The following is a 118,429-nucleotide window of genomic DNA, read 5'->3' as shown; positions in this document are numbered from 1 at the left end:
GCTTTATTTTAACAGTGACACACAGAATATCAAAAGAAAAACACAGACAATTACATGAAATGAGAAAGAAAAAATAACTTCAATTTCATTGAAGGAAATAAAGTATTTGACCCCCCGTAAAACATCATTTAATACTTGGTGGCAAAACCCTTGTTGGCGAGCACAGCAGTCAGACGCTTCTTGTAGTTTTTTATGAGGTTTGCACACAGTTCACTTCAGGAGTCATTCTGGCCCACTCCTCTCTGCAGACCATCTCCAGATCCTTCAGCTCTCTCCATAGATTTTCTCTGGGATTGAGGTCAGGAGACTGGCTAGGCCATTCCATGACCCTGATATGCTTCTTATGGAGCCACTCCTGTGTTTCCTTGGCTGTGTGTTTTGGCTCGTTGTGCTGGAAGACCCATCCACGACCCATTTTCAGTGCCCTGGCAGAGGCAGGGAGGTTGTCACCCAGGATTTTGCGATACATGGTCCCGTTCATCTTCCCGTCGATGCGGTGAAGTTGGCCTGTGCCCTTAAAAGAAAAACACCCCCAAAACATAATACTTCCACCACCATGCTTGACGGTGGGGACGGTGTTCTTAGGGTTATATTCTGTATTTTTCTTCCTCCAAACACGTCGAGTTGAGTTGAGGCCAAAGAGCTCAATTTTGGTCTCATCTGACCACAGCACCTTCTCCCAGTCTCTCTCAGAGTCATTAATATGTTCACTGGTGAACTTGAGGTGGGTCTGGACATGAGCCTTCTTGAGCAGAGGAACCTTGCGTGCACTGCAGGATTGTAAACCATTATGTCTCAGTGCATTACCAATGGGGTTTTTTGGTCCCAGCTGCTTTGGGATCATTAACCAGCTCCTCCTGTGTAGGTCTTGGCTGATTTTGAACCTTTCTCAGTAATGTTGTACTTCTTCCACTTCTGAATAATTGCACCAACAGTTGTCACCTTCTCATCCAGCTTCTTACTTATGGCTCTGTAGCCCATTCCAACCTTGTGTAGGTCAACAGTTTTATCCCTGACCTCTTCAGACAGCTCTTTAGTCTTGCCCATGGTGGAGCTGTTGGAGTGTCACTGAGTCTCTTGGCAGGTGGCCTTTTACACAGGTGACAATTTGGGACAGGTGTCTCTCATGCAGGTAAGGACTTCACTGAGATTAGGGTGTGTCAGTGGTCTGTGGGAGTCAACATTTGGTTTTTTGGAGATCAAATACTTAGTTTCCTCAATGAAATGCAAGATATTATTTTTTATTTAAATATTATTTCATTTTCTAGATTTTCTTTTTGATATTCCATCTCTCACTGCTAAAATGAAGCTGCCATAAAATTCATAGACTGTTTCATTATTTGTCAGAGTAAAAACTTTACAAACAGTACAAACTCAGTACAAACTTTCAAAATCAGTGGGGGATCAAATACTTATTTCCTCCACTGTATATTATATATTATATATATATATAATTATATATTTTTTAATTATATATATTTTTATTTATTTATTTTTACAATGTATTTTTTTTTATCAGGTAAAAGTTTTGCATTTATTTTTTTAATATAATAATAATTGTTTTTAATAAACACTGCACTTTGGCCCCCTGAGGTAAATGGTGTCGGCCCCCCTGCTGTAGAGGATGTGGGTTTGTTATGATGTTTGACGCTTGTGACCGGTCCTGTGTGTGGTCACCTGATGTTCACACAGACTGTATGTGACCCTGCAGGCTGGACTGGGTCGCACACCGCTTCCTCTCCTAAACTCAGCACTTCTGGATCCGCCGAGGCCGGAGCAGAGGCCTGTTCCTGCTTTATCTGATATTTGGGTAAACTGAGGAATTTGTTCCTGTAATTTAACTTCGACAGCACTTCCTGTTTTGAGCTCATCCTTCCTGTGATCAGCACGTGTTGCAATCCCTCTGCAGACGTTCCTCTTTATTTAAAGTGCTGCTTTTGCTGTAGAAGCCCTCCCTTCAGCCAAATCAATGACCATTCTGACCTGTTCTCCACTCCTCCAGGTCCTACCCTGCTTACTCAGCCTTCCTAATAACACATCTTCTCATTAACGAGGTCACTGCACTTGAGTAGCTCTGCAGTTTAGCTGTAGTACGATATGGGATCATTAGCAGACTGTTCTGTAAAACAGAAGAATAGAATATTTGTAAAAAGTCAAGTCGATTTATTTGTGTAGCTTTATACAACTGGTGTCGTCACAAAGCAGCTTTACATAATCAGTAATAAGACATGAAGGATCAAAGACCCCCAGTAAGCCCCAACGGCGACAGTGCAGGAGAACCTCCCTCAGAGCTGGAGGAAGAAACCTTGGGAGAAACAAGGGGGACCCGACTGATCCTCCTCTGATCAGAACTATTTATAAATTATTGATTAAAAAAAGTTACCAAACCATCATAATCATAATCTAATAATCATGGTGTAGAATAACTGAATATAGTCATGGCAGTGATGGTCAGAGTAGTGATGGTTAATAGTGGTGGTGATAAAAACAGTGTTATCTATAATCTAGTGACTTTTAAACATATATTTGCATACAGACACTCTTCTGTTTATGTTTACATTCATGAGCTTGAGCTTTAATGTGTGTAGATTACAGGTTAACAGTCAAACTCTTTGCTCACAAAATTGCAAACACAGTCGTGAAATCATGAAATTTCATGAAATCATTCGTATCATTGCAAAAGTGTGCCAACTAATAAGGGCAAGAACCAGACGCTTGTGATTCCCCTGGCTGAGGTGACGTGATGTTCCTCAGTCTCTTCTGAGAACTTGTGGAACTCCCCACTCTGACAGGAAAGGCAGGTTCTCCGCTTGTATAAAAGCTTCCTCACGAACTCACTACACACACACACAGACACACAGAAATCTACAGCTCTGATCTGGACAAACACTCTGCCTACCTGAAGCTTGTTCACTCGCCAGCTATTCTCTGTTTACGACAGAATTCAGGTATCAGCTTTAATAACTTTAATATTATTCATAACTTCTGTTGAAAGATTTGCTGTTTGTTCAGGTTCAGTGTAGATCAACAAGTGTTAGGATTTTATACTATTCTTATTTATTATGCATTATATTATAACACCTTTCAATAATTTAATTTGATAATTAAGTGAATTTCAAATTGGGAACTTGAATTTAAAAATGCTTGGTCCCCGGTGATTGCCTCTTGTGCCTATATTTTGCATTGTTCAACAATGCGTGTTTTGGCACATTCTGCTAATATGAGTCAGCACATTTTCTTTAATGTATGTATTTATTTACATTTCATTTACTAGAAATGTAGAGTTCTGTGTATTTCTACTGTACTTATTTTGAAGGGTTTAAAGTGGGTCAATAGAGCTGCAGTAGAATTACAGTATATAAAGGAATGCACTGGAGTATCTATACTGAAGGGTGTACATTTACATTATTTACATATAAAACTGTGCTGATATAGTGAGATGTATATTTATTATTATTAAGAGGGAAAACACACTTCAGGATCAGGTGAATTCAGTGCTTTCCTCAGCAGATGATGCTCATTTGAAATATTTGATGTATGCCAGTGATTACATGCCGGAGCTAAACAGCAGTCTGAACCTTCTGCAGATTCTCAATGATGGCAGATCATCTACACTTTACTGTGGAGAACCGTGAACGGATCCTGGCGGTAGAGAGCTCGTTCGGCCCCTCTGGGAAGTCTCTGCTGAAGCCAGAGCGGGTCCTGGTGGGTGAAGGCCGTCTGATGAAGCTTTGCAGGCGCCGTCCTCAGCCCAAAGCCTTCTTCCTCTTCAACGACATCCTGGTGTACGGCAGTATCGTGATGGCAGGCCGCTGGCACAAGAACCAGCAGATCATCCGCCTGGAGGAGGTCGAGCAGGAGGATCTGGAGGACAGCCTGAACATGTGCAACCAGTGGCTCATAAAGACACCCAGAAAGTCCTTCTACGTGTCGGCGGCTTCTGCAGAAGAGAAGCTGGCCTGGATGGAGCACATCGAGAGCTGCAGAACCCAGCACCTGCAGCGGCTGGGCCTTCCGGTCAACACACCACACACCAAAGACTTCGCCGCCACGTGGATTCCAGACCACGCCTCGGCGATCTGCATGCGCTGCTCCAATCGCTTTAACATAACCCACCGCAGACACCACTGCAGACGCTGCGGCTTCATCGTCTGCAACTCCTGCTCCAAGGCCCGCGCCGTGCTCAGACACATCTCCGACAAACCTGTGCGAGTGTGCATGCTCTGCAAGTCCAACCTGCAGGGTCAGGAGCGGATTGAGTGTCTGCACATGCAGCAGACAAGAAAGCTGGCGGGAAACGACTGGAAAACCAACTCTGTGGAAGATACACCTGAATACGAAGCCTCCAGTGAGGAGGAGGAGCAACAGGTGGCCAGCAGTGCACCAACTCTGTGGTTCGAGAATAACTCTCAGTACTGCTACATCCGCCCAGAGCATGCGAAACCACCACGGGTTTAGAGAGCGAACGACGCTGCGTGAACATTTAGAGAGGAAAAGAATGAATCATGTGAAGAGAAAAAGTGCTTGGACCCCTTTGGTTGCCGCTTGCAGTGTTTGCTGTTTTACACTCCAGGCGAGTGGCCGACGAGTCAAGGAAAGATGAAATGCCGTTTAGGTTCAAAGACCAACAGCCTAAGAAGCTTCTTCTCCAGACTCTGCAGACGGCATTCCTGAACACGAACCACAGAGAATTATCCCCAGCGCTGCGACTTCCATCCAAAGCATGCAAGAACCAACATGAGTCTAGAAGATGAAAAGTGGACACTGCAGTACAGAAGGACACATTTTAACCCAAACCAGCATGTCAAAGTCAAAAACATGTATTTTCTATTTTATTTTATTTATGTTATATTTGAAGTCAAATTGGCCATGAGCCAACACAGTGTTGTGGTGATGAGTGAGTGGAAAGACTAGTGGTGGTTGGTGTAGCTTAGTGGGTAACACTGTCCTCCCCTGGGCTAGACTAGGGTTCAATTCTGCAGCCGGTCCCTGGGAAACACCCCTCCACTGTGGAGCTTATCACTGAAGGGCGTGATGTGTATGCTGCCCTCAAGCTCCCTTCTGGACTCTTCTGGACACTCGTTGTTGATATGTTGATATTTTGAAGTCTTCAGAAGCACATTGCTGTCCTTTAGCTCTGTAAAAATAGTGTTGCTGCTCCCTGACCTTTGACCTGTACTGTTCCTGTTACTAAGAAGACAAACCTGCTCACTATGAAGGAACCGGTTCTACTGAAGGAAGAGATGATCTGATGTTTACACTGGAAGTATTTAACACTAGTGTCTGTGTACTGTGCACACTTTATTTACTGTACTGTCTGTGAATCAATGTATTATTTATTATATAATCTAATGTGATGTTTTGTAAAATATTTGCTCTGTATCATCAAATCACTAATAAAGACGTTTATGAAAGGCCACAGTATTAGTGCTCTCGTCACTGGAAACGTCTACAGTCAGCATCGTTAGCGAGTTCTCACAGCGAGGCCTGACCTGAACTGAACCACGCTGGATCTGTTTACACACGGTTTTACTTCCTTACACAAATCGCTGATTGTTTCAGAAAGCCCAACCCATCAATCAATCACTCACTGATCAGACTGCTGTATCTGCCGTCCCGTCAGCGCCGTGCTGGTTCTGTCAGCGTTCCTCTGCAGGCTAAGTTTAGAAACCTGCTCCACTTCATTCCGTTCAGCTCAGAGCCGTGAATCAGCTCCAGCACACTGTCCCACACACTGAACACACTTAAAGAGAGGACACTGGAAATAATAAAGTCAGCTGCTTAAAACACCCTCTGATCCACAGAACCCTGTTCAGTCCTCCTGCCCGAGCGACAGGCTGGACCTGTGAGGGACACTGATCTGATTATTGATTTAGATTATTGGTTTTAGGGCTGGTTTGTGATTTTTGTATTTTTGCTATAAAGTGAATCTGGCAGTTGTTCTTTATACTGTATCAGAATCTCATGATGAATAGACCAATAGAAATGCTCGCTGCCACTATGGTCCCGGGGTTGCAATGCTGCTTTACCATCAGCAGCCGGAGTCTGAGAGAGCACAGCTGCCCGTACTCTCCAGGTGGGTAGATGGCGTTCTCTCCCCTCATCACTCTTCAGCTATGTTGTTCAGCACAGGCGTCTGTTAGCTGGTCGGGTGGTTCTGGGGACCCGGCGTGTAAAGAGGAGGAGTCTGACTCCACAGGTCTCAGAGGAGACGAACATCACCAGCACCAGGGGGAGCTAGAAACAGGTGGGTTAAAAATTTGACAAACAGAGAAAAATCAATAATTTTAAATCCAGCGTGTTACACAACACCAGAGCATTTACCCCAAACAAACTCTCACATTCACTAATTCACTAATTCACCAATTCAGCACCAAAAGTTTTGAGACGAACACAAATGTAGTTTTTCACGAGTTTACTGTCTCCGTTTTTAGATCCTTTAGTCACACGTTTATGTGATTTACAATCAGAACTAAATCAAAGACTTAATATTTACAGTGTTGACTCTTCTTCTTTAGAACTTCTGCAGTTCGCCTTGGCCTGCAGGAAATCAGCCTCTTTTTGAGGATTGACCAAAGGCATTGAGGGATTGAGATCTGGGGAGTTTCCTGGCCATGGACCTAAATTTCAATGCTGTGTTGACATGGTGCTCCATCACGCTGGTCAAAGCCTCGCTCAGCTCCAGACTGCTCCTGGATCATTGGGGGAAGCTGCTGTTGGAGGATGTTGATCTGAGTGAACCCACTGAGAAGCAACTGCACACATGAGCGGTCTCAGGACGCTTCGCTGGCAGGAAAATAACTTCACCCAGTCTTCTGCAGTCCAATCCCTGTTCCTCCTGCAGAGTGTCAGTCTGTGCTTGATGTTTCTACGCCCAAAGCCAACCCTTAGCAGTGTTTACCCTCTACATCACAGCTTTCACAGGTTCACAGAGAAGAGAGGTCACTTCCGTTTACATGGTCCTTCAAATGTATCCACTCCAACGTCACAGACCTCAGAAACACTACAGTCCTGTGCTGAAGGTCAGTGCAGGGCTGATTACGGTGTTATTCTGTGACGTCTCCTGCCTTTAGGCCGAGCCCCGTGTCCTATTTATTGAACTCAATCAATCAGGTGTCAAGTAATGAAGTACCAATACTTTGTTACTCTACTGACTCCCGATTGGTTTATAAGAGATCCATCACACCTGCACACGTCCCGTCACTCTCCAGCGAGCTCACAGCAGACGTCTGTAGTCTAGTATGAAGACTGTGTCCGTGGCAGAGACTCAAGAGAGCTGCAGTGAAACGTCCCGACTGAGCCCCACATTTACATTCCAATAAAGCTTATTGATCACACGCCTCTGAAGTCTGACTTTCTGCAGCTTTACAGAACTTCTAGACAACGACTCCTCATATTTTCCTCCATGAAGCTCATGTTGATGCTCAGTAGAGCACAGAGACGCTCCTTTAATAGAGCTGATATTACTGAAATGCTTCATTTTCAATGGGCAGATCTGCAGCTGAAACAGGAGCCTAGTGCAGCCCAACATTTTTAACATCAACATTTTAATAGATCATTCTCCTCATTATGGCTTTTAGAGAAATGGGGTTTTGGGGAGGGGGGGGGGGGTAGTGCACTATAGACCCCTGTGGCGCGGCCTAAGCTTTCAGTCTTTGTTTTCCTTCCATTACTTTTACTTTTCTACTTGAAGTCGTTCTGAAACCAGTACTTTACACTTTTACTGGAGGAAAAAGCTTCAGGTGATGCTTCAGCTTCTATAGAAGTCTTTTAAAACCTAGTATCTCCACTCACTTCTAGCTGAGGAATGAATTTCAATACTTTTGGCTCCTTTGGTTTCTGTTTATCATAAATGGTTCTTTGGGGGGTGATCACGCTGTGTGATCTAGAGCCTTGTGTCTTCTGAGGAAACCACAGGTCTGCTCACCACCAGCCGCTGAGGACAGCACAAAGAGGCTCCACTGACAACGAGTGAAGACCTCACTGCTGATAGTGACTCACTGATGCCTTCACACCTGCCTTCTGCCTCTGCTGAGCAGGCTCTGCTCTGGTGCTGACCCGACCCGTAGCTGCGTCCTCTTTAGAGGACAGTCCTGACGCTAGCTTGATTTTCTTGGGTGCTCTTGGAAGGTTCAGTCTTTACTGCAGCTGAAGCTCTCTCCTCTGAGCTCCTGATGATGTGATAAACGGTTGGTTTAGGTGCTTTCTCAGTGGCAGTGTACTTCCCTGTGAGCCCTTTTCATGCAGTGTAATGATGACTGCATATTTTAAGCATAAAAACTGAAGCAGTGAACTTTGTGAAAACTAAGACGACTTAAATACTCAGTTCATGACTTCTATGGCGATTTTAATCAAATTAAATTTATTTGTGTTTATTTGTACAACTGATGTTGCAGAGCAGCTTCACATGAACCCAGGATCAGTCGAGATCAACAAAACATAAACCATATAATATTTTATTATAATATATTTAATAACCATAATATATTTCTTATTCTGCTCAGGTGTGCTGATATAATCACAGTAGCAATGGTAAGAATAATGAAAGTAATGATGACGGTTATAAACTGATGGTCATAATAATAATCATCATCATCATCATCATCATATTATTATTAATAATAATAATAATAATAATAATAATAATAAATAGTAGCATATAGAAGATTAATAGTTAGAGTCCAGGTAAACTCAAGGTTGTCTTTAAATTCTAGCACATGTGACAGTACAGACCTCCCTGCTGAGCAGCACACACACTCTCACATACACACACCACACTCTGGCAGGAAGTGAATAAACCACTGACTGAATCTTGAAGAAGGGCTTGTGTGGGTGTTGGGGGTGTTGGGGGCGTGTTGGAGGGTGTTGGGGGGGGGTTGTGGGGTTGGGGGGTGTGTATTACAGAGAAACAGAACTCATTCAGGAACACTGAGACATTTCTACAGATACTGAGTCAGTTAGTAAATATGTTCACCCAAAGCAGCTGTAAAAGGGCGGAGCAGAGCAGCTGTGAATGGGAGAAGGAGCAGCTGTGGGCTGAACTGGTTCTTATGCAAGTTGTATGTAAATGAGCTGCATTTTGTGACATCACAACCACAGCTCAGCTCTGCCTCACGTCCTGCTTTCTGTTTCTCATAAATGGTTCTTTGGGGGGGGGGTGATCACGCTGTGTGATCTAGAGCCTCGTGTCTTCTGAGGAAACCACAGGTCACAGCCGCTGAGGACAGCACAAAGAGGCTCCACTGACGACAAGTGAAGACCTCACTGCTGATAGACAGTGCTGATAGTGACTCACTGTTTCCACAGTTACTATAAAATCTCTCTGACACCAGAAATCAGACGGTGAACTACACCTAGCCAGTGATTTTCACCCCCTTAACCCTTTAAAGGAGCAGAGTGGCATGACTGATCTCTGAGCCCAGACTCAGTCCATCAGTCCAGGCCGGTTTGGTATCTGATGAGTGCTTCTTTAGTTTACAACAGGAGATGCTACGCTAATGTTGCTAACAAACTCATCTCTGTAATCACACCCCAAAACATATTTCATTATTTTATTTAATTTATTCAGAAAATGTCAAAAAGCTACAGGTTAGTAAATCATCACTGATTAGACCTTATTTACATATTTAATCTAGAACTGGAACGACATCCTCATCCTCATTACCTGCTGCTTTGTAGAGCTGTTGCCACTTTCACCTGATTCAGAATAATTTTACTGAAATTTAGGAATTATTGACAGCTGCAGAAAAGAAATCCTTAATTAATTAATTAATTTATTTTATATTTAAGCTCAAATAAATTGATTAAAATGCTTTGATCAGATGAATGGAATGGCTGATGCATTCATTATTTCTGTATGCAGGATTTAAATACCTGTATTTATGTTTATTTCATGAATAGTTTATCATTTACAATCTACAACTAATGAATGAACTGCCTGAGTTCCAGTATGGTGACAACAGTATTAGAGATAGGGACTAATTTGAGAACCACTGTTTTAAAGAACCTTTTATAATGGTTCTGTATAGCACCAGAAAGCTATTGGTCTAAATTACAGAGACGTCTTGGTGATATTTAGAAGCTTTTTGTTGAGCATGAGGTAAAAATGACCAAACTACTGCTTTTATTTCCTGGTCTGTCCCAACTGGTCACTCTCCAGCCTGCAGTCCTCCACTGTTCAGATTCTGAAGCTGTATAAATAGATAATACAGATAAGCCAGCACACCAGGAAGCTCCCATTTTTCAGACCTCATGTCCTAATTGATTAACTGTCTCCTCCTGGTGGTCAGTCTTCGTAGCGCACCTCAGCTCTCAGCTCCTTGGTGACGTAGCCATGGATGGCGGCCACCACCTGCTGCTGCATCGCAGCGCTTCCCTTTACCAGCGCGATCAGCTTGCCGACGTCCATCCAGTCCAGTGTCCCCAGAACCGCCATGACGTCAGAGTACAGCTTCTGCTGCTGCTCAGGGGGCAGCTCCATGATGATCTGAGGAACCGGTTTAAACTGACCACTGGTCATCCAGCATCCCAGCAGACCCCCCAGAGCTCCACCTACAGACCAGAACACAGGCTGATTTAGGGTCCTGAGAAGAGTCAGTCCCCCATTTCCCACTTTACCCCAAACACAGCTCATCACCGGAGGCGTGAGACTCATGTACAGTCAAGCAGGAAGGTCTGCCCCCCCCCCCCCTTCACACAGGTGTGCTCATTTATTAAAAATCTAAATGTAAAATATCACCTGTACACCAGACTGCACACCCTTTATAACGCCCAAAAGCCTTTGGTTTCCTCTGATACAGCTCAAGATGTTTCTACAGCTTCACTGGACTCCACCTGTGGTAAATTCAACTGATTGGACCTGATTGGGGAACACCTGCTTATATAAGGTCCCACAGTTGAGGACTTATCTGCACAGATCTGGAGAAAGGTCCAGAAAAACTGCTGCAGCTTTACAGACCCCAAAGAGCACAGCGGCCACCATCAGTCATCAAGACCTCCTAGTCCTGACCGCCCGGCCAGACTGAGGGATCGGGGGAGGCAGGCCTTGGTCAAGGAGGTGAGCAGGAACCCGAGGGTCACTCTGACAGAGCTTCAGCGTATCCTTGTGGAGACGGGAGAACCTTACAGAAGATCAACGCCTTTATGGTTGAGAGGCCAAACAGAGCAACTCCTCAGTGAAAGGCACATGATGGCCTGCTCAGAGTTTCCCAAAAGGCCCAAAAGGCCCTCTCCAACCGTGAGAAACAAGAGGCTCTGGTCTGATGAAACCAGAGTGATGAACGTTTTGGCCTGAAAACCAAGCGTCACGTCTGGAGGAAACCAGCCACCAGCCACGCTCATCACTTGGCTAATGCCATCCCTACAGTGGGGTGTTTTCAGCAGCGGGACCGGAGGACTAGTCCTGTACACCCTTCCCTCCAGAGCACTTAGGACCTCAGACTGGGGAAAGGGTTTAGCTTTAAACATGACGACAACCTGCAGCACACAGCCAAGAGGACAAAGGAGTGGCTTCAGACAAAGTCTGTGAATGGCCTTGCGTGGCCCAGCCTGAGCCCAGACCTGAACACCTGAGTACCTGAACACCTGTGGAAGGAGCTGAAAATGGCTGTGGACCAACGCTCCCCATCCAACCTGACAGAGCATGCAAGGATATGCCGAGACGACGGGCAAAAATGTCCAGAAACAAGCGTGCCAGGCTCGTAGCTTCTTTCCCAAGACCACATGATCACTGCCAAAGGAGCATCACCTCGTATTGGGCTCAGGGTCTGTACAGATATGGAGCCCCTAAAGAACCTGTTTTTCTCAGTAAAATAAAACTGCATGTTTTCTAAAAACCTGTTTGTGTTCGTATGTTTGTAGATGTTTAAGACAAAAAATGAACTTAATCTACTTCAGAATGAGTCTGTAATGTAATAAAACGTAGAGAAGGTGAAAGGGGTGTGCAGACTTTCCGGCATGGCTGTAGCTAACAAATAATGAAAACCTATACCCCACCAATTAGCATGATGCTATACGCATAAATCACCCCAGTGTGGAGGTGTTCAGAAATCTCTAACAATTTCAAAACACAGCCCAGCTGCAGGACTTCACAGAAAACAAAGCGCCCCCTGCTGTTCACACAGTGTTACTGCGTAAACCTGGACTCAACACCATCACTAACTGACTGAAACGGGGGGAGATGTGGATGTTGGGTTTTGTTTGAGGGATTTTATGTGATCTTATTAATTGGATATGAAGTAATACAATGTATATCCACAGTTTTGATTTTTTATAAATAGGGATGTCCCGAACCGATCCACTGCCTCAGGATCAGTGGCCGATCAGGAGCTTTTAATGGATCCACTCTCGATCCCTGGTATTGTTGTAGGAGAGCGCCCTCTGGTGTCCTCTAGGCACCGTTACCAGACATGATCCTTAGCTGCCGCAGTGAGGAGCTCAGAATCTACCCTGAACATGATCATTTATGAGCTCATCACAGTGAACAGCGCAGCGCAAAGCTCCTCGTCCCGGGACGCGGTGCTCCACCTTAAAGACTGCTGCAGTTCCGTTCTGCTGCTGGAGTCGACCCAGTAACTGCTGCACTGTTAAAGGTGGAGCGTCAGAAGTCTTGTCAGCACATTTATCAGCTCAGATGAAGCTCGTTTTAGTTTTGTTCACTGGAAGAAGCTACAAAACACAAAGACCATGTTTAAGGTACTTTTTGAAAAACAGCAGCAGGCGACAGGACGGAGGGGAAGGTTGGGGTAATCCCAAGCTCATTCAGTCTCACACAGGAGTAATCAGCACACAACGGCACACACACACACACACACACACACACACACACACACACACACACTGTACGATATTAAACCCTGCAGTTTTTATTTTCCCTTCTGTGAACACAGGTCGGTACCGTCCGACAGTCAGGATTAGGGTCGGATTGGATTGGGGGCAAAAATAATTGGGACAATAGTTATTAATAAATATATGTAATTTAATATATACACTATATTACCAAAAGTATTCGCTCGCCTGCCTTTAGAGACATCCCATTTGTAATTCGTAGGGTTGTATATGATCAGGCCTCCCTCTGCAGCTAGAACAGCTTCAGCTCTTCTGGAAAGTCTTTCCACAGGGGTCAGGAGTTTAGTGTTCAGGGGAATCGTTCTTCCAGAAGCTCATTTGTGAGGTCAGACACTGATGCTGGACGAGAAGGCCTGGTTCACAGTCTCCGCTATTCTACCCTGTTCTATCGGGTTGATGTCCGGACTCATCCAGGTCTTTATGGACCTTGGTTTGTGCACTGGTGTGCAGCCATGTAGGAACAGGAAGGGGCGTCCCCAAACTGTACCTGCAAAGCTGGAAGCATGAAAGTGACCAACACCTCTTGGTCTGCTGAATCATTAAGAGCTCCTTTCACTGGAGCTGAGGTGAGGAATGTGTGTAGAAGCCGTCTGTGATACAGTGTAATTTAACTCAGCAGCATCATAAGATTCATCACAATTCTCTAAAAGCATCCCTGACATTATTTTAGTTAAAAAATCAAGACAGACACACAGACACACACACAGACAGACACACACACAGACAGACACACACACAGACACACACACAGACAGACAGACACACATACAGACACACAGACACACACACAGACACACACACAGACAGACACACACACAGACACACACACAGACAGACACACACACAGACAGACACACACACACACACACACAGACAGACAGACACACATACAGACACACAGACACACAGACAGACACACACACAGACAGACACACAGACACACAGACAGACACACACACAGACAGACACACAGACACACAGACAGACACACAGACAGACAGACACAGACAGACACACATACAGACAGACACAGACACACAGACAGACACACATACAGACACACAGACAGACAGACACACATACAGACACACAGACAGACAGACACACAGACAGACACACAGACACACAGACAGACACACAGACAGACACACAGACACACAGACACACATACAGACAGACACACACACAGACAGACACACAGACAGACACACAGACAGACAGACACACATACAGACACACAGACACACACAGAGACACACACACAGACAGACACACAGACAGACACACAGACAGACACACACACAGACACACAGAGACACACAGACAGATAGACACACAGACAGACACACAGACAGACACACACACAGACACACACACAAACAGACACACACACAGACAGACACACAGACACACAGACAGACACACAGACAGACACACAGACACACATACAGACAGACAGACAGACACACATACAGACAGACACACAGACAGACACACATACAGACACACAGACAGACAGACACACATACAGACACACAGACAGACAGACACACAGACAGACACACAGACACACAGACAGACACACACACAGACAGACACACAGACAGACACACATACAGACACACAGACAGACAGACACACAGACAGACACACAGACAGACAGACACACATACAGACACACAGACAGACAGACACACAGACAGACACACAGACACACAGACAGACACACAGACAGACAGACACACAGACAGACAGACAAAACCTAATAAAGCCTTTTTACCAACAGCGATCCCCGGTGGTCCGGCTAACAGCCCGCCCACAAATGCTCCACCTCCAGCCGCCCCCGCTCCTTTCAGCGAGCTCTTCACTGCTGCTTTCATCTGCTTGCTCGCTGACACCTCACAGCACAGCTGCATGATGTCATCTATTCTGTAGGTCATCGTCTCTGTGTGTGTGTGTGTGTGTGTGTGTGTCAACACAGTCTGCTGATCAACACACACTAATCAATAACTGCTGCACTGTTCTCTACATGATAAACACTCCTAGAAAGGGTTCATCAGGTCAGTCAACACACTCTCTCAGACCTCATCGGATTCTAGTGTCTGGGTGCCTTTATTCCCATTTAACATAATCATCACCATCATCATCATCTTCATCATCTTCGTCATTATAACTCAGCTGTAACTCAGCTGCACAGTACTGTCTTAATAAAAATAAATAAATAAATAAAAACTTCAGAAACTTAATCTTTAGAAACTTTAACTTCAGAAACTTCATTTCATCATCATCATCATCATCATTATTATTATTATTATTATTATTATTATTATTATTATTGTTATTATTATTAATGTAACTCAGCTGTAACTATTGTCTCTTTGATATTAAAAGATGACATCAGAGGTATGAAACAGATCAAAGGTGTGGAACAGGTTCCAGCTTTTACTCTGATCAGGTCTGATCTCAGAGCTGAAATCTCACTCATGGTTTTATTTTCGTTTATACACTTTCACTGGACCTGAGCCAAAGCACACTTTACTTTACCGTCTACTACTAGTGTTATAGAATACACATATAGAATATAGAATTCACTTTCAGACTGAGAGACCATCATAAAGCTGGAGTTACAGTTTCCTCAGTCTGTTAGAGAGTAAATTGCAGAATTAGAATATCTATTAAATCAACATTAGTGACAATCTGAGAACAGAAGACAAGTATACACACATTTGCTAATAGGCTATATATATATATATATATATATATATATATATATATATATATATATATATATATATATATATATATATATGTGTGTGTGTCTGAATATGCAATGTCATAAAATAGGAAGTTTAATAATTCCAAGTGTGTATAATCTCTATATCTTCCACTGTTTCAGCTCAGACTGGTGTTCTGCAATCTAGTGCCAGCCTGGTGCTGTAGTCTGTAGTAGAGTCTTACAGTAGTGGTCTTACCTGCGTTCTCTTTCTCAGCTGATGTTCGTATATCCTCACTTCACAGCTTCACCCTCATGCTGAGTCCTCTCTGCTCTCCAGCTCAGATCTACACCCCTCCTGTCAGTGACGATAGGACAGTCACACGTGTATGACTGGTTCTGTTACAGATTAAGAGAAGAACAGTAGGAGAATCTAAGGACAGCCTCTCTGCGTCCTGTGCAAGGATCCTTGGGTACAAGTTTATACATCTGCATAAAACATGATGGAGGCAGAAAGCTCACAGAAAGTTCTTCACCTAATGGTGATGAAGACGCTGCCTGATGCCTGAGACACTGTTCTACCAGAGTTCTGAGAAGAGTTCGGCTCTAGAACCTGCTTTTAGAACCAGATCATTAAAATGGTGGAGGGATACATGCTGCAGGGTGTAGTGCAGCTACAGAAAGTAGTCCATAAAGAAAACTGGATTAGTTGAGATGTTCTATTATATTTATATTTAATCAAATATATACATACATTAAAAAATAAAGCAAGCCGAGCCCATTTAATACAATTTTGCTCTGCCAAACACACTGCATTACACACCGAGTTACCTGTTTATTAGGTTACACTGCTGACAAGGGGGGTCACATGACCAGGTCATCAGAGTTATACATGTTTGTGTAGTTTAGTGGAAACGCAGAGACTACAGAGAAAAGAGCTGACGTCAGCAGTTCAGAACAGGTTCCAGGAGAAACCTGCAGGAACAGGTCTGATCTTTTATGAAACTGAAATCTCACTCATGCTTTTGTTTTATCTTTCACGCTTGGAGGACTAACACTGACCCAAAATACACATCACCCCATCCTACATCCTGGAACGCACACTATTCTGTTCAGGGCTAATTATAACGCTGTTTTTGTATTTACAGCACTTTTCACAAGTTTTAAAACTTTTGCAAAGTACTGTTTTAATAAATATAAATAAATAAATAAATAAATAAATAAATAAAAACTTCAGAAACTTTTACTTTAGAAACTTGATCATTTCATCAATTATTATTATTATTATTATTGATGTAACTCAGCTGAGTTACATACTGTCTTCATTACATACTGTCTTAATAAAAATAAATAAAAACTTCAGAAACTTAATCTTTAGAGACTTTAACTTCAGAAACTTCATTTCATCATCATCATCATCATTATTATTATTATTGTTATTATTATTATATATATAGACAGTATGTAATGAAGACAGTATGTAACTCAGCTGTAACTATTGTCTCTTTGATATTAAAAGATGACATCAGAGGTATGAAACAGATCAAAGGTGTGGAACATGTTCCAGCTTTTACTCTGATCAGGTCTGATCTCAGAGCTGAAATCTCACTCATGGTTTTATTTTCGTTTATACACTTTCACTGGACCTGAGCCAAAGCACACTTTACTTTACCGTCTACTACTAGTGTTATAGAATACACATATAGAATATAGAATTCACTTTCAGACTGAGAGACCATCATAAAGCTGGAGTTACAGTTTCCTCAGTCTGTTAGAGAGTAAATTGCAGAATTAGAATATCTATTAAATCAACATTAGTGACAATCTGAGAACAGAAGACAAGTATACACACATTTGCTAATAGGCTATATGCGTGTGTGTGTGTGTGTGTGTATGCAATGTCAAAATAGAAAGTTTAACATTAACTTCAGAAACTTTAACTGTAATACTTCTAGAAGCTTCAGAAACATTACTTTTAGAATTGTAGCTATTAATCTGTATTACTCATAAAAACTATTTATTGATAGAGTACATACTGTCCTAAACTCATGTAGACTTTTCTGAGTTAAAGGACCATAGAAATGATAAACTATAAATGTATCAGATACTTTAAGTTAGAAACTGGCCTCCAACAAAACACAAATATGCTGTAATCTGCCAGAATGGTTCATTAAAGGAATGAAAGACTAGATAGACAAACACTGTCATTTTCTGACAGTAAATACTAGTTTTAATTTATTTTTACAGCGGGTTTTATCTCAGTGTAGAAAGAGGGCATGATAGTAAAGCACTGCGACCCGTCTTCAAATTTAGCTCATCATCTCTTTCAGAAAATGCCACAAGAAATAAGACTGAAGTCTCAAATGACTAAGATCCATTTATTTCATTATTTCAGGTACAAACAATATTTTCATATAAATCCTCTTTGATTGGATACAGAGTTAATTTGTTTTTAAATGATTGTGTTCAAAATAAAAAATTCTGCTAAAAACATCTACAAAATCTATAGCTCATTCATTAGCTGTGGAAGCCAGCGGAGTATAAAAGTTACTTTATTGACTGTAAAACTCAGTGCATGTACTGTAAAACTCATGCTACATAATCGTAATAATTAATACTCTAAAGCGACGGTTCGGCCAAAAACCTAACTCACATCATGTAATCCTTTTCACGTCTAGACACAAGAGGTGTAGCGGTACGTGTATTCATATATATATATATATATATATATATATATATATATATATATATATATATATATATATATATATACATACATACATACATACATACATACACACACACACACAACCACTGGAGCACAACACGCCTCTCTCGCCCTCTGTTACATCAATATAGATCAAAGTAAAGAACCTTTTAAATTAATAAATGGTTATTTGCATATTAAAAGGTTATTCTTCCAGAAGGAAACTTGTATTGTTCTCACTTCTTAAGAAGTATTCTAATATAGTCATGCATCACTAATCTTCTGTTAGCACCATATCAAATCTGAAATCAAATATGAATGACATTTTTGGCCGAACTCTCGCTTTTCTAAAACTCCAGCCTGCAGTCCTTCAACATTCAGATTCTAAAACACCTGTTTAAAGAGATGATATAAATAAACCAGCAAGGCACTGAGCTCAGATATAAACCACTGAGTTTCTACAATTTACACCTAATCTCACTGATTGTGTGTCTCCTCCTGGTGGTCAGTCTCCGTAGCGCACCTCAGCTCGCAGCTCCTTGGTGACGTAGCTGAGGATGGCGGCTACGACCTGCTGCTGCATTGTGGCGTTTCCCATCACCAGGGCGATCAGCTGAGCCACGTCCGTCCAGTCCAGTGTCCCCAGAACTGCCATGACGTCAGAGTACAGCTTCTGCTGCTGCTCGGAGGGCAGCTCCATGATGATCTGAGGAACCGGTTTAAACTGACCACTGGTCATCCAGCATCCCAGCAGACCCCCCAGAGCTCCACCTACAGACCAGAACACAGGCTGATTTAGGGTCCTGAGAAGAGTCAGTCCCCCCAAATGTAGTTTCTGTTAAGAGTGTTACAATGTGGTTGACAGACAGCCCAGACCCCACCAGCCCCCCCACCAGCCCCTAATCACATCTGATAGGACCTGCTCTTACCAACAGCAATCCCTGGGGGTCCGGCTAACAGCCCTCCCACAAACGCTCCGCCCCCAGCCACCGCTGCTCCTTTCCCAGAATTCTTCACTGCTGCTTTCATCTGCTGGTTTGCAGACACCTCACAGCACAACTTCATGATGTCGTTTACCCGGTAGGCCATCGCACACAGCCTTCTGATCCACACACACACACACACACACACACACACACACACACACACACACACATTATTAATATTATTAGTTATTTCTATGTTTTCTTTTTCTCCAAGTAAATCAAACTTCTGTGAAATCAGACTGTCCACTTAGGAAGCAACACTGATTGACAATCAGTTTCACATGCTGTTGTGCAAATGGAATAGACAACAGGTGGAAATTATTGGCAATTAGCAAGACACACTCAATAAAGGAGTGGTTCTGCAGGTGGGGACCACAGACCACTTCTCAGTACCTATGCTTTCGATCACTTTTGAATGTTGGTGGTGCTTTCACACTCGTGGTGGCATGAGACGGACTCTACAACCCGCACAAGTGGCTCAGGTAGTGCAGCTCATCCAGGATGGCACATCAATGTGGACGCTGGAGGCCCTACCAGGAGACAGGCCAGTACACCAGAAGACGTGGAGGAGGCCGTAGGTGGGCAACAACCCAGCAGCAGGACCGCTACCTCCGCCTTTGTGCAAGGAGGAACAGGAGGAGCACTGCCAGAGCCCTGCAAAATGACCTCCAGCAGGCCACAGATGTGCATGTGTCTGCACAAACGGTTAGAAACCGACTCCATGAGGATGGTATGAGGGCCCGGCGTCCACAGATGGGCGTTGTGCTCACAGCCCAACACCGTGCAGGATGCTTGGCATTTGCCAGAGAACACCAGGATTGGCAAATTCGCCACTGGCGCCCTGTGCTCTTCACAGAGGAAAGCAGGTTCACACTGAGCACATGTGACAGACGTGACGGAGTCTGGAGACGCCGTGGAGAGTGATCTGCTGCCTGCAACATCCTTCAGCATGAATGGTTTGGCAGTGGGTCAGTAATGGTGTGGGGTGGCATTTCTTTGGAGGGCCGCACAGCCCTCCATGTGCTCGCCAGAGGTAGCCTGACTGCCACTAGGTACCGAGATGAGATCCTCAGACCCCTTGTGAGACCATATGCTGGTGCGGTTGGGCCTGGGTTCCTCCGAAAGCAGGGCAATGCTAGACCTCATGTGGCTGGACTGTGTCAGCAGTTCCTGCAAGATGAAGGCATTGAAGCTATGGACTGTCCCGCCCGTTCCCCAGACCTGAATCCGATTGAGCACATCTGGGACATCATGTCTCGCTCCATCCACCAACGTCACGTTGCACCACAGACTGTCCAGGAGTTGGCGGATGCTTTAGTCCAGGTCTGGGAGGAGATCCTCATCAGGAGCATGCCCAGGCGTTGTTGGGAGGTCATACAGGCACGTGGAGGCCACACACAATACTGAGCCTCATTCTGACTTGTTTTAGGGACATTAGATCAAAGGTGGATCAGCCTGTAGTGTGTTTTTCCTCTTTAATTTTGTGTGTGACTCCAAATCCAGGCCTCCATTGGTTAATAGATTTGATTTCCATTGATGATTTTTGTGTGATTTTGTTGTCAGCACATTCAACTTTGTACAGAACATTCATATGTTTACATTTACATTTACAGCATTTAGCAGACGCTCTTATCCAGAGCGACTTACAAGGTTACTGATATTACTGGTGGGCCAATGTAGTGTTAGGAGTCTTGCCCAGGGACTCTTATTGGTGTAGCACAGGATAGTCACCCAGACTGGGAATCGAACCCTGGTCTCCCACATGGTGTTGTAACTCAGTGGTAGGTGGTGGTGTTATCTGTTGTGCCACACCAACCACTATGTTCATTCATTCAGATCTAGGATGTGTTATTTGAGTGTTCCCTTTATGTTTTTGAGCAGTGTGTGTGTGTGTGTGTGTGTGTGTATATATATATATATATATAGCCTGGTGGTATTAATATTATTCTATAAAGCTGTCAGCTGTCTGTATCACTGTCTTTTTTTGATCTGTCGAGCATTGGTGTAAACAGGTCCCAGGCTTTATTTAGATCCGTTTCTGAAACTGAAAGCTCACTCAGGCTTTTGTTTTTGGTTTACCATAAAACACTTTTGCTTTCTGTGCCACCGTGGCAAAGTACACCATCCACCCCCACCCCGGCTCCTACAGCAATACACACTGATGAGGAAGCTGGACTCCTACAGATAGTCCTCCTGAACGCTGGTTCTGTCACTCATCATTTATATCTGAATAACTACACTCTGCTGTAAAGGCGTAAGTAAATGAGATATGTATTATCAGTGGTGTGTAGAGAGTCCTAACCCCAGCCTCCAGCACAAATACCACATAAATACATGTAATCTAGTCGATGGAGTCAGTTACTGCCCAGGTCTGTGTATAACACTGTAAAAGCTGTAAATGTAATGTATTACACTAAACACTAAAGGCAAACTGAGCACAAAATAAAAGCACATATATTTACTAATATTTTATCATATAAATATGTAATGCTATACAATATAAAGCTTAAATATATTTACATAGATAGATATTATTCAAGAATATTTAAATGTATCTTCATGTGTGAGTGTGTGTAATTCAGAATTTTCTCTGGACCACATGTTCTCTGAGCACATCTGTAAAGCTTTTATTTTGTGGTTTATTATGAAAATCTAACGTTTTTGGTCAAATTAACTAGATTAAGTTTAAGTAGAGAAAACACACGTAAACCAAAAATAAAGGCTGAGATGCTGAGTGTCAGTGTGGCTGTAGGTGGGACAGCAGAGAGGTACAGTGCAGCTGATAGGGGTGAATATGGGCTTATTCATTAACCTTCATTTATTAAACTTTAGACTGTTTAACTGAGCTCTCCTGATCCTAAACAGAGCGCAGGAAGGAAACTGCTGATGTTTCGTTTTTAGCTCGAATGTCAGCGGAGCTGCGGGCTCACCTGCCTCCTCTTACTGCGCTGAGGATCGGGTCTCTTCACAGCTTCGCCCCCGGCCTCCGCTCTCCAGCCCCGGCCTCCGCTCTCCAGCCCCGGCCTCCGCTCTCCAGCCCCCGGCCTCCGCTCTCCAGCCCCGGTCTCTACAGTTACACACAGCTCTGAGCTTCACCGCGGAGCAGCAGGGGAACAGCAGGGGAACAGCAGGGGAACAGCAGGGGAACAGCAGGGGAGCAGCAGGGGAGCCTCGCTACACCCTGTTGCGCAAAGACCCCTGGGTAAAAGTTCACTTTATAAAAACAGCTGGTTGAGAAGCTGGCAGTTCGGCGCTCCACCAGCAGGGGGCGTGACCCACCGACGGTAGACCGGTCCGGTCCATTAATTTAAAAAGCCTGTAAATATGTTTTCATATCCAAACAAACAAATATTTAAACGTTGTTCCTTTATGTACTGCATTTCCGCGCAGGTACAGTAAATACTTGTCTTTTCTGCTCGGATCGATATTAAACTATATATATATATAGTTTATATATCCCGTGGTGTTGCTTTTTTTCTGTAATACAAATTGCAACATTAATATCTTAAAGTTTCGTGATAAAATCAACTCCCAGATTACAGATTTATGTCTTTTGCAAAAAAATAACAAATAAATAAAATAAAAGCACCATCTGGCCTATAAAACAAAATAATAACAATAATAATATTCAATAAATTATGAACGAATGTATTCAATTTCTATGTAAATAAGTGGAAACAATTTATTCATTATTTTTATTATACCATTATAAATGCCCAGTAACAACAACATATAACATTCCTACAAAAGTATCCCTTTAAATGCAAGACTAAAATAATGGACCACTCAGCTGTATCCACCTGTAACCTGAACAAATATGAATGCTTATAAAGTCTCGCTGTGGCTGACAATTACCATAAATCATTAACATCATATATAATCAGATAATCAAATAATTAATCATTAAATTGTAGGATTTTTATACTTTTGTATTTGTAATGTTTTTATTTGCTTTATGTGACTGTAAAATCTTTTAATATTTGCAATCAACACATAAATAAATACATAAATAAATATATAAATAAATATATAAATAAATACATAAATAAATATATAAATAAATATATAAATAAATATATAAATAAATACATAAATAAATATATAAATAAATATATAAATAAATATATAAATAAATACATAAATAAATATATAAATAAATATATACATTTTAAAACCCGTCATAAGTGGGCGGGGCCGCAGCGCCTCTGCATGGGCGGCGCTGTGGATTCAAATAAGTGGAACGCGGTGGCGTCACGCAAAGGGGCGGAGCTAACCGATGGTAAACAAACGGAGAAAGAAGCGAGCAGAGAGAGGAGGACCGAGCCCGACACAGCGGAACCACCGAACCACCGAACCACCGAACCACCGAACTACCGAACTACTGAACAGGTAAGATTACTGCACCTACCCGCTGACCTGCCCCCAGAAACACCAGCTAACCAGAAGTCCGGTCTGATCCACAGGGGAGGCAGGAAAGCTCTGTTAGTCTGAGTTATTCAGCTTTACTGAGAAATCCTGATAAACCAGCCAACCCGAACCCTACAGACTGAGCTGTAACCCAATAACTGGCTGATGAAGCCTAGATGAAGGGTCTGTGAGGGTCTGTGAGGGTCTGTGAGGGTCTCTGCACTCAGGTCTAGTCTGCTTTGTCTTCTGTTGTTGTGTGATGAGTAAACTGCATTTCCACCAAAACAGAGAACAGATTATACTGTGTAATGAGATAATAATGTGTATTCTATTTATAAATGACTATAAAAAACATCTACCAGGCGATCAACACTCGACACGCCCAACATGCAGATGAACACAGTACAGTGAATCCCATTCAGCCTGTGAGAGATGTAGACCCTCAGCTCTGCTGTTATTGTAATCTGAGCCGTTTAGTCTTTAGATGCAGTGTGTGTGTAAGCAGAGAGAGGAAATATTACACAACCCCCCCACCCCACCCCACCGTACCCCACCCCACCGTACCCCACCCCACCCAATCCCCCAGGCCACCTGGATTACACAGATCTCTCAGTAATCTAACTCCAGTCATACAGATGTCTTGGACACTTCTCTCTAACACCTCTACCTGCCTGTTTTGCTGGGTTTGTATTTAGTGTCCTCTCCCAGTCCCTGCTGGTTTATATTATTAGCTGGTGTGTGAGTGTTGAGTGAAACAGGGGTGTAAAGTCCTTTAAAAAGGTTATCAGGTTCAGCAAGAGCACAAAAGCCTTTAGAAAATGTTGCTTCATTGTGTCTAGACTTCCTCAAATCAGTCCCAAGAGGGGTCGAGCTATGAGGAAAACCCTTATGACTCAAGCAGTCAATAATAATAATAATAATAATAATAATAATAATAATAATAATGTTTCATTATTTTAATACAATTTTATTATTAAAAGGTATATATATGTATGGAGTCTAGTATTATCTAGAGTTCTCCTCAGATCAACACCTGGTTTGGTGGTAAATCAGGGCTTAATGATGGTAAATCAGGTGAGCTGCTGCTGCTGCTGCACATCTGCGTGCCACCCCACCGCTCAGTCAGGCTGCGGTCCTCCCCTCTGAGAGTGTGCGGCAGACTTTTTGAAATGGTGATCTGACATTTAATCACGTTTAGACCGTATTTATCCCCCCGGTCAGATTGGAGAAGCACACACAGAACTCTCTGATGGTCAGCTGATGGTGTGGGAGAATAAGGTGACCTTGTGTCGGTGGCCGTATGGATGATGGGGTCACTTATTTATTCATTTCTGCTAAATTAGGAACTGAATTCCAGTGTTAAAAATAAACTCTGCAGGCTCACAGATGCCGGGTCGAGTCGCCCTGTCCGGCCTGCCCAGGCCTGACCGTGTGAGTCCACCCTGTTCTGAAATGTTAACACACTGCACAGTCCGGCCTCACGCTTCAGCTTATGCAAGCCTGTCTCTGATTTCCTCTGTGACGTGTAACAGACACACGATGCGTCACAGCTATGTTCCACCCATCAATCATCTGAGCAAGGAACAGCCTGAGCTGATGTCAAAGTATTACAGCACTAATATATATATATATAATCACTGTCATGTATAAACAAAAAACGTATAACAGCAGCTTTACCAAAAGGAAACTCTGTGGAAATCTGTGTATCACACAATTTTGATACAATGACAATATATAGATTATATTATATATATAATATTTAAGCTTCTAACCCTAAATAAAAGTACAGTACATGCACACTGTTTTCATTAAAGCACAGAAACACACTGAGCTAACACTCTAGCCAGGAGCTAACACACTAGCCAGGAGCTAACACACTAGCCAGGAGCTAACACACTAGCCACGAGCTAACACACTAGCCAGGAGCTAACACTCTAGCCAGGAGCTAACACACTAGCCAGGAGCTAACACTCTAGCCAGGAGCTAACACACTAGCCAGGAGCTAACACACTAGCCACGAGCTAACACACTAGCCACGAGCTAACACTCTAGCCACGAGCTAACACTCTAGCCACGAGCTAACACTCTAGCCAGGAGCTAACACTCTAGCCACGAGCTAACACTCTAGCCACGAGCTAACACTCTAGCCAGGAGCTAACACTCTAGCCAGGAGCTAACACTCTAGCCAGGAGCTAACACACTAGCCAGGAGCTAACACTCTAGCCAGGAGCTAACACACTAGCCAGGAGCTAACACTCTAGCCAGGAGCTAACACACTAGCCAGGAGCTAACACTCTAGCCAGGAGCTAACACACTAGCCAGGAGCTAACACACTAGCCAGGAGCTAACACTCTAGCCAGGAGCTAACACACTAGCCAGGAGCTAACACTCTAGCCAGGAGCTAACACTCTAGCCACGAGCTAACACTCTAGCCACGAGCTAACACTCTAGCCACGAGCTAACACTCTAGCCAGGAGCTAACACTCTAGCCAGGAGCTAACACACTAGCCAGGAGCTAACACACTAGCCAGGAGCTAACACTCTAGCCAGAAGCTAACACACTAGCCAGGAGCTACTGCTCTAATTAACGTTGAGCACAGTGTGCTAGGCCCGAGATAATGTTAACACACTAGACATGACTTATTGTTAGCCTAAAGCTAATGGGGCAGCTATTATATTAAACCTAAGCTACTGTGCTAGCCACAGGATAATATGTTAGCTCTAAGCCAACCTGCTAGCCAGGAGCTAACATGCTAACACTAATGCTTTAGTCAAATTAGCTAATGAACACGTTTTTACGGCCTCATCTGATCTCTGTAAACACGTTCAAACCCGTCTGTCTCTCAGACCCGTCTGTCTCTCAGAGCTCCTCCAGATCTGCATTAGTTAGGTAATTAAATAACAGTATGTGCACATGTTTATTCAGTGTGGTCGTTTATCTGCTTATACCCTCATTACACAGGATTCATTCTTTATTACTGCGTAGTCTTTCAGCAGTCTTTCATCTCCCGTTAAGTTTAAATGCATCATTTCTGCTGTACAGTTATTTATTATATTACTGTGCTATATTGTGTAACTGCTTCTGGCTGCTAAATTTCCTTTGTGATCAAAAAAGTATGTATCTAGTTTGGTAGACGGATGTGGTTCAGAATACTGTGGACTTACTTTAGCCTATAAACACAAACAGAACCTTCTCCACAGAGCAGAGGAACGCTGGAGGAACCGGTTACAGTAATTGTCACATATGTATGTGGAAAATAAATCATATATATATATATATTCTCATATACATATACAGTCTAGCATCCTGTTGTAACTGAAGAAGCACACATCCGAGACCCAACATGTTGGACTGATCATCTGATCTGGGCTCAGGCTGTTGTGAATCTGATCATAAGTATCATAGGTAATAAAAGCTCTGTACTGCTGTGTTTACAGACTGCTATCGGAAACACAAGCACCTGAAAATGATCGGCAAAATCTTCGCCCAGCTCCTCGGCAGCGCTGAGGAGGGAGCTGGCGTTAGCGTGGAGAACGAAGGCTCTGAGGAGGTGTTTGAGTTTGAAGATGGAGAATGGGTCATCATTAACTTACACGGTGAGACGGGGGTCAGATTACACACCTGTGAAATCACCTCAGCAGATTTCAGAACTTCCTGAAAGCAACTGACCATCTCAGATCATTCTCTCGGTGAATAACGCCACCGTGCTCAAGAGAGGCTGTAAAAGGCTTCTAAGGGGTGATTTGTAATATTAATTGTCATTTTAGTGCTTATATTTACAATCAGAATTTGGATTTTCTATTGTTTTGTTACCAAAAGTCAGTGTGACCATAATGACCATGTGACCTTAACTAAAATGATTTCAGTGATCCTTATAGTTTGATCAGTTTGAGATCATTCAGACCAAAGAAAAAAGAGTAAAATGTCAGATATGGACGTTAACCGGTCAAACGCAACTTGGACCAAAGGCCTTAAAACACTTGTTAGAACATTAGGAGCTCGCCTATGATTTATTAGATGATTTACCCTTAGAAGCTCATCTGAGATGTTTTGTATGCAGTAGGAAAATGAGTCTCAGTTAAACGATATTTAATAGGTCGATGTGTGATTCCTGTGCAGAGAACCGTTCTCTAGGCCGCGTTGAGGAGGATCCTCTGGAGAACCTGCTGATTGAACACCCGAGCATGTCTGTGTACCAGATGCGCCGTGGCAGAATGGAGGAGCAGGAGGAGGAGGCTTCAGATGAAGATGAAGAAGACTCTCTGAGGTCAGCTGATCCTTCATAAAAATCACAAGTGAATTTCAGTCAAATGTTTCTCAGCAGGAGCAGCTTCTGATTCCACAACTGTGATTAAAGCGATAGTCTGAAAACTCTCATTCGCTCAGTTCCCTACACTTTACCCCAAATGGAATCGATCATGTTTGGTGTCTCAAGTTTGGCCTCTTTCGTTTTAGCACTGGAGCTACTTATCAAGCGTAGCTAACGATTAATGGAAGGCTATGTACACCAATTAGCATGTTGCTAACTGCATGCCTAAATCCTAACACTCTCCTCAAAGCTTGTGCAGGTGTACCTGTTCAGTAACCTGATCATGTATTTCTGACACTGTTATCTAGAACATGGAGTGAAATAGGGAGCAGAGCTAAGCACGGTTCTGTATACAGTATATTCTTGATTACGTAAAGAACTGTTTGTGTGCTTGAATGGTTCTTTGTCTGGTTAAAGGGTTCTACAGATTGGTGGAGAACCCTGCTAGCACCTAAAGATCCCTTTTCGTCTTGAATCTGTACTTTAGTCCACGTTCTAGACAACAGTGAGCCATAGGGTGTCAGAAACCACATAATTAAGTCTATTGGAGATTATTGAACATCTCCACATGGTTTGAGGCGAGTGTGTGATGATTTTGGCCTGCTGTTGCTGGTTAGCTACATTAGCCTTGTAGCTCCAGTGCTAAAGAAGCAAAGAGAAGCAAACTTGAGACACTGAACATGTTTTGGCCTATACTTTGGACTGTATTCGGGGTAAGGGAGGGCTGTGGTGGGTGAGGGGGTGGTTTAATTGGGTTTAATTGAGTTTTGCCTGAACTATCGCTTTAATGATCTGACTGACCTTCTGTGTCCTGTGTCCAGGCCTGCGCCGGTCAGGCGTCACGTTTCGTGGCGTTTGGCAGCTTGGGGCTCCCCCCTGCCCATCCTGCTCTCGGTGCAGCGGGCCAAAGCTCACGTGGACCGCAGGAAACTGACCCGCAGCGCCCTCAACAGGCAGAACCTTGCCAACACACGCTTCTCTCCGGCTGACCGCCGCTACGGCCAGTTCAAACAGCCCACTCAGCGCCTCTACAACTACTGACACCTCACCTGCCTGACGCCACTGAATACGCTGACCTCGGAACAGACTGACCATGGATGTGTGAGACAACGTTACGGGGCTGAGTTTCCCCAAAGCATCTCAGCATAAAGACGAGCGAGCATCACACTCATCTCTCTCTCTCTCTCTCTCTCAGTGAAGATCAGCTTAACACTGAGGTGCTTTTGGGAAACTGAGTCCTGGTAAATTCAGGGTTTAGTAAAACACGGGCTGCATCACAAGATTAGATCAGAAATATGTAAAAAAAAAAGTATTTTTAAACATAAAATCAGCACCAATTTCCGTAAGTAATTGTTATTGATGACACATTATTTTTCAGGGATTTTATGTAGGATGGATCTCTATATCTTCCATTTGCTTGTTAACCTATTCATTTCCATTAACCAAATTTAGTCTAACAGTTTAATTATTTAATTATATTAATTATTTTTATGTTATCTAATATTTTATGCATGTTTTTCGTTAAAGCACTTTAATTAATTTCGTAACTAAAATGGAAAGTGCAGTATACATACAGGTTGTTATCATTATTACTGTTTTTAATCATATTAACATTATCTGATTGGATGAAATTGTGTTTAGTTATACTTTGGATGAATATCGCCTTATCGTCTATTTTAATTGATGTGCTTTTATGCGAGTTTCATACTTTTATTCACCATCATATGATATTTTCTTCATATTTAGGCTCAGACAGCTTGACAATTGGACATTTTGGATATGGATGGGTTAATGTAATGGTGCAGTAGATGTCCACCCAGTCAGTAAATATGACCTTTGTTAGCTTTGTTCATTTATACTTCAATATTTACAGTCTGTAAGTCAGACAGCCTCCTTAGTTAAAGATCAGTGAGCCCATAAACCAATCAGAGTGTCTGTTTACAGTGTGCTGAGAGAATTCTAACCAATCACAGTCTGCTCTGTGTGTGTTTGTTTGAATTGGCATACACTGTATATCACAGTGCCACGATGATGATGTCACATTTCGGATTAACGGATGTGATGTCAGTCAGTTGAAAGCAGTACTGTAGTGCGGCCGACCCGTCCGCCTGGTGCAGCCCGAGTGTACGCCCCTGCCGCTCTCACCTCTTTGTTAAAGATGCCGTTAGATGCTGGAGACCTGACCAGACGCAGCCTCGAGCGAGCGTTTAGTAGAAGACATCAGTTAATCCCACTTTTGTGAGATAAAGACAGACAGGACGTCTGTTCAGAACAGTAGGATAGGGTGTGTGTGTTTGTGGTTCTTTTTTTAGAGTAGCCGTAGCTAGTGTGTGCTCGAGTTACAGTGATAGTACAGTAGAAGATGTTTACCCTGAATCTGAAGCAGGAGGTGCTGTTTTACAGACGGAGGAGCAGTGAAATGTGAGCTGTAAAAATACTGATGTACCAAAAAACACCAGTTTGTAGCAGTCTGTGATTTAGTGCCAAAGCAGGCGCTGTTACTGGGTTTAGTCTGGACCTGCGCGGACTCGTCTGCTGTGGTGTTTCAGAGCGCCTGCGTTTTATTTGTAAACAGACTTTGTAAATATTACTGAACTGAAAGTTGTTTTGTAACCAAGAACATATTTGATAAAATCTTTTTAAAAAAAGTAAATAAACATGTTTTTCTTACTGTTGTTTTTTTTTACTTCTTAGATTCTCAGATTTAGCACTTTATAGGGATATCAGGGACCCATGCTCTTCTTTATTTGCCTTTTATTATTAACAGGCGGGGCTTAACTGCTCTGGGCTGAATGGGTGGGGCTAAACTGCTGTAGGCTGAATGGGTGGGGCTAAACTGCTGTAGGCTGAATGGGAGGGGCTAAACTGCCATGGGCTGAATGGGTGGGTCTAAACTGCTGTAGGTCAAAAGGGTGGAGCTAAACCGCTGTATGCATCACAAAGGTAGACATCACAAAAATAAAGAATTCAAAATTAGGCTGTTTTTGCTGCTAAGTTTCCATTTATGGTCTGGAATGAAATATTCTGAGATGTTAATATGAATGTTTAGTGACTACATCACACCTGTTTATTATAAAAGTGAACAGAATTCTGTTTCTTATGAAACAGAACTCTCACTTCCGAAGTCGATGCATCTTCTCCATGAACCTCATCACTCTGTCTGGATCCACATCATTCTCCCAGCAGCCGTCCTTTTTAAAGTGGGAGCCAATGATCAGAGCGTTTGCGTCCAGGTAGTGCTCCACGTTGTCGTAAGTCACCCCAGAACCAATCAGAACAGGGAGTTCCACAGACTTGGCAACTTCTGTAAAAATAAGGAGGGTCTTAACGGACCAGTACAGACACTGCTGTCTCTTGTGTGTGTGTAATGATTAGGCATTAAGTAAGCACCCACCAGTTAGCAGCATGCTAATCATTACCTGCAGAAAACATGGCATCTCCATGCTAACTGGTGGGGTATACGCTTCCATTGCTTGTTTTCAACTTTAGCCTTCAGGGCAAAGCTGACGAAGCAACCTTCAGATACCAAACCGGTCTCGTTTGATCTAACAGTACTACAGGGTACATCTGATTTACTGCTGAACTCTCACTTTAAGCCTGTGTAGGATAACTCAGGACAGTTTATTACAGAGATCTGACGCACTGATGAGGAAAACACAGTGAATTCACAGGTTCATCAGAATCATGCAGAATGCACAAACACACAGGACTGTACTGTTTCCGGTGGCACAGAAATACACGCAGCTACTGGAGCTCATTTACTGCACTTATCAAAATTCATTTATATTAGTTATAAAACATTCAACTCATTAGCAAATAAAAGTGTACCATTTCAGCTAAAACGGGCAAAGAAACTTATGTTAGAGAAATGTATAACCTGCCCCATGCAGGCACAATGTTCAAATATTTCAAATATTTTAAATAACGAAGCAACCAACAATATAAATATATATTATGATTATAAATGATTAGGATTGACTGCAGTTAAACATCTATATTAATATAATGGCTTGTTATCTACTTCAGTTAATTTGGTATCATACTGTTTCAGAATTATGAGAATAATGATTAAGTGATAAATATGATGCAGTTTCTCATTATAATGAAAGCGACTAAATTTCAGAGCAAGGCCATTGAAGTGTTGTGCAGGCTGGGGTCGGGCCAGGCTCAGACATGTTTTTGTATATGTGTGTGTGTGTGTGTGTGTGTGTGTTTATAGCTATGGGCGCTCAGAGGCCATCTGGAAGCAGAATTTAAAAATAGGTGGCGATGGCGGGTCTATATTAGTGTGAGAGGTGCTGCTGGAGGGACGGTGTTACAGCAGAATATAGAGCATCTGCCCACATCCGCTCCATCACTGCTCTATATAAGGTGCTGCTCCATCAGGTACCGCAGACTGGGGTCGGTTGGCACAGTTTCAGTAAGTGTAATGTCAGGTGAGGCAGTCCACCCTGGATTAAAGTTACTCTGCCCCACACAGCTATGACTTTCTTTAATTAATATTAGAACCATTACATTTCTATATGAAATTTCAGACAACACAGCTGACAGGCTTTGTAATGATGCATATCCAACACTATTAATTACAATTATCAAAAAATTCTTTACATTGTTATTAAAAGGCCCATTTTATAAAAACTACATTTTCCTTACATTTAATTTGCTTTTAAATGAAATAGTTTAATATAATATGTAAATCTTTCCCAGGCCATACAGATCAGAGGTAAAGGTGGAGTGTGTGTGAGTGTAGGGGACAAAGGGAAGCTGGTGTAGAAATGGAGTATAAGAGTATAACATGTGGGATACAGACCCTTTAACTGTGTCAACATACCAGTAAAGTCGTGTGTGTGTGTGTGTGTGTGTGTGTGCTGTCAGACAGCTGGGGGAATGTGCTGGCCTCAGTAAACATTAGTGTATGTGCCAGACTGTATGTGCGCATGTGGGCACTGGTCAGATGCCTTCTGCTGAAAGACACACGGGACTGAATATCCTCAGCCTCCAAGCCAAAAGCAGCTCAGACACACTCTGACCTTGTGTCCCTTACAGGGTTTCAGGGGAAACACACTCGAGCCAGTACCAGTTTTAGAGCCCTCATCCACTTATCCTCCATTCGCCCTCAGGGAAACCCCTGGCGCCACCTAAAGGGCTGTTTGGTTACTGACTGACTGTCTGATTAACCTTACAGCTCACCTCTAAGTTCTTTAGGATCAGCCTGGACCCCCGTGGCCGAACCTGTGACGATCAGTCCGTCCGACAGGAAGAACTCAGCCGCTCGCGCCGTTTCAGCTACGCTAACATCTGCTGTAACAGCATGGGCACTGCAACAGCACACACTCAGCTCATACACAATACTTCAGCCTCAGTATCCACTGTGAATTATCCAGAATTCTCAATATCCACTATCAACGACTAATCACCTACCATGAACTAATCAGAAGCTACTATGAACTGACGGTCATTTGAAGACGTCACACTGAGCTCACCTGTGCTTTTTCTTGATGTCGGTGAATATCTGTATGTGTTCTGCTCCGATGTTTCTGCGATAGCGCAGGAGTTCTCCAGCACATGCGTTCAGCAGACCTTCATCAGCGACGTGAGAAAACACGAAGCCCTCCGCTCGGATAAAATTAAGCCCTGCAGGTCAGAAACGCACACAACTCCAATCAGTCATTAGAGCTGATAATTAGTGACCCATGTGCATGCAGATCCACGTTTAGGCTAAAGGATGGTGAACATGCTGTTTCTGGTGTGGGTGTGTGAGTACCTGAGGCCAGTGCGGTGGCCAGAGCAGGCCGGTTAGCAGCGGACAGGATCTGGACTCCAATGGGCAGAGATGGACAGAGCTGTCTTACTGCAGTACACACAGCTGTCATACACGCACACACCTCTGGACCAACGTCAAACAGGTACGGAACATCATGCATGTTCTCAATGATCAGCCCATCCTGTAGAAAACACAAACACTCCTCTCTGAGACACAATAGCAGTAACCACAGCAGTCCCAGCAGTCCCAGCCCACAGGACATCAGTTCCAACTGCCATCAGAAGCATTTTCTACATTTGCCATCATGCCCATATTTGGACCTCCAGGGCAGGGTAGTAGCCGCACCCACTCAGCCTACAGTGGTGACAGGGCTGTGGGTTCGATACCCGGGCCTGGCAAGCTGCCATTGTTGGGCATATTCCACGTATGTCCCTAGCTGGCACCTGTACTGCTTCTGTTTGGCTCAAACCAGGTTCCACACTGGCAGGAACTCTGGATGTCCATTAAGGTGCTTTACCACTCCAGCCTGTCTGTATTCCTCCGCCTCTCTGCAGGCCGACTCAATAATGGCAGGGAGAGGAGCTCTGCTCAGCGGGGTGCCTGCAAACACACATCAGCTTCATCATCATCATCATCATCATCAACACAAACACTACACTAACTGTAGTGTATTAAACTCAAAGATTTATAATATTTATATACATTTATAACAATAAGAATCAGTCCAAACACAGGCTGAATTACTTTAACAGGCTAAACATAATTACACACACACACACACACACACACACACACACACACACACACACACACCCTACCAGGTAAAGCTCCAACATGAATCATTCCAATTACGTTTGACTTCAAACGTCCAAAAAGTTTTGCAAACTTCATGTTTCTGTTTCTGGCGTGATCTCCTCCTCGGTCACACTGGGCAAAGGTCACACTCCGACTCACCTTTATACTCTCACACACACACACACACACACACACACACACACACACACACACACACCAGAACCTTGAGAGATAGAGAGATCCACAGTCAGAGGATATACAGCATACTATACACACACACACACTCACTATACTGTATATATATATATATATAACACCCTGCAGAGGTTCAGGCCCCTAACCCCATTATTTTAACCCCCGTCTCTCAGCAGTGAGAGGGTTCTACTGTAGAAGCTCCAGATCTCATCAGAACAGATAAAAAGGAGAAACAAGAGCTTCTCATTCGTAGTGAGATCTTGTCGGTGAGCTAGTCTGAAGAACATGAGCATCAATGAGACTTAGGTGCCCATGACCCTGACGCTGGTTCACCAGTCGTCCTTCCTTGGAGCATATCAGGAACACCCCACAAGACCTGCCTGATGTTCTGGAGATGTTCTGTCCCAGTCATTGTCTAGAACATCACAGTTCGGTTCTTGTCAAAGCTTCAACACCTTCATCCGCTTCAAGAGCTGACTGTTTACCTGCTGTCTGATAGACATGAGCCACTGGAACCAGACCATCAGTGTTCCTCACCTTCCCTGCCAGTGGTTTTAATGTTTTGGCTGATCAGTGTATGAATATGTACAGTATATACACGGCTGTATTTGTCATCCCAGTGGAGCACTCTGAAATTAACATAATTGAATATGCATGAGTGTGTGTGTGTGTGTGTGTGTGTGTGTGTGTGTGTGTGTGTGTAATTAAACTTTGATCAATCTTTCTCTCTTTGATCCGATTTGTTTACCTGTTGCCTCTGCTCTCCACGTGCGCCACCCGCGTTTCCGTTACACCCCCTGGCCTTCTCTCCTGTCGTCATCGCCCTCGCCCCGCCTCTTCCGCGTGAACAGTGACGTCGGTGTGCACGCCCCCTCCAATTTGCCGGCAAAAATCTCCACCGTGAGCGCGCTTTATATTACACACACTCTCAGGCGCGCTCGCCGGCAGAAGTCAAGCCAGTGTCAGTCAAGTATCGTAAACAAGGGTTTATTTATTGTTTTTGTTTGTTTGTTTATTGTTGCTCGTGTGTTTGTGTGGGGGGGGCGCGCGCGCAGCAGCTGCTCCCGGACGCACGCAGGCGCAGCGCAGAGGCATAAGGGTGCAGTTGGCGCGCGCTGAGGCTGCAGGCAGGCAGAAAGGCGCAGAGATTCAGAGAAGAGCAGGAAAACCTCGAACTGCAGCCTGGACTAGAGCCCTCTGAGCTGAGCAGGAGAGCTGGAGCTGGAGTGAGGGTCTGTCTGAGGTGAGGGTGAGCCCGTGCACACAATGCCCTCAGAGAGTAATCCCACAAACTGCTGAGTTTCCTGTCTGTTAATAGAGGTTATTGGCTGAAATGCGTGTTTTCAGCGCGTGCTTGTAGTCTGGGACAGTCTGGGACAGTCTGGGAGAGTTTGGGACAGTCTGGGAGAGTCTCTCTGTCCTGTTTCTTTCTTTCTGTCTCTTGCTCGGCCATTTTCTTCCCCTCTGGCTCGTGCATTCCCCTGTTTTAACAAAGCAAACCTGAATTTTCTTTATGTGTAAATGTTATAAATCACCTAAAGGCTCGACGGGGGAGTGTGTGTTTGTGGGTTTGGGGGCTTTGTGGGGAACTTTTGTGGCCTTTCTCGTTGGGAATGGGGGTTGGGAGGGAAGCAGGGCTCAGGACATGTTGGGAGAAAAGCAGCTAAATGAACTTGCTGTGTGTTTTGCAGACTCTCTGTACTCAGGAGAGACACGCGCGTGGATATAATGCCCAGTGAGAAAGTGTAAGTGTGGAGTTCTAACTTCATGGTCAAATGGTGGTCAGTGTAATGGTGGAGAAGCAGCAGATGGAAGTTTGCATGCTTAGCAATAGCCCCACACACACACACACACACACACACACACACACACACACACACACACACACACACAGTGTGCTTCTGCATTTGCTGCATGCTCAGCTAACTTACCCTAACTGGGTGAACTCCTTCCTCAGGCTAAACACAGAAGTGAAAGGCACTCCAGATCCAGATGAAGCTCCAAGGAACCTGGCTGCTCGCTCCAGGAAAAGAAAGGCAGATGTTGCTATTGTGAGTGGGTTTTGTGTGTGTGTGTGTGTGTGTGTGTGTGTGTGTGTGTGTGTGTGTGTGTGTGTGTGTGTGTGTGTGGTTCTGTGCTTCATAACTCATCCTGGCGGTCTCAGACTGTGTATTAACCCGTTTGTTCTGAATGCAGCATTTGCAGGATCCAGACGAGGAGGTTACAGAGATGACCAAAAAGAGGCCGTGTTCTTCACAGGTGAGGAGTGATGTGTAGGGTTCCTCAGGGGTTCCTCAGGGGTTCCTCAGTGAATGTAGTGTTTTATATTGAAGTCAGGAACTCGTTTTCTGTGTAGAACCGCGGCGGGTTCTGGCGTTATTAAAAGGCAAAGACCCCTCATGTAGGCTCCAATATCCAGTCCAGTCATTTCTAAATGGATCGCTGCGTTTAAATGGTTTCTGATCGATGGAGGGACTTGGTGGCTCATCAGTACCAAAAATAGAACTTTACTCCCATAAGAGTTCACGCTGTCTGTAGTAGCTGGGGTGTACTCTAGTGAAGGCAGTGGCTTATATAGAACCATAACCATTTAACCATAATTATTAGAATGGTTCTGTTGTATATTGGCATATAATTTGTATATTGGGTCGTTGGGTGTTCCTTGACTGTCATTTGATACCAGTCTAATATTTATTATTTATAACTGCTGTCCTTTAAAATGGGCTGTTTATCACAACAGTGGAGCATTTAAGGTGTGTGTGTATATATGTATATATATGTGTGTGTGTGTGTGTTCTGTGAAGCACTCTAAGAACCCTTCAAATCCGTCAAGTGCGTATTAATCGAGTGTGTGTTAAGGCCGTATCTCAGTGCAGTAAAGATGCTCTTCGTTGTGCAGAACTCTCAGAACCATTTCTGCATGCTTTAGAAATCCTCCTGAATTGAGTGGTTCTGTTTGTCCCGCTGCAGCTGGAGGCAGTGTTGAACAGAATGCGGGTCTGTGTGGTTCTGAAGTCTGGTTGCTACCAGTGAGAATGGGTTTGTGTTTATCTGTTAGGGAACTCCCTCCTTATTTCTCTCCCCCTGTTTCCTCTGGTCCTGCTCAGACCTGCTGGAGTCCCAGTTCGACTTGCACAAGCCCGAGTAGGCGGATCCCGACGCCAGATGAGGTTGAGGAACCGGTTGCCGTCAGCAGTGTGGGATTCACGCAGTACGCCGCCAGGAATATTTTTGTCACCCCCACACGGCCGTCTCCTCTGCCTTCCCTGTGGTGAGTCTCTCTTTATACTGCTTTTACTGAGTTTTCAGGTTTTCTGCAAACTTGCCATGACAACACAGCTACAGCCCATAATTTCTCCTATCCAAACCCACCAGTGCAGCTACACGAGTCTTCTGAGTTTTATATGGAATGATGATGATGATGATGATGATGATGATGATGAAGGTAAAATAGTGAAGAATAGAGAATCTGAACTAATGCAGTTCTCTTTAGGGACTACTTTCTGTAGCCGCACTACACCCTGCAGCATGTATCCCTCCACCATTTTAATGATCTGGTTCTAAAAGCAGGTTCTAGAGCCGAACTCTTCTCAGAACTCTGGTAGAACAGTGTCTCAGGCATCAGGCAGCGTCTTCATCACCATTAGGTGAAGAACTTTCTGTGAGGAGCTTTTAGTAGAGCTTCAGACGTCTGCTTCCCTTCACCTCCACTGTAGAACCACAGCTCTGACTGGGGGAGGTTATCTAGAACCTCCACTGTAGAACCACAGCTCTGACTGGGGGAGGCTATCTAGAACCTCCACTGTAGAACTCCAGCTTTGACTGGGGGAGGCTATCTAGAACCTCCACTGTAGAACTCCAGCTCTGACTGGGGGAACTTATCTAGAACCTCCACTGTAGAATAGCTCTGACTGGGGGAGCTTATCTAGAACCTCCACTGTAGAATAGCTCTGACTGGGGGAGCTTATCTAGAACCCAGCGTTTCACACCAACCCCCACACACACACACACAGAATGGTAATTGTTCTCTTTATCCTCTATATGCTGATTGAGAGAGGCTACAATATGTAAACAATCCCTCTGATCAGTCTGGGCTCAGTCTGGGCTCAGTCTGGGCTCAGTCTGGGCTCAGTCTGGGCCGTTGTTTTAACATGTTGGATTATGTTAGTTATGGTCGTTATTCTAATACAAGCTGGTACAGTACAACCCTGTGAAACCTCCACTGCAGTAATGGGTAAGGACATGGGACAGCAGTGGACGAGCATAGACGGGCCCAGTGGACGGACAGTATATAGAAATGTTCAGTGCTGCACCCCATTTAAGCACACAGTGTTGAGTGGTGCACACCTGTACGGGTGTCGTGGGCCGGGTTTAGTGTGGAAACGTGGCGATGTTTGGGCACACATACCTGCCTGACAGGCCGGCGTGTTGTAAAACATCCATGCAAACATTCCAGTGAATCATAGTTCAGTATTTCAGCACAAAATATGAGCAGACTCTGACTCGGCATGCAGCGCCGACACAGGGCTGGGCTCTGATCAGGGACTGGACCCTGAGGAAAATCCTGTCATGATTTCAGAAATGAACTCTTAGAATGGCAGTGTGAGACTGTATACCAGCCTGTAATTCACACTGATCTCACCCAATGGATCAGCGCAAAGGAATCGTCTTATCTATAAACAATGTGTGTACTGTAGCATAGCTACCATTCCTGCACTGTTTACCTTGAGCTACAGTCTCTCATTAAGGTGAATATTAATAACGCTCTAAATGTAGGTATTGTGAAATACACTGAGGAGGCGGAGCTACAGTCTCTCATTAGGGTGAATATTAATAACGCTCTAAATGTAGGTATTGTGATATACACTGAGGAGGAGGAGCTACAGTCTCTCATTAGGGTGAATATTAATAACGCTCTAAATGTAGGTATTGTGATATACACTGAGGAGGAGGAGCTACAGTCTCTCATTAGGGTGAATATTAATAACTCTAAATGTAGGTATTGTGAAATACACTGAGGAGGAGGAGCTACAGTCTCTCATTAGGGTGAATATTAATAACGCTCTAAATGTAGGTATTGTGATATACACTGAGGAGGCGGAGCTACAGTCTCTCATTAGGGTGAATATTAATAACGCTCTAAATGTAGGTATTGTGATATACACTGAGGAGGCGGAGCTACAGTCTCTCATTAGGGTGAATATTAATAACGCTCTAAATGTAGGTATTGTGATATACACTGAGGAGGCGGAGCTACAGTCTCTCATTAGGGTGAATATTAATAACGCTCTAAATGTAGGTATTGTGAAATACACTGAGGAGGCGGAGCTACAGTCTCTCATTAGGGTGAATATTAATAACGCTCTAAATGTAGGTATTGTGATATACACTGAGGAGGAGGAGCTACAGTCTCTCATTAGGGTGAATATTAATAACGCTCTAAATGTAGGTATTGTGATATACACTGAGGAGGAGGAGCTACAGTCTCTCATTAGGGTGAATATTAATAACTCTAAATGTAGGTATTGTGAAATACACTGAGGAGGAGGAGCTACAGTCTCTCATTAGGGTGAATATTAATAAGGCTCTAAATGTAGGTATTGTGATATACACTGAGGAGGCGGAGCTACAGTCTCTCATTAGGGTGAATATTAATAACGCTCTAAATGTAGGTATTGTGATATACACTGAGGAGGCGGAGCTACAGTCTCTCATTAGGGTGAATATTAATAACGCTCTAAATGTAGGTATTGTGATATACACTGAGGAGGCGGAGCTACAGTCTCTCATTAGGGTGAATATTAATAACTCTAAATGTAGGTATTGTGATATACACTGAGGAGGCGGAGCTACAGTCTCTCATTAGGGTGAATATTAATAACTCTAAATGTAGGTATTGTGATATACACTGAGGAGGCGGAGCTACAGTCTCTCATTAGGGTGAATATTAATAACTCTAAATGTAGGTATTGTGATATACACTGAGGAGGAGGAGCTACAGTCTCTCATTAAGGTGAATATTAATAACGCTCTAAATGTAGGTATTGTGATATACACTGAGGAGGCGGAGCTACAGTCCCTCATTAGGGTGAATATTAATAACGCTCTAAATGTAGGTATTGTGATATACACTGAGGAGGAGGAGCTACAGTCTCTCATTAGGGTGAATATTAATAACTCTAAATGTAGGTATTGTGATATACACTGAGGAGGCGGAGCTACAGTCTCTCATTAGGTTGAATATTAATAACTCTAAATGTAGGTATTGTGATATACACTGAGGAGGAGGAGCTACAGTCTCTCATTAGGGTGAATATTAATAACTCTAAATGTAGGTATTGTGATATACACTGAGGAGGAGGAGCTACAGTCTCTCATTAGGGTGAATATTAATAACTCTAAATGTAGGTATTGTGATATACACTGAGGAGGAGGAGCTACAGTCTCTCATTAGGGTAAATATATTAATAACTCTAAATTTAGGTATTGTGATATACACTGAGGAGGAGGAGCTACAGTCTCTCATTAGGGTGAATATTAATAACGCTCTAAATGTAGGTATTGTGATATACACTGAGGAGGCGGAGCTACAGTCTCTCATTAGGGTGAATATTAATAACGCTCTAAATGTAGGTATTGTGATATACACTGAGGAGGCGGAGCTACAGTCTCTCATTAGGGTGAATATTAATAACGCTCTAAATGTAGGTATTGTGATATACACTGAAGAGGCGGAGCTACAGTCTCTCATTAGAGTGAATATTAATAAAGCTCTAAATGTAGGTATTGTGATATACACTGAGGAGGAGGAGCTACTGTCTCTCATTAGGGGGGTGGAGTTCTGTAGCTGAGGAACTAGTGTGGAGTTAAACCGGGGTCTGTGATTGGAGGCCTGTACTGTACTCTGCGGCTCTGAACTGTTGGCCGTCTTCCTCAGAGGCGTCTGTGATTTCTCACTGCTGTTTATTCTAACAGTAGCGCTGCGTTCCTGTACAGCTGCTTTCAGAACAGCAAACTAGCATCGGGGAACCCGTTCTGCTCTGTTTCACATTACTGCATTCAGAACCTCTTCTAGTGTTCTGTTCTGTAAAGCTGGTTCAGGTGGGGTTAGCCCTAACTTCCACAGTGTAGAAATGTTTGTCAAATATCTACGGATTCTGAAATTGTGTAAACTTGTTAAATACTTTCAGTTTAATAAATGAATGTATTAAATATTATAGTGCCGTGAATTTCGTAATGTAACACTTTCTAATGCAAAAGCTTCTGTCTGGCTGTGGTTTGTGTTTCTGCTGTGTTTTACATTGACTCCTTTAGCCTGTATTTGTGGTTAGCATCACTCTTATTGACCCTCATCCATCACTGGTCCCTCAGTCCAGCCCTAATAAACACTTGCTGATCTGAGAGTAATCAGAGTTGCTGTGTCTCGTTTGTCCTCAGCTGGGCCAGTAAAGATGATGTGTGGAACAACCTGCTTCAGAAAGATAAGCGCTACTCTCACGACACACACGTCATGGAGAGGCACCCGAACCTTCAGCCCAAAATGAGGGCCATTCTGCTGGACTGGCTCATGGAGGTCAGTAAACATCAGCCTTGATGGCTTTGGGCCGTTAACAAGTGTTAATGATCTTTTCGTAAACGGTCTGTACGTGAGCCCGGCTCTGTGGGTCTGAAGGCGTGTCTGCGGGCCGTTCCTGTTGAAATGCAGATTGGAGTGATCGGGTAGTAGCTCTGTAGCGCAGCAGTTTTATCTCGACGGCTGTGTTGAGTAAATTCTTTTATCTGGGTGGAGAGACGCAGGTTTGTTTTTCTAAACCTCCCGTTTTCTCTCTTAGGTGTGCGAGGTCTACAAGTTACACAGGGAGACCTTTTATTTGGGCCAGGATTTCTTTGACCGCTTCATGGCCACACAGGAGAACGTCCTTAAAACCACGCTGCAGCTCATCGGCATATCCGCTCTGTTCATCGCTGCCAAAGTGGAGGTACAGTTCTTCAGGCTCCCTAAATGTCCTAAGGGCTCAGATTAGGTGTGCGCCCATGTCTCTAATGTGTGTGTTTGTACAGTAGTGAGCTCTGACCATGTTGCTGAATATCAGTAATCCATCAGGTCTGAACTGGTGGGACTACTCTTTTGGCGGAGCAGTTTGCCAGTGTTTAACACAGTGGGAATGGGTAGAGGTCTACAGGTCTAATTTCCCTCGTCCCTCCCTCACAGGAAATTTACCCTCCGAAGGTGCATCAGTTTGCGTACGTGACTGACGGTGCGTGCACAGAGGAGGAGATTCTTAGTATGGAGGTCATTATCATGAAGGTAACCACTTTCCACAGTTCACCTGTTTAAACCTCTCTCTGATACTGAAGCAGAAATTCTGCCAGAAATGAAAACGGATGTGAATGGGTCTGACTGAGATTAGGTTACTTGATGATCCGTGCTGTTTGTGTGATGTGATGCTCATAGGAGGGGTGCAAGTAGGGAAATCTGATTAACATGAACCAGCAGTGCAGTGAAATGCTGACTGCAATAAAAGCCTATTGTCTTTGGATTATTAGAGTAATGGCATATTGTCATATTACCAGTAATGTTGGTCTGTGTTGTGACTGGATGCATGGATGGCTACAGAGAACTGTACAGAGGTTTTGGGCTCTTAGCCACTTTATTAAGAATAAGAGATCTGATCAGAACAGATAAAGCAGCTGAACATGAATCCAGTAAAAAGGAGGAACAACAGCTTCTCATTCTGAAGAAAGAAAGTAGTGAGATCTTGTCTGTGAGCTAGTCTGAAGAACAGAGCTCGGTTACTCCAGGGTTCTCCTGGACGCCCCCCAGTCCAGCCAGCACAGCATGGAGGATGTGTTCACCTCCATCAGCAGCAGCAGCAGCTCATCTGATTCACCATCATTAAGCCCTGATTTACCACCAAACCAGGTGTTGATCTGAGGAGAACTCTAAATAATACTAGACTCCATGAGGAGAACTTTGGAGATGTTCTAATGATGAACACAGTGATGGAGAACCACCACCATCTTCTGCAGGAGTGCTATTGGTGTTTATTCTGATATCAGCAGCTCGCTCTTCTGTTCAGAATTATAGTGTGTGTATTTTAATATGAATGGTTTCTCCTCAGGAACTGAACTGGAGTCTGAGTCCTTTAACTCCAATGGCCTGGCTCAACATCTACATGCAGATGGCGTATCTGAAGGAGTTTGGTGAAGTTCTCCTGCCGCAGTATCCCCAGGCTACGTTCGTGCAGATCGCCGAGGTACGGTTACTGTGCACTCCCTCACTCACTGATGCTCTACCACCACGTTCCCCTGCTGTATCTGCAGTGCTAATGAATGTTCTCCACCCCGTCTCTCTGTGGTGTAGCTCCTGGATCTGTGTGTTTTGGATGTAAAAAGTCTGGAGTTTTCCAACAGTCTGCTGGCGGCCTCCGCCTTGTTCCACTTCTCCTCCCTGGAGCTCGTCGTTAAAGTCTCAGGTAGGGCAGTGAGGTCATTCTTTTGTTACAGGTGTAGTTATAGGCTAAAGATCAAAAAGGGGGTAAATGAAGCCTTGCATGTCTGGATTTATGAAAAATGCTTGAAGCTGGATCTGCAGGCGTGTCCGTTATGTAAATCAGCTCCTGGTCGTCTGTTACCGAGTCGGTCTGTAGATCCCTCTGAGGGTTCTCCTACTGTCCGAGCCCTCCACCAGTGCTGCATTTTCACCCTCTTTCTTTCCGCCGTCCTCTCAGGGCTGAAGTGGTGTGATGTGGAGCGGTGTGTGAGGTGGATGGTGCCGTTCGCCATGTCGATCCGGGAAGTGGGCAGTTCCGCTCTGAGGACGTTTAAAGGAATCCCGGAGGACGACGCTCACAACATCCAAACCCACACGTCCTACCTGGAGTGGCTGGTGAGTTTATACAGCTGCTCACCTGGATGAGCTGAGCTGAGAACATGGGCGTGTCTGAACCTGAGCGTGGGCCAGGTGTGGGTGTAGAGCTGTACCGCTGGGTTCACACACCTCTTAGATCCATTTCTATTCGCTTAATTTAACAGTTCGGAAGCAAACGTGCCGTTAAATCCCCTGTAGATTTTGTTCCTTATGTTTTATGTTTAGTCATTTTTCAAAAACTCATTAAATACCACAGGTTAATGCCCCCCCCAATAGTGAATTGGCTTTAGTTTCCTGAGCTAATATTCTGTCCACAAGCTCGTGTGGTCGTGATGATTAGGAGTGGACAATCCAGCCTCAGTGTTTCTCAGTGGGCGTGAACCGTCCAGTTAAACGACTCCCCTTTTGTAATGGTCAACAGTGGTGAGCGAGGAGCGTGGGCTTAAAGGTGAGGAAGTAACGATGGGTCACGGTGGTCCTCGTGTTGTGAAGCGCTGCAGTCTGGTGCTGATCCTCACTGTAGTGATCCTCTGTTTGGGTGGGGCTCTGTTCGGGCGGGGCTGCAGGCTTTCAGGTGTGCTTTCAGGTGGTTTTCCTCTCTGCGTCTCTTCTGAGGCTTCCTGTTTGTCTCCTCAGGGCCGGGCGTACACGTACGAGCCGGTGGATTTGGAACGCAGCCAGAGTTCTCCTGTTCCCTCCGGAGTTCTCACCCCACCACCCAGCAGCGAGAAACCCGAGGGTTCCGCCTCCTGACCACACTTCACTACGCTCTCCTCAGCTGTGGGATCGGTGACGCGGCCCAGGACGCGGGAATGAGCGGACTGAGGGGGCGACGGCGCCGCACTGCATTCAGATCAACATGAGCATCAATACTTCTACAAGCGTGCACAACTTCTCTTCTGACTCTTTCAACATCCGGACCTGAAGCCCTCTGAGGGATGTGATCTATTTTTGTGGGCTTTTTATTATATAACTTTCATTTTTTTGGGTCTCCCCGGAGGCACAAACGCAGACCCACCTGCCCAAACATCAGAGTGCCTGTTTGCCCTGATTGCTGCTAATGGAGGTGGAGTGGGAAATAGAAACCCCTAAATACAGTTGGATGAGTGGGTGTGTGATGGTGTGTGTGTGTGTGTGTGTGTGTGTGTGTGTGTGTGTGTGTGTGTGTGTGTGTGTGTGTGTGTGTGTGTGTGTGTGTGTGTGTGTGTGTGTGTGTGTGTGTGAAGATTTTAGACTCCAGCTGAAATCCAGGCAGAACTCGAAGCTGTTCTAGGACTGGAAACTGCTTAAGAAGCTAAAGACTTTTATTTTAAAGTGTCGACTCCTGAGTGTCTTTTACCAAAATGATTGTTTTTATGAGATGCTGCTACTTTTACCGATTTTAAACAAATAAAAGTCTAAACGCACAAACTGGTGGATAATGTTGATGTTGAAATCCTGGGCCGTTCAGATTTGATTCTGGTTCTGAAGAGTCAAATCCAGCTGACGCCTGGAAGGTGGGTTTGGAGCCGATGTTCTGCTGCTGTGGCGTTTCTCTCCTGTTTCTCCACAGTTCTGCTTTTTTTGGGTTTATTATAACATTAATAATTAATAATAAGTTATGGGTCATTATTAAATGCAGCACAGGATATGGTAGCCAATCAGAAAAGGGCTCATTTACATAAATCAGTCTTAAAAGTGTAGTCTGTCTAATAATAAAGGGTTTCAGCTCTGCTGGTCAGCTCTCCTGCGCTCGGGTCAGAAGTGAGGCAGGGCCGGGTCAGCTGCCCCGAGCAGATTGAGGCTGAATGGGGGGTTTCCCAGCATGCAGTGGGGTGGGGGGCCACAGGCAGCAGCTGTTACTCGCTCAACAGCCTCTATTGTCCTTCAGCAGAACCGGCGGGTTCTCTTTAGAACAGGCTCTCAGCCTGAACCCCCCCGACCTCCCCTGTTCTCATTCTAATGAGTTTGACGACGGTCCTCAGATTAGACTGACTGGTCAGCACTAACTGGAGAGGCTGGGTGACCAGGTTAGGGTCTAGTGGAGTTTGAGGGTCAGTCAGCTGTACTGGTGAAGAGCTGGTTAACCGGCTGTCTGGGGTCAGTCCTGAATGACCAGCTTTTCAACCAGTTAGACCCTCTGAAACCAGCGGAGAGGACCGGTGTCCTAATTCTGTCCTTTATCTTAACCTGTCCTCCTTTGTGTGTGTGTGTGTGTGTGTGTGTGTGTGTGTGTGTGTGTGTGTGTGTGTGTGTGAGACTGAGCTTGTCTTTGTGGGTCAGTTGGAGGATGAAGGGTGTGTGTGTGTGTGAGACTGAGCTTGTCTTTGTGGGTCAGTTGGAGGATGAAGGGTGTGTGTGTGTGTGTGTGTGTGTGTGTGTGTGTGTGTGTGTGTGTGTGTGTGAGACTGAGCTTGTCTTTGTGGGTCAGTTGGAGGATGAAGGGTGTGTGTGTGTGTGTGTGTGTGTGTGTGTGTGTGTGTGTGTGTGTGTGTGTGTGAGACTGAGCTTGTCTTTGTGGGTCAGTTGGAGGATGAAGGGTGTGTGTGTGTGTGTGTGTGTGTGTGTGTGTGTGTGTGTGTGTGTGTGTGTGTGAGACTGAGCTTGTCTTTGTGGGTCAGTTGGAGGATGAAGGGTGTGTGTGTGTGTGTGTGTGTGTGTGTGTGTGTTTATGAACCCTGCTCTGATTGTGGTTTATCTGGTCTGTCAGCCTGTGCAGGAGTCTGCAGGACTGGAGACTAACAGAGGGAATAAAGCTCGTAAATCCAACATCAGAAAACAGGAAACAGGACTTTAGTTTTGAAAAACACTTGCTTCCACTTCCGGTCTGCTGGGCAAGATCACGTGTCTTCATTGTTGCTAACCCTGACTGGAGACGGGCAGTAACCCCGCCCCCCGCTGGCCAGACCCTGAACTGCACCTCCTGATCATGGCCGATGCTGTTCAGCTTTAGCTCTATGATAATATTGTCACACATTCAGAATAAAGACATTTTTAACGGCAGAAGAATCAAAGTAAACATTGTAAACATTTATTTAAGGGAGTTTTGTGACGTAAGTTATAAACAGTAAATAAAGTAAACCTTTAATCAGTGGAGCAGTTTTATCACGAGGTGAAACGGCTCCACCTGGTGGTTGCTGCCTAACACTGCGCTTTCTAAGATATAAACAACAGTTTTACGGCTAGTTAATCTCAGACTGTTGATTAAAAGCAGGCAGATTATTTGTCTGGACAATCTTCAGAAAGATTAAGATACAAATAATGAATTAAATACGTGATTAATTAATGTTTTCACAACATTTGAGAAGTGCACTGTGAATAATACCCATGCACACCTGTACGAAAGCAGGTTTTTCGCTTTTCTGTAAAGCTGCCATTTTGTAGAACCTTTTTTGCATTTACAAACTTGTATTAATTAGTTTAATCTTCTGTTGGTTATTTCCTAATCATCTTTTCCGATCGAGCTGCTATATAGGTGTCCTTCGCTAGGCGGCGATGGTGCGGTTCTTTGTGACCCGCTCAACATGTCAAGAAGAAGCGCGGCAGCCTTCGTTATCGTAGTGCCCTAAAACGGAGCGCTCTATTTATTAATGAAAGGGGCACTGAGCTTATATTTACACTTTAAGCTTTAAATAATAATGTCCAGTTTAGGATGTGTGAGATAACGAGACCGACCCGTGCTATTATTTGCGCAAACAGAGGTGTATAGTGTATTTCCTACTAGTGAAGTGAGCTTGCCGAGTGAATAAGGGAGTGGAGTGGATTGGGACGGACCGCAGTGTCTGTGGCGAATCTGCGGATGAGTGAATGTGGCGCGGGGAAGCTGGTTGTGTGTAAATAATTAGAGCTGAAGCAGAGAAGCATGGCAGACCCGAAAACCAGCAAAGAGCAGAGATATGACCGCCAGCTGAGGTAAACACCCCGGTCTAATCACTGATAATCACAGCTGATAATATTGATCAGCTCCGTGTTTGCAGCCCTGTGAGCGCTGACCTCTCTCCCGGTGTGTCCTGCAGGCTGTGGGGGGATCACGGACAGGAGGCTTTGGAGAATGCCCACGCCTGCCTGCTGAACGCCACTGCGACTGGCACTGAGATCCTCAAGAACCTCATCCTGCCAGGTAGAACCAGAACCGCACGGGGTAATGGACTCTGTCCTTAAGAGGGAGAGGAGGGAGCACAGCACCCTGCTCCTCCAGGGTTCATTGCAGTGAGGAAGATTTGATTGCATTCAGCCTCATGAGAGTGAGAGCATCAGTGAGGTCCGGAGGATGCTGGGTGATCAGTTCTGCTGAACACAGTTACTGTACTGGGGGGCTTTATTACACCCCTCTAGCCCACGCCTGGCATTAGGCAGTGTGGAGCCGATAGGGTCATGATGATGGTCCTATTCTATTGGCAGCACTTCTGAGAGTCCGGATCCTTTGAGCAGGCGCGGTGTTTTTGATGGGTTGTTTATTAGTGTGTAGTAGTCTGTTAGACTATTTTTGGATTGTTTATGTAATCTAATCTAGACTAGAATTGTTACTAATAAAAGTATTTTCTCTGATGTAAAGATTAATTTGTTGGTGGGAAATCTGTAATAAAATAATGTAGAATGATCTGTCAGTGGAAACCGTGTGTAAATAACTGTAATCTCATAGTGAGAAATATTAGAACAGTGGTCTCTAATCTGCCTCCCGGAAAACTACCAACCCTAATAATAATCAGCTGTATTAATGCCTCAGAAACTGTGTGTGTGTGTGTGTGTGTGTGTGTGTGTGTGTGTGTGTGTGTGTGTGTGTGTGTGTCAGGTATCGGAGCGTTCACAATTGTGGACGGACATAAAGTTAGCGGGGAGGACGTCGGGAACAAGTATGTCATCTCTGTTCCTCTTCCATAAATACACTCTACAGTACAGTACACTACTCTACAGTACTCTACTCTACAGTACACTACTCTACAGTACAGTCCTCTACAGTACAGTACACTACTCTACAGTACAGTACACTACTCTACAGTACACTACTCTACAGTACAGTCCTGTACAGTACAGTACAGTACTCTACTCTACAGTACAGTCCTCTACAGTACACTACTCTACAGTACAGTACTCTACAGTACTCTACTCTACTCTACAGTACACTACTCTACAGTACACTACTCTACAGTACAGTACTCTACTCTACAGTACAGTACTCTACTCTACAGTACAGTCCTCTACAGTACAGTACACTACAGTACTCTACTCTACTCTACAGTACACTACTCTACAGTACACTACTCTACAGTACAGTACTCTACTCTACAGTACAGTCCTCTACAGTACAGTACACTACAGTACAGTACTCTACTCTACAGTACAGTCCTCTACAGTACTCTACTCTACAGTACAGTACACTACAGTACAGTCCTCTACTCTACAGTACAGTCCTCTACAGTACTCTACTCTACAGTACACTACTCTACAGTACAGTACTCTACTCTACAGTACAGTCCTCTACAGTACAGTACACTACAGTACAGTACTCTACTCTACAGTACAGTCCTCTACAGTACTCTACTCTACAGTACAGTCCTCTACAGTACAGTACACTACAGTACAGTACTCTACTCTACAGTACAGTCCTCTACAGTACTCTACTCTACAGTACAGTCCTCTACAGTACTCTACTCTACAGTACAGTCCTCTACTCTACAGTACAGTCCTCTACAGTACTCTACTCTACAGTACAGTCCTCTACAGTACTCTACTCTACAGTACAGTCCTCTACTCTACAGTACAGTCCTCTACAGTACTCTACTCTACAGTACAGTCCTCTACAGTACAGTACACTACAGTACAGTACTCTACAGTACAGTCCTCTACAGTACTCTACTCTACAGTACAGTACACTACAGTACAGTCCTCTACTCTACAGTACAGTCCTCTACAGTACTCTACTCTACAGTACACTACTCTACAGTACAGTACTCTACTCTACAGTACAGTCCTCTACAGTACAGTACACTACAGTACAGTACTCTACTCTACAGTACAGTCCTCTACAGTACTCTACTCTACAGTACAGTCCTCTACTCTACAGTACAGTCCTCTACTCTACAGTACAGTCCTCTACAGTACTCTACTCTACAGTACAGTCCTCTACTCTACAGTACAGTACTCTACAGTACTCTACTCTACAGTACAGTCCTCTACTCTACAGTACAGTCCTCTACAGTACTCTACTCTACAGTACAGTCCTCTACAGTACTCTACTCTACAGTACAGTACTCTACAGTACTCTACTCTACAGTACAGTCCTCTACTCTACAGTACAGTCCTCTACAGTACTCTACTCTACAGTACAGTCCTCTACAGTACTCTACTCTACAGTACAGTCCTCTACTCTACAGTACAGTACTCTACAGTACTCTACTCTACAGTACAGTCCTCTACTCTACAGTACAGTCCTCTACAGTACTCTACTCTACAGTACAGTCCTCTACAGTACTCTACTCTACAGTACAGTACTCTACAGTACTCTACTCTACAGTACAGTCCTCTACTCTACAGTACAGTCCTCTACAGTACTCTACTCTACAGTACAGTCCTCTACAGTACTCTACTCTACAGTACAGTCCTCTACTCTACAGTACAGTACTCTACAGTACTCTACTCTACAGTATGTAAGAGTTTCCATCAGGTTCAGTGATTCCTGCTGTCTGTGTTTGTTTTGCAGTTTCTTCCTCAGCAGTGAGAGCGTGGGGAAGGTGAGCTCCACTCAGGACAGTGTTAACACTCTGCCCAGGTGTTCTCCACAGTGTGTAATGGTGTGTGTGTGTGTGTGTGTGTGTGTGTGTGTGTGTGTGTGTGTTACAGAACAGAGCTCAGGCTGCTACTGAGTTCCTGCAGGAGCTGAACAGTGATGTTTCTGGGAACTTTGTGGAGGAGGTAACGAGTTCAGCCCTGATTCAGATCTAAACGCTCACTTTTTCACCAGCCACATCAGTACAACCGGTTCTGATCATATTCAGTATTCTCCAATGTTCTACCTAAAATAATCAAACTGTGGTATTATTGATCTGATCAGGCTGCTGTCAGACAGTTATAGTACAGAATAATGATCATATTGTTTGTGTTGTTCTGATCATTGAATCATTTGAGTTCACAGAGTACCTCTGGGTAATGACGTGCTGAGCCGTCTGTTATAGTGTTATAATCATTCTGACGACTGATCTCATTGTTGTCTTTGTTTTCCAGAGTCCCGACAAACTCCTGGATAATGATCCTGAATTCTTCCACAGATTCAGTTTGGTGATCGGAGTCCAGCTTCCAGAGAGGTACTGCTGCATCGTGTTCAAATAAATAATCTGAGTTCATCTGATAATGTTGCAGTAAATATAATTAAGGTCAGACTTCTTGGTAGAAGTTGTGAATGTGTTCACTCACTCATTGATCTGATCATTGATTAGGTGTTTCTCTATTGATGATTCTGTTTATTTCATTGATTTGAGACAAAACCAGTTTCTGAATCAGCTTCACAGATTGGATCTGCTGTCTGATGTGGACGGATGTTTGTGTTTACAGCACCTGTCTGCGGTTGGGCTCGGTGCTGTGGAGCGCCGGCGTGCCGTTCCTCGTGTGCAGGACGTACGGACTCGTTGGGTACATGAGGCTGGCGGTGAAGGAGCACACCGGTAAACCAGCGGCGCTAAACCTGAGATTATACAAGCTTTACTGATCATTCATTAACCTGACAGACAGACAGACAGACAGACAGACTAACAGACAGACAGGGAGAGAAGGGGATCAGGATCAGGGTGGTGAATTCTGAGCGATGTTCTTTATCCGTGGTTTAGTCGTTGAGTCTCACCCGGATAACACTCTGGAGGACCTGAGGCTGGACCAGCCCTTCACCGAGCTCAAAAACCACATCGCCTCCTACGACCTGGACAGCATGGAGAAGAAGGTACTAGATACTTCACAGTTCCTCAGAGTCGGCAGCGGCGTTTCCGCTCCTTTCACGATGAACGGACCAGCAGAAATGATCCGACAGTAGTGTTCCTACGTTCGCTCACACGGTTCATTCCCCGCTTTAATAAAGCTCTGAGGTTGGGGATGACCGCAGCATCTTAATAGCATAGTCACCACTGTCACACGCAAACCTCGTATCTCCAGAACTCCAGTTTTACAGTGGACGTCACCTTATAGTAGACGTCACTGTAAAAGAATTTACTCCAGGTCATGTTGGAGCATTTCTATTGGTCCATTCATCATATCATTTTATACAGTATTAAGAAGAACTGCAGATTCACTTTACGGAGAAAAGAGTTTTTTGCTTTACAGCAGTGACCTGATATACTGTGTGTATATGGATATAAATAGGTCTTATGCACCCCTGATTAAATTACATGTATTGATTAAGTTTAAATTCGGCTGGCCAATATATAATGATTTATTTTCTCATCTGTTAAATTCAGTAAATAAATAAAATGTGCAGACGTGTCCGTGTAGAAGATTAGCTTTCTTAGATTGTCAACAAAATGTGACGGGGTGTCCAAACTTTTACACAAGACTTTATATAGAAATTGGATGAATAGCGGTTTCATTATTTTGTCTTTAATACAGTTCATCACCTCTTATGGTTTTAGGATCACAGTCACACACCCTGGATCATCGTTGTTGCGAAATATCTGGCGAAATGGTGCAATGAGGTAAAGATGACCGTTAACATTCCTCCAGTGTTCAGTCCTGTCTGATAATGCGATATCAAAAGAAATATCATTATTGTTGTTATTATTGTTATTATTTTTATTATTATTATTATGTATTGGCTGTTTGTTTCTGCAGGGTAGGATGAAAATGTCATTTTTTTCTTTTTCCTTGTTTCTGCGTCTATATTCTTACGTCATCTTGTGAAGTAATGATGATGTAAATCCTGATGTTTTTGTAATTCAAAATCAGTCAAAAAAACCTTTTACACTTTAAAAAGTTTTATTATTTTGAGAGAATAAGAGTGAAATCTGTGGTGGAGGTTTAGTGGAATCCTCTGCTGTAATGAATGAATGAATGCTGCTTCCTCTCCAGCACGACTTTCAGTTGCCGAAAAATTACAAGGAGAAGGAGGCTTTCAGACAGCTGATCAGAGAAGGTCATTTAAATACCTATTTATCAATTAATTGTTTATGTGTTATTGCTCTGGTTTTAGTGTGTGTGTGTGTGTGTGTGTGTGTGTGTGTGTGTGTGTGTGATGCTGTTTTTACACTGCTCTCCTTCTGTTCTCTCAGGAATCCGTAAAAATGAGAACGGTGCACCTGAGGAAGAGGAGAACTTTGATGAAGCGATAAAGAACGTAAACACAGTCCTGAACCCCACCAAGGTGTGTGCTAATGCTAACGCTAACTCCACTCTCACTGTTCCTCTTTTAAAGGAACAGCACACAGGTTCTCCAGGAAGTGCTCGGCTGGTTGGTTTTGTGTTCCAGGTTGAGGGTCTGGTGTCGTTTTAGTCTTGTAGCTCCAGTGCCAGACCTGCTCCTAACTGATCAGGGTTTTTTGTGAACGGCTCCTTTAATGTTCTGATTTGTGAATCTGGTTCTGTAGATCTCCGGTGCTGTGGACGAGATCTTCAGCTGTGAACAGTGTGAGAACATCACCTCACAGGTCAGCTGCTGTAGTCCTTTACCCCTCTGACCTGCAGTTCACCGTGAAGTCTTTGCCCCCTGTCTGAGTTCTTGAACACTGAATGACCTCAAACCAAAACCTAATAATAAAACCCATTCCGTGTGTGTGTGTGTGTGTGTGTGTGTGTGTGTGTGTGTGTGTGTGTGTAGACCCCAGCGTTCTGGCTGATGGCTCGAGGAGTGAGGGATTTTGTGCAGAATGAGGGGAACGGCAGCCTCCCGGTCCGCGGCACGATTCCAGACATGATTGCAGACTCAGACAAATTCATCAACCTGCAGAACGTGTACGTTTAACATCTCCACCCCCATCCAAACACACTCGCTCACAGGTGAAAGCATCTTCAATCTAGTTAATAAAGCTCATATTTTTAAAGAGTATAATAGTGATTGGATCTCGATTTCTAGATATAGATCTGTTAGAGACTGGTTTAATCCTCTGGTTCCATCCCACAAAACGTCCCGAACACACATTCTAGGTGAATTAGCAGTGCTAAGTTGCCCATAGGTGCGAGTATGTGAGGGAATGGGTGCATGTGGTACGCTGTCCAAGGGGTGTTCCTATCTTGCACCCAATTATTCCAGATGGACTCTGGTCCTACTGCTGATGGATGAATGGATGAATGGATGAATTAAAAAGCGAAATGCCACTTTCACCAAATACAATAAGGGTTGTGGGTTCGAGACCCGGGCTCAGCAAGCTGCCACTGTTAGGCCCTTGAGCAAGACCCTGCACCCTCTCTGCTCCCCGGGCTGCCCACCACTCTGGGTGTGTGTGTGCTCACTGCCCCTAGTTCCTTGTGTGTGTGTGTGTGTGTGTGTGTGTGTGTGTTCATTACCACAGATGGGTAAAATGAGGAGGACACATTTCGCTGTGTGTAATACAGTGACAGATACCTGCACCTTTACCTTTAAAGGAAAATATACAGACACTTAAAACAAGTAAAATAAATCTGCAGAGTCAGAAATATTAACTTTATTAATGAGATGCTTTCAATTACAATAATTATGTCCTCTAATGTTTAAGCAAATGAACCTCTAGAGTATACCTGTACTAGTATGTATCTTTACCAACCGGTGTGTCGGACCCTGTATAACGCTGTATAATAGGCAGATGCATCGTAACGCATATTAATGCATATTAAAGTATTAATTAATAATTTTCTATTAATATTATGATTTTTTTTTATAACCTTCAGCTACAGAGAGAAAGCGCTGCAGGACGCTGCTGTCGTATCAAAACACATACAGTCCCACCTTCAGGCTGTGGGAAAGGTAACGTCCCCCTTTAAACCAGTTCATTCAGTGGTAATGAGTGGAGTGATGTTGCTGGATGCACTGTGGACAGTGTTTCGCCTCTAATCTCCTCTGTGTTCTTCTGCTGAAGCCTCCGGAGAGCATCTCGGAGCAGGACATCAAGCTCTTCTGTGAGTACTGAGCTTTCAGCTGCTTCTGCAGTCTGGAGACTTCACCACAGTTAGTTCTGACCTCGCAGTGTGATTTGCTGAGAGGGGCTGTCAGAAAACTTGTAGAGAGGAGCATTACCACCACGCTCCTCCGGGTTTGTCCGACACTAGAGGGTGCTCCCGAGTCCAAACTGAAAGGGTTAATATGGAGCATTTGAGCAGAATCCTAGTTTATAAGTGTTGGATCATTTTCAGACTGAAGAATATCCTCATTCCTCGACACACAGAGGATCAGCAGCTGTTTCAGCACCACAGGCAGGTTTTTAAGCTTGTACAGCCCCAGTTCTACTGCACCTCCAGCGTCAGCTCTCCAGCCACTCGGCTCTCAGTAAAAGTAAAGCTGGCGTCTCTATCGCCCTAATTGCTGTTGAAATTTTAATCTACAGGTTACACTTTCTTTACTTTTTAGTAAAATACATCCTTCTACTTTCCAAAATGAAAAAGATCCTGGATTAATGGTTAGACAATATTGTAACTTTAAGTTTTTAACCTTTAACAGCTTTCCCCACCCTTCATTAAGGACTCGCTCGCTGGCTCCCTCTGGCGCTCGCAGTCATTTTTTAACACAGCGGGAGAAATAGGAAGTGGCCTGGTTCCCCATTATTTGTAACTACACAACGCCCACCAGCCATTAAGAAATAACACTTAACTTTAAACGAATTATATTAATAAATTAAAAGCAATCAGCCAGGCTCTCGACAGCAAAGAGCCGCTTCTGCTTCTGCTCTCTGAGGTTCCACCTCAACAGAATAGCTCAGTATTTCATCAGCGCCTGGTTAAGCTCACCAAAACCAGATGAGGAGAACCTGAGCCATGAGGTGGAGAACAGAGAGCTGTGTGAGCCTCAGGGTTTAGATGCAGCGGCGCTCTGTTACGGACCGGAGCTGTTCTTCTTCTGCTTCACGAATTTAAATAAACTCTTCAGTTTCTGTGTTTCAGAATCTAATCAGACACAGCAGGACTGTCAGAACTGGGGTGGAATCAATATCACACTGTGTGTGTGTGTGTGTGTGTGTGTGTGTGTGTGTGTGTTATATGTAAAAATTGTGTAATATGTCTCCCCCTGCTGGTCTAATGGTGTCTCTGTTCCTCAGGTAAGAACGCAGCGTTCCTCAGGGTTGTGCGCTGCAGGAGTCTGGCTGAAGAGTACAGCACAGACACCTTCCAGAAAGACACGATCAGTGAGTGGAGACACACACACACACACACACACACACACACACACACACACACACACATTTTCTACTGAAGTCCTAAAACGCCATAGACTTTCACATTTTCCTGTCACCCTGGAACTGTACTGGGTGAGTGTGTGTGTGTACTGGTGTAAACGCTCCTCCAGAGGAGTGAGGGTGGTGTGTGTTCACACTGCCCACAGTAAAGTAGATCAGGGTGTAGACTCCATCAGCAGAGCTTTCTATTAGCCTCCATGTTTTTCTGCTGTAGAAAAGACTTTGGGTCTTGTTGGATGTGCTGTATAGATCACATCCCAGAGTATAGATCACATCCCAGAGTATAGATCACATCCCATGTCACACTTTTGTGTTTTATGTTTCCCTGACCGATTGACAGCTGGCCACAGCGCCCACTAGTGGACACATTAGTCAATTAGTCTAAGCAAGCACTAGTTTGATATTGGAGCACTACACCCAGTTTAAATGCCTGTGTGTGTGTGTGTGTGTGTGTGTGTGTGTGTGTGTGTGTGTGTGTTTCAGCTTCCTGCATGGACAGTCCAGACAGTGAGATGGTTCTGTATCTGATGCTGCGCTCTGTTGACCGGTTCTACCAGCAGCACTCTCGCTACCCAGGTACCACCAGAACTCTCAAAACCAGACGTACATCAAAACTGGCTTTTTTATTTGTTTAATGAATTTTAATTTAATTTATGAAAGAAATAAGACGATCTGTCAGTTCCTTCATCTTTTTGATCATATTTATTTGATGAAATGTCATATGTGGATATGTTTGATCTTCATTTGAACTAAACTGAAAGATGGAGGTAATATAAAATAATATTAATAAAAAGAAAGATTTCTCTACATCAACAACAAGCTTCTGTCTGAAGGCCTCCGAGAGCTCTCTGGATCTGACCATGGTGATCTTCTTCACCCCTCACTTCAATTATCAATCAAGATCAGACCAGATCAGACAAGAGGTTTGACTCCTCCAGAATAATCCTCTCCAACCATGTTCTGATCATCTGCAGCTGATCTTCTGCTCCTGACTCTGATTCTACACATTAGAAGGAGTGATATACACCCCCACATTTATTTTTTTTCTCACAGGAAAATGACATTTCTATTCAGTCTTTTTTATTAATGATGATTAAAGTCGTTTCTTCAGGTGTGAGTTTAGTTAGATCACCTCCATCTCTCAGTGAAGATCACATGAAGATCAAACGTCCAGATTGTTAAATATGTTCAAAAACACAAAGCTTTTCATTGGGTGTCCAAACTTTTTCACATGCCTGTAGCTCCAGTGTTCAACTAAAGCAGAACCCTGGGGGACTGGGAATGTGTTAATTCACCTGGACAGGTGCAGCACTATTTTTGAGTATCCATTAGTAACGGACTGCTGGGCTGTCTCTCTGCAGGTGTGTATAATTACCAGGTGGAGGAGGACATCAGTAAGCTGAAGCTGTGTGTGAACAGCCTGCTGCAGGAGTACGGCCTGAACGTTAACGTCAAAGACGACTACGTCCACGAGTTGTAAGTTCAGCCCTCAAACCAGCTGTTAACTGTGTTGTGTCTGTAGGAGTGTTAAATTTGAGATCTCCCCTCCTGAAGGATCAGGTTAATTGGATCCTAGTGAGAGTGAGGATGTAGACTCGGAGAGGCCGCAAATAAGCAGGACCAGCTGACCGTGTGTTTCTCAGTTCAGTGATGGACCTGGTAGCTCTGTAGAGCCGCTGCCAGAAGAACAGCTAAAATTCCTCACTTTCTACTTAAAGCCGATGTTTGTGTCTTTCTCAGCTGTCGCTACGGGGCTGCAGAGCCGCACACGGTGGCGTCCTTTTTAGGAGGTGAGTACCCTCACACAGCACAGCGTAACTGCAGTCAGAGACTGTACGGCTCCTCGCAGACGACACTGCAGAGCATCACACCGTTACTATGACTGTCCAGTTACAGTGCGGATCAGTTCACAGCCATGATTAGATGTATATGTGATCTGTGATGAGACATTATCACATTACTCTATTGTGCTGTGATAAATGTTATTAATGTGTGCACAGTTGACTGTTTTTGAGTGTATTGTGGATATCAGCAGTGCTTCACTACAGACAGTGTGATGAGTGCTGTTTGATTGGATGGAGGAGCTGCAGCACACTGTGGATAAATCTCACTACTGAGTGTGTGTGAATATTAGGATAGTGTCATTATAAATCATTATAAATATATCATATATAGTGAAACTGTCTGTAAATATATGAAATTGTGTATAGCCCAGCCATAATGAGCTCCTTATTGCCCAAATAATAACTAAATATAATAACAATAACTGCTGAAATAGAGTAAAAAATAAGATAGTGTTATTTAATAAAACACGAAGACTAATGAAAAGAGATCACGTTTTTTTGTCCTTCATAGTTTTATTTTAAAAATACTCAATATTATCTGTGTAGACTAACAGTGAGAGTTACAGCCCTGTTAGTGTGTGACGGAGGGGAGCGTGATGGGGTGGGATATTTCAGACTACTCTTTAGCCCCGTCCACCCTCTTATCAGCCCTGTTTTTTCACTCCCACCACTAGAGGGTGCTCCGCTGCTGAGCGGTCGAGCCGCTGCAGTAACCCACACCAGCAGTGCTGGTTAATAGAAGCGCAGTGATGGAGCTCTGCTCTCTTACCGCTCTCTCCCCTTTACTTACAGGAGCAGCAGCTCAAGAAGCCATCAAACTCATCACACACCAGTTCGTTCCCTTCAACAACACGTTTATCTACAACGCCATGGCCCAGACCTCCACCACCTTCCAGCTCTGAGTCTCCAGCGCTCTGTTTCATACAGGAAGCTTCTGTTAGTGTTTGTTGTGACGCTCTCTTACAAATAAATGCTGGTCTGTAGCGTTTCTGGGCTGCAGTGTGTTCGTTAATATTAATATTAATGTGCATATCTTCAGAGGGAGGACAGAAGCCCTTTCAGATCATAAAACTCTAACTGAACACAGACTGACTGGACTTCATGCAAATTCTGCCAAAAAAATGAGATACAAGGTTTTAGTGTGTCAGCAACGTTATTCAGCAGTTAGTTAATGTTGGTGTGAATTTATGATCCATAAAATGTATTTTTACACAATATTTTACACAAGTATTTCATCCCTTACAATTAATTAACTAGTGGCCAGTGAGTGGAAGCACAAGGTAGAGGTTTCTAATAAAGTGGCCAGTGAGCAGAAGCACAAGGTAGGTGTTTCTAATAAAGTGGCCAGTGAGTGGAAGCACAAGGTAGGTGTTTCTAATAAAGTGGCCAGGGAGCGGAAGCACAGGGTCAGGGTAATGAGCTTGTTTGTTTGTTTGTTTGTTTGTTTGTTTGCTCCCTGGCTCTAAGCGGGGGATTGAGGGTTTCCTGCAGCAGGGCGGGAGCTGCTGTCTGAGATTTTGTCTAAATCCAGTTTTTACTGCGGTTCACACAGAGCGTTCTCTGCACCGTCAGCAACGCACACACACACACACACACACACACACACACACAGCTTTTAAAGTGTAGTCTTTGTATTTTTAAGCAGACGCCTCTTTTTCCCCCCAGTGTGGCTGGAGACAGAGTGGCACTGTGGCGGCAGCCAGTAGAGGGTGCTGTTTCTCACACGTGCTTCAGTCAGTAGAGAACAGAAGGCCTCTCAGGGTTTCCTCCAGCATGAGCACATTCCACAGCTGAGTGGATAACAGAACTGCGGGCCGCTCTGAAACCGGGCTGCTGAGCAGGAAGCTGTTAATAAAGGCAGTGTTGCTCATTGTTCTGAATGAGACACAGAGTCCTCTACTGGACCTGAGTGGAGGTGCGGCCTGTAGAGCTGAGTGTATTCATGCTCTGCAGCACGCTGGCTTGTTTAGGGTACAGTAAATTGCCAGATCCATAACAGTGGATCATGTGACGGTGCTCGGATGTGGCTTGGCAGGGAAGGCCTCGCTATTGGCTGTTTCACTCTGCGCCAATGGAAATTTTCCCTAGGCAGAATTTCAACCCTCCTAGAAGAGACATGACATGGAGAAGAGGCCTGGAGCTCGGAGCTCTTCCAGTTCTCCGAGGATCAACACACTGCTTTATTTTAAAGAGCCCATATCCGAGCTTCTTATCCCTTACAGATAGACACTCAGATATGTAAATGAGCTCTGTTCTGATTGGCTGTCCTGTATTACACTTCTTTTAAAAAGCAGTCTGAGCTTAAACACTTTTTATACCTTTAGCATGAATAGGAACAGCTGTAAGCTGAGTGGGTGGGGCTTAACTACTGTTGGCTGAATGGGCGGAACTAAATGGCTATAGGTGAATAGATGGGACACCAAATAAGATCCCACTATCAGTGTCTTTACTTGTACTTTTTGTACTCTTTAGAACCCTTTTTACTAAGAGCAAACCTCTTAAACATAGGACATATATGTTAATATTTATAATATATACATATATTAAAATTGTGTCAAATATTTTTACAGATTTAAATAAATGTATTCTGTAAAATTATGATTATTTACTAAATAAATGTTATTACTGTTTTATATGAAATCTTAAATAAATAAAATGACCACAAAATAAATCAATTACAGAAATACCTTAATCATTTAATTTAAGTATTAAGTATTTAATATATATTATAATATTATAAAATGCCATAATCATTTTACATATTTGTATTAGTTTTGCTATGTGCTGTTATGTTTGGATCTGGTGCTGCAGCGTGCTGCAGAAACAGTGCAGCTTCTTTTCATTAATATGGATGAGAACAGTGCGGACACACACACTGCTCTTCAGAGACGCCCGTCAGATCACTGTCTGATCCGCTGGTATCAGCTGCGGTGTGCATGGGGAACTCCAGCGTCCATAAACAGAGGCGACTGTGAGAACACACACTGTGTCTGTGGACAGTCGGCCTGTTCTTCTGTGATGGACAGAGCTCATTCAGAACCCCTGGACAGATGAAGAGGTTCTACCCAGCGCTGAGGAACAGGCTGATACTGACACAGTGTGATGATACGGAGTCAGACGTTTCAGTGATTACGCTGCTACAGAGGGTTCTTCACGCGAAAACTGAAGAACCGTTCTTATAAAAACGGTTGTGAAGAACCTTTAAACTAGTCGAACCCTAGTTTAACACGGCTCTTCACACAAATGGTTCTTGTTTGACTTTCTATGTATATGTACAGACCTCTCACACTAACAGCCTATCTAGAACCTCCAGAAAAAATAGAGTGATGTTCATTCTGCCCACACTTCTGCCAACATTCATAGCCTATCTAGAACCTCCAGAAGAGTCAGAGTACCATTTTTCTTACAGCCCCACCCACTGTAAATCAGAATGCGATTGGTTGGTTCCTGATTGTGTTGGTAACTAAGGTCTTAAGGTCTACTAGTGAAGTCCTGACCAATGGGAGAGCTGATTTGGCTGAATCTGCCCGGATACGACTGAGAGAACCAGCCTGATTGGACAGTTCTCTGTTTAGTTTCACAGATTTAACCCTTTAGTTTCCAGCAGAACAGAATAGAGGACTAAGACTAGTTCTGTACTACTGCAGAGTCTAAACCCCAGCTCCAGTCTCCTGAAGCTACACCTACAGAGAGGAAATCATCAGACCTTCTCTGAACATCTAGAAGACCCTCAGGGTCCGATAGTGAGGGGGTGGGGGGGGGGGCTGGCTGTGCTACGGCCCCGACCTGCACTGTGGGTACTTACACTGTACTCTGGACACTCGGTATGAATACAGCGACTGTCCGTTCCAGTGACATTTTGAACACTCAGACAACACAGCTTCTCACTTTTACCCACTAAACCTGTCTGATTACACACACACTCTTCCTGTGTGTGTGTGTGTGTGTGTGTGTGTGTGTGTGTGTGTGGAGGGGGGTGTTATGTTGTATGGTGTTATGTGTGTTCAGCCTCGTAAAATCAATGGTTCAGCACCAGGGGTGTGACGGCTCATTGATCTGATTGATTCAGCGCAGCATATAGAGGCATAAACATTAGTGGGTTAGCTGATCCGAACTTGTAGCAGCTTTAACGGATACTCAGCACAAACAGCCGCTCCGGTCCAGAACACATCAGAACAGGTCTTGGCTGCTGTGGTGCTGGTGGGCTGTAGGTGGTGGTCTGGGGGCATTCGGGGGGAGGCAGTAGTTTGCAGTGGGTCGGTAACGGAACTTTATGTCACAAGTACTTCAGTAAGAACGGGAAAAATTGGGCTGTTGTGTCCCAGGTCGTTGCTATGCAGTTGCTAGGCGGTTGCTAAGTTGCTAAGCAGTTGCTATGCTATCCCAGTTGGTTGCAATGCAGTTGCTGGGAGGTTGCTATGTTGTTGCAATGCAGTTGCTATGCTATCCCAGGTGGTTGCTATGTTGTTGCTAAGCAGTTGGTATGCTATCCAAGTTGGTTGCTCTGCAGTTGCGAGAAGGTTGCTAGGTTGTTGCTAAGCAGTTGCCATGCCATCACAGGTATTTGCTATGCAGTTGCTAGAGGGTTGCTTTGTTGTTGCTAAGAAGTTGCCATGCTATCCAAGTTGGTTGCTCTGCAGTTACAAGAAGGTTGCTAGGTTGTTGCTAGCAGTTGCCATGCCATCACAGGTGGTTGCTATGCAGTTGCTAGGGATTGCTATGTTGCTGCTAAGCAGTTGCCATGCCATCAGAGGTGGTTGTTATGCAGATGCGTGAGGGTTGCTATGTTGTTACTAAACAGTTCCTATGACATCACAGGTGTTTACTACACAGTTGCTAGGAGGTTGCTGGGTAGTTGCTAAGCAGTTGCCATGCCATCACAGATGGTTGCTCTGCAGTTGCTAGGTTGTTGCTAAGCAGTTCTTATGCCATTACAGGTGATTGCTATGCCATTACAGGTGGTTGCTATGCTGTTGCTAACCGGTTGCTATGCTATCCCAGGTAATTGCTATGCTGTTGCTAACCAGTTGCTATGCTGTCCTAGAGGAGGTTGCTAGGGCGTTGGTAATCAGTTTCTATTGGATCCTGAATGATTGCCATGCAGTTGCTAGATGGCAGGTAAGCATATGATATGTTTTCCCTGGAGGTTACTATGCAGTTGCTAGGCAGTTGCTGTGCTGTTGCAAAGCAGTTGCCATTGTGTTACAAGTGGTTGTTAGGAGGTTACTACAGTGTGCTATGTGTGCTATTGAAGCTGGTTGCTATGTGGTTGCTATGACAGGAACAAGAGAGAAAGAGGTAGAGGAGAAAAGGAGATGGATGAAGAGAGAGAGGGAATATGAGAGAGAGAGCAGGAGAGAGATACAGTGGTAGAGAGGTAGGGCAGAGAGAGTGGGTGAGAGACAGCGGTAGAGAAAGGGAATAAGGGGAGAGAGAGAGAGTGAGAGAGAGTGGGCGAGAGAGGTAGTGTGGGAGCTGTGGGGGTGATTACTCTGGGTGAGCTCCAGGCTCTCCCGCTGAGCTCTGCTGGGGTTGGGTATTAAGGCAGAGCTCTGTCTGGGTTTACTGCAGCTCCTCTCAGACTGGAGGCAGAACAACCCCCAGAACCACACCTTCTACATCAGCAGCACCAAATCACCAAATTACCACATCAGACCAGATCGGACCAGATCGGACCAGATCAGACCAGTCTGAGAAAAGAGAAACTCTGCACGTTTTTTAAAATTATCTGTATAAACACTCGGTTCTAGATAGCCTCCCCCAGTCAGAGCTGGAGTTCTACAGTGGAGGTTCTAGATAAGCTCCCCCAGTCAGAGCTGGAGTTCTACAGTGGAGGTTCTAGATAAGCTCCCCCAGTCAGAGCTGTGGTTCTACAGTGGAGGTGAAGGGAAGCAGACGTCTGAAGCTCTAATAAAAGCTCCTCACAGAAAGTTCTTCACCTAATGGTGATGAAGACGCTGCCTGATGCCTGAGACACGGTTCTACCAGAGTTCTGAGAAGAGTTCGGCTCTAGAACCTGCTTTTAGAACCAGATCATTAAAATGGTGGAGGGATACATGCTGCAGGGTGTAGTGCAGCTACAGAAAGTAGTCCCTAAAGAGAACTGCATTAGTTCAGATTCTCTATTCACTATTTTACCTTCATCATCATCATCATCATCATTCATATAAAACTCAGGAGACTCGTGTAGCTGCACTGGTGGGTTTGGATACAAGATAAATTAGGGTATTTGTGTTGTAGTCATGGCAACCGATGCCTAGTTCCATTAACCATGCCAGTAATGTGAACACAGTCATAAAGGCCGCAGACTTCAAGGCAGCGCGGGTCAGAACCTCCACTGAAGGAGCCTCAGATGAGTAAGGATTATACACACAGTGGGGGGGCCGGGTGGGGTTATGTGGTGTTTATATAACGCGGCTGCAGATTTCAGACAGACGATGAGTTCAGGACCTCATCCAACACCCGAACTCTTTTGCTGCCATGCAACAGCTGGATTCAGTACAACCAATCACTGCAGTCCCTGGTGCAGAGTAGGTAGGACATACAATAGTGCAGGACAAGAGACAAAACACGAGACAGGGTGCAGAGACAATAAGAGCACAGACAATAAATACAAAAATATGCAAATCTGTGCAGATGTGTGCAGATGTGTGCTTGAAGGCGGGGTGGTGAAGGTCTTGGTCACTGCAGTAAACTGGAGTAAATGGAGCTGAGGTAGACCTGCGTGGTGTCGCAGCATCTCATACGTAAACAAGGTGTTCAGTGCAGTACTGAGTACAGCAGCTAGTGCTCAGGTAGAGAGAGCAGTACACCACTGATGTAACAGGGTTGTGTAATGATATTTTAATTAGGGGTTACCTGGTGCTGGGTCACTGTGGAACAGAACACAGTGGGGTAAACCAAAGGCCGGGTCATATAAATACCAGTGATGAGTTTAAACACATATAATTATACTGAAATATATTAAACCATATTTTTGTTTCCAAAAAAAGAGGACACTGGAAACACACGAGCGTCTCGCTTTTGCCCTGCTTGTGTCCCTCTGCTTGTGTCCCTCTGCTCTGTTCGTCTTGGCTTTGTTTGTGTCTCCGCCCCTAGCCCCGCCTCGTCATTAGTGTACCCACCTGTGTCTCCTTTGTAGCCCTGCCCTCTCGTTATCCTCCCCAGGTGCTCCAGCTTGTGTCCTGTGCTCTCACGGCCCTGTGTTTACTCTGTTCCTGGTCTGGTATTGTAGAGGCTGACGTTCATGTTGTTGGTTCTCTGGGTTCTGCGTTGCATTCCTGTGGTCTTGGTTTTCTTGCTGTGGTCTCTGTGTTTAGTTAGTTTAGAGAAATAGCTGCTCTCCTTAGTTCTGTACGCTGTGTTTTAAAAGGTCTGATAACGCAAGCTTGGGCTTGCATCCTGCCCCCCCCCTCAGTCAATACAACGGGTGTCCACTGTAGTTAAGATGTCGTGGCCGGGGGGTTTCAGTAGGCCTGAGTTGTAGGCTGAACTGAAAGGAGCTGACTGGGTCATATAGGTGATGAAGGCTTTTTACTGGTTTTGCTAAAAGAGTAAACGTGTGTGTATTAATGTGCAATAATATACTGTAGCTGCAGGGTTTGAGAGGTCTTTCCACCCTCAGATCAGAAAGCTTGTGCTGTAAAAAGCTCCTATAAAATAAAGAGTATTAGTAAAAATCTGCTCCGGACAGTTGGATCCTGGAGTGGATTTTTACTTTCTGGACCTGAATTTACATTTACAATATATTAGCGTAGAAATTCTGCTCAATAACAAACTATTAACTAAGCTGCCGGTTTCAGGCCCTTGGGTAAGCCTCTTGGCTCCAGGGGGCGCTGTAGGCTGGGTGACCCTGCGCTCTGACCTTTATCTCCAACGGGCTCTTTAAAGAATCATCCGTGAAAGGTTTCCTTCCAAAACAGGAACTCATTCCCCAGTAATTCTTATTTAAGTGTTCAGGGTTCTAGATCCAGTAGAACTATTGAACTACACTAAAGAACCCTTGAAGAACCCTCGTAATGGAAGGTTATTTACACTGGTTGGTCTCATGCTGTCACCTCTCGGCGTGAGAACTTTAGTGTGGGATGAAGGAATACTTATGACCCATCGAAATATGCCCCCCCCCCAACGTGTGTGTGAGTGTGTGTGAGTGTGTGTGTGTGTGTGTGAGAGTGTGTGTGTGTGTGTGTGTGTGTGAGTGAGTGTGTGTGTGTGTTGTACATGACATTCTCTGAGTGCCATTCTTATCACCGTCTCTCCGTTCTGCAGAATCCCCTTCATCTGCCATCAGCCTGCCAGCCGCCAAATTCCACACACACACACACACACACACACACACACACACACACACACTCACGCACACACACACTCACACAGTCATTGGTCATACAACATTCTTGAAGAAAAGAGAGAGAGAGAGAGAGAGAGAGAGAGAGGAGAGCATCTCTATGGGGAGTGTATAAGGAGTGTGTGTGTGTACAGTGTGTGATGCTGGGTGCTCTGCAGTGAGGTGATGATGAGGGTGGGGGGTGTTGAATTCCTCAGAGGGGTGCAGGAGTGTGAGGACCACTGGGTCAGAGAGAACCCCCCACAGAACTGAGGAGAGAGGGAGAGCCCTGTTCTGATTGGCTCACAGGTTAGCAATGTTCTGACAAATGAGACAGAAGTGGAACCTTTTACAGAACAGAACAGCTCTGATTGGAGGATAAGGAACACTGCACCCCAGAACCTCATCCTACCTGTGAAGCATGGTGGAGGGAGCAGCATGGTGGAGGGAGCAGCATGGTGGAGGGAGCATCATGGTGATGCCTTTATCTACCCCCTAAGATACAGGTTCAGATCCAGGGGTCAGGGGACTGCTGTCATACTGTCACTTACATCCAATCACTGCGGAGTGGGTACAGGCTCACCAACACTGGTATAGCTGAAGACTGGAGAAACGGAGCCTGGTGAGTCTGGTAAGACTGACCTCAGCATGACCAGCATGACCTGCAAGAACTCACACTGGTCAACCAGCATGACCAGCGTGACCAAAATCAAATGCAACATACAAGAGCTGGTCAACCAGCTAGCTTACCAGTATAGGGTATTGTTGTGCTCGCATGAGCAGCTTTTTGACCATCAAAGGCAAGTTTAGACCATCTGAAACCGGACTTTTCAGCAGGGTAATGATAGCATGCTAAGATAAACTGGGTAATGGATTTGATATTTTATTAACACCTGCTGTAAATATGCTCCTAAAAATCAGAATCACAGAACAGATCAGTAACATAGCCGCTTGATCAGCTGTTCGATACTTCCTGTGTAAACATCCTGAACACAGGCTTTCTGTTAGGACACGGGGGGCAGTGGACGTAAACATGGACGGTGCTCCACTTGATGGACTTTAAATGAAAATAATTGATTTACATGAATAATTCATGAGTCAGACATCACTAGCCAGTGCTATAACCCATTATACACACTCACACACGCTCAGGTTTAAAGTGTATTCCCCTTTTACAGAGATGCAATCAAAACCTTTTGCATTAACAAATCAGCGCTCATGTACACTCACGCTAACACAGTGTCCCCCCAGTTTCACCAACACAACACGGAGAGTTAACATGTAGAACAGAGGGGACATTACTTAAAGGGCCGTTACCATTCCCAATACATTAGATTCTCTCATTTCAAATAAAAGCATGTGTGTCGTTGTGTGTAAACATCAGAAGCTAGCGTTCAGTCCATTCAGTCCATTCTGAACGCTAGCTCATTATAGACCAGCTCATTTATATACATTCCACACATCCATTCAGCCTACAGCAGTTTAGCCCCACCCATTCAGCCTACAGGAGTTTAGCTCCACCTATTCAGCCTACAGCAGTTTAGCCCCACCCATTCAGCCTACAGCAGTTTAGCTCCACCCATTCAGCCTACAGCAGTTTAGCCCCACCCATTCAGCCTACAGCAGTTTAGCCCCACCCATTCAGCCTACAGCAGTTTAGCTCCACCCATTCAGCCTACAGGAGTTTAGCTCCACCTATTCAGCCTACAGCAGTTTAGCCCCACACATTCAGCCTACAGCAGTTTAGCTCCACCCATTCAGCCTACAGCAGTTTAGCTCCACCCATTCAGCCTACAGCAGTTTAGCCACTATCCATTCAGTTCATGTTACCTGTAAGCTACGTTGTCCTGCAGTGTTTTAGTGAGTGATTCAGCCTAGTTACTGTCTGGAGAGTAAAGTACCCCACCTGTCTGAGATTCATAATGGATATACCCTCTACTCTTACACACACACACACACACACACACACACACACAGGCTGATGTCTGAGGCCTTTACAGCTGGAGGCAGGATAAAGTAAAGCTTGCTGTTATTAATGCCTGTCTAACTCTCAGACTCAGGCTCTGTCCCAAACTCATAGTGCACTCAGTTAGGCTGTGTCTTAAACTATGCCCTATGCACTGTATCAGCCTATATGTAAAAATATCCCCCGTTAAACACTGATCAGCCATAACATTAAAACCACTGTCAGGTGAAGTTAATGCCACTGATCATCTGGTTCCAATGGTACCTGTCAAGGGGTGGATATAGTAGATGGGTAGATAATCCTTACTATAGAGAGTAACGATTACTGCATAAAGAACCCTCTTAGAGGAAAACTATAGAAAACTGTAATTTGAAGATGATGAAGGTGATGAAGCAGGAAAATGGACAAGCGTAAGAATAAGAAAAAGCGGAAGTGACACTTTGAAAAGTACCAAACTGTGATGTTCTAGATAATGACTGGGTCAGAACATCTCCAGAACATCAGGCAGGTCTTGTGGGGTGTTCCTGGTATGCAGTGGTCAGTCTATGGTGGTCTACCAAAAGTGTTCCAAGGAAGGACAACCGATGAACCGGTGACAGGGTCATGGGCCTCCAAGATGCTCATGGAGGTCCCACCTCACAGGACTTAAAGGATCTGCTGCTGACGTTCGTCTGCTGAAGTCTTGGTGTCAGAGTCCACAGCAGGACACCTTCAGAGATCTTGTGGAGTCCATGCCTCGACAGGTGTTAGATATTAGGTCTTAATGTTATGGCAGGTCGGTGTATATATAAATGCATGTTCAAACACAGAAGATAAACAGAGCGGCTGGCCGGGATGGTCAGGGAGGACTTCAGTGTGCTGTGAGGAAACAGCAGAAACTGTCCAGGAGTTCATGTAGGGATTACACACACACACTCTCACACACACACACACTCTCACACACACACACACTCTGGGGTCACGGAGAGATCGGGAGACAGTTATGCAAGTGTTTGGGTGTGTGTCGTCTTGTGGCAGTGTGTGTGTGTGCTGGTGGATTTGGGGTGTTTGTGTGCATGTGGATGGATATGGGGCGAGTGTGTGTGTGTGTGTGTAAGCCCCGAGCTTTCCCTCTCAGCATGTCCGTCCATATTAGTGTGTGTGTGTGTGTGTGTGTGTGTGTGTGTGTGTGTGTACTTGTGTCCAGACAGACACAACACTCTACACACTCACACTCCACACACACTCACACTCCACACACACTCACACTCTACACACACGCGTCTGTCTGCATCAGTGTAGCTGTGCCTGAGTGGAACACCGAGGACACACAGAACCCAAAAGCGTCTACTGAGTTCCTCCACCATCGCAGCAGGTTAGATCCTGTTCCTGGTCATACTGAGCACAAACCATCGGGTCATGGAAAAGAACCCTTTTTTAGTACTGTGGAGAACCCTTTTCAGGCTCAGGCCCAGGCTCAGGCTCAGGCTCAGACTCTGACTCTGACTCAGGCTCAGGCTCAGGCTCAGGCTCAGGCTCAGGCTCAGGCTCAGGACTGCTGTTCAGTAGTTGATGATAAAAGCTGTCAAATCAGTAATAATGATCAGCCCTAAGCTATGTTTGCCCTGAGAGTTCCATTAACACCAACATCACACACACACACACACACACACACACACACACACACACACTGCATTCCTCCTGCAGTCTGTCTGATCACGGCTCAGTCTTTCATCTCCACACGCAGTATTATCAGCAGTAATATCAGTGTGTGAGCGGCTGCGTGATGAAAAGAGCTGTTTGTGAAAAGTACAGAAATATCCCCGAATCAGAGCGTCAGCCTCCAGCCCAGCACACACTCCTGACCAAGGTGCTGCTATACACACCCCGCAGGCCTCAGTCCTGAAAACTGAAACGTGAACATATATACATCATGTATGTTGTACCCATTACTGTTATATATTTATATTTGTGTGTAATAATGAGGACAATATCCCAACCCATTTTATATATTTTACACCGTTTTATATTTTTTATATATGTGTGTGTATATATATATATATATATATATACACACACACACAGAGAACCATTTACAGTGCTGTAGAGAACCCTTTTCAAGTCAAGTCAAGTGGCTTTGTGCAACATGGAACAAAACGAGAACAAAAACATTACAGTACAGGACAGACTGCAGACAGTGCAACATGCAAGACACTACAATTTTATATATATATATATATATGTGTGTGTGTGGGATATTATTATTACATGTCTGTAATTGATACACAGTGTTTACTATAAACATAGACTAAAGTAAAGAGCAGTGCTATTATTTTATTATTATTATTATTATTATTATTATTATTACTATTATTATTATTACTATTATTATTGCTATTTTTATTATTACTATTATTATTACTATTATTATTATTATTATTATTGCTATTTTTATTATTACTATTATTATTACTATTACTATTATTTTTATTTTATTATTAATATTAGAGTGTGGGCTAGGAGCTAGGAGGTTTTCTGGGCCGGCTGTTAGAGTCTTCCTGTCTTTGAGTTTATCAGTGTATTAATATCAATAAATTCAGTGAAGAAACTGAAAGTGTGTGAAATAAGGGGCTGTACATGCATATGATTGTATATAATCTACTGTGTGTGTGTGTGTGTGTGTGTGTGTGTGTGTGTGTGTGTGTGTAGCATGCAGTAGTTCGTAGTTCTGCCCTCGGTCACTCCAATGTCACTCTCTCAGTGTGTGTGTTTGCTCATGATTACACACTCCAGTGTGTGGGCTGTGTGTCAGTCAGTGCCATATCTGCATATCACTGCATGTTTTACATCATCAGGAAGTGTGTGTGTGGGGGGGAAAGTAGCAGTGCAGGATTGTCCAAGTGTTTGTGTGTGTGTGTGTGTGTGTGTGTGTGTGTGTGTGTGTCACACACACACACAGGAAATGACGGTGAGTGAGATAATGAGGAATGCAGAAAAAATCTTCATGGTATTATCAGATGTGTGTGTGTCTGCTGTGTGTGTGTGTGTGTGTGTGTGTGTGTGTCTGCTGTGTGTGTGTGTGTGATGTCTACCTCTGTCATCCTAAGCATGTGGGCACACACCTGTGGAAATGGTTAAAGGTGTGTGTGGTCAGTGGTTGCTGCTGTGGCAGACTGTTGTCACTGAATGACAACACACACACACACACACACACACAGTCTCTCTCTAATTGCTGTATATTTCACAGTGACGGTCACAGTCTCTGCCTGTGGTTTAGTGGAGATTTATTCTCTCAGTCTGAAAAAGCCAAAGTCACCTCTGATCCTCCAGCAGCCTCGGAGCTGGACGATACACACTCTCCTCAGATCTTCTTCCATGGAAACAAATCAGAGTTAGAAACGTCTGAAGGAGCAGACATGTCCATGAGTTAAAAGTGAGGTCAGTAACTTGTGCATTTGGATGTAGGAAGTAAACGCCTGGATGTTAAAACTAGCATAAGCGTTTAGATGCTGAGCCGAACGTAAAAGCGTGTGTGTGGAGACTGACGTGAACATTAGGATCTGAAGCTGGAGCTGAAGCTGGAGCTAATGTGAACGTCTGGACTTTGGACGTTTGCACTGGTGGGAAAGTGAACGCTTGCATGTTGGAACTAACGTAAATGTTTGGGTGTTACATAAACTTGGACAAATGGGTGGGACTAATGTGAACATTGAATGTTGAAACCACCTAGGATACCACAGCAACCACATAGCAACATAGCAACATAGCAACACCCTAGCAACCATCAGTAATGGTATATTAATGAGTTCCAGAGAATTCCACCCTTCCTCTCTAGAGAGTCGCCCAGGTGCTCGTTCAGTCTCCCGTCACTTCCAGACTTGACCACTGCAGCTCTCTTCTGGCTGGTCTCCCTTTCCGCACCATCAGACCCCTGCAGTTGATCCAGAACACAGCAGCCTGGGTCGTCTTCAACGTTTCTAAGTTCAGCCAAGTTCAGCTCCTCCTCTGCTGTGTTCTCTCTTCACTGGCCTCCTGTAGCTGCTGCCCTCATCAGATTCAGACCCCTGACTCTGATCTACAAAGCCAAGACTGGACCAGCCAGCCCCTCCGTACTTGATGGCGATGGTCAAAATCCGATCTGCACCAAGAGCCCTTCCAGCTTCAAGTATGGCTCGGCTCGACCCGCCATTAACCTTTAAGATGAGCATCCAGACTTTTTTCTGGTGGAACGAACTTCACAAAGCCAAAGCAACCACCTTATCATGACCTGAGTAACCCCCTAGCAACACCCTAACACCTCAACTATATCAAAACATCACGACAGATTCTCCTCCAGCAGATAATCAGAACCGGTCAGAACTGAGCTGCACTTCACACTGAACTGTGAAGGACACAGCGGACAGTGTGTGTGTGTGTGTGTGTGTGTGTGTGTGTGTGTGTGTGTGTGTGTGAGAAAAATCTTACACAGAGACCTGTGTACACTGGCTCAAGGTGACCGGGCCTTGAGTCAGTTTTAATCTTTAATCACACACACACACACACACACACACACACACACACACACACAGGTCACCCACCCACCTTCAGGAACATGTTCCCTGAGAGATGATGTCATGGTCTACAGAGGGAAACTTGAAGCGCTGCTTTAGTAAATTATTATCTAATTCCTGATAGAGGTGTGTGTGTGTGTGTGTGTGTTTGTGTGTGTGTGTGTGTGTGTGTAGAAACAGTGTGTGACTTTAAAAGTACAAATATGTCACCTTACAGGCAGCAGCAGGTCAGTGGGCTGACCAGTACTGCTGAATACAGAATCACACACTGGCTGTGAGGGCCTTGATTCAGGCCTTCCTCAGCAAACCAGCAGAACATTAGGACCAGCATAAACCAGTTTAAACCAGCTAAGACCAGTTTTATGGAAGCTTTATGGAGATACCACAGTGCTAGCCAGGCGCTAGTTTCTAGTCATTGTGACTGTGCAAATGGACACAGCGGTGACCTGCAGAAGTGTTGGAGAATACAGGACCTCCATCTGAGTGGAGTTCAGAGCGAGAGAGACATGTCTACCCTCATACATCTGTACTGCTACACTAAATGTCCAAAAGTTTGTGGACACTTTTTATAATGAATGCATTCAGCTACTGCTACTGCTGACACAGATGTGCAAATGCACACACACAGCTTGTCTAGTGTAGAGACGTACTGCCAATAGAATAGGAATCTGGAATGATGCTGGAGCTCTATCCAGTACTTTTAGGATGAGATGGGCGTTGGGGATGAGGTGGTGGGGTGGTGATCATCATCTAACATCCTGACCTCACTAACATTCTTGTTGTTAAATGTAATCAATCAAATCCTCACAGCAATGCTCCTCCTCCAGAATCTAGTAGAAAGTCTTCTTCTCTGGACAGTAGAGACAGTTACTCCAACAGAAGCAGGATCAGCTCCTTTAATACCCTTGATTTCAGAAGAAACAGTGAACAAGCAGGTGTCCCAATACTTTTGTCCATGTAGTTTATATGTGTACAGTATATTATACACTAAATAAACTCACAGTGTGTCTCTGTGTTTTGTGGATTATCCCCCCCCCCCCCGGGCTGTCATTATATCCGTGCTGTAAGACGCTGGCAGGAGGTGGGTGAGGCCGGTATGGTCAGGTTATTGATCTGTCCGGGCTGTAATGGAGACTGAGAGGCTTCCCCTTTTCCTTTCGATCAGTCTCTGTCCCTCTGTCTCTTCCTCAGGTTACATGCGTGTCTCTGTGAGAGTCTCTGATGAATAAGAGCGAGCAGAACTCTCTCTCTCTGAGGAAATATGCAGTCTGAGGGCGAGTCTATGGCACTAATTAGCCCTCTGTGTGTGTTTATTATTTATTGATTGATTTGATATAAACTTTATTATTAATCTCCATAATAGAACTGTCCAAAATAATCAGACTGTCACTACTGATTTAAATGCCTAATGCTGGTCTAAACTGGTTTATACTGGTCTAAACTGGTTTATGCTTGTTTGTGCTGATCTATACTGGTTTATACTGGTCTAAACTGGTTTATACTGGTTTATACTGGTCTAAACTGGTTTATACTGGTCTACACTGGTTTATGCTGGTCTAAACTGGTTTATACTGGTCTACACTGGTTTATGCTGGTCTAAACTGGTTTATGCTGGTCTAAACTGGTTTATACTGGTCTACACTGGTTTATGCTGGTCTAAACTGGTTTATACTGGTCTACACTGGTTTATGCTTGCTTATTTATGCTGGTCTAAATGGGTTAATGGTGATTTATGCAGGTCTAAACTGGTTTATGCTGGTTTAGCTTCATACCAGTACACAAATCCAACATGCTGTTTTGTTGTTCTCCTTAAACATTAAAAATGAGGTTATTCTTATTCATTTCATTCATTCTCGTTCTCCCTGCTCTCGCGGCCTCTTTCACTGTGTGTACCGCTGTAACACTGTAAAACACATTTTACTCGTGTGTTTGGGTCGATCCGATGCTTTCTGACTGAGAGACGCGAGTTTTAGTGTGAGTAAAGCTGTGAGTGTGATAAAGAGCTGATTCTGTGGGCGAATAAAGGAACGGGCAACTGAAGCCAGAGCCAGAGCGGCGCTATAGAGAGACTATAGAGGCTCTATAGTGTCCGAGTCACCAGGAAACACAGCTGCGGAGGAAAAGCATGTGACCTGCAGGAGCGGTTAAATCAGCATGCAAACAGGGTTAGCAAAGCCAAAACACACACACACACACACACACACACACACACACTTTTGCAAGAGTGTAGTTTTTTGTTTCTGAAGTCAGGAGATACTGCATCACTGCACACTTCCAGAAAAGATGTGAGGTAGCGGGTTAGCTAGTTAGCATGATTTCATGAATAAACAGGAATTAATATCATTATTATCATCATCAAAGCTAACTTCAGCAGTTTGATCAATAACTACATATAGATGTATACACATGGGCCGGTGAGAAGGCGGGGCTTAAACATACGTGTTTAAAGCTGTATAAATCCGCACGCAGAACGCCTGACGACATTTTACACAGTGTACAGATCTCCACCAGACACACCAGCGGCCTGTTCACTGGTCAATTAGCATTTAAATCAGCTTCCAACAAACTCAGAGAATCAGACAGACAGACAGACACACAGACAGACAGACAGACAGACACACAGACAGAGAGACACACAGACAGACACACAGACAGACAGATAGAGTTATAGACATATAGACAGACAGACACACAGACATATAGACAGATAGACAGACAGACACACAGACAGACAGATAGACAGACAGACACACAGACAGACAGATAGACAGACAGACAGATAGAGTTTTAGACATATAGACAGATAGACAGACAGACACACAGACAGACAGATAGACAGACAGACACACAGACAGACAGACAGATAGAGTTATAGACATATAGACAGATAGACAGACAGACACACAGACAGACAGACAGACAGACAGATAGAGTTATAGACAGACAGACATACAGACATATAGATAGACAGATAGACATACAGACAGATAGACAGACAGACACACAGAAAGATAGACAGACAGACAAACAGACATATAGATAGACATATAGACAGACAGACAGACAGATAGACATATAGACAGATAGACAGACAGACATATAGACAGATAGACAGACAGACAGATAGACATATAGACAGATAGACAGACAGACAGATAGACATACAGACAGATAGACAGACAGACAGATAGATAGAGTTATAGACATATAGACAGATAGACAGACAGATAGACATACAGACAGATAGACAGATAGACAGACAGGTGGATGTTTAGTCAGTGGTAACTGAGTGTACTCAGTGGAGATTAGGAGGGAAAACAGTGGAGGGCTCCTTTAATGGCATCTGCAACTCTACCACCATCACTGTGGCCTTGAGCAGCTTAGAGCTGCCAAATGCTCTCAGTGCCTCTGCAAAAACACTGCTATACTGTGTGTGTGTGTGTGTGTGTGTGTGTGTGTGTGTGTGTGTGTGTGTGTGTTGCTTTGAGGATATGCTTCAGTGCAAGGCCACAAGACGCTGACTTTATAGCTTTCAGTTCTGCTCTTTAGGTTTCAAATGCAGGACAAGTAGCAAACTGCAGTAACAGCAAAAACACACACACACACACACTTTACCCCTCACATATCTGTGTACACATAGAAAATATATTTTTACCAATTTTAACATAAATGATCTGTAATAACTGATCATATTAAAGCCTAATCATGTTCATTTAGAGTAAACACCGCCTTACAGATGAATATTAGTGTTTTAATGACAACATAGCCCCGCCCACTCCACCCATTCAGCCTACAGCAGTTTAGTCCCTCCCACTCAACCTACAGCAGTTTAGCCCCACCTATTCAGCCTACAGCAGTTTAGCCCCTCCCACTCAACCCACTTTACATTTTTACAATGTAAATTGGTACATTGTACAAAAATACAATGTTTAATATTTTAGGGTTTTTTTATTTTATTTGCATTTTCTTGTGTAAAATGCTTTGTGAACACACCTGGTTAAATAATAACAATAGGCTTTATTTACATGCCCCCTTTTCCATAAGTAAAATATAAATAAAGCTTATTATTAGTAGTAAGAGTAGTATTTAACTAGTTAAATAACCATTTAAGCATCTAATTGGTTCCTACCTATATACAATTATTTACTAAGGAACCATAGCAGAACCCTTATTTGGAGAGCGGGTGGTGTCTGTATTGAGCGGGAGGTGGAGAGCGTCGGCCTGTGTAGTGAACAGGCCTGTGAAGACCTCGTGCTGCAGCTTGAAGTATTTCTGGATTTCGATGAGAAAATTCTCTCTGTTCTCTCCGATTTGACATGGGGCTGATGAAGAATGAGTGTGTGTGTGTGTGTGTGTGTGTGTGTGTAACGACAAAGGCAGTGAGTTCAAACCACCCCCCCCCCAAACTCTCCAGAACATTCCTTACATAAATCTGAAGGGCTGTGTGTTTTTGTAAGAAACCTGAGTGTGTGTGTGTGTGTGTGTGTGTGTGTGTGTGTGTGTGTGTGTGTGGAGAGAGAATCATTCTGGAGAAAAAGGCCACATATATTTACAACACACATAAACACTCACACACTCACACACACACACACACACTAACTGTACAGTCTGGGAGCGCACCAAGCCCACTCGTTCTAGCACCACATCCCCATGTCAGAGTAACTGCTGTGCTGAGGACGGCCCACCCCGGCCCAGTGGTGGACAGTGGTGGTCCTGCGGTGGTCCCTTTTGTCTGTTGGGACACAGGGGAGGCTGATAAAGTGCGCCCTAACAGATGGAGCTACAGTCTGTAACTGTACACCAATAAAGTGAAGCTATATGGGAGGGGTTTCTAATAAAGTGGCCAGTGATTGAAGATGCACAGCAGGTGTTTCCCATAAAGTGGCCACTCACATTATCTTCTCTATGTTCCCTAAACATGACAAAACTGCAGGATTTTCATCACGAGGACTGCCTCTTTACAGCTTTAATGAAGGTTTAACATGTGCTTTTCAGCCAAAAGACCCCCCACCCATCCCCTCCACCCACCCTCCCTCTCCCTTTCTCTCTCGCTCTCTCTCTCTCTTCTCACAGCTGCTCTCCCTCCCTTTCTCCCCAAAGCCCCTTCCTCCACAACAGAAAGCCCACCCATCCCCCACCTCCGAGCTGTGAAATCCGGGCAGTCTGTGAGGCGGTGGGGTTCGGGTGGAGGGGAGAAAGGGGGGGGTTGTGAAGATCTAAGCATGAGGATGGAGAACAGAGGGATATTAAAGCGAAGGTTTGGCAGGAAATGCATGAATCATCTCCCTAACCAAGCCGTTTGCTTCTTTCGGTTTCACACTGAAGCTATAGGGCTAATGTTGCTAAAAAACAATAGAAGCTTATGTACACCAATTAGCCTCAATGCCTGTGCTCATCACATGACTGAGTTAATCTCTAAGAGGCTTGCTTATGTGGTATTTGACTCTGTGTGACTCATTAACGGTGATGCTGTTAGAACAATGCTAATTGGTGTACATAAGCTTCCATTATTTGTTAGCTACATTAGCCTTGTAGCTAAATCAGAAGCCATTCCACCACTGTTTTACATTTCTCTGCATAATTAATCAGTTCAGATGAACAGACTCAGTCAAAGTGGGGGTTTGGTGGGTTTGAGGGGTTTGGGGGTTTGGTGTGAAACGCTCGGTTCTAGATAATCTCCCCCAGTCAGAGATGGAGTTCTACAGTGGAGGTTCTAGATAATCTCCCCCAGTCAGAGCTAGAGTTCTACAGTGGAGGTTCTAGATAAGCTCCCCCAGTCAGAGCTGGAGTTCTACAGTGGAGGTTCTAGATAAGCTCCCCCAGTCAGAGCTGTGGTTCTACAGTGGAGGTGAAGGGAAGCAGACGTCTGAAGCTCTACTAAAAGCTCCTCACAGAAAGTTCTTCACCTAATGGTGATGAAGACGCTGCCTGATGCCTGAGACACGGTTCTACCAGAGTTCTGAGAAGAGTTCGGCTCTAGAACCTGCTTTTAAAACCAGATCATTAAAATGGTGGAGGGATACATGCTGCAGGGTGTAGTGCAGCTACAGAAAGTAGTCCCTAAAGAAAACTGCATTAGTTCAGATTCTCCACTATTTTACCTTCATCATCATCATCATCATCATCATCATCCATATAAAACTCAGAAGCAGTTTCACACCAGACCCCCTCTGACGGAGCTCATCTCCAACCCAACAGGTCGAACCTCCCCTCGTCCTCACTAAACAAATTTACCAAGGCAATGACACTCAGGTCAGGAGTGCAGGTGTGTGTGTGTGTGTGTGTGTGTGTGTGTGTGTGCACCCCAACCCCAAACACAGCAGCCGTTCGGTTTCTCATTGGTTTATTTGAAGTACGGTTTTTAAATATAACAGGAGTTAAGGAAAGGCCGCCTGCGTCCGGAGGCACTGATCCGGGTGAGAGTGACAGGTGTGAAAATGAAAGCACCACGGTTTAAAGGTAGAAGAGTCTTTCTTTATTTTCGAAGCCAAGCCATCACGTTAAAAACATTCCTCACTGTTTCGGCCGTCCGGTTAAAAGCTGAAGATGGTTACGTGGATACGGAAAGGATATGTGAAATCTAAATTAGATTATATACTAATAAATGCTAATCCAATAACCCAGGTTCATATTCACAGTCTGAATCACACGCAAACACAAGACTATTCATTCCAATCATGTTTCCATTTTCTCAGATTTTTTTTTGTTTTGTTTTTTTGTTATTGTTTAACGTCCAGAGTTCAGTTCTGCGGTCGGTTTATGCGTAACTATTGTTCACATTTTTCCGGTTTATATATTGACCAGCACGGCCCTCGCCAAACACAGCAGGGTACAAAGACTCTCTCCTTCTGTCCTCTGTAATTCTCTCTCTCTCTCTCTCTCTCTCTCTCTCTCTCTCTCTCGCTCTCTGTCATTCGCTCGCTCCGGAGTGGTTTCGTTTCTTTTTCGGGATGACCAGAATACCAGAATGCCTGAGAAGACCACGTCAGGCATTTTGGGCGTTTATTTTCGGACAGCCTGTACTGTTTGTTGGACGGCGTTTTTTAAAATTGCATCAGTGTGGAATTCACATTATAAGGTTGTTTAACTTCACGCGGTATCGATGGCCTGGCTGACCACCATATCTGCAGTGGGGTCAGCAGCTAGGCTCAAATCCTTTTTCAGTTCACAGTCAGTGTGTTCCTGGGCAGCGTCTTCCTCCACCACTCCGTTCACACACTCCTGGGCATCTCCATTGGCCTCTCCATTGGTCTTCACCTTACAATCTCCATTGACTTTCGGTTCAGCCATTGAGGGTTCTTCCTGCACTCCAGCGCTTTCACACTCTCCGTTGTCCAGCTTCTTCTCCGTATCGCTAGGGGCAGTGCCGGGTTCCTCAGCCGACAGCTCATTGGCTGAAACCGACTCAGAAATCACGATCTTGGGAATGGGTTCTTCGCTCCCGGACTGCTCCACAGACTCTGCCTTCGTTTCCGAAGGCTCAGGAGAAGCAATGGGTTCAGGTACAGGTTCTGGAGATGCAGCGATTGGCTCGGATTCTTGAGAAGGTTCTGGAACCTCTGGAGCTGATACTTGCTGAACGTCCATGGTGCTTAGAACCTCCTGGACGGCTTCTTCCACTACCTGCACTGCTGCAAGCTCTTCTGGGGTGGCTGCGGGCTCTTCTTGTTCGACTACAGGTTCCTCGGGTGCTGCTACAGGTTCCTGAGTCACAGATACAGCCTCTTCTGGTGTAGCAACAGGTTCCTCAGGGGCAGCTACAGGTTCTTCTGGTTCGGGTTCTTTTGGTGCTGCTACAGGCTCTTCTGGTGCAGCTACAGGTTCTTCTGGTGTAGGTACAGGTTCTTCTGGTACAGCTACAGGCTCTTGTGGTGCTACAGGCTCTTCTTGTGCAGCTACAGGTTCTTCTGGTTCGGGTTTTTTTGGTGCCGCTACAGGTTCTTCTGGTGCAGCTACAGGTTCTGGGGCAGCCACAGGTTCCGGGACAGCCACATGTTCTTCTGGGGAAGCCACAAGTTCTTCTGGGGCAGCTACAGGTTCTTCTCGTTCAGGTTCTTCTGCGGCAGGAACAGGCTCCTCCGGCGCAGCTACAAGTTCCTTTGGTGCATCTACAGGTTCTGGGGCAGCCACAGGTTCTTCTGGTGCAGCTACAGGTTCAGCAACTACTGGTTTAGGTTCTGGTTCCTCTGCTGCAGCTACAGGTTCTACCGAAGGTGGTTCTTGTGGGGAAGCTACAGGCTCCTCTGGAGCAGTTACAGGTTCCTCTGTGGTGGGTTCTGGTTCTGCAGCAGCTGGTTCTTGTTGTAGAGCTTCAGGCTCTGGTGGTAAGGCTGCTGATTCCTCTGGGGCAGATACAGATTCCACTTGCGTAACTATAGCCTCCACTGGGACAACTGGAGGCTCTTCTGGGGCAGGTGCAGCCTCTACTGGTGGAGGTACAGATTCCACTGGACTCACTACAGCCTCCACAGGGGCAGGAACAGCTTCCACTGGGGAAGATACAGTCTCTGCTGGGGCAGGTACAGATTCCACTGGGGCAGGCACAGGTTCCACTGGGGCAGGCACAGTCTCCACTGGGGCAGGCACAGTCTCCACTGGGGCAGGTGCAGGCTCCACTGGGGCAGGTGCAGGCTCTGCTGGGGCAGCTGCAGGCTCCACTGGGGCAGGTGCATCTTCTACCTGGGCTTTCACGGTTGGAGCGGCAACAGCCTCTACTGGGGAAGCGGCTGGTTCCTCTGGTGCAGCCACTGGTTCCTTCTGGGCCTGTTCCTCTGGGGCAGATTTAGCCTCTACCGGAGCTGGTGCAGCCTCCTGTGGTGCAGGAGCTTGTTCCTCTGGTGCAGCCACTGGTTCCTTCGAGGCCTGTTCTGCTGGGGTAGATTTAACTTCCTCTGGTGCAGCTGCTGGTTTCTCTGGTGCAGCTGCTGGTTCCTCTGGTGCAGCGGCTGGTTTCACTGGTGCAGCTGCTGGTTCTTCTGGTGCAGCTGCTGGTTCCTCTGGTGCAGCTGCTGGTTCCTCTGGTGCAGCTGCTGGTTTCTCTGGTGCAGCGGCTGGTTCCTCTGCTGCAGCTGCAGGTTGCTGGGAACTTTCTGCAGGATCTTTCTTCTCCTCTGCCTGTGTTTCTGGTGGTGCAGCTTCCGGTTCTGCAGGTGCTCCAGTCGCTGGAGATTCAGCAGAAGCAGCAGCCGCCTGTTCAGCTGCGTTTTCTGCAACTTTGTTGCCCTCGGTTGCTTCATCCTTCTGCTCCGTAGCTGATGTTGTTACCACCGCGCTCTCCTCCTTCTTTTCCTTGGGGTCACTGACATCATATCCCTTCTTCTTCTTGCTCAGTTTGCCTCCCATGATTTGTCCTGAAAAAAAAGAGAAATGTAGCTTAGCATTCAGCCACAAGAGCATTAGTGAAGCTGTATGATCACCACCACCACCATCATTCCAGAGAACACAGTTCTTCCACTGCTCCACAGCTCCTCAATGCTGGGGGGCTTTTTACCCCTCTAGCCCACGCCTGGCATTAGGCAGCATAGAGCCAATAGGGTCATAATGTTGATCTGCTCCAGAGAGTCCTATTCTATTGGCAGTACTTCTTCTCTACAGAGACTAGACAAGCTACATTCATTAGAAGGCGTGTCCACATATAGAAACACACAATATTAAAATATGCCTGTATCGGATCTGCAGGTCAATAATTAGCATCACGCTATTTGGTGTACATAAGCTCCCACTATTTGTTAGCTACATTAGCTTTATAGCTCTAGTGTAAAACTAAAGAACCCAACTTCAGACACCAGTCTTGGCTGATGGACTACATTTTTGACAAAGGGAAAACGGTCTACATTTGATTTTTGGCCAAACCATCACTTTAATCAGCCCTGCTGTAGACGAGGATGATGAAAGTTAGCACCGCGCTCGCCTGCCAACATTTCTGTCCTCTTTTAAAGGACGTCCAATGTTACCTAAAGCAAGCTCTGCCAAGGAGAGAGAGCGAACACAGCCCAGAACACAGCCCAGAACACAGCCCAGGCTCCGCCGAGGAGGGGGATGGACAAAAGACGAATGGCTAAATGACTACTGGAAGGGAACTTCACATGGTTCTTGTAAACTCCAAACTAGACTCTTGTGTGTGTAAGTGTGGAATGTGGAGTAAGCAGTCTGCCAAGAGAGCGCCCATTCTTCACTGGGAGACGTTTCAGAGCTCTCGCAGAAACTCTCTCGTGAGAAAGACCGAAAAACTGAAGCAGATAGACTACTTTTTAAAAACCTGACCTCGGTGTCCTGGGAAAATAAGACTGCCAGGACTGAGTTTAGTGAGTCCGGAGGGCATGAAAAGAGGCAGGCCTAATTTCTTACCCTAATTTCTTGTTGTTATCAGGGCTAGGATGATCAATCAGGACAGATTGATCAATAAGTATCATCATTTTTTGTTATATTTATTATTATTTTAACCCACAGGCAAGTTACAGTTAAGATTTTGGAGACAGTTTCCATTTTCACCAGAGGGGGCGACAAATCCTTAGTCAATAAACATTCAACTAAAAATATTAAATAAAACTAAAAGTTATTTTACTATAAAACTGATATTTGAGTCTTCCAAAAATGAAGGGAATTTTAACTGCAGTATATTAATACATGACCTAAGTGGGCTTATACTTTTATGCATAAAGCACAAATAACAGAACTATTTTAGTTTGGTTATGCTCACACACACACACACACACACATAAGTAAGTAAATAACCAAGAGAATAATATATCTAACCTGGCAAACACACCACGCCACACTACACCAATAAGAGCCCTTGGGAAAGACTCCTAACTGTGCGTTCTCCTGCCCGTGTGCGAGCTCTGTAGGAGTGTACTGCTGTGAGGGTGAAGCAGAGCTCTGGCTGTTATGAAGCACTCTGAGTTTCGCTGGTGGCTCGGTTCAGTGCAGTGAGGAGATAAGGGCGGCTAAAACGGCTGATTAGATAAAACACAACGGCGCACACATAACTCCGAACACCAGGGTCTCAAACAACAGAGCGAACACAACAGGACGCCTAAATCACAGCGGAGCGCTGAAGCCATACCCGTTTACGAGGTCGAAAGGTTAACCTGATTTCAGAAGGTTATGCTAATCGAGCTCTCTGACCACCATCGCTCCCTTTATACAGTTTACAAAAGGAGAGGAACAGGTTTCAGCCTACTGTAACTTCCTGTTCATAAAATAAAATTCCTAAAAAAGGAACTTCCTCGTGACTTTTGATGAACCCACATGGACTACTTCTTTAAATCAGACATACATACGGAAGTTATTATTAAATACAGCAGGTTCTTAGTGATGACACATCCAGAACTGTAGAAATCCGAATAAGACGTCCAGCGTTTAGATTAAAGGGGTGAGCGGCTATGAAGCTACATCTTCTCATTTACATTCATTAAACCCCTCCAGTGACAGTTGCCTGTGCAGCATCTAGGGGGGTAAGTGTATTAGGAGCTGCAGCAGAGGGGTAATTATAAGGGGGAGGTGCAGGATGGGGTAATTACACCGGGAGCTGTCCATTGTGCTGCACTGGGGCAACTAAAGCCGGATGCGTAGTCATGCACCAAGCGCATGCACAAATCAATCCAAACGCACACATCTGCAGCCTGCGCTGGCCGCCCACAGGCCCATGGCCCTCCCCGCTTCGCTGGAACAGAGCTCCATATGATAATTATGATCTTAAATCCAGCCCTAATATGGTGAACGGCTCATCATACAGGCTGGGAGACAGTAGCTGTGCTGGAGGATAAAGCTAATCAGGCCCTTTATTCTGCTGACTCTAGCGGTGCGGCACATGGTGGTCCGCGCTGGACAGACTGAAATCCCTGCAGCTCTGATCTGAGGGTTTGATGAAGGAGGAGAAAGCATTGAGAGTGTGTGGGTGAAGCAACAGTGAAGGTACAGCCTGAGAGTCAGTGGGTCTGATGTGTGTGTCGCTTCCATATGAAATAAAAACACTCAGAATAAACACTGTGTCTCTTTGATGCAACAATTATAAATACAATAATTCATTCTTTGAATGTAACTGATTCAAATGTGCAGAGTTGAAAATATATATTTAATAAACCACTATGACACTGTAAAACAACTCTAGCCTTTGAAGTATAGCTTAACCTTATATAACAAGTCACTTATACACTAACTAAGCATTTCTGATCCGTCTTAATATGCTAATTATATATATATACACATTAGAGGTGAGCAAAATGACAATATTATTAATTTGTTTTTTAAATGCATTATGATAAAAACATTATGATATTTTCTGAGCATGCCAGAATACTGTGATATATATATATTTAGCATCATGATAGTGTCTAAATATCCTTATATAATATTTTATCATATCACCCATCTTTAATATGTATTGTATTGAATTAATTATTCAATTTGAATTGAACTTTCTACATAAAATCTATACCTGAATCATATTTATACACTCCATATCAGATTTCTGTTTGAATGCTATAGTTAGTTCTATAACTGTTTTATAGCTAAAAACACTCAATGAAAGACACTACTTCTGCTTTAAACACCCACAACTAATTTACACTCTATATGCTGATCAACAAGATTCACCATTATCAGACAAAACTAAATATATTATAAATGATCTAATTTGTGACTATATATATATATATATATATATATATATATATATATATATATATATCAGTTAATGCACATTTCAATCCAATATATTCAAAGCTTCAGTTCTGTTGGTGAGATCTGACTGAAGCTCTGCCACATTAACCACAGCAAAGGGCAACTCAAGGGTGGTAAGAAATGCACTGGAAAAGCCAAATGCCCCCTGACTGTACCCCCCAACCCCCCTCCTCCTCCTTTGTTCCCTCTCTCGCCCCCTGCAGCCTCATGGCCTCCCACGACAGATGGGAAAATTGAAAACTGGTGCAGAGCAAGTTTAATCTGGAACCAGAGAAACCAGAGGAAAAGGAAAAGTATCTCCAGAAACCTGTGGGGCAAAGAGCTGCTCTGCTGAATACAGCACAAAGCAGCTCAGACTGAACACACACACACACACACATACACACACACACACACTCACACATACACACTCACACACTCACTCACACACACATACACACACACACACATACACACACACACACTCACATACACACACACACACATATACACATATACACACACACACACACACACACACACACTCACACACACAGCAGGGGCACAGCACTACTTTCACACTATGCTTTATTACACTGTCACTACAGTTACACTACATTTACCTTCACACTGGATTCACTACACTCCTGGACTCCTGCACTACCCCCCATACCCCCCAAACCCCCCATCACCACCCCCTCTCTATAGCCCTGCGGAGCCTCTATTAGCCACTAAAATCAGGGTAAAGGCAGTGTGTGAACACCCGGAGGTGAGTCTGGGGATGGAGCAGTGTGCTCAGGTGGAGGAAAGGGAAATCTCGACGTTGCTAAGCTGAAGGGTGGAGAACAAAGAGCAGGCAGAGCATCCACCCAGCCTGCCTCCTCCAGCACGCGCTCTCTCCGGCACATGCATTACGCACAGTAAGAAGTGAAGCAGCACCGACCTGAAGGAGAACGGAGAGCCCGGAACGCAGGAACGTGGCTGTTAATGAGGGATGGTGTGGATCCAGCTGCTCCTCCTGCTCCTCTCAGCTCGCTCTGCTCCTCCTCTTGTTAAAAGCAGCTCCGTTTGTGGCCATGTGGCTCTACAGCCCCCCTCCCTCCTTCTGCCCCTTCTGCCCTAAACCACACCCACAACCCCCTCCCTCCAGCTCCTGCTCACCCCCTCCCCCCTCCAAGGCCACATACTTCACTAGATTACACGCAGTTCTTTAGGGCAGCAGAACCCCCCCAACCCCACCCCCCCTCTCAGCACAGCAGCAGCCCCCATCCCCTCTCCTCACCTCCACTCCGAGGGGTTTCACCCATCCTCCTCTTCCTCCTCTTCCTCACCCAGCAGACTGTGCTGTTGATGCTGGAAGTGTCAGGAAGCTCATATTAGAGACAGATCACTTTATTAACCCCAGAGGGAAAGTCTCACATTACAGCAGCACAGATACAAATACAGCCTCACTTACACACACAGGAGATATAATAATATATATGTTTTAATAAATGCAAGAGGGTACATTACATACATATTTAAATTATATTATATTAAGTTTATTTTGTATATGAATTATTGTGGATTAACTGAATTTAACACAAAAATGAAACACATTCACAATCAATGCATTTAATAAATGAGTAAATATTTATATTTTTCAGTAAATAAATAACAACTGTGTCTAAAATGAGCAGAAAACAATTATTTACTCTTAAAAAATCAACACATGCTTTGGACAGGGGTGCAAAAACGCACAAGACTGATAGCTGTCATTGCCCTCCTGATTCTTATATTAACAACAACAACAACATTAATAATAATAATAATAATAATAGAAGAAAAAGAAGAAAAGATTTAGCTGTACTTGCTTTAGTTTGTTTGCACACATACTAGTAAAATATTAGACCGAACATTAGGCCACTCACTGTCTATGACCAGCATGACCAACTTACAGATGAGCTCGGTCAGGTTGGTCATGCTGATGGACCATCAAACTCAAATGAACACATATGCTAAGCTGCCTATTGTCTAAACCATCTTAACCAGCTGCCTCACCAGCTTAGACCATCTGAACCCCGCTACCCTGACGCTGCTCCTCCACTGCTCCACAGCTCCTCAATGCTGGGGGGCTTTATACCCCTCTAGTCCACGCCTGGCATTATTAGGCAGCATGGAGCCAATAGGGTCATGATGTTGATCTGCTCCAGAGAGTCCTATTCTATTGGCAGTTCTTCTTCTCTACAGGGACTAGACAAGCTGTGTGTGCATTTGCACATCTGTGTCAGCAATGGGTGCAGCTTAAAGTAGCTGAATGCATTAATTAGAAGGGGTGTCCACAAATATTTGGACATATAGTGTACTATTGTGTATGTTACTTAATCTGTAGCTACAAAGAGCCAAATATTGACAGATATTCGTCATATTGATCTTTATAAGTTATCTTACCAAAAACCAGAGATAATAAAGATGAAATCACTTCCTGTGGCTGTAAGTGAGCGGTTAGCAAGGTTAGCATCATTTCTAGCTAGCATGCTCTGGCTAAATTAAGGTGTGTGTGTTTGTGGGCAGTGGTGGCTCAGCGGTTAGAGCGCCGGGATATCGATAACAGGGTTGTGGGTTCGATTCCCGGGCTCGGCAAGCTGCCACTGTTGGGCCCTTGAGCAAGGCCCTTTACCCTCTCTGCTCCCCGGGCGCTGGAGTTGGCTGCCCACCGCTCTGGGTGTGTGTGTGTACTCACTGCCCCTAACACGTGTGTGTGTGTGAGTGTGTGTTCACTACCAGATGGGTTAAATGCGGAGGACACATTTCGCTGTACAGTCCACACTGTACAGTGACGAATACGTGCACCTTTATCCTTTTATCCTTTTTTACCTTTGTAACGTGCAGGGCTTCAGAGTCTAATTCCACACACACACACACACACACACACACACACACAGGCTGTAGGGAGGGGTTAGAAAGGCGAGGGGTCAGTTTTAATATTGCCTCCCAGGTTAAAGAGGCCTGGCGCCCCCATCCCGCACCCATGTGTAAACTGCCTGCTAGGTGTTAATGGGACGAGGAGCATTCTGCTAGGCCTGTTGCGTGTGTGTGCTGGAGTCCACATGTGAACCTACTTCCACTCAAAACACACACTTCTCCTATTTCTGTGTGATTTGTTACGGAGAATGAAACGCTAGTGAGGTTCACTGGGTAAACACTTCAGTGATTCCAGGATTTCTGGCTCCCGCTGCATCATGATAGGACTCACCATGTTTGGGATGTTAGGAAGTTTTGGGGTGAAGAAGCAGCTCAGTTTATTCTATTTACTTCATTATTCATCAGAGGCAAACTCCTAACAGGAAAAGGCTTGTGATGGCTCTCTCCATTCTCTCGAATCACTGAATGGTTATCTGCTCCTCTGTCGCTCACACTGCGCTGCTAATCTGTCGGCCTGCTGTTAGCCAAAGGGAGCAGTGTTAGGAAACTCCCAGCCTTTCGTGCGCTGAGGGGTTTATGGTGTGTGAGCTTTGTGCCCTGTGAGTTTGACAAACAGTGTGTGTGTAATTAATCACAGGTTCACTGAAAAAGCCAGAGGTTCAGCAGGAGGAGGAGGAGGAGAGTGAGGCCTGCTGAGAGGACCGCTTTCAGCATGAGAACAGCGGCATCTGGTGGCCAAACCCGGGAAGTGCATGTATGAAGATTGTGAGATTATTTGTGTTTTGATGTTTTTTTGAGAGAGAAAAATAACAACATCCTAAGGGACAACTGAACAAAATAAAAACAAACAATAATAAATAATAACAATAAAAAAGAGAAGTTATATACACAAAAAATACACAAAAAAGTCTGCTATGACCATGAAAGCTTGAAGAGAATACACATATATAATATTTATTTTATAAATATAAGTATATATATATATATATATATATATATATATATATATATATATATATATATATATATATATGTCATATTTACATATATCCCACATGTATTGTATGTATGTTAATATGATATAGTCCAGATAGGTAACCTCCGTCCGGCTCACCGCTCAGATAAGACACCATATGCTGGGACCTCAGGGAGCGTCCTGAAGCTGCAGTAAGAGCCCAATCTCAGCTGTGAACACCCTTCCCCCCCACCCTGTTCCCCCGTCCCCCCACCACTGTAAAGCTGCAGCAGGTGGAACAGAGCCTTCATCAATGATCTCAGCACTAATTACCCTCCATTCAGCCATTCTGCTCGGCTCCACTCTGGAGAGGGAGGTGTGTGTGCTGCAGAGCGGCAGCTGCTTTCTGTATTGATCACATGCTGATAAACCTGCCTTCAACTGGTTCACACTGGTCAGGCTCCGAACCGGATCAGAACATCAAACCATCATGTTTCACTGTGCAGCAGATCTGTGTGTGTTTAGTTTATTAAACTCACACACCCTTAATCAGACCATACTGCTGAGATCAGCTCATCAGATCATTTAAAATGATTTGACTTTCTAATAATTATATTATTATTATATTATAAACACAAATATACATTATATTGATGATGTCACTCTTGATGTAATTCAACAACAACAATAATCATAGTCATGTTTTTGTTATTGTCTTGAAGCTTACTAATATATTTGCTTTGTTCTGATTGGCTGCCCAATATTATACCTCCTAGCTTAAAGATTCTATAGGCTTACACTCCTGTATGCTGAATGGGCGGGGCATAAATACATTTAGCCACGCCCATACATACGAAAGACGTGTACAGTTGAAGGTTTGACACTGACATCAATAACATCATTTAAAGATCCTTTATTTTCAGATACTAATTGAAGTATACACAGTATTTAATTATATATTACTGGATATATCGAATCGATTAATTTAAATATAGTCATTTAATATAAGTTAATATAAGTAATATAATAATTAAGTATAAATAATCTAGTATTTAAAGCCTGATTAATCCCTTCTTTCATTATTAATGAAGCTCTTTGTTCCTCAGTGTCTCCTTTCAACCAGTAGGTGGCACCAGTCTGCTACTCTACGTTTTTCTATTTGGGTGTTATAAGCTGCAAAAGATGGGTTATCACATACCATTCTCCCTTCAGTATGGATTCTCTCTCTCTCTCTCTATATATATATATATATATATATATATATATTAATTAATAATAACATAAAATAATTTTAAAATAATAAAATGGGTATAACCTGGTGTATGACCTGTTAAACGCAAGCTACACTTCAGAGGGTCAAAGGGTCAGGTGGACAGAGGGACAGAGGGTCAGAGGGACAGACGTATAGAGGGTCAGAGGGTCAGAGGGTTAGGTGGACAGAGGGTCAGGCGTATAGAGGGACAGAGGGTCAGAGGGTTAGGTGGACAGAGGGTCAGGGGGTTAGGTGGACAGAGGGTCAGAGGGTCAGACGTACAGAGGGACAGAGGGTCAGGGGGTTAGGTGGACAGAGGGTCAGGCGTATAGAGGGACAGAGGGTCAGGGGGTTAGGTGGACAGAGGGTCAGAGGTATAGAGGGTCAGAGGGTCAGGGGGTTAGGTGGACAGAGGGTCAGAGGTATAGAGGGTCAGAGGGTCAGAGGTATAGAGGGTCAGAGGGTCAGGGGGTTAGGTGGACAGAGGGTCAGAGGTATAGAGGGTCAGAGGGTCAGAGGTATAGAGGGTCAGGGGTATAGAGGGTCAGAGCGTCAGAGGTATAGAGGGTCAGAGGGTCAGAGGTATAGAGGGTCAGAGGGTCAGAGGTATAGAGGGACAGAGGGTCAGGGGGTTAGGTGGACAGAGGGTCAGAGGTATAGAGGGTCAGAGGGTCAGGGGGTTAGGTGGACAGAGGGTCAGAGGTATAGAGGGTCAGAGGGTCAGAGGTATAGAGGGTCAGAGGGTCAGGGGGTTAGGTGGACAGAGGGTCAGAGGTATAGAGGGTCAGAGGGTCAGAGGTATAGAGGGTCAGAGGGTCAGAGGTATAGAGGGTCAGAGGGTTAGGTGGACAGAGGGTCAGAGGTATAGAGGGTCAGGGGTATAGAGGGTCAGAGCGTCAGGTGGACAGAGGGTCAGAGGTATAGAGGGTCAGAGGGTGTTACTGCTGTTATAGTAGCGGTGGTGTTTCAGGTCAGGTCAGTAAATCTTTAATAGGTGAATCTGGAACCCCACATTATAACCCTACAGGTGCAGCCCTGCAGAGCCGGTCCGGGATCAGCTGAGCCGCTGAGAGCTTTATGACCCCCTGATCAAACACAGCGGGGAAGCGTCGTTACCCTGAAATCCTCCTCATTAATATAAACCCTGGGCTGAACCAGGCTGCGCTGGCAATGATGTCATTCAGGCCAACGCGTATAGGGGTGGCCTCGGAGCTGCCGGAGCACAATTCCACACCGGAACCGGAGAAACAAACACACGCGCTTCAACTTTACAGACTTCCCCTTATTTTATAAAGAGGCGTCTGGAGCAGCCTCAGTAACAGTGCCGGATCGCCCAAACAAACAGCCAACTGAGCCACCAGTGGGCCTGAAGTGTGGCCTGGCGGCTCGGGGTCCTTCAGGCAGGGCCTCCACCCTTCTGCTTTCCTTCGCCATTTTTTCCCCACCCGCTTTGCGCAGCCCCGCCCCCCGCGCTCTGATTGGCTGACCACGCCCTGACGTCTTTCCTACAAATAAATAAATATAGCTTGAACGTGCTCGACATATTCTACATATCTTTAAAAGATCGAATAGTCGACATTAACATTGCGAGAGCAAATATTATCACTATTGATTATAGTAAATATTAATAAACACAAGAGAATGTGGCTCAGTAGGACAGTAAAATAAGTCATATATCAAAGCACAATTATAAAAATGCAATATAAAATCATTTATTAAGACGGATATATACATTTAGAAATATTTTAAACATTAATTCATAAAGCAAAATCTTTACGTAAGGTTTAATATTAATAAAGCAACAGAAAAAATCCAGAATAATATATATATATTCATAAAATATTTAAAATAGCTTAGTCATTCAAGTAAGAATTAAAATATTGTGTTAAAATAGTTTAAAATATAGTTTGAATGATACATTAATATAAATATAACTAAAGCGTTTACTAAAATCCTCTTTTTAAATTAAATTGTAATAAAACAATTTGGTTGTTTTGCTATCATGTCTGATCAGACAGAATATTTAGATCAGATTATTAATTATTATAATGTAGTAATTTTAAATGCTATTTTAGTAAAGATTTATTAATAAAGCGATATGAAAATGTGAAGTGTGTCCTCGACCAATCAGAGCGCCGGGTGGGCGGGGCTGCCGGAATGCGGGCGGGAAAAGCGGCGCGGCTGACGGGGGAAGATGGCGCCCGGAGTGGAGAAGAAGCTGCTGGGAGCCGCAGGAGAACCGATGGAGAACAACGGAGAGGAGGACGAGGGACAGAACCTGTGGTAAAATAACCCAGTAGCGCAGTAATGCAGGGTCACAGAGCTGCTGCTGGTGTTACTGCAGGGCAGAGCGGCAGGGCGGGTTTGTGCTGTGTCACTGCGGGCGCTTCCCTTCAGCTGCCCCTCAGTAAACACCCGCAGCCCCCTGCATTGCCCCCTGTCTACACCCTGTCTACACCATCTGTGTTATTATTATTATTATTATTATTATTAATAGCGCCACAGTGCGGTAGGTCAGTATGTCGGACTGCAGTCGTGCTGCTGTGGTCAGTGCAGTGGGAGCCGGGCGTGTTCCCCCTGTGCGGTGCACTGCAGCAGCTCTGCCTGCCTGTGTGTTTAGGTCTGTGTTGGCTGTTTGTTTGTTTGTTTGTTTGTTTGTTTTGGTGAGTAATTATATTGCTGTAGCTTGTTGTGCATTGCAGGTGTAGAGTCAAACACGCTGCACATGTGGTTGTCAGTCCTGAAAGGTTTGTTTTTGTACTTTAGTGAGGACCTCATCCGTCTAGTCTAGTTTATTCCCCTGAGTTTAGGTTTAGGTTTAAGGTTTAAGTTCATTTAGCTGTAGTTTTTCTTTCCTCCTCTGCGTTACGTAAAGACTGCTTAGATCAGACAGATCTGAGATAACTATCTGTTCTGTCTGCAAGCGGTCTGTCCTCTACTTTCACTTTCTGCAAAACCTCTTAGTTTAATATGATTTGAATTATTATAAACTTTGTTGTAATCGTTTTGATAGCTTTGAATGAGTGCATCATCCTGCAGGGTCAGTCAGGGTGACGGTTATGGCCCAAAAACAGCAGACTGATTTTAAGTGATTTAGTAGGTCTTGATCATTTGTATGTATTATTATTATTATTATTATTATTATTATGTATATAATAAGTTTAATAACCTGATATTTTACACTTATATACACAACATGGGTCAGTATTGTAATGTTGACGAGCTCTTCTGTCCTGAAGGAACATCTTACTCACCTGTTGCAGGTGGTTTCCATCGGCCTGATCTCCTATTGGTTAATATGGTTCTTTTGCAATGGGCGGGGCTTAAGCCTCTACCTGTGTCTGTAGTGATGAGCTGCTGATGTGCTGCTCTGGGATGTTTTATTTTAGTTATATGTATTTTTGTGTGTGTGTGTGTGTGTGTGTGTGTGTGTGTGTGTGTGTGTGTGTGTGTGTGTGTGAACCCGTCTGCCGGAGTGTGTGAACAGCTCAGTGTGTTTTAACACCTCAGATTATTAAAACTGGAAAATCTCAGATTCAGATCAGAGAAAACACAGATCAGAAGGCGTCCGGATATTCTTTGATTTAATCTGGAGGATTTCTGAGAGACGAGTTGGGAGACGAACATTTTCGGGGGAGAACAGGGGTGACCGTGTCGGTGCAGTGTTTGTTAGCAGTGTTAGCCTAGCATCTCCTGCTGTAGACGTAAATGAAAGCAGACGTCAGATACCGAACACGCCCCGGCTGATTGGCTGAATCCGGGCTCGGGGATCTGTCGTGCTTATTAGATTTTAATGGCCTCGTCGTTGCGTTTGTGCTCAGTAACTGCACTGCCCCCCTTTTGAGGACTCTGAATTGATATCCAGCAGTAGTGTGTGTTTGGGTATTTGGGTTGATGGTGTCTAATGTAAGACTGACCCTGTCCTCTCTTACTCTCACAGGTCTTCAATCCTCAGTGAGGTTTCCACACGTTCCAGTTCCAAGTTGCCATCAGGAAAAAACATACTGGTGTTCGGTAGGTGGTTTTTAAATTCATTATTATTATTATTTTAAACAAACTATATAAATATATATATATATAACTACCACATTAAGGCCTATTAGAGGGTTTACCACACCCGGTGTCCTATTTATGCACTCTATGTGCTGTAGTTTTGTGTGTGAGAGCATCTGTTTACAACAGCGTGTGAAATATTAAAATAGCTGGCTCCATTTGTCTTCTTTAAGGGCTCATATCAGGGAGGCTGTGTTTGCAGTGAGAGTCAGACTAGTAGGTGACCGTGGCTGTTTCAGGTTTCAGGTGCCTCCATGTGTTCACTCCTTCAGTCTACAGGAGTGTAACCCCACCTATATGAATAGTAGTATAACCACGCCCAGCTGGCCTGCCAAAGTGTAGCCCCTCCCACTTGTGTGCAGTTAGCCCATGCCCATTGTGCCTACAGAGATGAAGCTCCACCCATTCACACTGAAGTTATAAGGAGTGCTTTCTGAATGAGAGACAACACAGGGCAGCCAATCAGAGTCAAGAGATCATTTACATATATTGGCTTTAAATGGCCTGTAATCATATCTTTTTTTGAGGTCGGTTTGTACAGTTTGTGTGGGAACATTTTTTCACAACCATTTTTTTTTTTTTTTCATTTAAGAGCTACTCTTTAAGAGTCTGATATGTAAATGAGGTTTGTTCTGATTGGTGGCCTTACTGTACATTAAACCTTGTTCCAAAAGTAGTCTGAAACACTTCTTATAGCTTCAGCTTTAATGGGTGGGGTTGAACAGATGGGTATATGCAAATGAGCTGGAATTTGTGACATCACAAAAATAACGTTAACAGGCTGTTGTAGCTTAGTTTAAACGTGAACTGAGGAGTTAATACAGGGTGCACATTTACAGGTGAGGTACTACCTGCTAAAAAAGAAGGTGGGTGGGGGGCAGATATTAGTGATATGAGCCCTTTAAGGTACAGTAACAGCAGGAACAGCCTGTTTACCTCCTGTGTACTAACAGCTGTGTGAAGAGGAGTTATGGCTGGTTTGGTTGATGAACCCACACAGATGTTCTAAGCAGAGCTTGAGGGGGTGGGGGGGGATAAGGCCTAAGGTTGGGTTTGGGCCCTTTTCTTAAGTGCAAGGCTGAACCATGACTGTGCTTGTTTTCAGGTGAGGATGGGTCGGGGAAGACCACGCTCATGGCGAAGCTCCAAGGAGCCGATCACAATAAAAAAGGGAGGGGTTTGGAGTACCTGTACCTGAGCGTCCACGATGAAGACCGAGATGGTGAGCTGTGTGAAGAAACCTCTTTGAGCAGGAGAACGGGGAGGAGAGCCCAGCTAACAGGATAGTGTCTAGTTTAGGATGTTGATCGTGGCTTTGAGAGCTTTCTAAAAGCTTCTGTTTAAAATAAATTACCTGCTTTTACCTGTCTCTCTGATCCAGGGCTCTTACAGGTGAGTCATGTTACACAGGTAGGAGGATGTAGAGTTGGGAGTCTTACCCAAGGTGCAGAGCGGTGTGCTTGTTAGGCTGGGGAATTGAACCCAGTCTGCCATGGTGGTGTTGAAACCCACTACACTGCACCACCAGCTTTACGTCATTAGTGCTCTGTGCAGGGATTAACATTGTCAGCTCTGTTCCACTTCTGATTAAAGGGTTCATCCCATTGCTCCCTATGAAGAGGGTTGCTGATACCTGCCGGCCATGTGCCGCCACTTTTCTGTTCACTTCTTCTGCTGTTAGTGGCATTTGCAGCAGACTAGTGCAGCACAGGTGTATAGCACCTCCTGACAGGTCAGTTGTATTGCTAAATTAAATGCCCCCTGTCCAAATTGCTAACCTGCCGCTGTGGCTTAGGGGTTGATCAAACCTACCTGCATTTGGCCAGTGGTGTTTGCTATTTGCAACCCTGGGCTAGTAGCTTTATTGATGCAGCACTTTCTCTGAACAGAATTAATATATTATAAATAATATCTGCAAAACAAAAATAACTATAAAATTATATTTATATATTAAATATAATTTTTATTATATTTAAAACCACAAGCGGTGAAGACAGTTGATGACTGAAATTCTGTAATACTTCTTGTGTACTTCCTTTGTAACATCACGTATTTAAATGTGGTATTACTGACAGTGTAGTACCCGAGACCCAGTCCGTTAGAATAGACCAGCCAGAGCCACTGGCAGTTGATCTTCAGCTAGAACTGGTGAACCTGAGCTCTGTGTCTGATATTTCCTCTGCATGTCTGTCTGATCTCCGGCAGATCTGACGCGCTGTAACGTGTGGATCCTGGACGGAGACCTCTACCATAAAGGCCTGCTGAAGTTCGCCGTTTCGGCCGAGACGCTGAAGGACAGCCTGGCCGTGTTTGTGGTGGACATGTCCCGGCCGTGGACCATCGTGGAGTCTCTGCAGAAGTGGACGAGCGTCCTGCGGGAGCACGTGGACAAGATGAGGATTCCGCCCGAGGAGATGAGGGAAATGGAGCAGAGGAGTGAGTGCTCGTTCGTTAGCATACCAAAAGCCGTTAATTGGGTGGTTAATTGATCTGTCGGTTCTGCACTGAGAGGGTGGTCCAGCAGTCCACCAGCTTCTATAGGCTGGTCAGAAATCAGAGTATCAGTCAAGACATGTTTGGGATCTGAGCTGTGCTTTAGGTTGGAGCAGGAGATGCTAGGCTAACACCGCTAACACACCCTGCCCGGCTCGTCTATACTCCCTTTACTGACGTCTGAAACCGCCCATTTCTACCAGTGTGACCGTCACTGCCCCGTACCTCTGTATAAATGCCGTCAGTATCTTCATACGGCAGCGGAAGTGTGTCCCCTGCACTGTAGGCTACACTCGCCCTCCGTTACTAGCGGCACGGCTCAGTACCCTTCCCTACCCATACGCTTTCAGAGAATGTGCACAAATACGGGAACAAGAACGCGGAGTACGGACAGAACCCTCCGGCAGTGTCCGTGTTTAACGATTGAGCCTAAACCACTACGGGTTTAAGTGTGTAAACTGGAGCCTTCAGCCATAGACAGCTTAACTAAAGTGCTGAAATGTTGCACTGTGGTGTTTGTGGATTTTCCGATATATGTGTGTGTGTGTGTGTGTGTGTGTGTGTGTGTGTGTGTGTGTGTGTGTGTGTGTGTGTATGTGAAAGTAAAAAGAGGAAGCAGCAGTGAGGTGGTGGTGTCTGCTGCTTTTGCCGTTAGTTTGTCAGTGCCGAACACTAGACCAGGTTTATGCGGTGGGCAGTCAGCACTGGTGGGTCATGTTTTTACACTGGTTAAATAACTGTGTGTAGGATGGGTCACAAAATAGAATGCTGCTATTATTATTACTATTACTTATATTAATAATAATAGCAACAATTCATATCTAGGTAAACTAGGTAGGTAAACGTAGGTAAATGGTAAAAACTCAGTATATGCAGGCCGGTCTTTAACTCCCCTCCTGATGGGCAGGCTGGACTGTGGCCCGTTATTAATCCAGTCCTGTCCAGCTGCAGAACCTCTGTAGTCTGCTGTAACAAACAGACTGGAGGATTGAATGAGAACTTGCTGAACCTCACTGCTGCACTGTGTGGTGTGTTGGACTGGAGCAGTGAGGGAGTTCTGCTCAGAGACCCTGGAGCTTCATAAACCCTGCTGAGGGAACCGCTGAGTGTCCTGCTGCACGGCTCTGTCGGCCCAGCCGGTCTAACATGAGCATGTCAGGAGGAGATGATGTCATCATTCAGTCAGTCTGAGAGGTGTGAGTGGGCGAGCAAGTGAGAGAGGGCGGACAGAGAATAGCCTAGGCTCGTATCCAGGCCCTGTTACAGGCTGTTGCATCATGGTCTGACATCTGATCCTCAGAATGAACAGAAGACTCAGCTAAACCAGCACACACACACACACACACACACACACACACACACACACACACACACACACACAGCCTCCTCCACAACCACAGACTCCAGACTGCCCTTCACACAGCTCTGTTGGGCAGCACTCTCTGTGGGTGTGTTGCCCCTCCTGCTGAACTGACTTCAGAGTAGAGGAGTGGTTGAGGGACACGGCCTCAGTGACTGAGCTCTGCTCTCGGCTCGGCTCGCAGCTCAGCTTGTTTAAGAAGGTCCTACCACAAGCGTTCTATGAAGTTTAGGTCTGGGGACTGTGAGGGCCTCAAGTGGCTCAGACCTGGATCTCTACCCCGTTATTCCCGTTCATGTGAGCTCCAGTGCCTCCAAGGGTGAGGACTAGCACAGTCTCCTCCGATACATAAGAAGCCCCTCCTGACGCTGATGCAGCATCGCTAGGTCGCACAGCTCCTCCCCAGCTAACAGACGCCAGCGCTGACCATCATCACAACTTCAGCATCACACTAGCAGTGCGGTGGGGAGGACGTGCCATCAGCCCGCCCCTGAGAGAGACAGATCAGATCAACCAGCAATCCTCAGATCATAGTGGCAGCGCTTTAGTCCACTGGACCACTTCTGGTCTTTTAACAGATGGCTCAGGCTGCGTACGGGTCCTGGATATTCTGGAAAGTCATGGGAAGTAAACATGCTAAAATACAGTGCTGAATAGTCCTTGAAAAATAACAGAATTAAAAAAGTACTTCAAAGTCATGAAAATATGGTAATGAGCTCATGTTGTAATTTTATATAATAATACAAAACACAAACTTTTATAGTAGCAGGTTTTTTCACATGACCAGTCATGTCATTTCATATGACCATGCTCAGTTTTGGTCGTGGTATCCTGAACGTGCATTGTGTTGCTAGCCTGGACAGTCTTTCAGCTGCTAGTGTGGACCAAACATTCCCCTAAACAAATTACAGGGGGATTTTATGGTCCTCATATCTTTTTTGGTGCTTGAAAAGTCCTTGAATTTGAAGCTGGTTAAAGTGTATGAACCCTGTGCTTCACCTTTGCATCCAGGATATATATTTTTTATATTTATTGGAATCAGTTCTCTCTTTTCCTCCATAGTTCCCCTGAACTGCCTTTTTTGGCTGTTTTCAACTCCCCTGCCTGGTGGACGTCGATTACTTTCATTTTTAGATCTTCAGGCAGGTTCTTGGAGGAGCCCAGGGTCGCTGAGTGTTAGCAGACACCCTGACGAGTCGGATAAGTTACACAGCTCTGGCTCCTTGTCGGGGGTGCCAAAACTTCTGCACATGACTGTATTATTCCTGTAGAGTAATGTGTGGATAAAGCTCAGTACACAACTGCAGGTAGAAGTGTGAGGTAAGTCCTCAGCTTTAATCAGCAGGAGTTACCCCGTGTTTGTGGTTCGGTTCTGTGGGTTTGGTTTATAGCCTGTGATTAAAGTCTTATGTGCAGGATCTGAGCTACTGTTCAGTGAGCAGTGAGCACACGCCTGCCTCAGAGCCACGCCCGTGTTTGGATAAAGTGAAAGTTGGTCAAGTTGAGAATAGAAAGTGTTTCACAGGGTGGTGCAGCTCTGAGGCTGTCCTGGCCACACCAGTCTCCTGATCTCAGCTGACGGTGAGGAACCGCGGTTTGGCAGCGGTGCTGCAGATCTGCAGATAGTTCACTGCTCTTTAGTGCGTTTGGTTTTAGTTGCAGCATTTTAAGGATTTGAACCCCCAGAACCTGATACAGATGGTCTGCTGAGGCGTGTTATGTGTCTGATGTGGTGTTCTTTAGATGACAGCAGGAGATGGGCTAGGCTAATGTTGCTAATAAGCTCTGTACTTGGACTGTTTACAGAGATTCCTGAGGGGAAGGTGGTTCCGGTTCCTCCAGCGTTCAGCTCTGTGGACCAGTTTGTTTGTGTTAATAGTAGACATGTCCCGATCCACTCCAGTGGTTTAGGACCAGGGCTGATCCTTCTATTTTAATGGATCGGGTATCGGCTATTTTAATCCCAGTCCACCCCAGTCTATTTAATAGCAGCAGTGCGGACGTTCTCAGAAGGTAAATAAAGGAGTTGAGGTTCTGCAGTGTGGAGCTATTTTACACTGGAACCTGAAAACAGACCATAATATCTGACCCTTTATAAAACTCTCACTGAAACGCTCTGTTTTACCAGCGGGAGAACCGCAAAAACGCTCAGATTGCAGTGTGTAAGGGAGCTGGGAGCTGATTGGTCAGGGAGGAGATCAGACTGGATTATCAGATATTAAACACTATAAAACATCATTTTAAGAAAAGTCTCGACTAAACTAAATCAGTCAGTCCAGAAAATCTGATTATAGAATCTGATCCTACAAATAAAGGATTTTACTGAACCCAATAATCAGCAGCTCATCTGATCTAAACTGTGGAGCTGGATTATTGATACACAGAGATCAGATCGGTATCGTCTGATTCTCAGCAGTTAAGACTGGATTGGATTGTGGGCAAAATGACCTGTTCGGGACGTCTTTACTTTATATATTAAAGACTACAGCCCTACATTTCATGAAAAAAATCATTAAATGATTTAATATAAATTAAACTAATAAAAACTGCAAGCAATTGATGAAGAATTTGATCAATATACACACTTAAAGACGAATGAAAGCAAAATTATAAATAAAGGTGAAAAATAAAGTCAGGAGTTTGTAATCTAGATCAGTGATCTGTAATCTTGGTCTGTAATTTATTTATTGACTTGAATTATTTATTTTAAGGTTATCAGAGTTATTCACAGCACAGCTATCAGTGACCTGTTTTAATAACTGCTCACATGAAACCACAGCATAGAAATGAAATCTAAATTAAAGTAACCTAATTTAGATAAGTATAAAACATGAGCAGAGATACTAACCAATAGAAAATAATAAAAATATTCATTTATACACTACATTTATACAGAGCCAAACAGAAATGCAGTGTGTGGATGAGGGTTTGTTTATGTTTACAGAGTAATGAAGTATATCTAATAATTTGGAGGAGTCCGACTTGTGATGTCAGAAGATGACAGCATGCCTCTCCACAGCATCAGTTTGGGCTGAAATCCACATAAACAAGAAGTAAACGAGATTCTAACCACAGCAGAGCTCTGAGAATGGCTCCATGTGATTGAATAAATAAGAGCATTATTAGTGTTCTGGACACTCTGGTTTGCCCTCTGGAGCAGTTCCCTCTGAACTGTAGCTCTTATGTTCTCTCACAGAGTGGCATTATGTTCTCAGAGGACAAATAAAAATATTTCTTGCTCCAGTGTGAGCTAAATCCGAACTTCTCCAGCTCCTCCGAGGTGTTCCTTTCTCATATTACTTCAGAGAATTGGATGTTCTTTCCCAGGACGAATTTCTTGTCAATGATTCAGGCTGATCAATTAATCAAGCTGTTATATTATAGTACTTAACTTCTGCCTCAAGCAGTTTTCTGAAGCAAAGTGATTAAAGCGATATCGCCCCCTACGCTTCCTGTAGTGTATTACAGTCTGTCAGAATGAGCGTGTGGATCATATGAACATTATAGAGCATTATAGAGCGCCCCCTACGCTTCCTGTAGTGTATTACAGTCTGTCAGAATGAGCGTGTGGATCATATGAACATTATAGAGCATTATAGAGCGCCCCCTACGCTTCCTGTAGTGTATTACAGTCTGTCAGAGTGAGCGTGTGGATCATATGAACATTATAGAGCATTACAGAGCGCCCCCTATGATTCCTGTAGTGTATTACAGTCTGTCAGAATGAGCGTGTGGATCATATGAACATTATAGAGCATTATAGAGCGCCCCCTACGCTTCCTGTAGTGTATTACAGTCTGTCAGAATGAGCGTGTGGATCATATGAACATTATAGAGCATTATAGAGCGCCCCCTACGCTTCCTGTAGTGTATTACAGTCTGTCAGAATGAGCGTGTGGATCATATGAACATTATAGAGCATTATAGAGCGCCCCCTACGCTTCCTGTAGTGTATTACAGTCTGTCAGAATGAGCGTGTGGATCATATGATCATTATAGATCATTATAGAGCGCCCCCTACGCTTCCTGTAGTGTATTATAGTCTGTCAGAATGAGCGTGTGGATCATATGAACATTATAGATCATTATAGAGCGCCCCCTACGCTTCCTGTAGTGTATTACAGTCTGTCAGAATGAGCGTGTGGATCATATGAACATTATAGAGCGCCCCCTACGCTTCCTGTAGTGGTGGTGTTAGCAGTCCTCCTGGTAGGGTATAGCTATTGTACAGGAGCAGCAGGTTTAGAGCTCCTTGTTGTGGCTCAGGCGCCGGGGGGGGGGGGTATTTCCGTGGCTTTTCTGGGTTGTCTGGAGCTGCATTCCTCCACTGCGTTCCTTCCTCAGGAAGTCTCTCCTCTTTGGTGCTATAACCTTATCTACAGAAGGTTTTCCACCACTGTGAAGAACCACTTAAGCATCCAAATGGTTCTTTGACTTGTCCTGGTTCTGTGTAGAACCACCGGACCTCACTAACCATCCTGCCTCCATCAGTCTCTCAGTCTTTCGTTTACAGTTGTCAGTGAGTGAGACGGAGGAGTCCTACCCTGAGTGTATGCACTGTTTTTCGCGCGTGCTATGGGTTTGCCTTTGTCTCAGTGCTGTTTTAATCACTAACAGACGTGTTTCTCCTGTTTCTGTGTTTTTAAAGTGGTGAAGGCCTTCCAGGAGTATGGAGAGCCGGAGGATGCGACGCCCGCTTCACCCCAGAGGCGAGTCCCTCCGGCTGGGGGAGATGACGAGGGAGTTCTGCTGCCCCTTGGAGAGAACGTCCTCACGCACAACCTCGGCATTCCTGTACTAATAGTTTGCACAAAGGTACGACGGCTTTAGTTGAATGATCCGGTTACAGACTGTTTTGAATATGCTAATGGTTTCTTGGTGTGGACTGGGGTATAAACAAAATGGTCAGTCTTCCCGAGAAAGACAGACACTTATGTGGTAAACTGTGGATTACTCAGAGAGGCACAGGGACACAGACAGCTTGTCTAGTCCCTGTAGAGAAGAAGTACTGCCAATAGAATAGGACTCTCTGGAGCAGATCAACATCATGACCCTATTGGCTCCATGCTGCCTAATAATGCCAGGTGTGGGCTAGAGGGGTATAAAGCCCCCCAGCATTGAGGAGCTGTGGAGCAGTGGAAGAGCTGTGTTCTCTGGAATGATGGTGGTGGAGCTCCATCCAGTACTTTTGGGATGAGTTGGGGGTGATAATGAGGGGGGGTGGTGATCATCCAACATCCTGACCTCACTAATGCTCCTGTCACAGAATACAATGAAATGAAATCCTCACAGCAATGCTCCAGTATCCATTAGAAAGCCTACCTTGGACAGTTAGATAAACTATTTTTAATACCCTTGATTTCAGAAGAAGTAGTGAAAGAGCAGGTGTCCCAATACTTTTGTCCATATAGTGTGTTTTTAAAATGTAGATTCATGGTGAAAAACAGGGATGCTGTTCGTTGTTAGGAGCTGTTTGCTGCGGGCTGTGTGATGTATTCCGCAGTCTCTCCGCTAATGAAAGACTCTCTTCATGGAGTCTCTCTAGCCCTGCGGTGATGGAGCTGCAGACCCTCACATGCTCTCTCGGATACAATATACACCTTCTCGCAGTCCTGTAGCCCGCCCTGCGGCCCCGCGTTACAGAAACCCCCCAGATTAAAGCTTCAGAGCCCGCCTCCCTTTTCTGCTTCACTTCTGTTTCAGTGAGACCTGCTCTCGGCCCGGGCGTAGATCTGAGAGAGTGTTTGTCCTTTCCCGAGAGCGCTTCACACACATTCATATTTCATGCCGGCCTGCATATCTGAGCAGGCATCTGCTGCTCCTGCCAAAGCGCTGGAGGGAGCGAGAGGCTCTCCCTGAGTCATGCTGCGTCCTGCAGCCCCAGCAAGACTTCTGCAGCTCAGAAGAGCCAGTGTCCTGGATAGAGAGTGTTGAGTATATGAAGTTCACTACAGTGAGCTAAAGGTTTCCCACAAAGGCCCCAAAAGTGTTAACATCAGTGAGTGTGTGAGTGAGGGAGTGTTCAGTGGGATACTCTCTCTACCATTTAAGAGTCCTCAGTGTGTGAAGGTGCTTTTTTTTTTTTTTTTTTTTTTTTTTGGGAAACCCAGTCCTGATCACTCCCCAGCCTGCAGCGCTTCAGCCCCACCCAGCTGCAGAATATTGGCACTTTAGTGGTGGAGCGGTGTCGTCTGGGCTGGGGTGTGAAGGAGGGGCTGAATGTATAACCTGCCCTGTTTTTAATCGCTTTATGCCTCTCCTGGGAGAACAGCTGACCTCCCTCAGCTAAACCACTTGTCTCTCTCTTATTTTTTATTGTAGTGTGATGCGGTCACTGTGTTGGAGAAGGATCACGACTACAAAGAGGAGCATTTTGACTTCATTCAGTCCCACATCAGGCGATTCTGCCTACAGTGTATCCTTAACGCTGCGGGTTTGTGGCAGTGTTGGACCTGAATAATGGAAAACTATGTGGCGGAAGCCCTGCCCCTGCACACAGGTAGCTGGGTAGGTGGGTGGTGGGGTAGGTTGGTAGAAATGGCAGTGTTACAGTAGTACAACTTATGCTAAAGTTTGGACACCCATAAAACAAAATCAGCATAATCTGAAAGTCCTAAAGCACACTGGGTTTATGCATTGTGTGTTGCTTTGTGAAATGGGTGTGGCTGCAAGCAGGGCTGGAAGTCGGCGGTGTGAACGGTCCTCCGTTTTGGTTTAGCAGTTATGCAAATCAGCGGACATGCTAGCAAAACTATGAAAAACCCCAGAATAATCCAGGATTGGGCAGTTCTGGTCCTGGAGGGCTGGATTCCAGCACAGGTGTGTGCTTTTCCTGCTCAAGCTCACCTGATTTAACTCACCTGCTAACCTCCAGGTTCAGTAGGTCTGTTAGAGCTGGGGACGCTGTGCTGGACTCCTCCATGTTGGCTCAGACAGAGCAGAGACGGTGTAGACCGCTTCATAGGTCGCACAGCCAGAGCCACAGCACTGTGGGTCAGGGGCCCGAATTCACGGGTCAGAGTTGAAGAATTTATTATCCCGGACGTCTTAAGCAAGAGGTTCGCTGTTTCTGCAGATCTCACTGAAGGGTATAGAGCGTTTCACCTCGTATTCTGCGGGCAAAGCCCAGCAATGAGCATGGCTTTACTCTGCAATCATCTTTGGGCTTGTGCAATAGTTTGGGTGCTTAAGATTGTTTCCTATTCGTCTGCAGAATGCCTGTGATTCTGAGATATTTTTTGGGTCATTCTGCTGTGCAATCTAATAGTAATCTATTAATATAATAATTGATTTAAATGTAATGCAGCTCTATTTACAGCAGTTCTCTGATGATACTGCTGTGGTTTCAATAGTTTAGTTCAATATTTCAAAAAATATTTAAAAATGCCCCTCTTTTTAATTTCTGACCGTCTAAACGTATTTGGGTCATTTTGGGGGAAAGTCCCTTTATGTTGGTCAGGCCCTGGTCTATATGTGCCTTAACTCCTGTCCTGCAGATGGAGCTGCCTTGATTTACACCTCTGTAAAAGAGGAGAAGAACCTGGACCTCCTGTACAAGTACATGGTGCACAAAATGTACGACTTCCAGTTCACCACGCCGGCCTTAGTGGTGGAGAAGGACGCTGTGTTCATGTAAGAGACCCTAACACACAGATCATCAGATACACCTACCTTGTGGCCACTCATTGGCCACTTTATTAGAAACACCCACATTACAGCCCTGCTATATAGGTGAAGAGTTACAGGCTGTTTGTTTGCTGTGGTAACAAAAGAAGACTGAGTTAGTGTACACATAATAAATACAGTGTTACACACCCTTCACATATTTACACACACACACACACACACACACACACACACACACTGTGCTAAGACCTCTGTGCAGAACAGTAAAAGTACAGAGGATTAAAGACGTTCCTGTTTAGTGCCTCAGTAAATCAGAGCTGCTTGGATGCAGTAACAGCGTTACTGTCCGACCTTCATCAAAATATTAACCTTTAATATTAACCTTTAATACAGTGTAATTAAAAAGTACTTATTACTTTCATACTGCATTTCAGTCAAAGCCAAGCTGTTCTGGACTGTATCTGAACCTGAGCGTCTGTTAGGATGTACTAATCTCTGAACTCTGCTTCCAGTCCGTCTGGATGGGATAACGAGAAGAAAATTGCAATTCTGCACGAAAACTTCGCAACGGTTCGACCCGAAGATCCCTTTGAGGATTTCATCATGAAGCCCCCAGTACGAAAGGTAAGGACACCTGTCAGAGGGTTCATATAATTAATCACAGTTAATTGCTGGGTGTGTAATGATGTAAATATAAGATATTTGTGATTAATTAATTACAGAAAGTAATCACATTACTTAGGCAGTCGCAGTAAGTCTCAGTGCTTTGTGTATTTAATTGCAGGTAAGCACTAATGACTGCATTCGGTTTGTGTTGCTGAATATATACAGAGGTACTACAGAGGGGAGGGAGGGTTAGAAATGTCAGCTGTGTTTTAACCCTTAGTGGCTTTAATAATCAGGGATGTTAAAACTTATTAATGCAGCACATCACTAAACATTTCTGCAGAGTTCAATCACTCTGTTCCTAATGCTGAACTCGGTGTCTCTGTTCTTCAGCTGGTGCACGATAAAGAGATAAACGCTGAGGATGAGCAGGTCTTCCTCATGAAGCAGCAGGTCTGTACACCCCCCCCACACACACACACACACTGTTTAATTACTGTTTTTTACGTTTTATAATATTTGTGTGGGTTTACAGAACTGAAATCGTTCATTTTTGCGTACCTGCATGTTTCATCTCAGCCTGTCCAGATCAATCTCAGCTCTCTATTACGGGGTTTACACATTGCACTGTGTGAAGAGATACTTCGACCCTAAACCTGAACAATTGAAGCCAGATTTGAGAAATTCTTCATATTTCCTGTAGAAAAATCCCTTTACTCATCTGGACAAATTCACTAAACGCTTCACTAAAGCGGGGAAATGTGTGAATACGATAGTATAGAATTGGCAAGAGTTCTGAGTGTCCATTGGTCAGTTTCACACAAACACCATAGATGGATGCTCAAATCTGCTAGTTACAGGTGAGCGGCAGATAACGGGCACACGAACCCACCAGTTAGACACAGCAAGAAGCAGACCCGTCTCCTCAGCCTCGTAACTCCAGATGTAAGTCATCTGGAAATGGGTTCGGTGGAACGGGCAGAGTACAGATTCAGAAAGGAATCTAGAAACAGCAAATTTAATGCATCGACGTGTTCATAGACTACAGAGGGCTCACACCAGTGTAAGTGAGCTCCGTTTTGATTGGCTGCTCTGTTGTGCTCCTTGTTTAAAAAGCAGGACAGCCTGAAATAGTGTAACGTCACCCTCAGTGGGCGGGGCTGTGTGCAAAAACCATTGATTTAAGTGTCGTCATAAAATAATGTAATGAAATAATGAGTTCAAGTCGAGCTTCTGTTGTTGGTGTTTAGTTTCTATAAGTGGGTGGATAGTTAATGACACAGCTCCAAACTGAAATGTGTGCTAATTATATCGTAATTAAAGAACAAGAATTTAGCGGAAACATTTTGGGAATCTTTTTTTGTTGTGTAATTTATCATATTAAACTGTGTTTTTGATTTTTCTGTTTTGCAGTCTTTGTTAGCCAAGCAGCCCGCTACCCCAACAAGAGGAACAGTAAGTAAAAATATTACTGAAATGAATCAAATGACATGTGAACTGAATTTTGTGAGTTAAGAGGTAAGGACTGGTTTCAGGACGTTCTTCTGTAACCTGATCAGTCTGTTTTATATGGAGGATTATTAAACTCCCTGACCCGCTGAACTAGAGCACTTTCATATCTGTAAAATGTGCTGTTTTGGAAACAGAAACTAAACCACTGGCCGGTGCTGTTTCTGAATTCACTCTTAATAACCTGGATGACGTGATGGAGACCTCTACCACAACACGAGTTAAAAAGGGGTTTAAAGTGAAGAAATCAGGTGCCTGGTTTTAAAGCTGCTCAGCTGAGTGTTTGTCCAGTAGCTGGCGCTGTAGTTCGGATTTAATTATTTACAAATTGGAAAACGAATACTGATCGATGTGAAGGCTTAAATACTCCAGGATTCACCAGAATTGTTTTCTGCAGGTGGTTAATTTGGTCTACAAACGTTACAGCAGGGATTTAAGTAACTCAAATATCTGTCCCCGTATCTGTGCAGCCAAAGCTCTCCTGAATGGAGCTGCTCTGTTTCTGAGCTGGTTAGATCTCTGATGTGTGTCTGTGTCTGTGTGTCTTCGTAGGAGTCTCCAGCACGGACTGCGTCCGGATCCCCTCGACCCACGGGCCGCGCCGGACCTACAAACGTAGCGAGTGTGTCACCCATGACGGCCGTGAAGAAACCCGACCCCAATATGAAGGGTAAGCTGTGCAGCCTTAGTGTGTTACTTCAGCCTCCAATTAAATAACGAATACGCAGTCCAGTAAGAAGTGCTTTCATCAACAAATTACTGGAGGACAGATATTAAAATTATTAGTGGGGGCTTATAGCCCACCCGTTAACATGGAGCTAACTACAGGCCTAAGTCATCCCTCGATAGCCTCGATCTGTGTGGAGGTGCTCAGTGTTCTCTAATTAAACCCCCGACTCCAAACAGGTCTCTGCACTTTATACTCCAACCATACTCCTCCTGCACTGCACACCAGCTGCTCACTTTCTGTCTATGTATCTTTTTTTTTTCTTTAAGCTTATAATATATTTTGTCTTATTTTCATACTTATGATCTTTTTTTTGACCTCCTTTTTTTTTTCTTGTTAAATAATTATTTTAGAATATCACATGTTTTTATTGTATAAGCAGACAGTTATCAAAGCTTTTACTACTAGTTGTACCATACTTTCTGGATTTATTTATTGGCAAGCTTCACTTCTTAGTGGAGATTTAGGGTGCATCCCGAATGCATACTCATCAGAAATACTAGTTAAGTCTAAAGTGTGTAGTATAGATGGGTGTCAAAGCTGAGTATACCTAAATATCCAGGATGCACACATTAGGAAAATATGGTAGTTAATGATGCAGCGGCAACTGCAGCTGGAGAACTTGTAGTGATGTATGTTGGCATAGCAACGTTTCATCACTTCCTGTTGGTACAAATCTGGTTAGTATGTTAATATTTAGTGCATGAACCTGCCACTATTACCCCCACTGTTAAGAGGAGTACGTAGTCTGGACCTTACAGTGTTGGTGTGCAGTACTGTTGGACCAGCCTTTCTCTTTTTTTTTTTTATCCCTTCATTCCTGTGTGAACACTGCCATCCTGAGGGGGCTGTAGGGATTATTCCCGCAGTGCTGAAGACCAGCATGTCTCAGTTAGCCCCGCCAGGACAGAAATATCAACATTTTCTCCATCATTAAGCTCTGCAGGAGAGCGTGCCACACACCGGCAGCAGCGATGAGAAGCTTTTATTAAATCAACTGTAATTGAAAGTTCGGTGGGCAGCTCACAGCCGGCTGCTTTTCACCCTGCCACAAACAGCACGGCCTTGCTGTCAGCCTGAAATACGCAGGAAAGACGGCAGGGGAACAGGTTTTAGCTTTTTCCCTGTTACAATAAAGAGAATCTCAGTTTTAACCTTATTAAGCCCTGATTTACCAAACCAGGTGGTGATAGGAGGAGAACTCTATAATATAATATATATCTATAATAATACGACTCCATAAGGAGAACTTTAGAGATGTTGTAATGATGAACACAGGAGTGTGTGAGTGAGGGAGAGTATATAAGTATATTATAAAATGTGTGTAATGTAATGGTCTGTGGATTGTTGCAGCTGTGGTGTACCTGTCTTTTAGATGTGACGTTTCTCTCGCTGATGAACTCGCGGTGTGTGTGCTGGTTTCAGGTGCGGCTGCAAACGAAGGAGTTCTAGCCAACTTCTTCAACAGTCTGCTGAGTAAAAAGACAGGCGCTCCGGGGAGCCCTGGGGCCGCAGGGGCCGCAGTGCAGGGATCTGCAAAGAAAACAGGTAAATACGGCGTTAACCTGTCTCTAACCCACACAGCCTCACTGTATACACCACCATTACCTGTGGAAAACACTGTTGTGGAGGTTTACCTGTACAGCCAGAGGAAGCGTCAAACTGGACGAACGAAGAGGCGCTGATGCAGCCGGTGACGTCTGCCCCTCGCTGGTTTAACGTGGCATGTTTAACGTGGCTTATTTATTATACCTCTGCATCCATTAACCCATCCAGACTCACCCACCAACAAGCTTTACAGAGCGCAGAGAGGAGCCCTATTCAGTCAGCACCGTTGTCTGTTGAATGGGCAGTCCTGCACAGTTCTGTAAAGCTTGTCCAGTCCAGTAATGGTCAGTAGTGGGTGGGAGGAATCTGGGGGGGGTCAATTTGTCATCATGCTTCATCCACATGAAGTCCAGAAAGCTGATCCTCTGCTGCTCTCACCAGCATGCCGATGACCTGGCCTTGGCGACTAAACCTCTCTCTGCAGTAAGAGGAGGAAACGCATGCAGCCACTCCTTCCTCCCTCGCCTCATGATTAGTTCTGCATGTGTGCAGCCGCCATCATGTTTTAGCCATCACAGTATTCCAGCACTGACACTCATCCCAGCTCCACAAACCCTGTCTGAGTCCTCACAGCTAGCACAGAAACACGCTTACCAGAAAAGACCTGCTCTCAGACAGACCCCTCCTCCAGGTAGGACAGCACAGGGTACAGTTCCTGCCTGTAGCGCTGGGTAAGAACTACACCACCGTTCAAAAGTTTAGAGTCACTGCAAATACTGTAATAGCATTAATATCCAGTATGAAGCTCTAATAACATTAATATCCAGTATGAAGCTCTAATATCATTAATATCCAGTATGAAGCTCTAATAGCATTAATATCCAGTATGAAGCTCTAATAGCATTAATATCCAGTATGAAGCTCTAATAACATTAATATCCAGTATGAAGCTCTAATAACATTAATATCCAGTATGAAGCTCTAATATCAATAAATAATAATAAATGTCATCTTTTCATTCATTTAATTATAATTGGATTAAGTTGTTTAATTTAAATTTTAAAAATCCTTATTTTTATTGGTGTTATTAATAGTGCACCTCGGGGGGGGGGGAGCAGGTCGTGTGTTCTGTACTAAGCCAGCAGTGTGAGCAGTGTGAGCAGTGTGAGCAGTGTGAGCAGTGTGAGGGTGCAGACGCTACAGGAGATTACTCTGTTTCCTCTCTCTGTTCTTCCTCCAAGGGCAGAAGCCGGCTTTGACTGACGTCCAGGCAGAGCTGGACCGAATGACGCAGAAACCGGACTCCACGCTAAAGGCCAACAGCAGCACCCCCGCCACCGAGAACGAGGCGTGAGCTCGACTACAGACCACTGAAGTAATAAACACTCTGAAAACAGAACCCTGCTTATAGAACACACCGACCGGAACCCGGCCAAACTATAACGACCAAAATCCCTCCTCTGCGTTTGTGCTCCGCTCAGCTGGCGGCTCGTTTCGCTGAGCGCTGCGTTGGGATCCCATCGAATGTTTGGGGGGGGTGTGAGTGAGAGCGTGCAAGAGCGAGAGAGAGCGAGCGAGAGAGAGAGAGTTAAATACTATTTTTCATTTCCAAACTTTTTGTGGTAATTTTTTTTGGGGCAAACCAGGATTGAGTGGAGCGTGTACACACACTCATGGTTGTCCTCCAGGAGTGTGTGTGCATGTGTATATACATATATATATATATATGTGTGTGTGTGTGTGTTGCTTTGCCAGGGGAATACACACCCTCTTCATTTTCCCAGCAAAAATACAGAGACGTGCTGCTGTTTCTGGTTCTGCTTTACCTGACGGCGGGTCTCGGAGGCTTCAGGTGCCGGTGTTTAAAAAAAAAAATAAAAAAGGCTAAATATATTCAGCACCGGTTGAAATGCTGGCAGAAAGTGTGTAGTCTGTAAACAGTTCTCTTACTGATGTATTTATATAAAAGCTTTGACGCGTCATCTTTCTCGTTTTCATCCATCAGACGTTTAGCTTCTTTGCTAACGTGCTCATAACGCCGCTGACGTCATGACACTAATCAGTTAAACCTGCTGGCCTTTAAAGCGCGGGTGAGACCGGCACTCGCCCGCCGCCTCAGCGCTCCGCCCATTCTGTAAATATGCACAAAGATTTGCTCTCGGAGCTGCGGTTCAGTTTTTTGTATAAAAGTTGATTTATTTGAACAAATTATGAAGAAATTTTTCAGATGAGACGAGCGTGTGGGCAGGAGCGCAGAGATCTTTACGCTGCGTGTTTTCGTGGCTGCAGATGTTTTGGGAGAAACTGGGCGGGGCAGCGTTTTTTTCCTCAAATTAAAACAACAAAAAAATTCAGAAAACTCCCAAGTGCCTGGCAGCGCCACCGTGTCTCCAAAAGAGGAATTGCACTGTAGCACCGACAGTTTGTGTATTTTGTCCAGATTATTTATTTTCTTTGTTCTTTTTTTTTAATTTGCTTTCTAATTTTTTTTTTTTTGTACTGCAACTTTGATATTTTTCTTCTCATCTGATTTTATTTTTTTTCCTTTTTGCAGCTTCAGGTATTTCTGTTTGTTTTGTATTGCAAGTCTGTGGTGTTTTGTTATAGTGCATCACCTGATCGCCGCCCCCCCAGCTCAGCTAAGCAGTATAGCTAAGCATGCCTTTTCGTTTTATAAACATGCAAATTATTCGCTCGTTTTTGCACAGCTGTGTTTTAAAATTACCACGAAAACCCAGACCACTAACCCCCCCAACAATCCCGCACCCCCGACTCGTCCTTTTTCAGCTTGCTCTGTTTTTAAGCGAGCGGTCTGTAAAACCTTCCTGATCAGCTGTAGAGAAACGTCCCCATGTAGGTAAGATGCTTTATTCGACCCGCCGCAGTGCCCAGCGCCTCTCTGCCTTCAGCGTAGCCGCCCGTACGCCAGCCTGTACGAAACTTTACGCTCGTAGAGTTTAGTCTGTCTGCTGTTCTCTCCTCTGATACTGTATCATTAACATTTACCTGTACATTCAACAAATTATGGAGCAGAGTTAGCAGGACACGAGTAGAATCAGCCGGAAACGACTTAATCCTGTGTTTGTTTTTCTTTCTTTTTTTCTTTTTTTGGGCTTAAATTCAGTTTTATTGAGCTCGAGGAACGGTTTAGAGAACGATATGAAATTGAGCAGCTAAAGCGGCTTCCAGACCACGGCTGCTTCAGAAAACTAAAAGGAAAATGCTGAGAATTGGAACCTAGAACCAAAGATGTAGAATTGAGTGTGTGTGTGTGTAAGTGTGTAAGTGTGTAAGTGTGTGTGTGTGTGTGTCTGTCTGTGTGTCTGTGTGTGAGTGTACAGTCGCGTCCGATAGCGCCCCAGGTGACGAAACCTGGAAAAGCCGTTCATTCCGAACCCCTTGGTGGTCTGTCTTCACTTCACTGGTGAGAGTTGGTGGTGGAGCTGCACAATACCATAAATACCAGTATCCTGATTACAGCCCCACAGTACTGTTGCACTCCTCCTCACCATACAGTAAAGGGGAGTTCCACCAAAGTGTGTGTGTGTCTGTGTGTGTGTGTGTGTGTGTGTGTGAGAGAGAGTGAGACTCCTTCAGAGTGGGGGTCTGGTGTGAAAGTGCAGGTCACTGTAGAGAGACTCGCTCTTCCCCGTGGTGGTGGTCTGCACCTTTTACAGCTTCGGGCGTCTGATTCCATTCTCCACCACTGTGAACGGTTCTGACGGGGTAAGGTTATCTAGAACCGAGCATTTCACATCAACCCCCCACTCTGAACGGCTCGTTAACTGGTTCATTACGCTGCAGTTTTGAGAACTGTGGGACTTCCCCTCAGAAAACACGGTGGGTGGGTTCACTTGACCAGAATAATTGATCTTAAATTACACAACATTATTAATCAAAACCTATGTGACGTTGTGATTGGTCAGACGTTCACAGCACACTGTGATTGGTTGGAGGGCTCGTACTTATTTGCATACTGCAGCCTTTTGCGATATCCGTGTCGCTGAGGTCGATATCGTGATGCTGATTCGCAAACGATACATCGTGCAGCCCTCGATTATTTCCTTACTATTTTACTTTTGTGTTTTTCACTCCTTTAACTTTATTTTTGGTTCTTGAAGGGAAAAGACCACCAGGTGTGCAGAGTCTACTTTTGCTTTTTTATTTTTTATTTTTATTTTTAATTTTTTTGCATGAACTGTGTTTATCGTATGGAGCGAGTCTCGTAGCAAGCACACAGGAACTCCTTTGCATACTGAATCTACATATAATGCATATTAATTAGCTCCTTTGCTGGGCAGGGCTAAGCGTTTGCTGATAGTCGAGCACAATATTGTCTAAGTCTGGACTATTTACCCCCTCTTCAGTAGTTAAGCACTTCCCTCATTACAGCTCTGTAATGGCCTCCTTACTGTCGCCTGATGAAGCCGATTATAATCCCTTCAGCTGCTTAGAAACGGAGCTTCACTCTGAAATGCGCTTAAACGTCCTCCTGTTCACTCTGCGGCAGACATGCCTTCAGATCCGGGCTCCAGTTTGAGGATCTGTGGGGTTACAGCGAGATTTGGCTGTAGTAGTGTGTAGCGGTGTCGGCGCCTGCACTCCAAACTTCAGGTGCTTCAGACGCTTCTCTGAGCGACACCATAGAAGAAGCAGGTCTATGATTAAATATGAGCGTGAGGAACCTTTCACATCAAGTCAGGGTTCTTTAGGCCTTTTAAGATGTTCTTAACACTCTCACTCTGTTCTCTTCCACGGCATCACTGGAACCCTGGGAGGCACCTCGAGCACTCGCTCGTTTATTCACTGAATCACTTTATTAGGTTTGAGTTTGAGTCTCTGCAGAAATCCAGCGAGACTGAACGCAAGTGAGCCGTCCCCCAGAACAGTCCGGCTGGCTCCACGCTCAAAGATTCCTCAAAGCTTCTTCAGCTTCCGCTGTTGGACACATCTGCGTTCCCTGTGGAGCGAAAGCAGCTTCAGATGAAGGGGTTTCAATCTGCCCACCAAAAAGAGAGCCGTGTTCTTGGGTTGGACATTAAAGAACGCTCAGATTTGCACTTGTTTGGGTTTTGGAGATGCACGGCAGTTCTAATGAACCGCAGATCAGATGTTTGTAGATTTGACTTCAGTCTGATCTCTGCGTGCGACAGCTGCGCTTAATAATCCTGCAGATCTGCACCTCAGTTAAATCCACTCTGTTAAAGCAGAAAGCTGCTTCAGACCTGTTTCACCCCTGAATGGAGTTCGATGACTGTTTTCCACAGGAAAGGTGTGTGTGTGTGTGTGTGTGTGTGTGTGTGTGTGTGTGTGTGTGTGTGTGTGTGTGTGTGTGTGTGTGTGTGTGTGTGTGTGTGTGTGTGTGTGTGTTCTGCACATATTCAGCTCAGTCTGACTGTATGGCTTTAACCTTTAACTGATGCAGTACTGCAGTCGTGTGGACTCTCGCTTCTAGTGCCGGCAGAGAACTAAGGAAACGTCTCTTTTTCAGACTTGGCTTCAATAAAACACAATCCAGACTCCTCCTGACTTCTGTGAGTTTCTTTATTACCAATTTCTCAAAATGTCTGTTTTCACTGTGACTCACACTGGACTCTCCACCAGAGGGCAGCACTTTCTTTCCCACTCAGTGATGTAAAGTTTGGGTCAGTAGTTCTTCATATATTCGCCTCTGAACTCCACCATTCAGACCTGCTTTAAAGTTCACATTCTCAGATTTTAATAAATTGTTTATTAATTTTAGCGGACTGTGGCAATAACAGCACTTTATATATGTATACACACATTATTTATTTATTTTATTTATATTTATTATATAAAAATGAGAGCCTGAGAGTCCATGACCCTGTTGCCGGTTCACCAGTTCTCTATCTGTGGAGCACTTTTGGTAGGTACTGACCGCTGCATACTGGGAACACCCCATGAGACTTGCCCGGTGTTCTAGACAACTGGGTCAGAATATCACAGTCTGGTTCTTCAGTCAGATTCTCCGGGTCCTACGTTTGACCATTTGTCCTGCTTCTCTTGCCAGTGTTTTATACAGTACTACTGAAGAGGGTTCTATATAGTACTCTAATGGGTTCTCACTGGTGCTGAAAGTGTCCTCTACAATAGTACTGAAAAGGTTCTCTACAGAACCGCTCTATAGAACAGAAAATGCACAAGACCGGCTGGCATCTCCTCTCCTGTGTGTGTGTGTGTGTTTTATACAGGTGTTATAAATGTGCCCATAACTCTGGTATAAACCTGCTCAACTGCTCACCCTGCTGCTCTGCAGGGCCTGGGCTGTCCGGGCCGGGCCCGGGCTCTAAATCCAGCTCAGGGAAAGTTCTTTATTCTACTGGAACTTTAGTTTCCCTCTCTTCCTTTTTTGCTGCAGGTTTGATGGAGAATGCTAACAAATCAGATCAGGTTTATGGTCACGTCACACAACACGGGTGTGAAGGTGCAGGTGTCGGTCACTGTATGATGTACGGTGAGAAAAGCGTCCTCTGCCCTTTACCCGTCTGTGGTAGTGAACACACACCCACCCACCCCGAGCTGCACACCATACAACTCCAGCACCCGGGGAGCAGAGAGGGTGAAGGGCCTTGCTCAAGGGTCCAACAGTGGCAGCTTCCCGAGCCCAGGTATCGAACCCACAACCCTGTCATCAACAGCCCGGAGCTCTAACCGCTGAGCCACCACTGTGAAAGCTTAGGTGACACCTAAGTGACCCAACCCCCCCCCAACACACACACACACACACACACACACACACACACACACACACACACACACACACAGATAATCCATATATGGAAACATTGCAGGAAATATTTTACTGTTTTTAATAAATAAATAAAAAACACATTTCTGCTGAGATCATAAGGATGTGTTTTGTTTATAGACTGTTTATAGACTGTTTATATACTGATTATAGACTGTTATAAAGGAAGATGGAAGATGCATGTGTGTGGAAACTAAATATATACTTGTTATAAATAAAAATACACACATATATATTTATATCTAAACACAAACTGTACAAAAGTTGATCTGAGGAGGCAGTGCAGGGATCTGGGGCGGCCTGAGGACCTGCTGTGTGAACCTCTCCCCCTGCTGGGCTTTAGTAAACACACTCAGGCTGCAGAGTCAGGAGGGACTTTTATTATGAA

The 118,429-nt window shown here is 44.5% G+C and overlaps 9 protein-coding genes across 12 annotated transcripts; 5 read left to right on the top strand and 4 right to left on the bottom strand.

Moving 5' to 3' along the window:
- Positions 1-2,796: 2,796 nt before the first annotated feature.
- plekhf1 (pleckstrin homology domain containing, family F (with FYVE domain) member 1) lies at positions 2,797-5,449 on the top strand. Its single transcript, XM_072671444.1, has 2 exons — positions 2,797-2,948; positions 3,588-5,449. Exon 2 carries the CDS (start codon positions 3,595-3,597, stop codon positions 4,456-4,458), a length of 864 nt encoding a protein of 287 aa, XP_072527545.1. The 5' UTR covers positions 2,797-2,948; positions 3,588-3,594; the 3' UTR covers positions 4,459-5,449.
- Positions 5,450-10,144: 4,695 nt separating this feature from the next.
- On the bottom strand, positions 10,145-15,882 carry LOC140548101 (protein C19orf12 homolog). 2 transcript variants are annotated; one of them, XM_072671496.1, is made up of 2 exons: positions 15,819-15,882; positions 10,145-10,551 (listed from the first exon to the last, which is right to left on the bottom strand). In XM_072671496.1, exon 2 carries the CDS (start codon positions 10,517-10,519, stop codon positions 10,286-10,288), a length of 234 nt encoding a protein of 77 aa, XP_072527597.1. In that variant the 5' UTR covers positions 10,520-10,551; positions 15,819-15,882; the 3' UTR covers positions 10,145-10,285. The 2 variants fall into 2 exon arrangements, with proteins under 2 accessions (XP_072527597.1, XP_072527596.1); XM_072671495.1 differs by lacking the exon at positions 15,819-15,882 and adding an exon at positions 14,627-14,786.
- A 2,034-nt stretch (positions 15,883-17,916) lies between these two features.
- Positions 17,917-22,427, bottom strand: LOC140547934 (protein C19orf12 homolog). Of its 2 annotated transcripts, none has more exons than XM_072671222.1 (3): positions 22,183-22,427; positions 19,196-19,368; positions 17,917-19,037 (listed from the first exon to the last, which is right to left on the bottom strand). In XM_072671222.1, exons 2-3 carry the CDS (start codon positions 19,353-19,355, stop codon positions 18,772-18,774), a joined length of 426 nt encoding a protein of 141 aa, XP_072527323.1. In that variant the 5' UTR covers positions 19,356-19,368; positions 22,183-22,427; the 3' UTR covers positions 17,917-18,771. The 2 variants fall into 2 exon arrangements, with proteins under 2 accessions (XP_072527323.1, XP_072527324.1); XM_072671223.1 differs by having other exon boundaries at positions 22,187-22,427.
- A 1,085-nt stretch (positions 22,428-23,512) lies between these two features.
- On the top strand, positions 23,513-30,639 carry LOC140547938 (tumor protein p53-inducible nuclear protein 2). Its single transcript, XM_072671227.1, has 4 exons — positions 23,513-23,641; positions 27,098-27,256; positions 27,780-27,927; positions 28,791-30,639. The coding sequence occupies exons 2-4, from the start codon at positions 27,127-27,129 to the stop codon at positions 29,008-29,010; spliced, it is 498 nt and encodes a 165-aa protein (XP_072527328.1). The 5' UTR covers positions 23,513-23,641; positions 27,098-27,126; the 3' UTR covers positions 29,011-30,639.
- A 370-nt stretch (positions 30,640-31,009) lies between these two features.
- Positions 31,010-35,533, bottom strand: LOC140547937 (uncharacterized protein F13E9.13, mitochondrial). The gene is made up of 7 exons (XM_072671226.1): positions 35,472-35,533; positions 34,552-34,751; positions 34,251-34,333; positions 33,734-33,914; positions 33,453-33,603; positions 33,160-33,287; positions 31,010-31,273 (listed from the first exon to the last, which is right to left on the bottom strand). Exons 2-7 carry the CDS (start codon positions 34,622-34,624, stop codon positions 31,083-31,085), a joined length of 807 nt encoding a protein of 268 aa, XP_072527327.1. The 5' UTR covers positions 34,625-34,751; positions 35,472-35,533; the 3' UTR covers positions 31,010-31,082.
- Positions 35,534-35,919: 386 nt separating this feature from the next.
- ccne1 (cyclin E1) lies at positions 35,920-45,965 on the top strand. Its single transcript, XM_072671289.1, has 12 exons — positions 35,920-35,966; positions 36,415-36,468; positions 36,681-36,774; positions 36,920-36,982; positions 37,831-37,994; positions 42,161-42,296; positions 42,556-42,702; positions 42,936-43,031; positions 43,846-43,980; positions 44,088-44,199; positions 44,455-44,612; positions 45,231-45,965. Exons 2-12 carry the CDS (start codon positions 36,452-36,454, stop codon positions 45,345-45,347), a joined length of 1,239 nt encoding a protein of 412 aa, XP_072527390.1. The 5' UTR covers positions 35,920-35,966; positions 36,415-36,451; the 3' UTR covers positions 45,348-45,965.
- Positions 45,966-48,096: 2,131 nt separating this feature from the next.
- nae1 (nedd8 activating enzyme E1 subunit 1) lies at positions 48,097-59,743 on the top strand. The gene is made up of 20 exons (XM_072671547.1): positions 48,097-48,485; positions 48,590-48,693; positions 49,366-49,426; positions 51,274-51,304; positions 51,414-51,485; positions 51,795-51,874; positions 52,122-52,231; positions 52,394-52,503; positions 53,186-53,248; positions 53,622-53,685; positions 53,822-53,913; positions 54,137-54,196; positions 54,367-54,500; positions 55,413-55,488; positions 55,601-55,640; positions 56,774-56,860; positions 57,395-57,487; positions 58,273-58,387; positions 58,652-58,701; positions 59,548-59,743. Exons 1-20 carry the CDS (start codon positions 48,436-48,438, stop codon positions 59,655-59,657), a joined length of 1,602 nt encoding a protein of 533 aa, XP_072527648.1. The 5' UTR covers positions 48,097-48,435; the 3' UTR covers positions 59,658-59,743.
- A 20,285-nt stretch (positions 59,744-80,028) lies between these two features.
- LOC140547973 (uncharacterized) lies at positions 80,029-87,325 on the bottom strand. The gene is made up of 2 exons (XM_072671299.1): positions 87,183-87,325; positions 80,029-82,926 (listed from the first exon to the last, which is right to left on the bottom strand). The coding sequence occupies exon 2, from the start codon at positions 82,916-82,918 to the stop codon at positions 80,666-80,668; it is 2,253 nt and encodes a 750-aa protein (XP_072527400.1). The 5' UTR covers positions 82,919-82,926; positions 87,183-87,325; the 3' UTR covers positions 80,029-80,665.
- A 6,216-nt stretch (positions 87,326-93,541) lies between these two features.
- dync1li2 (dynein, cytoplasmic 1, light intermediate chain 2) lies at positions 93,542-116,794 on the top strand. Of its 2 annotated transcripts, none has more exons than XM_072671762.1 (13): positions 93,542-93,633; positions 95,291-95,364; positions 96,509-96,625; positions 97,609-97,839; positions 103,905-104,071; positions 105,578-105,671; positions 106,753-106,888; positions 107,395-107,506; positions 107,882-107,941; positions 108,902-108,943; positions 109,550-109,667; positions 111,150-111,272; positions 112,514-116,794. In XM_072671762.1, the coding sequence occupies exons 1-13, from the start codon at positions 93,545-93,547 to the stop codon at positions 112,624-112,626; spliced, it is 1,476 nt and encodes a 491-aa protein (XP_072527863.1). In that variant the 5' UTR covers positions 93,542-93,544; the 3' UTR covers positions 112,627-116,794. The 2 variants fall into 2 exon arrangements, with proteins under 2 accessions (XP_072527863.1, XP_072527864.1); XM_072671763.1 differs by having other exon boundaries at positions 112,519-112,625.
- The last annotated feature ends 1,635 nt before the right edge of the window (positions 116,795-118,429 follow it).

The sequence above is a fragment of the Salminus brasiliensis genome, chromosome 25, assembly GCF_030463535.1.
Source record: "Salminus brasiliensis chromosome 25, fSalBra1.hap2, whole genome shotgun sequence".
Lineage (NCBI taxonomy): Eukaryota > Metazoa > Chordata > Actinopteri > Characiformes > Bryconidae > Salminus > Salminus brasiliensis.
The sequence above is the reverse complement of the archived record's forward strand: the minus strand, read 5'-3'. Positions and strand labels throughout refer to the sequence as shown.

Bases quoted from the DNA above. Each gene is read 5' to 3' on its own strand.
- nae1 (XM_072671547.1), top strand. From the start codon at position 48,436: ATGGCAGACCCGAAAACCAGCAAAGAGCAGAGATATGACCGCCAGCTG. The intron at 48,694-49,365 runs GTAGAACCAGAA...TGTGTGTGTCAG, and splicing joins CAAGAACCTCATCCTGCCAG to GTATCGGAGCGTTCACAATT. The intron at 55,489-55,600 runs GTAACGTCCCCC...CTTCTGCTGAAG, and splicing joins ACCTTCAGGCTGTGGGAAAG to CCTCCGGAGAGCATCTCGGA.
- dync1li2 (XM_072671762.1), top strand. From the start codon at position 93,545: ATGGCGCCCGGAGTGGAGAAGAAGCTGCTGGGAGCCGCAGGAGAACCG. The intron at 93,634-95,290 runs GTAAAATAACCC...TTACTCTCACAG, and splicing joins GACGAGGGACAGAACCTGTG to GTCTTCAATCCTCAGTGAGG. The intron at 97,840-103,904 runs GTGAGTGCTCGT...GTGTTTTTAAAG, and splicing joins GAGGGAAATGGAGCAGAGGA to TGGTGAAGGCCTTCCAGGAG.
- LOC140547934 (XM_072671222.1), bottom strand. From the start codon at position 19,355: ATGGCCTACCGGGTAAACGACATCATGAAGTTGTGCTGTGAGGTGTCT. The intron at 19,038-19,195 runs GTAAGAGCAGGT...TCTGGTCTGTAG, and splicing joins ACCCCCAGGGATTGCTGTTG to GTGGAGCTCTGGGGGGTCTG.
- LOC140548101 (XM_072671495.1), bottom strand. From the start codon at position 14,786: ATGACCTACAGAATAGATGACATCATGCAGCTGTGCTGTGAGGTGTCA. The intron at 10,552-14,626 runs GTAAAAAGGCTT...TCTGGTCTGTAG, and splicing joins ACCACCGGGGATCGCTGTTG to GTGGAGCTCTGGGGGGTCTG.
- ccne1 (XM_072671289.1), top strand. The intron at 37,995-42,160 runs GTGAGTCTCTCT...GTTTGTCCTCAG, and splicing joins TCTCCTCTGCCTTCCCTGTG to CTGGGCCAGTAAAGATGATG. The intron at 43,032-43,845 runs GTAACCACTTTC...GTTTCTCCTCAG, and splicing joins TGGAGGTCATTATCATGAAG to GAACTGAACTGGAGTCTGAG.
- LOC140547937 (XM_072671226.1), bottom strand. From the start codon at position 34,624: ATGAAGTTTGCAAAACTTTTTGGACGTTTGAAGTCAAACGTAATTGGA. The intron at 33,604-33,733 runs GTACTCACACAC...TCTGACCTGCAG, and splicing joins GGCCACCGCACTGGCCTCAG to GGCTTAATTTTATCCGAGCG. The intron at 31,274-33,159 runs GTGAGCTGTAAG...TTATTTTTACAG, and splicing joins TGATCCTAAAGAACTTAGAG to AAGTTGCCAAGTCTGTGGAA.
- LOC140547938 (XM_072671227.1), top strand. From the start codon at position 27,127: ATGATCGGCAAAATCTTCGCCCAGCTCCTCGGCAGCGCTGAGGAGGGA. The intron at 27,257-27,779 runs GTGAGACGGGGG...ATTCCTGTGCAG, and splicing joins GGTCATCATTAACTTACACG to AGAACCGTTCTCTAGGCCGC. The intron at 27,928-28,790 runs GTCAGCTGATCC...TCCTGTGTCCAG, and splicing joins GATGAAGAAGACTCTCTGAG to GCCTGCGCCGGTCAGGCGTC.
- plekhf1 (XM_072671444.1), top strand. From the start codon at position 3,595: ATGATGGCAGATCATCTACACTTTACTGTGGAGAACCGTGAACGGATC.
- LOC140547973 (XM_072671299.1), bottom strand. From the start codon at position 82,918: ATGGGAGGCAAACTGAGCAAGAAGAAGAAGGGATATGATGTCAGTGAC.